The 140314-nt window shown below is 37.2% G+C and overlaps 15 protein-coding genes across 31 annotated transcripts in view; 7 read left to right on the forward strand and 8 right to left on the reverse strand.

Annotated features, from left to right (window-relative positions):
* Positions 1-9654, reverse strand: part of LOC113635574 (FYVE, RhoGEF and PH domain-containing protein 6-like) — a 13844-nt gene extending 4190 nt beyond the window's left edge. For 2 of the 3 annotated variants that reach the window (XR_003438857.2, XM_027135085.2), the window contains exons 1-14: positions 9048-9654; positions 6002-7406; positions 5445-5553; positions 5294-5352; positions 5152-5182; positions 3483-3634; positions 3129-3285; positions 2804-2891; positions 1920-1970; positions 1715-1773; positions 1563-1634; positions 1254-1322; positions 253-336; positions 84-163 (exon numbers count right to left, since the gene is read on the reverse strand). Coding sequence is in view for 2 of the 3 variants with exons in the window: in XM_027135085.2 (XP_026990886.2) it covers positions 84-163; positions 253-336; positions 1254-1322; positions 1563-1634; positions 1715-1773; positions 1920-1970; positions 2804-2891; positions 3129-3285; positions 3483-3634; positions 5152-5182; positions 5294-5352; positions 5445-5553; positions 6002-7406; positions 9048-9063 (2432 nt within the window). In the remaining variant the exon portion in view is untranslated. The remainder of the gene's footprint in view (positions 1-83; positions 164-252; positions 337-1253; positions 1323-1562; positions 1635-1714; positions 1774-1919; positions 1971-2803; positions 2892-3128; positions 3286-3482; positions 3635-5151; positions 5183-5293; positions 5353-5444; positions 5554-6001; positions 7407-9047) is intronic. The other variant, XM_027135083.2, reaches the window with a different exon arrangement.
* Positions 9655-11286: 1632 nt separating this feature from the next.
* On the reverse strand, positions 11287-18171 carry LOC113635599 (mixed lineage kinase domain-like protein). 2 transcript variants are annotated; one of them, XM_027135117.2, is made up of 11 exons: positions 18016-18171; positions 14478-14930; positions 14276-14392; positions 14002-14179; positions 13633-13733; positions 13155-13290; positions 12920-13004; positions 12285-12424; positions 12135-12184; positions 11850-11993; positions 11287-11530 (listed from the first exon to the last, which is right to left on the reverse strand). In XM_027135117.2, the coding sequence occupies exons 2-11, from the start codon at positions 14923-14925 to the stop codon at positions 11481-11483; spliced, it is 1449 nt and encodes a 482-aa protein (XP_026990918.1). In that variant the 5' UTR covers positions 14926-14930; positions 18016-18171; the 3' UTR covers positions 11287-11480. The 2 variants fall into 2 exon arrangements, with proteins under 2 accessions (XP_026990918.1, XP_026990919.1); XM_027135118.2 differs by having other exon boundaries at positions 18012-18064.
* Positions 18172-18865: 694 nt separating this feature from the next.
* Positions 18866-20513, reverse strand: LOC113636185 (transmembrane emp24 domain-containing protein 6-like). The gene is made up of 4 exons (XM_027136175.2): positions 20213-20513; positions 19784-19910; positions 19444-19598; positions 18866-19231 (listed from the first exon to the last, which is right to left on the reverse strand). Exons 1-4 carry the CDS (start codon positions 20417-20419, stop codon positions 19010-19012), a joined length of 711 nt encoding a protein of 236 aa, XP_026991976.1. The 5' UTR covers positions 20420-20513; the 3' UTR covers positions 18866-19009.
* A 420-nt stretch (positions 20514-20933) lies between these two features.
* LOC113636184 (transmembrane emp24 domain-containing protein 6-like) lies at positions 20934-24303 on the reverse strand. Its single transcript, XM_027136174.2, has 4 exons — positions 23980-24303; positions 22785-22911; positions 22224-22363; positions 20934-21317 (listed from the first exon to the last, which is right to left on the reverse strand). Exons 1-4 carry the CDS (start codon positions 24190-24192, stop codon positions 21084-21086), a joined length of 714 nt encoding a protein of 237 aa, XP_026991975.1. The 5' UTR covers positions 24193-24303; the 3' UTR covers positions 20934-21083.
* A 620-nt stretch (positions 24304-24923) lies between these two features.
* nudt7 (nudix (nucleoside diphosphate linked moiety X)-type motif 7) lies at positions 24924-27323 on the forward strand. Its single transcript, XM_027136176.2, has 3 exons — positions 24924-25172; positions 25978-26136; positions 26245-27323. Exons 1-3 carry the CDS (start codon positions 25017-25019, stop codon positions 26593-26595), a joined length of 666 nt encoding a protein of 221 aa, XP_026991977.1. The 5' UTR covers positions 24924-25016; the 3' UTR covers positions 26596-27323.
* Positions 27324-40006: 12683 nt separating this feature from the next.
* Positions 40007-52838, forward strand: si:dkey-234i14.6. 2 transcript variants are annotated; one of them, XM_027136172.2, is made up of 5 exons: positions 40009-40784; positions 46937-47113; positions 48668-48886; positions 50586-50799; positions 51962-52838. In XM_027136172.2, exons 1-5 carry the CDS (start codon positions 40311-40313, stop codon positions 52138-52140), a joined length of 1263 nt encoding a protein of 420 aa, XP_026991973.1. In that variant the 5' UTR covers positions 40009-40310; the 3' UTR covers positions 52141-52838. The 2 variants fall into 2 exon arrangements, with proteins under 2 accessions (XP_026991974.1, XP_026991973.1); XM_027136173.2 differs by lacking the exon at positions 46937-47113 and having other exon boundaries at positions 40007-40784.
* Positions 52839-53249: 411 nt separating this feature from the next.
* pdia3 (protein disulfide isomerase family A, member 3) lies at positions 53250-58422 on the reverse strand. The gene is made up of 13 exons (XM_027136013.2): positions 58107-58422; positions 57088-57166; positions 56886-57003; positions 56474-56581; positions 56231-56360; positions 55898-56014; positions 55689-55814; positions 55282-55464; positions 55047-55155; positions 54828-54956; positions 54165-54244; positions 53871-53928; positions 53250-53777 (listed from the first exon to the last, which is right to left on the reverse strand). Exons 1-13 carry the CDS (start codon positions 58238-58240, stop codon positions 53661-53663), a joined length of 1488 nt encoding a protein of 495 aa, XP_026991814.1. The 5' UTR covers positions 58241-58422; the 3' UTR covers positions 53250-53660.
* Positions 58423-61150: 2728 nt separating this feature from the next.
* Positions 61151-67743, reverse strand: ckmt1 (creatine kinase, mitochondrial 1). 2 transcript variants are annotated; one of them, XM_027135080.2, is made up of 10 exons: positions 67599-67743; positions 66771-66990; positions 65549-65747; positions 64911-65006; positions 64475-64696; positions 64059-64144; positions 63443-63566; positions 62303-62437; positions 61673-61798; positions 61151-61579 (listed from the first exon to the last, which is right to left on the reverse strand). In XM_027135080.2, the coding sequence occupies exons 2-10, from the start codon at positions 66917-66919 to the stop codon at positions 61466-61468; spliced, it is 1251 nt and encodes a 416-aa protein (XP_026990881.1). In that variant the 5' UTR covers positions 66920-66990; positions 67599-67743; the 3' UTR covers positions 61151-61465. The 2 variants fall into 2 exon arrangements, with proteins under 2 accessions (XP_026990881.1, XP_026990880.1); XM_027135079.2 differs by lacking the exon at positions 67599-67743 and having other exon boundaries at positions 66771-67161.
* Positions 67744-69597: 1854 nt separating this feature from the next.
* isg20 (interferon stimulated exonuclease gene) lies at positions 69598-71949 on the forward strand. 2 transcript variants are annotated; one of them, XM_027135180.2, is made up of 4 exons: positions 69598-69701; positions 70157-70758; positions 70931-71128; positions 71224-71949. In XM_027135180.2, exons 1-4 carry the CDS (start codon positions 69647-69649, stop codon positions 71410-71412), a joined length of 1044 nt encoding a protein of 347 aa, XP_026990981.1. In that variant the 5' UTR covers positions 69598-69646; the 3' UTR covers positions 71413-71949. The 2 variants fall into 2 exon arrangements, with proteins under 2 accessions (XP_026990981.1, XP_047658647.1); XM_047802691.1 differs by lacking the exon at positions 69598-69701 and adding an exon at positions 69721-69866.
* Positions 71950-74344: 2395 nt separating this feature from the next.
* Positions 74345-77736, forward strand: rlbp1b (retinaldehyde binding protein 1b). The gene is made up of 7 exons (XM_027135090.2): positions 74345-74436; positions 75056-75184; positions 75312-75516; positions 75648-75826; positions 75976-76134; positions 77035-77145; positions 77245-77736. The coding sequence occupies exons 1-7, from the start codon at positions 74425-74427 to the stop codon at positions 77371-77373; spliced, it is 924 nt and encodes a 307-aa protein (XP_026990891.1). The 5' UTR covers positions 74345-74424; the 3' UTR covers positions 77374-77736.
* abhd2b (abhydrolase domain containing 2, acylglycerol lipase b) lies at positions 77727-85319 on the reverse strand. The gene is made up of 11 exons (XM_027135353.2): positions 85192-85319; positions 84633-84699; positions 84322-84549; positions 83894-84069; positions 82123-82290; positions 81613-81796; positions 81402-81494; positions 80634-80735; positions 80246-80315; positions 80037-80121; positions 77727-78869 (listed from the first exon to the last, which is right to left on the reverse strand). Exons 3-11 carry the CDS (start codon positions 84531-84533, stop codon positions 78667-78669), a joined length of 1293 nt encoding a protein of 430 aa, XP_026991154.1. The 5' UTR covers positions 84534-84549; positions 84633-84699; positions 85192-85319; the 3' UTR covers positions 77727-78666.
* A 1659-nt stretch (positions 85320-86978) lies between these two features.
* Positions 86979-104879, forward strand: mfge8b (milk fat globule EGF and factor V/VIII domain containing b). Its single transcript, XM_027135754.2, has 10 exons — positions 86979-87170; positions 93867-93992; positions 94115-94234; positions 99081-99194; positions 99506-99687; positions 100565-100720; positions 100820-100964; positions 102285-102469; positions 103022-103177; positions 103460-104879. The coding sequence occupies exons 1-10, from the start codon at positions 87098-87100 to the stop codon at positions 103601-103603; spliced, it is 1401 nt and encodes a 466-aa protein (XP_026991555.1). The 5' UTR covers positions 86979-87097; the 3' UTR covers positions 103604-104879.
* A 4560-nt stretch (positions 104880-109439) lies between these two features.
* Positions 109440-114497, forward strand: hapln3 (hyaluronan and proteoglycan link protein 3). Of its 2 annotated transcripts, XM_047802690.1 has the most exons (6): positions 109440-109597; positions 110138-110297; positions 110427-110798; positions 111742-112047; positions 113654-113936; positions 114141-114497. In XM_047802690.1, coding segments are annotated over exons 1-6 (1152 nt in total). In that variant the 5' UTR covers positions 109440-109567; the 3' UTR covers positions 114142-114497. The 2 variants fall into 2 exon arrangements, with proteins under 2 accessions (XP_047658646.1, XP_026991012.1); XM_027135211.2 differs by having other exon boundaries at positions 113654-114497.
* A 2588-nt stretch (positions 114498-117085) lies between these two features.
* acanb (aggrecan b) lies at positions 117086-127867 on the reverse strand. Its single transcript, XM_027135264.2, has 16 exons — positions 127719-127867; positions 125034-125113; positions 124383-124766; positions 123978-124152; positions 123426-123553; positions 123042-123335; positions 122454-122891; positions 122084-122264; positions 121748-121872; positions 120438-120731; positions 119110-120213; positions 118800-118958; positions 118625-118695; positions 118357-118501; positions 117963-118145; positions 117086-117512 (listed from the first exon to the last, which is right to left on the reverse strand). Exons 2-16 carry the CDS (start codon positions 125104-125106, stop codon positions 117454-117456), a joined length of 3813 nt encoding a protein of 1270 aa, XP_026991065.2. The 5' UTR covers positions 125107-125113; positions 127719-127867; the 3' UTR covers positions 117086-117453.
* Positions 127868-133271: 5404 nt separating this feature from the next.
* ppip5k1b (diphosphoinositol pentakisphosphate kinase 1b) overlaps positions 133272-140314 on the forward strand; it is a 27511-nt gene continuing 20468 nt past the window's right edge. For 5 of the 10 annotated variants that reach the window (XM_047802669.1, XM_047802671.1, XM_027136135.2 and 2 more), the window contains exons 1-9: positions 133274-133504; positions 137056-137431; positions 138088-138283; positions 138383-138473; positions 138567-138652; positions 139422-139576; positions 139689-139790; positions 139892-140053; positions 140132-140253. In XM_047802669.1, coding sequence (XP_047658625.1) covers positions 137276-137431; positions 138088-138283; positions 138383-138473; positions 138567-138652; positions 139422-139576; positions 139689-139790; positions 139892-140053; positions 140132-140253 — 1070 coding nt within the window. In that variant the 5' untranslated portion in view covers positions 133274-133504; positions 137056-137275. Of the gene's footprint in view, positions 133505-137055; positions 137432-138087; positions 138284-138382; positions 138474-138566; positions 138653-139421; positions 139577-139688; positions 139791-139891; positions 140054-140131; positions 140254-140314 lie in introns of all 10 variants that reach the window. The other 5 variants (XM_047802667.1, XM_047802673.1, XM_047802668.1 and 2 more) reach the window with 3 other exon arrangements.

The raw sequence follows: 140314 nt of genomic DNA on the forward strand, positions 1-140314 counted from the left end.
TTATTTCATAATAATTTGTGTCAAGTGTGTGTAATCTAGACAATCTTTATTAAGCTGGTTTGAATGTTAAGTTAAAGACTCACCTGGCAGACAGAATAAAAGAGCGTTCAACACTTTCGATGTTCAGCTCATTCGGATATCCTTCATGACTTGGCTTACTAACCTAAAAAAGTCAAATATAAAACCAATTAATGGATAAAGTCCAGAATAAAACACCATATGGAGGTGCTGTAGTCAAATATTATTGTTCACCTTCATTCCAGACAAAGAGAGCTCATTGTTCAGCTTGTACTGGCCTGGCTGGAGGGTTGTAGCACACAACAGAGCATCATTAAACTGGAAAATGGAAAAAAAAAGTTAGCATTTACACCTATTACTCTGTTAAAGATACTTCATAGCAAGCATCAGAAAACCAGGTTAACAGACATTTAAACTTCTGTCAGGAGCAATAAAATAAAACAGACTCTAATATAGGAATGTGTAATTACATGTCAGATGATTATTTAATGGCCCTTGGTAAAGATGGTAAAAAGTCTATGGAAAACGTCACAGCGATTAACAGCTGAATCTTGCACTGCAAATATTAAAGATATCGTATCGAAACTTTAATTGATAAAAAAAACTTTTTAACTGTCATGTCATAATCATTGGCAACCCTGGCAATTCTAAAGAAAAAACGAAACTAAATGTATTGATCCCATTTCTGTTTTAGTTCACCTGAGGGATAAACGTTTTAAAAACTTCCTATTTCACTGCTGAATAAATATGAGGTGGCACAGAGGCCTAATTCTCTTTTTTGTTCATCATTGTAATGAATCTGGAGTTTGCTAGACATGACTGTTCAGTCAAATGATGTCGGTGGACAAATGAGACATAAACAGAGTTTTCTGGAAACAAATATTCAAAGTAAATTGGGTGTAAATATAAAGATAGTTATACGGAAGCGAACCTAATGTGCGGTATTGACGGTCTGTGTTTCCTCCAAAGGCTGTGGAAACCTTGTTAGCATAGTACATGACATCAGGGAGTTTTTAAATAAACATCTGTCTGCCTATTCGAAGAAGTTCATAAAAAAATTAGGCTTTTTATATGACTATACTCATTTTTACCAAGGGCCAATAATTTTGTTGCTCACTATATTTCAAATAATATAAAAGTTATACTTAGTACAAAAACTACTTGCATCTTCTAGATGAATAATAAACAAATGCTCAGTTATTTAAAATGAAAATGTTTAAGCAGAAGCCACTTACTAAGAAAAACATTCGAGGCTGCATAACTTTTCTAGATAGTTTCAGCAGAGTTCCCTCTTTCAATAAAACCTGAGATGAAAAAAAAAACATTCATCATCTTTGTTTTTGTAGAGAATGAATATTTGTTTAAAGCTTTGATAAGTAAATCCAGTTAAGGCAAAAATCTCTTCATCAAATCAAGGATTTATAGCATACATTTTCAAACCTTAGTCCTTTTTTCCCTTTAACAAAGGCACACAATGACATAAAGTTTGTTCTCATTAACATTATAAAAGTAACTTCTCTACAGAGCTACAGGATGGTATTTACCCTGCCCGGCTTCACAATCTCATGGTTTCCAATCAGACTGCACTGAACTTGCATCAGTTTCTGGAAGTTATCCTGTCAGAAACAAGAAGTACTTATTTAATCTCATCTAACAACTGATTAGGATCAGTAATTCTTAGTGATCTCAGTCCTACCCCTCGCTTCATGGTTTCATTGGCATGGTTCGCCACTTCCTTTACTATATTGAGTGCATCTGCAAGAAAGAAAAAAAAAATTATGTAGAGCTAACAAGCTTAGTGGTCAAGTGATTTATTTTGGTTTTAGTCAAAAGACCCATCAAACATGGTTGATTTTTACTAACTGATTTCATGATGGTGCAATATAGAATACACATTTCACCTTGGGCATCTTTGTAATCTGGAGAGTCTTCTTCAAGATTCTCAAAATACTCTACGGGTGAAAAAAGAAATATAAGACTATATATATACTAAATAAATACATTTTTTTTATATCATTAGGTCACGGCAAATTCATGTACAAAATTTTTACAATATTCATAATGTACTCTGTACAGTATGTGGGTTTACATCCCACTCCTGAAAAACTGGTTAAATTGAACACCAATCTTCTGTTTGATGCAAGTTAGAACTGTGTCAAAAAAAATGAATCAGAAATGTCCCATGTTGGTTTTTAGCGTGACTTAATGATCGACTCCAAGTTCTGGAATGTATATATGTGCAAATATGTTGAACAAATAAGCCGAAGGAACGTGAAGACAAGAGAAAAGGAATGAAATGAATACTTGTAGCAGAAATCCACCTGTGTAAACTGTTCTTAAATCTTTCTTACCATAAGATATATGCAAAAATTGGAAAACAAATATATCTATAAAAAAATCTTTGTAGGTCTTATCACCTAGGTCTAATAGTGTATTATTCCACTTTCAGAACATGGGTTTTACTGGGTTTAGTAGAATAGATAATATGTTAAAAAATGTATTGATTTTATGTATAGATCTTGACCCTTCAAGAGCCAACAAAGACGCTGATGTTACTTGAACTTGATATAAGTCTAACACAAATCTCGGCACATACATACAGGTTGGCGCAATAAGACAAACAAATGTCTGTCTTCTTTTAATCTTAAAAAAGTTTTTTTTAATATAATCTGTGCTGTTTTCTGGATGTATTCTTTATTACTAACATAATGCATGCTGTTGAAATCAGAAGTCAATACATATGGTTAAGTGAGCATAAAGTTAATTATTTAATAGTATCTCTAACCTGTGAGAAGGAGTTGATACTGGGGAAGTCTCTGAATAGGCTTCAGCATGTAGTGTTTCAGGGCGAGATTGGCACAGCACGGACTGCTCTATAGAAAAAGGTGAGAGAGACGACAATTAGGCCAGTGTAGTCACACACATGGAATGCAGACATTTTCTTCTTTGTAGGTGCATCAAACTGTATGTGCACCGAACATACTCAGTCGCACATGCATGTGTGATCAGACACTCACAAATCCCCACAGTGAAAACTAAAGACACAAATGACAATAGGGCAACCATGGTTTGTGTGTTAGGAGGGAAACAGGTTGAGTTGGTGTCATTACCTCAAATTCCTGAACGACCTTTGCAAAAGCTGGGTTCTTCCGGCACAGCTCCTCCAGTAGAGCCACATTCTTGTCAAACTCGTAGATGTAGCTGGAGTACATTTTCAGGTATGGGCCTTTCTTTAAAAAGATATCTGCGATGCCGGAGTGCTCGTTCCTGATTCATCAAGGAAATGTCAGTAAAATGTTTTAGCACGTAGAATGTGTGGCTATTGTTTCATGTTAAGACTCTAATGAAGACTAACCCCACATTAATCATTTAACCATTTAAGTAAAACATTAAAGAAAATCAAACAATTTATCCAATTCTAGCATAATGAAATATCTGAGAAAAAGATGGGATGGTTTTTATACCAGTGTGCCATGCGGTCCTCCAACTCCCTCAATAAACCCTTGTTGAGCTCATAGAGCTGTGGCAGTGAAAACAGGATCTGATTGAGGTTCTTCTCATCAATCACTGGCTTCCCAGTTTGTAAGGAGGCCATCTTCACTGCGTCACGAAAATTCTGGAACACATTCAGCCAAAACAACACTGTAACATATTATATGAGTGGTTTCTTATGAAGGCTTAGAAACCTTAAATATTGCTGTGGATAAATTCAGATAAAACAAAAAATGGCAAAAAAAACCGTATTTGGAGATAACATAAAAATATTTCACCATAATGACCTGGAACATTTTTTAAACTAGATTTTAATATTCTGTACATATTCTTCCTTAAAAGAAGAGAGATGCAGCAGTAAATAAAAAAAAAAACATAAATAAAAAATGCAGGCCATCTGTTTTAAAGATGTTTAAAACCTTGCCGACTGAGTGCCATTTCCTCCTGCACTAAATGCCATGCAGGCTGTTAGAGAGTTACATGCCAAAACAAAATGGATGTTAATCGAATCAATTTAGTTTAGAATCAGATACCAGCTGTTAACATGAGATTTTTCACTTTTTAGGGACTGTAAACTGACTTGTGACTGAGATACACCCCTACCACCACACACACATTACAACTAATATAAAAGTAGCTTTAGCACAGGACTATTTCAGAATTCACCAACACAGATAATAGAAAACACACACATACATATGTGTGTGTATGTATGTGTGTATATATATATATATTACACACACACACACACGCATACATACTATGTGTATGTGTGTGTTTTCTATTATGTATATATCATTGAAAGTGCCAAAATAATTGATATCTATAGCTAGTTTCATTTCGTCATTACTATTTCTAAAAAAGCTAGGTCTACAATTCTATCATAGTCTACCAAAGTTCTATCTATCAAAGTTATCATATCTCAATAAAGGAGATCATTATTCACATTTGGATGGGCTTTAAATGGAGCTAATAATGTTTAATGTTAGTTGTTAACAGCCATGACTGCATTTGGCTAAACACAGCAACGGGAATGTTTTTGCTACCAGCACAACAGTGTAGTATTCAGGCAAATGGATATTTACATAAAAAACCCTGAATCTTCTGGGGAAAAAATTCTGAAAACTTCATTTGGATTGTCTGTAAACTCACTGTGGATTATATGCTTGGAATTATCATACAGGGTTTTGTATCTTTGAATAAGATTTTTTTTTATGTCTCAGAATAAACTGGAAATTAAACATTTTAAATTAAATTAGAACAGATTTTGAAACTATAACAGAAAAACTTTAAGTAAAAAAAAAAATCAATTTCTTCTTCTGCTGTGTGCATTAAAGTAGGTGTGAATGGCATTTCTGTAGTTCAGAGACTGGCTTGGTGCCAGAAATACATATTTCCAGCTTTAATGATGAAGGATTACTCTTAAATGGCTTTTGTAGTATTTTCTTGACTGCAATAAGCCGCCGGCAAAATATTTGCTTGTATAAGAGTGTTTTGTGCTTTGACTGAGTTGTCAGAAAGGATTACAAACCCTGTGACCACTGAATTAGTCTTTCATAACCATGACTTATACATTTATACAGAATATACATGTGATTGTCATGGGAAATATATTCAAAACATTGTGTAACTGATACTCACGATATGGAGAAGCTTCAACACGTCCACAAACCTGACAAGGAAAGTAAAAGGAAACCAATTATGAAAAAATAGTATAAAACGAAACTGTAAACATATTAGTGAATGATGATCAGCAGGATCATGATTAAGCATTCAGACTCACACTTTCTCAGAACTCACGATCTCTTTAACAATATGAGACAATTTTCTCTTTTTGGAGTACTGAAAACAAAAAGTCAGATTTAGCATTTCAAGATAAAAACAATAAATTTTCAACTTGTATCTATAACAAATATAAGAGTATAACTCAGCACCTGATTCTTCCAGTTGTTTGGACTGTTTGCTACGTCTTCTCCTTCTTCTTCTTCTGAGCTGCTTTCAAATTCCCTCTCAGAGTGTACGTCGTCAAAATCATCAACATGGCTTACAGAAATACAAGCAACAAGAGACTGGGTTGGTGGTGAAGATCATGAATAAATCAGAAATACACTTAAATGTAGCTGAAAGAATAGTTAATGAGAGGAACAGAGAAGAGAGGATTCCATATACTCTAAGGTGCAACAGCTCCTTAAGGTTTATTTGTATGGTGACAGTTACTGCTGTATACTTTTCTCTAAATTCCTCAAGGGTTTTTTATTGAATACACACTTAGAAAGTAAAGATTAAAGCAGAAATGTAAACGGTTCTTTTTATCTTGTCCCTCTTGGGGAACATTTCAGACGTAGATAAAATCTTGCACTTTATAATGGTAACTTGAATCGCCTCCCTGTAGGGCAAAAAGTTTTCACTTTCCCTTTAAGTAGCTGATAATGCTGTAGAATATTTATTTTACATTTATCAGACATTTATTTATATTATTTTGATCTCTTACCTCTCATTATAGTCCTGCCTCACTCTGGTGTTGAATTCTCCAATAAACTGTGTTTTTCTGTTCATTCTTTCTTCTTGATTGGATATGTTTCTTTGCCAAATTGGGGGGGTTTGTTGTGTCTGTATCCCTGAAGCACCAGCATTTATATTTTCTGGCCTATCTTCATATAGATGCTCATTTTCTACACCATCTCCATCCACACTATGCTCAACAGTAAAATCATCATATGGGATGCTGACATGGTGTGTTCTGTATTGTGGTATTTGAAATTGGCTTCTGTTTTCGTTCTTGGTAACATGCCAACCCTCATCCACTGACTGCTCTTCTTTGCCTGGGGTTGACTCCTGACCATGTCCTCCTTTGGAAAACAACTTCTTCACTGAGAATTCAAAGTCTTTTAATTTCTTAAAGGATGACTTCCTCTGGCCATCTGATGGATTCAGGTCTGCCTGGTTCAAAGATTTGACTTTAGGTTTCAAAGCAGAACCATATTTTTTCCCTGGTGTGCTTTCTGATGTGGTGTTATTAGGCACCTCCTGGTCTGTTCTTTGATCTGATGAAAGTCTGTTCCAGCGTGGATAGTGCCCTGGCAATTCCACATTGTCATTTTGGGTATCTAGTCTACTTCTGGATTTCTTCTGTTTCCTGGGAGTAACCGCTCTTCCTTCTTTGTAAACTAGAGCTAGTGTATTCTCGTTCACGGTTAAAGCTTTATATTTTTTTTTACCAATTCCTCCTGACTGTTGTGAGGTGATGTAAGGCTTCTCTGGTTGTCCAACATGGCTGCTTTTTGGTTTATTTCCCACTGGGATTGGTGGGGCCTTTTGAACAGAAAGCTGATCAGAGGACAAAGTACCATTTTGATCATCAGCAGAGTGTCTACGCTGATGACTACGAGTGTTCTTAAACAGTTCCGGCTTAGGGTCTGTGGATTTAGGTTGCAATCCAGTTGGTGAAGAATTGTGAGCAACGTAAGTTATGCTGGATACATTTCTTTCAGAATAACCTGAACCATTTGTAAGATTCAGATTGTTTTTCACAGTCCTGTAGCTCTGGCCATCTGTTATTTGAACCGGCTTCAGCTGGTTATCTGAAAACTCCAGAACATTATGAGGAATGGTGGCTGATGCTTGACCTGAATTAATCTCAGGTTTGTATTTAAAATCCTTAGTGCTCTCCAGCTGTTCTTTAAAAAGTGACTGATGCTCACTGGTGAAAACAGCCACAGGTTTCCATTCTGGTTTAAGGGCTTTAGATTGATACGGCTGTGACACACGTGCATATTTCACAGTGTTTATTGGTGTGTGGGAATGGTCTAGGTCAAGTGCTTGGGGAACAATATTTTGTATGGGTATAAAGTTTGGTTTAGGGGCTAAAGGTGGCTTCACCACACCTGTTACAGGTCCTAAAACACAGACGAATAGATAATAAGTCTACAGATTACTACAATGTCAGGATTAATCATCAATACAAACAGTACATTTAGACATTTTACATTTACAGTGTATCTTTTACCTGGGATGTACCTTATCATTTAGAGTAAATTCATGGTATTTGATGTACCTTTAATTTGCCTTTAGAGTAAATATTTTTTTTCTCTCTCTACATTATACAAAGACAGAAATCAAGATATACTTAAGAAGAACAAATACAGCTTGTTTAAGTCTATTTGATAGATTAAAATGTATGTGGTTCTTAAATTATTTTCTAAGGCACATTCATACAAAAATCCAGCAAATATTATTTAGTCTGTCACTCTTGGGCTAATCCCTTAATGGTGCTATTTATAAATCAATCAGAGGAATACCTTTTTAACCTTTTTTATTAATGGGTTTGAGTATTTCAGAAACTGCTGATCTCCTAGGATTTTCACACACAGCAATATATGAAGTTTACACAGATCACGCTTTACAATCATAAAGAGCATGACAAAACACATGAAACCTTGAGGTGGATGGCCTACAGAAGCAGTTGACAACATCAGGTTCCATTCCTGTCAAGAAAGATGGCCTCAAATTCCTGGTCTTGGATTACAGGAATAAAACATGCTATTTCACGCTTGTTGACCATCAATCACTAAAGTTTGATGATGTGTGCATGGTCTTCTGCTCAACATGTTTATTATAAACAGTAATTATTTGAGTTAGTATATCCTTCTTGATCCAATCTGGCCATTTGTCCCCTCTGAACATTGCACTATTATGTGTGAGTCTAGAGACACTTGTGTTTGCATATCCCAGCAGTTCAACGGTTTATTAAATACTCAGACAAACCCACCTGGTACCAACATCAATGCCACTGTTAAAGTCACTGAGATGTGATAATTACCTGAAGATCTTGACTTGTATCTACACATTATCTTTTTTTATGTGCTGCTTCCATGACTGGCTGATTGAATAACTATATGCATATGCAGGTGTTTCCAAATAAAGTGGTTAGTGGCATAGATACATGCAATATGTAGTTGGAATATTGTAAGGATGTAAACTTCAGTCATCCAGATGATGTGATAAGATTCCTATTGTTACGGCAACGATGTAGTATTTTTAATGATACCACTGAATCTATTATGGTATACACTTCCATGTTCTATATTTTATTCAAGACTTTATTTGAAAATCGTTGTGGTGTTAATTTCATAATGAATAAGAAGTAAAGAACTATTATGATCAAAGTAACAGTATAATAACACCTTTCTAGCCTTTTAAAAAAGGTGAAAATATGGTTTATTGACAAGTTTTGTGTCCTTTTAAACGTTGTTGCTACTGTATATTGTATATTCAGAAAGTATTCAAGCTACACATGATTGATAAAATTGATCAAATGAGGCTATTTTTTTGTTTTGTTTTGTTTTTGTTTTGTTTTTATTTCAATCAAAGCAACAAGGACTGTTTATGGAAAGTAGGTTATCCCCCAGGGCGTTTACTTCACAACGCGGAAAGTAAACAGAGATTTCTAATAGAATTGGGCAGAAATATGAAATATGATGAAGTATCCTAATTGATCCGAATTGTAATGTGACAGGTGTGAACTGGACATCACTCACCTGTCCGCCTCTCCATGGCTCTGCTACCTTCTCTTCCTACTTCTCATTACTACAGTCAGGTTTGTGTTTCTCCCACAGCTGGCACGACAAATACCTCTTTAACCGAAACAAAATGCGCTGTTGACATCAATGTTTCATTTGTATCCGGTAGAATAAACCATCCCAATTCCTCAGTGTTAATAGATCATGATGTGGCGGTGAAATCCCCAATCACAACAATCCGGATGGAAATTGCGCACTTTTTTACGCAGCCGCAAATCCGTTCGGATCAGAAATCAGATGATGTCTCTGTTTCACAGATGTATTCGAATATTTATCCAGTAGGTCGAATTTTTCAGGCTCTCCCAAGTCAAGGTTTCATCAATACTAGACTAACTTTCGATGGCAATAATTACACTGAAGCACTTGTCATCGGGGGCAGGTGCACTATAGAGAGACTCATTACTGCCTTCTGCTGGACTGACTTCCTAAACACTAGCTTGATTTGCAATGTTATTAACAACAATACATTTGGGCCTATTAAGTTGACTGAGATTTATTTTTCATTTGATGTTTTTTTTTATTTGTTTATTTTTATTTTTAGACAGATTTCTCTGCTTGTCTCTCATTGAAGAAGCAGATATTTATCATAGCCCATCCTTCTTATGGAAGAATTTACATTCGACTTACCAAAACTGCACCTCATTTTCCACCACGCCTCATGAGTGGCTATGATTCACCTAGAAAACATTGGCCATTATCCCTTGAGATGAAATGTAGATTCCAGTTGCTGGTATTAGAACAACAACAACGATGATGATGATTTTATTATTATTATTATTATTATTATTATTATTATTATTATTATTATTATTATTATTATTATTATTAATGATGATACTACTACTACTACTACTACTACTACTACTACTACTAATAATAATAATAATAATTTTTATACCATAGCTCTTTTTAATTCTCTTCTGGTATCAGGCAAAATGTATTGATACATTTTCAGCAGCTTTGAAGTATTCTTTAAAATTTAACATAACAATCTAGATTTTTTTTTACATTTACAGCATTTGGCAGACACCCTTATCCAGAGCAACTTACATTATCTCTCTCTTTTTTTTTTTTTTTTACAACTGACTGTTAAGGGCCTTGCTCAGGGGCCCAACATTGGCAGCTTGGACTTGGGATCAAACTCACAACCTTCCGATTGGTAGTCCAACACCTTAACCACTAAGCTACCATATGCCTACCACGTTTTTTGTTCTTTAACATCAAGAGACAGAATAAAATGTTAGTGAGGGAATGATTACTTATAGGTGATATAAAAGAAGTAATAGCAGCAACTAACAGATATTCCTTAACATTATACCTAATAAAACAAATACAAATTAATACACAATACAATCAACAGCATATTTGTAACGAGTCTGTCTGTGTTTTCCCTTATGTCTGTCTGTTGTCATTCCCTGATGTTAATTGTTGAACCCGCCCACCTATTTGTTACCACGGACATTTAATTGAATTCAATCTCTTCCCCAGGTGTTTTGTCTTAGTCCTTGTCTGTCTCCGTCTTGTGATTGGTTCTTGTTCACTATATGTACTCTGTTTTGTTCACTTCCCGGTTGTGAGTCGTTGTTTAGTGTTTAGTATGTTGTCTGTTTATGTCTCTGGTCCCTGTCCTGCTCAGTGTTCTGATCTGTTTTGCTTGCTTGTTCATTGTTTGTTTCCTGTTTTTGCGTATTAAAATTGTAACTGCACATGGATCCGCATTCGCCTGTGTCAATCCGTGACAATATTAGTGTCGCATGAGTAGAATAAAACAATTCAGGGCATGACTGGAAAATTATTAATTTTACATCATAATGTTAAATATTTTTCTTCCACAACAGCACTTCCCTGTTGATAAATCATAAATTTGATTGATCAGAAGTTGATCAGAAGAGTAACAGATTATTTACAGGGACTTGAATGGTAGATGTGCCAGGTAATCTAACTATAATAATCAAAAGGGATTTAACAACATTCTGTTGTCTGTAAGAAGATATCCATTCAACATTTTCAGAAAAGGTCTTATTTTTCAGATCAGGTTTGTAACCACCCCACTGATTATTGTCCCACAACAACATGTCTGAGTGCGCTCCTTTCCTTAATTATCACTTGACTGACTGAACCAAAAAAAAGGTTAATTATATTTCAATTCATTGTGCAGATTTATACAATATGTGTTACTCAAACAAATGAAAAAAAATGCCATCAGTCTTTACATTTATTTAGTGTAGGTTTTTTCACATTTTTCAGTATAAATTAAATGTGCTATCAGGAACATTTAATGCTAACGAGTCCAGGAAAAAATATATCTAATTTAGAGCATCTTATGCTCTGTATCAAAACTGTACACATGCGACTTCATCTGTTGAGCCAAGATGTGGCTGTGCTTTGGCTTTAGTCCTCTTCATTCTGCTGTGCTAGTTTCTGCAGCTTGTCCACCAACACTGGAAATGTGAAAAACACAAATAAGGCTTAGAATGAATAAGCCTAAACATGCTTTTAATGAATTTTGAAAAGGAATGCACAATTTAATACTTATAAACAGTTTAATTTCAATAAATCATGATTTTACATTGAAATTGAACAGAATCTATTTGAATCTATCTATACATGATATAAGAACATCCTGCTTTTATGATTGTGTGCCATAATATCAGCATTAACATCACTGTAGTTGACTTACCTATTAATAAAATTTCATTTATATTCTAGTCTATTCTATTCTAGTCTATTTACATAGTCTAATAGTAAAAGTGCCTGTACCTCCAGCAGAAGGCCTCTGGAACGCATCAAACGAACGGCAGGCGTTAATCAGCTCCCGGAGCTGACTGGGACAATCAGTTGGCAGCGGCTCCATCGTCTTCTCCACAAACACCTTCTTGTAGATGATAGGATAAGAGGTGCAATCTAGGTATAAAAAGTAAGATGAATATGACAGGGTCAAGAAAACTCTAAAGGAACATAATACTCCTTTAGATAGATAGAAATGGAGATCCTGAGAATGTGTTTATTATCCTGATGATGGGTGATATTGCCATTGTTACATGCCTTTAAAGGGGATTTCCCGTGTTGCTATCTCCCACAGGACAATGCCGAAACTGTGAAGACCACATACACAAACAGATTAGACTACTAATTTGTACTGCTAAGTAAAATAAGACTCAGTTTGTTTATGTTTTCAACGAAGTGATTCTTTACCTGTAGATCTCACAGGGTTTGTCATACAGATGGTGTATGTCTTCTAGTTCTTGTGGAGAAATGTATGCCATCGAGCTGTTCTTCTTCTTCTTACTATGCTTTAGGGATGTTTCTGTCATTGCCAACTCAAATCCACCAAGCTTGAAATACACACACACACACACATACACACACACACACACACACACACACACACACACACACACACACACACACACACACACACACACACACACACACGAACACACACACACACACACACACACACACACACACACTTTTTCATTATGGATTATTCATCCATTCACAGAATTAACTTTATATAATATTGGATTAACACTATGCCACACCTCATTCTAATACTAATCTCAGTAAACAAAAGGAACACTTTTGACTCTTTTGAGAGAGCATGGAGAATGAACAAATGTCGTCATAAGGTCAAAATTGTTAGATGTTCCTTTGTTCCAGCTGTGCCATGGATGTGTGTTTTGCAACTTAAACAAAATATCATGATTATCTAAAGATTTTTTTTCAAAATGCTTCTTTATTATGTTGAATTAACAACGTTTAATTAATTTAACAATCCCTGCTTTGCTTCTAACGGTTACCAATATAACAGAACATACTGACAATACCTTTATTCTGTAGCCAGCTCCCACTAGAAACTTGCTGCTAGTGAGGCAGCCATGCACCTTAAATTTCTCCTCTGACTGATGCAGCCTGCAGTGGGAGAAGCAGACATGAACAGTTGTCCACAGCACTTATCATTCCGCAACAGGAATAACTGGCTTGTTTGACTCAAAACATGCCCTAATGAAAGACACAAACTTATAAAGACAGAAATACTGTGTAAATGCTTCTGGTTTATACCTGTATAGTCCTTGCGCTGCATCTAGACACATGTGAATTTTTCTCTCCCATGGTAGTTTGCTGGGACCGTCAAGCACATGCCTCAGATTGCCCTTCTCACAGAACTCCATTACTATAAGGTAGGTTGGATTTGGCCCTACAGGATACATTTTTTTTTAAATTGAGGGAAATAGGTCAATGGTTGGTTGTCAAAAGGGCAAACCAGTATTTTCACACCATCTTTAGTAGGAACTTAATCCTGGTCAGAGACCTGGTGGATCCAAACTGTGTACTGGGAACACCGAAGAATTCACCTTGGATTGAACACATCATGCACACAGTCACTCACATCTGGTGACAATTTATCATAAACTAACCTAGTATGTGCCTATTCCAGCCTAAATTCCCAGTGTTCCCAGTCTAGACTCTGGATCCACAGCAACTCTGATAAGGTAAAAAATGCTTACTGAAGATGAATAAAATTCAGTTGGTAACTGACCTTTCTCATTCTGAACACAGATCCCAAACATCCTCAATATGTGGGGTGACTCGAAACGTTTCATAGTCTCGACTTCCTTGTTAAAAATGCTCCTCAGTTGACTGGGAACAATAAAGAAATACAGTCAGAGAGACAGATTTTGGAAGTGAAACCTTGTTTTGTAATGAAAATATAAAATTCCTAACTTTGTTAAGAGACATTTGGTAAAGTAAATCAAAGTAAAGACTGGATGAAAAAATTGACAAATCATTGAGTCATATGCTCTTAGACACCTACAACAGACAGTTTCCCTATCAGAAAAGGTTTATATGGAATCTCTTTAGACAGTTTTTTAATTCAGAGAGTCCTACCCATGTGAATACAACTTACTTTGGGCTGGTGCTCACTGGATATGCATATTTCTTGATAGCCACAGTGAACTTGTTATACTCTCCTTTGAACAGTTCAGAACTGTCAGTCTTCATGATTGGCTTAATGGGAATGTCATAGGTCAGCTCCTCAGGTCTGATCTCTCTAATGTCCTGCAATTGAAGGCTGGGTCTTCTCACTGTCAGGCACATATAAGATAAATTGTTTACAGTTTTAACACTGACTTCATGTTACACTTTGCTTTTAGGTAGATTCAAATGATTTAATGACTTACATGATTCCAGTATGCCTTTAATGTCCTGAACGTCTTTCTGAGTCTGTTCGACTTTCACATGCACAGCATCCACACTCACTTTAGTTTTCTCCTTCTCATCAGCCAAAGACTGAAGCACTGTAAGAAAACATAGAGTTTTTCAGAACAAAGCATATGTTTAAGAACAAAGCCCATAGGTTTACTTTAGGCACAAAATACCTACAATTCAGAAGCTCTGCATAGTCGTGTCTTCTGTCTTCTTCATCCTCTTTTCTCCTCTTGTCCTCTTTGAACACTCTATCCATCTTGTCTCTCTGCTCCACCTGCAGGGCCAGCAACAGCAGCTGTGCCGCATCGTTCAGGCGCTCGTTTAAGCTCCCAAACTCCTCACCAAGATCAGATACCCTCACAATGCGTTTCAGGCAGCTGGATGAGGTGTATTTCTTCACAACTTCTTCAGCCGACTCCAAAGTAAACTTAAGTTCTCGCAAGCCTCGCTGTACAATATCTGGATTTTTGCCAAAACCCTTGTTCCTCACGACTTTAACCAGTTCTACCAGTGAGGACACCCGATCAGCCAGACGCTTACAGCGCTTCTTGTTGGCTTTCACCTCACTACAAAGGTCATACAACTTTTCTGCTATGCTCAGGATTGGGTCTATGATATCCATGATGGCTACAGAAAAGGAACAGAAGCAGTGGTTACTCAGGTGTTAAGGTTTATATTACACTATGTGTTCATATTCAAGGACCGCCAAAGAGCCACCTCAGAGTAAGGCTCTCAATTGCTCATGTCTGTGCTTGGCATGATCCTGACTTCTAAAGAATTTTGGATCAAATATATTTGCTTCAAGCAAGTAAAGAAGTCAACAAGATGATTTTCAGACAAATTAACCTTTGGTTTTATCCTAAGCTTCAGTTACTGTTTTGCCGACATATTCTCTGCCGACGACGTATTCTTTCCTTCCCACCTAAAACATTACAGCTGAGGGGCTGACTATGCAAAATTACTCCTTGATGTAAATGAGTGTGTGAATTTGTGTGCAGCAGTCTCAGCCAGGCTATATACTAACATCACACTCAGAACTCACTGTTTGATACTGCATAACCATGACCAGGATAAAGAAATTTTTGACAGTATCGTGAGTGAGATGGTACGCATTTCTCGAGAATTGTTAATATAGCAAACCTTCCATAGCCCTTAGAAATATTTTTTTTAGATCTCATGTACACTATATGCCCAAGGCTATCCAGGCAAATAAGTCTATGAACACAGAGCTCTGGTCTTATATTCTTGTTCTTGAAACCATTACATCTGTGTTGTAAAATAGATGTGGAAACAATAGAGCATGGAGCATGTGCGACTGTTCTAACAACAATAGCAGCACATACATGTCTGTTATCACTATGACACCCACGTGTCTAAAAATTGTCAGCTGAAAAAAGCTCTGATATACATAAACATTTAAAAAACTTATCGTTACATAGTGCTCTCGTGATCTTCACATGCTGGTTATTCTACTCATTTAGGAAGCTTCATTTGTTGTACTAGATGGTCGGGAATCTCTTTTATTTAATCTCTGAATGATTCATATCTATGTTCATATTATTCCAGTGCCCAAAGTTTGAACTTTACTGTAATGATGTGACCTTTGCCTAGTGACTGTGTTTGTTTCAGGTTAACAAATAGATTGCTTTATGCTTCTTTCAGACCTTATCGATTCTGTCTCGTCATCCTCAGGTGTACGATACGGTTGTCTTGACCTGAGCTGACATGGGTGCCTTGTTTCATCTATTTACCAACCTGTTTGTTTGTGTCTGCTCTGGACTTATGAATATTATGTTGCTTTGATTGTTTTGACTGTGTCTTTTTTTTTAAGTACAAGTTTTGAAACACAACAATGACCAATTCATAACAATAGTCCTGCATACATGCAAGATAACTTCGTCATATGGAGCAGTGATGTACAGGTTAATTGGAACAGTATTAAAAATAAAACACATAAAGTTTAATATTAGTGAATATTTCAAAGTGAAAAGGCACCAAGCAAACAGGCAGGTTTTTTTAGGGCGGTGGTGGCTCTAGTGGTTAAGGCTTTGGTTTGTTGATCGGGGTTCAAGCCTCAGCACAGCCAAGCTGCTATTGTTGGACCCTTGAGAAAGGCCCTTAACCCTCTCTGCTCCAGAGGTGCTGTATCACGGCTACCAATTAAAATTCTAAATTCCAAAGTTGGGATATGTGAAGAAAGAATTTCACTGTGCTGTAATGTATATGTGAAAAAATAAAAGTTTCTATAAGATATGACAAAATGTAGTACACAGATGTAGGTATGTATGGATATGTAGTATGCAGATGTTTTTACTTGTCTTTCTCTGTACGCAAATGTTTCTGTCCTGGTTGCACAGAATGGCACAGAGCTTCACTATGCATCAGCATGTTCACTGATCACTCATATATGTTTTTGTTTTGCACTCAATGACTGTTTTTTAAGGTGTGCATTTGCTCTGTCTGTAATTTTAAGATGTCAGTTGCTGTTTGCATCTGTAGCTTATATGTTTCTTACCTGGAAGTTTGAAAAGAATAGTTTATTTATTGTTCTTGTGCTCCTCAGTGGAAAAAAAACTTGCTATACTACTGTTATACAGCAAGAGATACTTACCTTTAAGTGTGAATTTCCACTGTTCTTTTTTTTTACTTAATCGTTTCGTATAGAACAAAACATACGAAATGAGAGAATATGTTGATGATTAATTTGAAAATTTGATATTTTCCTTTTTTTTTCAAATGAAGCAATTAAAATTTCAATTAAAATTAAAAGTGATGTCATGCTACAAATAAAAAAAGATTTTTTTTAACGTGTCATTGAGGATAAAACTAAGGTGAGAATAAAAATATGTGTCAGAAATTCCCAAACATGTCAATAATTTTTTTTATTTCATAGTCAGCACTAGGAATTTCAGAATTGTATATTGCTCTAGGGGTTTCGTTTATTCGATGGAAAAATGATGCAATGTTTGAAATTTACAAGTCTTAACACAGCAGAATTCATTTAAAATTTCTAAAGAAAACTGCTCCAGATAAGCACAAGTCTGAACACAGAAAGGTATGCGGTCTTTCTCAATGCATTTATTTGTGTGAGTCTAAAGAAAAATATTAGGTTCTGCAAAAAAAGAAACAGATTTCAAAGATAATATTCTGAATATTCTGAAAAGTTTGATTTATGTGACAAAGGCAGAAGAATGGAAGTGAAACTTCTTAAGAGGTGCAGAGTCACACTTCCACAGCATGCAATTGTTGTTGTTTATCTAAACCCAGTTCTAGTACTATTGTAACACAGGTACAATCACACTAAACTGATACTAATCTAAGAATCATTGTCACTAGTTTCAAATTTCAGAAGCACTTTCAGTATTGAAGTTGCCAAAGGAAAGCACATGGTTTCATAACAGAAATCCTCTTTAACTTTAAAGCTTAAAAGACATTCACAGATAAAGCACTGAGCTGTCACAGCGGTTGTGTTCTCTTGTTTTTTTCCTTTGCAGATATAATGTCGCAAATCCATAGCAGTTATAAAGTAACATCTATTAAGCTAAGCTTTTAAGTTAAACAAGTTGGAACATTAAGCCATTTAAACGATCCTTACATTAGGACTTTGAATGTACTGAACATATAGTGTAAATAGGCATCAGAGAGCAGAAAATAAACGTAAAATGTGCTGAAATGACACACACATAAATTAGATAAAGATAAACGTACTTACTGTGCACAGTTTCAACCCTTAACTTCTGGCCTCAATGAAATGCAACTACGGGAACTCCCGCTTTCAGAGTAACCAAAACCACGCCTGGTTTTGAGAGCTTTATTACTCCTCCTCCTCTCAGTGGAGAATAGAATGCTCAAAGATCACACGACGACTAAGCTTGAGTCAGTACGTCACACATATCTATATGTTCAGACCCCAAGTTTTTACCAGATGGGAGGAGGTCAAAGGACCTGAAGGAAATAATCACAGACAGGCAGGGATAACATAATATACTCGAACACAGTCTGTAACCCCCGTTCAGGATTTTCTAGTTTTCTCGTCTTTTCAAAATGTATTTAAAACACGCTTTAAAAAGTCATAGTTTGTTAATCTTGGATTAAAACCTTTTGACCAAATAAGTTTATTAGGTTATAGACTTAAGATACCATGACCCTAAAACACTGTTCAAAATTATTATTATTTTTAATACTCTCATACAACAAACAGGGAAGGGAAAGTCCTCGTTCAAGTATTTTAGGAAGTGGTATGTCTTCAACCATCATTTGAAAATAGCCAGTGACTCAGCTGTCTGGACCCCTAGGGGAAGTTCATTCCCCCATCTCGGTGCCAGAACAGAAAAGAGTCTTGTTGTATACCCTGACAGATGGTGAGACCAGTCGAGCAGTGTGAGGAGTGATAAGGGCTTTGAGGTAAGAGGGAGCTGGTAAATTTTTGACTTTGTAGGCAAGCATCAGGGGGGATTTTATTTTATATTTCTATATCCACTAATGTGATACACATGAGATTTTAACTAGCTTTGTGTTACATGTAGTAAGGTATGACAAAAGAAAAAAATGAGAGTCCAAACTTCAAAATATCAAGTGAGTTTATTGAAGTTACCCGACCATATATTTTCTCTTTTTTTCTTCCTTCCTATTTTATTGTCAAATCCGAACTCAAATAGCACACAAAAAGGAATCAAGTCACTTTCAGGGTTTTATCTAATTTAGTCTCAGCAGCGATGTCGGTTTTCTTCTGTCCTGAAGAACCTCTTGAGAAAGAAGAGCTGCAGATATCCAGCCATGATTATGATTAAGCTCTGGAGGACAGACCAGACATTCACGTAGTAGGATTTGGACTGAAGTAAGTAGTAATCAGCCCCTCTACGCATCCGTGCTACATTATAGAAGCGCCACATGTGCTGGATTCGGAGCCGTATCTTATTTGAAATATCCTTGGCAAAGAAAGAGAGACACTATAAAGTACTATACTGGAAATATGTATGAAGAATGAATTAAACATCTGATGTTGAGTGTATGTTCTTAATCAAGTGGTTTATTACCTTTATCTATATAACTGCATGAACTGGGGATTGGTGTTCCAAATAAAGTAGCTGGTAAGTGATAAGTAATTGACTCAGAAACATGTAATTATTAAATTATGTACCTTAATGTTGGAAAGAGTGCTGTTTAGAAACTCTTCGTCCATTTCATTCTCCTTTTGTGTCTCAGCCTCCTCTTCATAGAACACCCCAAAGTTCAGGAAGACTCGCATGTCACCGAAATGGTTATGATAGTTGGCAAAACACATCTGGTAAAAACCTGAAAAAAAGTGTCAGTAGGGGAACGTAAATAATTTTTAGACGTGTACAAGCAGAGATTTAATGCAACAGTCCGTCTATTTTTTTTAATACCATGCTGGCTCATATTATCAAACATTTAAATGCGCTGTTCAACTGTTGTGACAAAACAAACTACAATCATGTTAACTGAGAGGTTTGCTATACCTGTCTCCTTTGCTTGAAAGTTGATCTGGCCCATAGTGTTATCAGTGTAGGAAAGGAGGATACCATTAGGAGAGAAAACAGAGACCGCCGGGTGTCTGCCTGCAGTCATCCCAGACACCCACTGAACCTGGACGTTATACACCACATAAACACATAACTACATTAAAGAGCTTTATATTTCCTTTAACTTAGTTTAAATATGTCCAAACATTGCTGACTATTTTGTAGAATAGAAGAAACACATCAGCTAAGTCAATAACTGTACAATAACTGATAAGCAATAGGAGAACCAAAGCAAGGTCACTGTACAATTCACTTACTACAGTTCCTCAATTCTTGCAAAGCCTTCCAGATTTCCTTTTAAGTCAAAAAACAAATCTATAAAACAAATAACAAAGAAGTAAAAACTTAAACCGAGTTCAAACTCACCATGTAAGTCAGGTAAAAGCGTCCGTTCTGACGAGCAAAGTGCCAGTAGCACTGTGACTCTGTGCCAGACAGCAGAAGAGCAAAGTCATGGTGATCTGCTGCCTGAAAAAACTCACGACCTCCGTTTGAAGGATCTAAAACACTTTCACCCCTCTGTCCCAAAACTGGAAAGATGAGGAGGACTACAGCACAAAGCATGCAATACATGTCTCAGACTCTTACCACACACACACATACACAGATCTGGCTTCCGTTCAAGGACACATAGGGCAACACAGCACCTGAAAATATACAATGTGGGAGGTTTCATTTGACCAGAATCATGTTGTTGGAAACACACAAATGTATAGAACCTCACTAATGCTCTAAAATCTAGTGGAAAGCCTTCAGAGAAGAAGATTTAAATTAATGGGGGAATAAATCTGGAATAGGATTTTCAAAAAGTACATATAGATGTGATGGTAAGGTGTCCACAAAGTTTTGATCATATGGCATGTATTTAAAAAAAAACAATTATAATATCTAATTCTTTTTATTTTAATTTCAACTGATTGAGGGAAAACTTTCAGGCTGATTTATTAAATAAAATAACAGACCTCTAATATAAAATCATATAATGCATTAACATCTGGTTGGTATCAAAAACAAAGTCTTAACATCTGGTTGGTATCAATTCAGTTTCTCAAATTTTAAACCGCAAGAAATTAGTGCACCTGTGAACTTTCTTCCATTCTTTTTTTATTGACATTTCATTGACTATGAAAGTACAGCACAGAGAGAGTGCTAGTGAGGAAAACCCCTGAATTTCACAAGTCTAAACATGTCCTTTATGTTATAAACCATGTGACCACCATCATCTGTAAAGAATAGATCAACACCGGGGTTTTTCCGTCTCTGTAGTCTGTTTGGTGTTAAAAAGCCTTTTTAGGAAGAAGAGCTGGAAATATCCGGCCAAAAGGATGACGAGGCTGAGAGCAGCCGACCAGGTGCTGACGTAGTTCGAGTTGGATTGGAGCAGGTAGTAATCAGTTGCTCTTCTCATACGTTCAATGCTATAGTAACGCCATATGTGGAACACAGAAGACTGCAGCCGGTTGGAGCTGACCTGCACAGACAACCGATTCAGAACAGGGTCGGTTCTAGACAGGCACATATTGGGAGGGAGTCAGAAATGTGAAGGGGGCATCATGTGTACACATCATGTTCGAGCACTGTTTTTTCCCTGTGCTTAGAACTACAGTGTGTTGGGCGGGGCTTTACGTAGGGGTCTGTCAGACAACGGTAATTTGTCTTCAGTCTGTCAAATTCAGCGGACGTGGACTCATCGTTGTGCTTGTTGTAACTGAAAAAACGCTGCAGCTTTTTCAAAGTCTTTCCCCTCCGTGACGGTGCTGAAATCCGACACGGCACTACGTTAGGCTACGTCTTGACTTATTTGCATACAGACGGTGATTGGATGTTTACCGAGGGCTCAGGGGAGGAGTGTGTGTGTGTGTGTGTGTGTGTGTGTGTGTGTGTGTGTGTGTGTGTGTGTGTGTGTGTGTGTGTGTGTGTGTGTGTGTGTGTGTGTGTGTGTGGTGTGTGTGTGTGTGTGTGTGCGCGCGTGTGCGTGCGCTGCAGCCTGTGAATGAATACACACAGCGGAGGGACAGAGACATGAGGGAAATCTAATACCGTATTGGGTGTAGTGTCCCTTTTTCGGCGGATTTTTCCGCTACCGCAGATCATTTTATCATTTTACTTGTAATATATTCATTTTGTGAGTATATTAACCTGTGCCTTCTCAACATTTCAAAATTTTGATTCTAGGGGGCAAGACATTTATTTGAGGGGGCGCTGCCCCCTCTTGCCCCTGCGTAGAGCCGGACACCGGCCCTGATTCAGAATGTTTTCATAAAATAGCATAGATTATAAAACTATAATTAAAGCTATAATTATGCTTAAAGTCTAAGAACCAGACACAATGGATTCATTTTAGATATTAAATAATGCAATTGTGGATTCATCTTACATCAATGGTATCGAGTGTGTTATTCAACTGTTTCTCATCGTCATCCTTCTTGGAATCCTCGTAGTACACACCAAAGTTCATGAAGATCTGCATGCTGCCAAACCGGTTGTGGAAATTGCTAAAACACATCTGATAAAATCCTGGGGCAAAATATTATGTGCTGTTAATATACACTTCAGAAAAGTGTGCATTAAATATAATAGATACAATTACAAAACTACACATTTCTGGCTGTTCTTTTTTGTTTTTTAATTATTAAAATAATTCATACTGGAATTTTTCTGTTCCTAATGCAGTTAAATGTAAGTTAATAATAATAATAATAATAATAATAATAATAATAATAATAATAATAATAATAATAATAATAATTTCTTTAACTTTTCGTACAATTGTGGAATAAACAACACAAGGCAAAGCAACAGTAAAAGTATATATAATAAGTAATCACAAAGAATTGCAAAATAAATGTAGGCAGAAAATGCTCTTTTGAGGAAGAGAGAATTTTCAGTCTGGGTTTTATGAATATTTTACAGATCAAAACAACGATCCCTTGCTCACCAGTCTCTTTAGCACGGAAGGCAATCTCCCCTGTGGCATCGTCTAATGAACCCACAATAAGGCCACTTGGAGCATTTACAGTGGCTGACAGGTGTCTGTCAACACCCATCCCTGTCGCCCACTGCACCTGGACACACACATCATGTGCATAGCTTATTTACTGACATGTACTCATAATAACCTCCATAATGGACATAAAGTCATGCACACATACAGTACAGTATAAGCTGGCAACACATAATGTATATTGGTACATAGATATAATGTGTAGCATATAATGCACAATCTATAAATGTATATATTTAATATTTTATATAAATATATTAAAAGTATATAATGTATATAATGTATATAAAGTATGTAATGTATAAAGTTAGATGTCAAAGGGTAGTCCCATCAATAAATGTTCAAAATACCCAAAGGTCTTAGGATGAGATGAGATATTAGATAACCTCTTACTGGAGTTGTTTTTATGTAGTTTTACCCAACACAGCAAACAGTATTGTCAGTTATTGTGCTTTTCCAATAGTTATATGGTCATACTTAGAAGTATGTATAACATAGCTAACATAACAATATATTCCCATATTATTCTTTCTTAAAATGTAATACCTTCTTTGAAAGAATGAATTGCACAGCTTTAAATAATATCATTTGTGAAATCCAGTTGTAATACAATGTAAAACACATTCTGCTTAAACATTAATTGGCATCCCGGCAACTGCCTTCAAGCTTTAATTATAAGGTTACAGATAACAGATAAGACACTTTACGGAAACATGTTGTAAATCATATTTGTAAATGCAAATCATGGCAATCACACATGTTACAGATATGTTTTAAGTAGAAGTTAGAAAAGCATTAGATAAACAGTGACAAAATATTCCTCTAACTAAAATGTTTGGCTTTACAAAGCACATACAGTATTCTTGTCTGGCACACTGAATCACCATATGGTGACTAAAACGGTTCCTCCTTTAGTTTGTCTTAAATGACTTTAACTTTTCACAACATTTATCACTTTTTATTTCAAAAACTAATGTTTGTTCCAAATACTGCATAGATTATTAGCTGTGTGCTAACTACAATTCAAAAAACATATTACTCTATTAATCTGCTCTCCTCCATCCTCCAACTACAAAGCCACAATGAATGAAGAAAAAACTGAACAAGACAAATTTCAGCTATATATTACCATAAAGTTGAGATAAAAGTGTTCGCCTTGGTGTGCAAAATGCCAGAAGCACTCAATATCTCCAGCAGGCAGCACGATGGCAAAGTCGTACTGGTCTGCTCCCCAGAACAGCTCCTGGTCACTCAATTCAGGCTGCTGGTCTTTTATCGTTTGTACACAGTTCCATCCTAAGATCAGTAACAAAAGGATAACTCTAATATCCTTCCCTGACATTATAAAGATATGCAGCGTCCATCCACTGGTTTAATCAAGGGAGAAGTCAATTTTTTTGAGGTGCCAAAGCCTATCTATGAAAGAGTAGCAGATGATTAACACTGACGTGGGGCTTACAGAATTTTCAGCTCCTGAGTGGGAAACTTTACGTCCAGTCACAGGTGCTTTAAAGAGTTTGAATACACACTTTTTTTCCCTGCTGTGAAACATCCTTCTATGACACCACAATGAATCCAGTATGACGTACCGCTGTGCTTATAACTGTACAAAAACTAATCACTCAGCAAAAGGCTGCTTGGTTTTTCAATCACTCAGCGGACAATGAATGAGTTAATTAACCTTCTCAAAACTGACTGGTCTGAAGGTGTTGATTAATTTTCCATAAAATCAGATCTGACAGCTACACTGATTGTAATTTACATCTCAGGTTTATATGAATGAGCTCATTCTGGTACATTATTGTTTCTGTAGTAGCAGCTAATTTAGTACAACATGTATGCCAGCACTCCATGCAAACTAAATCTAATAATACAAAAGAGTCAAACAACACTACATTTCCCATAATGCATTCTACACACGTTACTTTCTGGTCCCTTTACTTGCTGATCTACAGTCAGTACCATTGCAGGAGAATGAATAACGCATGATAAGCAGATCTGCAAGAGAAACAGGCTTAGCCACGCCTACTTGTGGCTGACGACCCGTGACTTGTCGGTCAGCGTCCAATACCATTCGACCATGTTGTTAAGTGCGGAAGAGTGACCACGTGACATGAAGACAGCAACCGGTTGTATAGGCATAGATATCTATGTTGTGTAGCTAATATGGGCGTTAAAGCTGAGGTTATATCGTCTTTAAGGAAACACGACATTGGAGACGAGTTTTCGCATTTATCTCGCTTTCCGAAGGCGTCAGTACTGATTCCTCTGTTCCTGAGACAGGGTGAAGTGCATGTGCTCCTGACTGTGCGGTCTACTGAAGTGAGTGGACTTTCATCTCATCTCACTTCCTCAAATGTTGACATTGTGCATGTTATTCCGACCTAATAACTCGTAATTTGAGACTATAATATATGCTGATATTTCATTATTTTTATACTATTTAATGGCAGATTTAATGATTTGGGGTTCCTAGTGCCAAGTCCTCACCTGATGATCATTTCCATTTCCAGCATTTAGCAGACACACTTATATTCAGAGCGACTTACATTATTTCATTTTTATACAACTGAGCAATTGAGGGTTAAGGGTCTTGCTCAGGGGCCCAACAGTGGCAGCTTGGTGATTCAAACTCACAACCCTCAGATTGGTAGTCCAAGGCCTTAATCACGCTACCACATGATGATATGTCATTAATATTATTTTATTTTTTCCTAATAATTTCTTATTACCTAATTTGTGGTTTAAAGTTCAGATTTTAGGTCTTAATATAACAACATCATATAATATAATATAAGGCTGTAATATTATGTACATTATATATTCCGGTTATGTTGACGTACTCCATGTTTTCACGTTGGTGGTCTTTGTGTTTTGCCGTGTAACAAAACCTTAAACAATATCCCATTAGGCATACGTAATAACCCCATACCGCATCCTTTTATCATATAAAAATTTATTATCATTTATAAACTTGTACATTTTTATTCGGAATCTGGTCATTTTTTTATGGAGAGTGTTTGAGCTGTGGTTGTTTTATATATATATATATATATATATATATATATATATATATATATATATATATATATATATATAAGAACTTTTTTTCTATTCCTCTTCTCAGCTCAAACACAACCCTGGAGAGGTGTGTTTTCCCGGAGGGAAAGCCGATCCACACGATCGGGATGAAACTGACACAGCGTTGAGGGAAGCATTGGAGGAGATCAGCCTTCCTCCTGATGGAGTAGAAGTGGTTTGCAAACTCTGTCCTCTGTTAAATCAGGTGCATTGATTTAGCTCAGATCATTAACTTAATGTGGATTTTGTTAGCATTGGTCTCATAAGTTAATGAAAAAGCTTTGCCTCACTTTCATCTCAATATTTCCCACAGAGAGGCCTTCTGGTGACTCCAGTGGTGGCTTTCATCAGTGACTCCTTCCAAGCAAGACCAAACCCTGATGAAGTGAGCGAGGTGTTCTCTGTGCCTGTGGAGTTCTTTATGAAGGAGATTAATCACTCAGCTTACCTTCTACCAGACACAGCAAGCTATGTACATAGTTTCATTTACACTGACCCTGTCACAGGCAAGATCCACCAGATCTGGGGATTAACAGCCTATTTGCTTATCGTCCTGGCTGTTCTTACTTTTGAAAAGAAGCCAGAGTTTGAAGTGGGCTTTGATTTGGAGAATCTAGTTGCAACATTTCGTCAAAATCTTCAACACAGGTTAAGCAAGTTATAACTAATTTCAATCATAGAATGAGGTGCAACTTGTAGTTTATCCCTAAAATAAGGACAGGAAAGTAATTTTTCCGGGTTTTATTTTTACTAAATGCATTAATTCACCTGCTTTATTCTGGTCAGAGTATATCCCAGGATCTTTGACGATTCACAAACATACAAACATTTACACGTGTGAATGAGCAGAAGGAAGGATTCAAATCAGTCATAGACTCTTTTATAAAACACTTTTGTTCATGTGCATGAACATCACCTTCACTGTAAAATATGAGAGCCCCTTTAACTCGGTTGTTCTGTTTAACTTCAATTGTCATGACACATTTTGGACATGATCTCGAGTTTGTACTTTCTAAAAAAATTAAACTTAAAAAATCCCATTTTCTTGACTGAGTTTTTATACAGCAGATGAACTTCCTTTTAAGCGTCTTGAATTTGAATTTAAAAATGAAACGTGCTACATTGTTGATTGAAAAAGCCACGGGACCTCAATGTCTGAATAGACTTTAATTGTAAATACATTTATATTAAATATTACAAATATATTGTATTAGAACTATTAAAATGACTCGAATGCTTTGAATGACCTTATATCTAATATATTACAAAAACTTGTACGCGGTTATATGAAGTTGCATTTTATTGCTAATGTCAGTCTACATTATAAATCCTGCACTTTTATTAATACGAAAACATTGTGATCATTAGAAATAAAATAATATGCTAAATAACGATGGACTGTGTCTATTATTTTATGACTGTGTATTTTATGTTCACATTAATACAAAGCTTCTCCAAAACAAAAAAGAAATTCACAGACCCTGTGTAAATGTTTTATAAATTCATTATTAATAAACCATTATTTTAATATATACTGTAGTATTCTGATATTTCCATTTTTTTTTACAGCTAAATGTGTTTCTGTTTTAAATAAATCCATCAATGGTGACTTATCATGCTTTTAGATAGGAAAGATAAAAGCCAGACAATGTAACTGTTCTGTTTGTGCAGTGCAATAAATCATGAGGTCTTATTAAATGCATAGTATAAATGATATGGGAAAAGAAACACACACACACACACACAGAGAGAGAGAGAGAGAGAGAGAGAGAGAGAGAGAGAGAGAGAGAAACATACTTCAACAACAAAGTTGTATCACTTTCATTCAACCCAAAAACACTAAACATATCTTTCCGTCACATTTTGGTTTCTCCTCCAAAAGAGTCAAATGATAAAGTAAATAATCCACTTTTATTTCAGCATTCAGAACGAGCGTGTCTGTATTTCACATGCGCCTTCTGAATCACTGCTGATGACGCGTCACTGCAGCGTGCTGAAGAATATCAGTTTAGCTGGAGAGAAATCTAGGGTGCTATGTGTTCTGTGTAATCACCTGACAGGACTGTCACTATCATATTATGTCCTACAGACTGACTAGAAAGAAATCAGCCCTAGCCTGTTCTCTTCATAGCATCCTGTGGTGTTCAGCATTCTTACTGCCGGTGTCGCTGGTCAAGTGTTGCTGCAGTAGCTACTGGAGCAGGTGGGATTCAGCCAGTTCAACTCTTCTTTGTTAGAGAACAAAGTTGTCTCATTTAATGGATTTCAATTATTTATCTCTTTCTGTTACAGCACAGGGGGGCACGGTGGCTTAGTGGGTAGCACGTTTGCCTCACACCTCCAGGGCTGGGGTTCGATTCCCGCCTCCCCCTTGTGTGTGTGGAGTTTGCATGTTCTCCCCGTGCCTCAGGGGTTTCCTCCGGGTACTCCGGTTTCCTCCCCCGGTCCAAAGACATGCATGGTAGGTTGATTGGCATTTCTGGAAAAATTGTCCAGAGTGTGTGTGTGTGTGCGCCCTGTGATGGGTTGGCACCCCGTCCAGGGTGTATCCTGCCTTGATGCCCGATGACGCCTGAGATAGGCACAGGCTCCCCGTGACCCGAGAAGTTCGGATAAGCGGTAGAAAATGAGTGAGTGAGTGAGTGAGTGAGTGAGTGTTACAGCACATCAGTTCACTGAATGAGCACACCGAATGAATCAATTCAAGGCATTTTTCCTTAGACACAAAAGACATGTGTAGCGGCTATCTTACGTTGTTAAAAGCCGCCGAGAGGCTGAAGCAGGAACTCAATGCATTTGCGAAGCATATGAAGTATCAGTGAGGCAAACAGCTGTTAATAGTCCCTTTTTTTTCTTCTTTCAAAAGTTGTGTATATGAGTATGGTCAACAAAGAATACATCGTCCTGACTCACCCCCTCTCTCCACCACACTAAGTGAACAGGTGACTAATATTCCTATTCCCAGGTAATCCCGTGACCCTCCACCATGATCACGTGACATTAATTTCACTCTTTCATGTCCCTTTCAACATGTACTGTAAATCAATCCACACTCAACTGCCTTGGTCCAGGCTAATAGAAAGTAAATGTTTATGCATTTTTGACCACTAGGGGGTGAAAATACACTTGAGTAAGTAAGTCTTTAGTCACACTGGTTACAGTGATTTGCAGACTATTCATAAAGTGAAAAGCTGAGAGGAATATCTTGTTTGCTGGAGAGACGCTAGACTGACTAAACCAAGACAAATCGGCATTTTAGTGCCAGATGGAAAGTATTCTTTTTGTTTCTGATGTACAGAGTTGTTAAGAAACCTCAGTCAGAATGTGCATGCCAAATCTGCTCAGCTGCATGTGGGCTGTGTTTTGCTAAATGCCAACTTAATGACCTACAGCTTTAGAAGTAGCTATGAAAAGGATGACATTAAGAATATTTTTGCATGCAGGAAAAAAACTACCCCAAGCACAACTAAAATGCAATCAGAGGCAGTGGTATGAATGTGCACAACGTTGAGACTCGGTATAACAACCATTTCAGTAGTGTTGTGTTTAATCCAATTGGTTTATGTTACAGCAGAACGGGAAGATGTGTCAGTGGTCTTAACTTTAAATGGTCATGTTGCTTCAGCAAATATGTGCATGCAGTCTATTCATTACATTTTTACAGCTTGTTTTGAATAGTTTTGCAAAAAAAAATAAAATAAATGCAGTCACTCACAACCATCATGGGAGGGTAAAAATTGACATCTTCATAAATTTAATACAGACAAATTTTGACTTGTACACTTATTTTGCAACCCTTATTGGTGTTTTTACTCATAATTGGAAACAGAAGAGTGGCTTTATCCCAGGGACTCAACAATATTCGTTTTTTATGAGGTCACAGCCAGTATCAATTTCATTTGTTTTTATTATACCTCCTGCTAGATAGCGGGTCATAAATGAACTCTGACACCATAGACGTCCAGGGCTTTCTTTTACGGAATAATGTTTAAGAGGGGTCTGTTTTTTGTCAGTTTTATGTTGTGTTTGATTATATACTATATTTTCTGCTAGTAATCTAAACCTTGGCTGTAGTGCTAAAGTTTCCTCTTGAGGGTTCACCTACAGGTCAGTTTTTTTTTAGACTAAGGCATATGATGATTATCTTTCCGATATGTTCTATATTATTGTGTAAAACTCTTTTATAAATGTTGAAATGACATCTTTAGCTTGATTGTGTCTGTAGAAAAGGCCAAAAGAATTGACAGTATTAAGCAATAGATCATTTTTCAGATAGGAACATCACTGAGGCTGTCTGAAATAAGACACGCAGAAGATACAAAAGAACTATGGCAAGGTTATCTCAAGATGCTTCAGATAACTCCCTCGCCAATGTCCTTAAATGACTTTAAAATATATGAGCATGTACCTTGGAGAATTGATGTACATTTATTTATCACCATTTACTATTGTTTATTACAATGTACTGATTGATATTAGAATATTTCCTTATCAAAATACTGTATATTAGAAATGGAATTTTGAATTCATTGTTCAGATTGGAGAGATAATAATTTTTATAGTTTTTTAAACAGGTAAAAACTACACATAAGAATGGGAAATATTTTTATTATCATGTTAAATGTATATATTTGATCTCAAGGGCATACAAAATAGGTTTTTGTTCTGGTGGACGTAGACCCTGAGGCATGTGGAGAACATACAAAGCTGCACAGGTAGGAACTGAAGCCCCAATCCCAGAAGTGTGAAGCAAATGTGCTAACAACTAAGCCATTGTGTCTCCTATGTATGAGTCTGGCCCACACAAGACAAGGCATTTGGTTTAGACTGGATAAGAGACTGATAAGATGGCATGATAAGAGGTTTTGATTTTAATGTTAAAGACAGACAGATACTGTATGAATCCGGAGAAAGAAAACACATCATTCTTCGGTAACTTTAGTTCATTCTTTAGTAATCCTTGGCAACTGCCTGGTAAGGGTCATGCTGGTTTAAGCTAGTTTGTTTATATTATGGGAAATACAGTGTTTTCCACCGTTTCTACAATGGCACGGTTTATTAAAAACAAAAAAGTCTAGTTTAAACCACACCCACTTTTAGTTTAAATAGAAATACAGATATAAATATCTGGAGCACTAAACTGTTACGGATAAAGATTCCAATGCGCCATTGCATTACATCCCTACTGTAGATCATGTGAAGTGATGACAATTACTGATAAACTACTTTGTATTCATGTTCTTGTTTACTAACCTAAATAATCGTTTGCCTTGAGTAATGTTTTACTGAGTATTGATTATAAACCAGACTGAAAACAGAATTGTCCTAACCTGTCAAAGTATTTTCCTGCTTCTACAAGATCCTAAACAGATCCTAAACCATAGTACAAACCTAGAGCACCTAATCATGTACCAACACTTTTGCTCATTATTTGGCCTATAAATATTCACCCAGCCAAAACCCAGTGCACAGCTTGCCAGGATTTACCACATTATCTAGACTCAGCAGGGAGCGCACTCATCCTCATCGCCAACTGTCTCTGAGGCCATTTCATACATGAAGTCTCATGGCATCTCCAGTGGAAAACTTCTGTTACCTATTTTTAGTGCAACAAAGACAGCGATTGTTTCCTTTGTCAGAACCCTCTGGAGTTTTCCCCCTTCTGTGTCAAGGTCAATTTTGTGTACAGGGAGAAGAGAAATGTGGTACCATGCAGGGATTTTGGGTAAGATTGTGATTGTGGCCATAAACCCTATACGGTGTTCCCTGAGGACGCTATGACTGTGAGAAAATAAGCAAAGTGCACAGGGGAGATTATGTTCAGCATGAGAGAACATGCTGTTTAAAAATGCTGTTCACATGCACAAGAATGAGGTGAGGGAGGAATGAGATCTTTAAAACCACACAAACACAAACAAAAAATATCTGTGCTCAAAATCCAAACCTTATTGGAGACGAAAGGAAGCCTTTTACAGTTAAAGTCCCAACAACAGATGTGATGTAATCACTGACCTATAGTGAACTAATTTGCATTTAACACAGATAAAAATGTTCATTTACTAATTCATTCCGACAGGTGCAGATGCACGTTAGGACCAGCTTCATAAACACCATCGTAACATAATTGTCTGATAATGAGATTCAAATTCTGAAGAGGCTTTGTGTTGCAAAATCTGCAAATACTTTTCATCTAACATAATATGAGAAATTGAAATTAGACCCCGATTTCATGTTTAAATGATTGTGTTTGAATTTTTTGTATTACTGACATATTTTGTGCCATATGGAATTTTTTTTATCGGTCACTAGTATATATTTAACTCTAACAGAAAAATCCACATCATCTTAATAATGAATAATAAGTCAATAATGATATTTAAATGTGTCAGATCATACACTTTTATTTTCACATATGATTTTTACACATGTGGAGCACTTGGTTTTAGTTCCCAGAAACCTTTGCACATAAATGGTCACACATTATTCATATAATGTGCTTTCTTGAGTTCACATGTGTAGTCCATAGCATGTTAAAATGCATGTATTTCATGTAAACCCACATTAGTTATAAATACACAATTACTTCTAGCCTTTGTGAAATGTATATGATTTTCCATCAGGCATGAGGCTTTTAAACTGATTCACCTTGGCTCATAGGTACAGGAACTTATAGCTGCAGTATAAGATTCAAGATTCAAGATTTTTATTTGTCACATACAGTACACAATTATATAGGGCATATATAACCAGTAGAAACACAACAATGAAAGATGAGATAAAAGTAAACAATGAAAAAATAAGAATAAAATATAATAGGCAAGTGTGAGCATAAAAACAGCTTAATAAACAGATTGTAAGTTCAGCTGGCATGTGTGGGTGGAAACACAGCCCTGTACCATTTGGCCATTTGGTGTTTTTCTTTCTTCATCTTCTTAGGTATATCTTTACACTTTCACCCTGTTGATTATTAATATGAGATATTAGGTCTCAGACTCCATGTTGCTTCTTGGGCTGAATTATATTTCAGGACTAATCATTGTATCATTGTCTGTTTTAAATGACATTAGTTGACATTTGATACAAACTGTAAATGTGATTTGCCACACAGCAGCCTGAATATTAAGGTCACTGCGTAGGCCTACATTTAATGATTACAGCAAATAATTTGTCAGCCTTACTCTGACACTGGAAAGAGCTAGACCTCCACTGAGCAGAAGGCATTATATTGGTATGAGTGAAGTTATTTGTGTTTTTTGAGACACACATCTCTTGGTGGTTCCATGAACAACCTGGGATAACTGCAGCATTTCTGTTACTTGGTATAATCTCAGTCATAACATCGAAATTTTTAAAATCCCACAATGCTGCTGAGCTCAAACTCAAACCAGTGTAACACACACGCTACCTTAGTAATAATTAAGGATATTTTGCTAATTTAAAATATTTATTTCAAGAATGGGGGGCACGGTGGCTTAGTGGTTAGCACGTTTGCCTCACACCTCCAGAGTTTGGGGTTCGATTCCCACCTCCGCCTTGTGTGTGTGGAGTTTGCATGTTCTTCCTGTGCCTCGGGGGTTTCCTCCGGGTACTCCGGTTTCCTCCCCGGTCCAAAGACATGCATGGTAGGTTGATTGGCATCTCTGGAAAACTGTCCGTAGTGTGTGAGTGTGTGAGTGAATGAGAGTGTGTGTGTGTGTGTGCCCTGTGATGGGTTGGCACTCTGTCCAGTGTGTATCCTGCCTTGATTCCCGATGACCCGAGAAGTTCGGGTAAGCTGTAGAAAATGAATGAATGAATGAATGAATGATATTTCAAGAATGACTCAAAATGACCTGACACTAGAATAAGACCATTTAAAGCTGGAAAAGTCTAATGAATAAGTTTAATAAGCTTAGGAAGAAGTATTCGATTCATTTGTAGTTTTGCTTTTTCAAATATTTTGTCTTGATAAGATGTATGATTCAGATCTCAGGTACTTGAATTGAATGTCAGATTCAATTTTATTGAATTCGCATGTAGCATGTATTCTCTTAAGTTTTTTAATGATTACTATAGACTTTAACAAGTTGTTTAAATAAAATCAGGAAAACAGTCTGCATAAAAAATAAATTGGCTTCACACCTCTGTCATATATTATCTGTAAGTATAAAGACAGCAGTATGGTTGTCTGAGGCTTATTCTTGCACTTGAGACTTTCTTTCTCTTAAACATTTATACTTAATACTTTTAGAATATTTAAGAAAACAAAGTGAAAAATGACCACTTTTTGCTAACAGCATACACGTTTATATTAAAGCTGTTTGTATTGTGACAGATAGCTATTAGTATTCAGCTAGTTTCCATCACCAGCCTTATCATCAATGTTAACGTTTAAGAACTTATGAATAAAGCTCTAAAATATATTCAGATTTTCCTTGCAGAAAGAGACACCAGTCAGAACCGATGTGATATAAGGCTTTATCCTTTCTGAATACTTTTTTACTTTTCTTTAACCTCTGTGAGGAATCGTGAAGCTGTACATCACATTTTACTGTCATTGGTTTAGATAAGTAACTTCACTTTTTCTCAAGTAAATGATTTTAATAACCAGATCTTTCTGAGTTAAAAAAAAAAAGTGCCCATATTTGATTCTGTGATTTTGTTTCATAACCTGCACCATGAACCTTTCTCTAAATAATTATCCTGCACTGCATTTTCCCACCTCAGTCCACAGGCTCATACTGGTGACACTTCAATCTGTAAAATACAGTTTACTCTCTTTATATACAGGATACACTGAATCCTCCATCTCTGACAAATAGTTACTCATGGAAGATCTTATATCTTGCGGCAAAGAGCAAACTCGTTAAGTGGCACATAAATTTTACTGATGACAAAGGAGCCGAAGAGTACTCTGCTTCTGCCATTCCTCATTCTGTCAGTATATGCCTCAGTTAATTAAAACATTAAAAAGCAAACAAGAGACCGTAACCATTGCAACATGACAAAGGTAAAGAAACATGACCCAGCACCAGCCGTTACCCAAAGGCACAGTTATAATACTTAGTTACTAATAGTAATAGTTTCTAGGTGACCTGACAGCCTTTCGTTGTTATCCTTGTGTTTTCCTGCACCGAGCTGGGTATCTTTAATTAACACCTGAGTTTTCTCTTTTCCAAACAAACATTTTGGAGCTCTGTGGTTGCCAGGTGCTAGAATAAAAGGTGCCAATTACTGCAGGTGTCTGGGCCTGTAATTCACTTCACTGCATTTAATAGTGAGGGAAAGGAGTGTGTGTGTGTGTGTGTGTGTGTGTGTATGTGTGTGTGTGTGTGTGTGTGTGTGTGTGTGTGTGTGTGTGTGTGTGTGTGTGTGTGTGTGTGTGTGTGTTCTATACCCTAGAGAGTCATTTTATGTCAACAAATCTCCATGTGTGTGCATGAAGTAATAAAACTTTGCATGATAATTTTTTTATATTCCTTTATTCACCTGTTCTAATCAATGCCTTTGTTTTCGATTCACATTGGCTGACTTAGTTCAGATTTCAGCATGGAGTTGAATTAAGATGTCATTGCCTGAACACTTTCTTTGTCATCTAAATAAACTACAGTCGTTTGTATGCAAAGGCACTGCAGACTCAGGTATTTATATTCAGATTCTCTGCTGTCTGCTGAAAAAGAAATGGCTTCTTGCAAATGGCTTTAGGTAACATATTTTCAGAACAGTTTCGATAAGATTGAAATATGCATTTTTAAGTATTCATTGAATAACACTTCACATCACATCAATACGTCTATGTACTGTTTATATTTATTTGTCATTAACATCTACCTGTTATGCTGTACACTGATAAGTAAAATTTAATAATGATTCAAGAAAATGATTCAAGTAAGAGTAAATAAATCTGGTGAAAAACTACTTGAACACTTACTTTATTTAGTATGCTGAATTAAACACCACCACAATTATCCATAGTATGGTAAAGTTAATAATTAGCCGAATGCTGTTCAGGATTAATACGTCATCTAGCTAATTAGCTTATGTGAATACATGTTTCTAGTTACATAATTAGCTATATTTTCCGCAGCTACAGGCTGCAGCTGTATTTAGATATATTTATTCCACACAGGCTCTCAATCCCAAACCCTTGTGAGACATCTGAACTTTAATACAGAGCTTTTATACATAAAATATCTGGCTAGATAGTCTATCTCACTCAGCTAGCTAATGGCTAACCTATAAATGTTTACAGTGCTGTCAAGTGTCACGCATTGAGAGTGACAGTCACGCATTTGGGTCTTTTGTCACGCTCTCCACACATCGTATTTCTCACGCAGAAAAACGTTTTCACTATTTATCATATGCTGCAGCGCCCAAATCAGTCCGCACCGCACAATCAAGCGCGTCTCCCCTGGAGTCCTTAGTCGAGCCTGTAAACTTATCAGCCAATCAAAAAAAAAAAAAAAAAAAGAGGCTGCACAATAGCCAATCAGTAAATAGCACTATTTGGGTAAGATTTAACAACAATTAAAAAAAACATTCATTAGCGAGGGTATTTTCTATGGTCGGTTTGAACAAAACCTCACACAAACACACACACACACACACACACACACACACACACACACACACACACACACACACACACACACACACACACACACACATAGTTGGAGATGTCACGCTTGCCTGTCTTCAAAACTTGAGAGCCCTGTGTTCACATGATTGGATGTTGACCTGTAAAAGAGATGTCTCCCTGGGTTTGGTGCACATATTTAAATCAATAGTGATGCTTGTCTGTCTTAATTATCTGAGATATTGCTGCTGATGATTAAGTATTTGGCTCCTGAAGTTCCTTCAATTTGAGTAGCTCTCAAAATGTTTCATTTAAATTAGCTTGTAGTGTTGAAGAATTAAATGCATTATTATTTTTTTTACCCTGTATCAATGATAAACAAGCCAACTTTATATTTCTGATCCTTTTTGTTTTGTGTAATCCTACATAATGATAAATCTTTCACATTGAGCCTTGTATGTTCTTGCTTGACATCTATTGATGAGCTGAACAAGGTTTAGCTCAGCTGGTAAATGCAGCTTCATTCTGCAGTACTAACAAAGGGACGGTTATGTTCAGCTGATCACTGGCTACATGGATGCTATCAATATGTTAACATGAATGTAAGCTGTATGACTCACAGAAGAAGGACAAGCCATGCACTTGAAATAAATATCCTGAAGTGGAAATAAGCAAGCAGGGCTAAATTGCATGAAAAGTCTGATTTCGTGTGATTTCATGTGATTTCAAGTTATGCACATCATCTATAGCAGAACATTCACACCTCTTGAGTGGTATATCATTTATTTTCTTGTATATCTGAATATGTGAAAGATTATTATTGACTGAGGTACAGCCCATTTATTTAGCTGTTTAACTGAATGTCTTTTTTTCTCTAATTTTACAACACATCACCAAGTTACAAGGCACATTTTCCTTCAGCATCCTATTTAAAGAAATACTCAAGCACTGTAATTCACCTAAAGTAGCATTTCCCTTTATATTTTAATCTATATACAATTATTTGAGTTGTCATACAATGCTTTCTTATATGAGGAAATGGAAAATGTCCCTTTTTAGGGCATTATTCTATAACAATTGTGGTCGACCTCCTGTACTTGAGAGAGAGAGTGAGAGAGAGAGAGAGAGAGAGAGAGAGAGAGAGAGAGAGAGAGAGAGAGAGAGAGAGAGAGAGAGAGAGAGAGAGAGAGAGAGAGAGAGAGAGAGAGAGAGAGAGAGAGAGAGAGAGAGAGAGAGAGAGAGAGTATGTGTATCTGTATGTGTTTGTGAGTGTGTGTGTGAGATTATTTTTGCTGACACGGCTTCCTTGTGCTGTGCCGTTCTCTGCAGTTCGATTTCCATTGAGTCGCAGTCAAAGTGCAGAAAAACCAAATACACCATAACTCGAGTCATCAAGAGCTCCCACATTTCAAGACAAGCTGTAAAATCTTTGCCCAAATGTCCAAGGTGGTGGAATGAACTTAAGGAAATGTGCAGATATGCAAAAAAAAAAAAAAAACAAAAAAAAAAAAAAACAGAGAAATAACCAATAAAACAAAATAAACAAAAAGAAAACATATTCCACTCCGTCCAGGGTGTATCCTGCCTCGATGCCCGATGATGCCTGTGATGGGCACAGGCTCCCCGTGACCTGAGAAGTTTGGATAAGTGGTGGAAAATGAATGAATGAATGAATGAAAACATAACCCATGCTGGCTTCAAATGAATGCTGCAAGACTCATTGCTTCAAGAACTGTCATAAATTAATACCAATCAAATGTGTTAAAAAAAATTTGCTATTAAACACTGACTCCGTTAAATGTTTTAACCTCTTTTTTTTTTTTTTTTTTTTTATCATTCTGTACTATCACAAGGATTTGTTTTCCAATACTTATTTGGAAATGACCTGTCTGAACATCAGTACATACTCAAAATATAAATGTAGATGTTGTTTTGGCTGATTTTACTGGTGCACCTCTGAGTAGTATAGCATCCTAGTGCTGAGTGCATCCACCTCGCTTTATTCACAGCAATTTCTTGTTATTTTGAGTGACCTTTTCTGCTGCTGCTGCTGCGAAAACATTCCAACTGCAATCAGCCTGAAGTCAAAGAGTGAGCCCATGGCAACTGTCGCTAAGAGGAAGTCCTAAGATGGACAGACATCTCAAATGCAAAGAGAGCAGAGCTTATTCACAATCACATTACTCTGTGTAGACAGGAAGGTTAGTGGTGCTGCTGGTTAATGGACCACTTAGTCAAGTTGTTTATGACCAGAAATGAAGACAGACACACACAGAAAATCTAACTCGATTATTTTATTCAGGATATAATTTAGTTGTCTGTTTTAAATATCCATATAGTGTTGTGCTGTTGAATTTTATCTATCTGAAATGACAGAAGGTGTTTTTTTTAAATAGCAGAAGCAAAAACAATGGTCCAAGATCACAAGTTTGTGTTAATGAACTCTCTCTAATCTGCTATTATTTTTGTAGTAATAATGAAATCACAGGGATTTGCAGGATAGATACTTTTTATAACCTAATTCTAAAAATAAGCAGATAAAAAAGACATGTAATCACTGAGCTATTTTGAAGCTTTCTGTAAGAAGATTGAAGGAGTTCATTTAGCGTTTATAGAACAAGTCTCCAGTGGCAGCAAATTATAAGTCAGTAACTTTTCCATCACAGGAGAGTCTTCAATAGAGGAGACTGTACTTCTCAGTCTCTACTGTAAGTACTGTATTTCTGTTTTCTACATAGACTACAAGAGCCAATATATCAATATGTTCATATATAGGCTATAGAAAAAAGCCAATTTTTTTCACCCAAATGTTAAAATACGGTGTAAGTTTATCTGAGCAGATGCTAATCAAATATCACACTGAAAACCAACAGTGTCCTGATTAATTTGATCTAAAATTTGCAATCAAATAATTCTTGTGTTTGTATTAATTGAATTAAAGAATTAAAGTTCTCAAAAGTAGGTGGCTAGAAAGTAAGTGAAAACAGGAGCCAATGTTCCAAACACTAAATATAATATGGCTGTGAATATAAACAGCCACGTCTTGCTGCACTCATCCTTGATTATTATTATTATTATTATTATTATTATTATTATTATTATTATTATTATTATTATTGGAAATTTGCTGCAAAGAAGAATAAAACCCTTTGTGATTTTTTTGTTGTTATTGAAAAATAATCAACTTCATGGAGGTTTTTCCAGTAGGACATGTGGATATGTGCACACTACGACTTGGACGACTTAAAGCCAAAAATGCATCGCATCACTTTACGTGCTTTATAAACTGGTGATATAGAATTATGTTGATGCTATGCTGGCGATATTGGTGGAAACCTTGTTGGGTTGCGACATGGTAAGTTTGAGGTCCCGTTTCGAAAGGCTCTCAAAAGAGGCGTGTCTAGCCAGAGTGCAAACACACACCCAATCACACAGGCGCTGAGTCTCTCTCTCTCTCTCTCTCTCTCTCTCTCTCTCTCTCTCTCTCTCTCTCTCTCTCTCACACACACACACACACACACACACACACACACACACACACACACACACACACAGAGCAGACAAAGACTCACACACACACACTCATGCGCAGCAGTCAGTTCAGCACCGCGACGTTTGATACTTGACTCCATTTCAGACTTTACGCGCCGAGTGCACACATTTAAAGTTGCATAAAAGGTTTGTACCGACTGGAGCAGGTTAGTAGAAAATGTCATCGTAGCGGGAGCACCTTTACTTGCGTCTTTTCGACTCCTTTCTGTAGAGCGCGATGGGCAAAGCTGTCCGAGGGTCGGTGTTGGCTCGCTGTACCGTCTGAGCGCGTTATGAACGGGGTGCGAGCGGAAGACTCGGAGAGCGGCGGCGCGCAGGATCGCTACGGCAGCGTGGCGTACGACACGGCGCTCAGCACGCTGTTGGCCGTGGCTGTGTACGTGGTAGTGAAAGGGAGCGTGGACGGGCTGCGGCAGTGGCGGGCGCGCATCTCGCTGCTGGTGGTGGGCTCCGGGCCGGTGGGGTTAACGGCGGCGCTGGTTGCTGTCCGCAGCGGTAAGGTCCTGAAGCTCACCGTGTTGGACGAGCGCACACGCAGCGCACTACTCTGCCGGCCGCAGCAGATTGCCCTGGACCCCTGCAGTGTGCGCTTTCTGCTCACTCTCGGAGTGGACTTCGATAACATGGAGGGTTGTTGGCACAACGAGCACTTCTTTACGCGGATCGGCGTGTTTCAGGAGTATCTGCTCAGCGTGCTGGAGCAAAAGAAGCAGAAAGTCGACGTGAGAGTCCACTTAGGCACTAAGGTCAGTGAGGTCGTCCACTAACAAAACAGAATACTCTTTATCACATAGGCTACGTGGCCAGATGTCTAACACAAATACACAGAGCATGTGTGCTTTAAAAGATGGGGATACCAGGATAGGCCAGGAGATATGGGACCATCGTTAACAAAGATTTTTTTGGAAAATTCTCGCTTATTAGCACACACATCATTTTGGAGTCCAAAACATTTTGGAGAGCAAAAACATACTATAATCATTCATTTATTCATAGTATCTTCATTATTCCTCCTGGTAAGCATCAAGATGGATCTGCACATTTGCACCTACATTTACAACTAGAACCAATTTCACATAGCCCACCACCTATCTGCATGTTGTTGCATAGAAAGAGAAAACGATAGAACCCTGAAGAAAAAAACACACTGGGCCACCCGGACACACACCCTGCTACCTAAATACACACCCTGTCACTCAGATACACATCATGTCAACCAAATGGAAAATACTATTACATTTGAATGTTAATCATTTAAATCTAACCCTTAAAATACGTCTTATGACCCCAAGTCTGACCCCCAAAACAAATTTTATTTATATCTAACCAAGGTGGATCTAAAATCATTGTACTGTAGCAGTGTAAGTTGGCTGTTTTAAGCAATCGCTTATTAGGAACTAAGAAACCAACACAAAGACAACATTTCTGTTTTCTGGTTTGCGATTGTCATCATTCGTTGATTTATTTTCACCACTTTCCACTTTTGGCCTGCTTCCTTTTCTCTTGCTTTTACTTCCTCTTTGTCTTTTTGATTCCTAATAGGTACATATTTTCTTTCTTTTGACTTGCCCATGAGCATTCAATTCACACAGATCTGACAGATAACATACAAAAGGAGTTAGGCCTCTTTTGGGGTTTTATTTTTAGTCTTTTGAGATGCTGTTTTAATATCTGAGGTTTTAGGTAAGGCACACCACTATCTGTGGACCAGCCATTGGTGTCAATGTCAATGCTCCATGCCCCATGCCAGCTTACCTGTTCTGTAGCTACGCATCTGAATGAGATCTTGCCTCATTGTGCTGTTAGGCTCATTACATTTCAATACAATGCTGGGAATAGAACTGTGGTGACATGGTTTAATAAACAAAAATAAATGAAATCAAATGCTTCACAAAAGAGTGAGCTGAATTACCATGCATGCATGTGTCTGGTGAAACATAAAAGCTCTCTGTCCATAACCATAAACATAAAGAGATGAAATAATAAGCAACAGCCAGTTGTCGAAAGGGCTTGGTCATTTGAGTGACAGATTTAGTAAAGGGCAGAGGTAAAGGCCACTCCTTTATGCAAACAGAAAGCAAAGTTCTCAAGTATTCGGCTTCCAATACCAGTATTGTTGTTTAGTATTGGTATTTGGTATGACTTCACATGCTACTCAAATCAAATGCAATGTGACATTCAATCACTTTATTTATTGTGTTTTACACAATTATTGCAACCTCACCTATTTGCATTTATTTGATCTGATCATGATTATTATCTTCCACAATCCTGGTTTTTTAGAAATATTATATGTAGTAAACATACAGTAAATTAAATGTTGTACTTATTTTCTCAATAAGATGAACTACACCACAATATTTTAATCATTATTCTTAAAGGCTGTGGAGGAATTCACCTACATTTTGACAAATAAGAATCTGTTGTTTTTTTTGTTTGTTTACATTTTATATTTATTTCTTCTCAGTATATGGTTTTATGTAATTAAGTTCACAGCCGATCAATTTCATTTGCATATATTTTAGTTACTGATAAATGTAGTGATGTTGTGTGCACACCATTTATCACTCGAAAGGAATGTGAACAACGTCCTGATCCTAACCTGTTATTACATTTTATTGAGTCACATGGCTGTAGCATGTTAATATCCTCCAGATACCGAGTGTGTAGGTGGAATGTTTTTGAAATGAATATAAATTAATTACTCATCACTTTGATTCAGAATGAGACTTTGACCAACCTCATTAAATTTTTTTAAAATACATTGCTATAGTAGTTTTTTGTTAGATTAAAGCAAAAATAAATGTAGCTTAATTATTGTTTTGTTTCCTCCTTTTTATCCACAATGGTGAGACTTGAATACCATCTTGTGTGTGCGTTCATGCATTACCAAAGCCTTCAGCAAAATCACAAAGTGACATATGATGCAGTATTAGCAATAAATAACACTGACACACAACCATTTTTCTCTTCCCTCACCTTGTACACATGTAAGGCCACATGTACACCATATGAAGCTATCCTACCCCTTTTAATATGAATAAATGAGGCACAATAAATAACTGAGAGCTAAGGTGATTAAATATCTATAAGAACAAAAATAAGCTAATTAACAAATAATAAGTAAACTCAATAACCAGTTTTGTTTTAGGTGACTTTTGGCTTGACATCCTTGCAAATCATGCTATTTTATTTATTTTGTTTGAATATATGATACCTCTAATATCTTAGGAAACTGCAGCTCTAGTTTGTATGGCATAAGATGGAAAAGTGTTGAGCCTTAATCTAATAATTGTTCTGTTTTATGATCTTGTTTGTGCATATGATCTTTTTCTATTGAATCCTTGTCCAGAGAAAATGTGGATGTAACACCATTGAAACCGAAACTGAGTAACCTGTTGATTCACTGATTAAATGATTTATTTTTATTGATTTATTTTAAATATTTTGAACAAATAAAGCCTATTAACCTGGAGAGAGGAAATGGAACATAATTTAGAGACAGATATTGTATAAAAGATGAAACAAGGGAATAATTGAACAGACTGCAGGAAATGGCAAACTAGTGAGTAAAGAATGATTAAGTGTCCCATAGTGTTATTCATGTCTGAAGAGAACAGAGGCAGATAGGAGATTTTTCTAAATAGCTACATTTCATTAGCTAACAGTTTTTTATTCTTGACAAACCCTGGGGTTATATAAAGTGTGGAAGGCAGGGAGTAAAGTAAACACTGTGGCCTGGTCCCAACTAACACTGTCCAAGTCAGAGGAGCCAAAAGTCTTACTGTTGCCCCTAAGCTAATGCCAGCTGACAATAAACCTTTTTATAAACACATTCTTATTATGTTCCTTACAGTGAAGTCCTAGATGATCTCAGGGAAACGAGCATAAATATGAGGTGACCGAATCGGCCATCATTCTGTCCCATTTAACACAAGCCATTGAATGTAAAGGTATACAATCTGAAATAAATTGTGGGTCTGGATTTGAAACCAATGAGCAGTCACTCACATCTTAACTGAATCTAGATAAACATATGCAAAAAATATAGATAAATAGAAAAGAAAACTTAAAAAGAAAGTGAAGTAACAGAAGGTTCATTTTTCCTACAAAAAATCAGAACTAAAAAGTAGCTAAAGGTGTATGTAGTCACTGCTGGTCATGTTTGTTAGTGAGCTGAACTTTTTTGATTTACACGTCTTGGGTTGTGTTCAGGGAGGTCATGGCTCCTTGCATTGATTCCTGTGTGGCAGAGTGGGGAGGTTATTCCTGTATAAGTTCCTGAGAGTTTTAATTAATACATCCCTGGTTGTAGTACTGTAATACTCTGGTTTTATTAACACATCCCTGATTGTAGCTCTACCACTATAACATGCTAGTTTTATTAACACGTCACTGATTGTAGCTCTACCACTGTAATACTTTAGTTTTATTAACAATTCCCTCATTGTAGCTCTACCACTGTAATACTCTAGTTTTATTAACATGTCCTTGATTGTAGCTCTACCACTGTAACACTCTAGTTTTATTAACACGTCCCTGATTGTAGCTCTACCACTGTAACATTCTAGCTTATTCACGCATCCCTGGTTGTAACTCTAAGTGACCATACTTATTCCCAAGAGGTATCTATTTCAGAGTTCCCCACAGATTGTTTGACAAATTCTATTCAGCTCAAAAGCACAAGAGATGGAAGATTAACTTGACTTTGATGCTTCTTGGCAAATTCTTTGAAAGAAGTAATAATAATATCAGCATGACTCAGAGCATTTCCTGAGAACAGGATAAGTTGTAGATGATATACTGTTTTGTGCTCTTTTTGGATTACTGGATACTGGCCCACCTTCAAGGTGATAATTGCTTTCTATGCCATGATGAAAAAGAAAATAACACAGCTTGATGAATGAAGGAAAGAGAGAGAGGATAAATGAGGTTAGAAGAGGGAAAGTGAAACTATTTCTCAGATTTGGCCATCAGGACAAAGTGCAGCTTCCTGGCAGAGGAGTTAGGTTGTCAAGTTGAGATGTGTTTCACAAAATTACAAACTGAGATTACAATCTTAGTTCACAGCTATCAGTAAAACAATGTTGCTTTCACAAGATCGATGAAGCCTTGAGCATTACAATGGTCTGGCATGCAGAGAAATAACATGCTTTTGCAGATATAGAACACATAATGAGAAGTGAATGCTCAAAGCATATCACATTGAGCTCCGGAAATTGCTTCTTGCCCTTTCATGCCAGAGGAACACCTGAGGAATGCTGGAGGCCGTCTGTATTACTCATTTCATGAATGCTTTTATTTGTGGAGTTCTGTCACAGCAGACTTGACTGTTGAGTGATTTTAAAATGACAGAATTATAATCACAGTATTGTGCAGACTGATTAGCAGCACACTAAGCAGCAGCGAGCATGGAGCTGGCTGTGATGGCCATTAAGGACAGGTGATTGTGTTTAGTAAAGGCTGGGCAACAGCAATGACGCAAGAACAAGACAAGCAATAGCAATAAACCTTTTAATAGATTAACTGTTCTTCTTTGGTCTTTGTACTATAGTCTCTCTCTCTCTCTCTCTCTCTCTCTCTCTCTCTCTCTCTCTCTCTCTCTCTCTCTCTCTCTCTCTCTCTCTCTCTCTCTCTCTCTCTCTCTCTCTCTCTCTCTCTCTCTCTCTCTCTCTCTCTCTCTCTCTCTCTCTCTGTTATTGGGTCTCAGATCAGAGCTCTGATTCAGAACTGACCTGCTGCTTTTCTCTCCTCCATCTTATTCTTTTGTAAGAGCCAGATTCTTTCACCGCCTGCTGTTGGAGTGCTTGTTTCGGTCTGGAAATGAAAAAGCTTTTATTTTTAGTCGTGACAGACTTTTGTTTGGGTTTCCTTGGCTTTCATATCTCTTCCTCACACTGCTGAATTACTGAACTGCCTATGAGAGGGGAAAAAAAACAGTAATCCTTGAATTTTCTTCCCTTTTCTTGAATCTCAATGCTATGGTCACTGATAATTAAACATAAAGCTGTTGGTTCTGTCAACATCAAAGTTTGTCTTTACAACTTTACAAATCTAGTTAAACATAAAGCTGTTGGTTTATTGATAAACAACTGAAGTGTTTGCATTTGGTTTGTCTGCTGTGTGTATTCAGTCTTATCAGTGTTTTTGGCCTCCTCTGATGTGCAAACTAGAATTGAGTCAAATTCAATTTAAAGGAATTTGGGGTGACGTGATGTCAATCTGGTGAGTCAGATGTTCGTCAGTGCACAGAGAAGCTCTACTACAAAGTAGTACTCAATTAATAGTGGCATTAGCTATTCAAAATACATAAATTGACCTTAAATAAATGTATTCAAGCTTAAGACATGTTCAATATGTCTTAAAACATAAAAAAACAAAGTAACATAATGAACAAAAAAATCAAAGTAACATAATGAACAAAGAGAAAGTCAAATGTATGGTTTAAAATTAATTTTGTTCATAATAAAGTTCTAATGCACAAATACCAAATGAATAGAATTGGCAAAATATCAAAAGAAAAATATTTAAGCCTGTTCTTTGTAATGGTGTAAAACTTTGTGTAAATGAATATAGGAGGACTAAAAAAGTACAATTATTCCAAATAATAACTTTTATTTGTAAATAAATAGATTCCTTTAAGATTCTATAAACCTTCCATTTCTAGATGTAATTATTTGCATGTATATATGATTATCATTATCTCTGATTTTACACTTGTTGAATTTACAAGTGTTTACAAACCTCCTAGGACAAACTTGGATATTTTTACTTATTTACTATTTATTTCTATAAAACCTCTCTCTCTCTCTCTCTCTCTCTCTCTCTCTCTCTCTCTCTCTCTCTATCTATCTATCTATCTATCTATCTCTCAATCTCTCTATCTCTACCTCTCTAGTTTACAGATGAGTATCTGAGGAGGATCCCTAGTGGCGAACGGCCCCGAGTCATTGTAGTTGCTGACGGCTCTTGTGGTGACTCCTGCTCTGTACTGGGTATCAGTTCAGAGTACATAGTAGAGTCCTGTCATGCATACGGAGCCAATGCCACAATAGAGAGGCTGGACCAAAGACAGGTCAGTCTTAAAGATGCTTAACTCATTAATGGTGATGGATGCAGGGAAAGGATACAGTTGTGTAGGAAGCATAAATTTGACCCATGTTGCTTCTTCATTACTGGCAAGATTCTAACAATACTATTCATTATATATTATTATGTAGCCTGTTAAAATAATAACAACAACTAATTGGTTATTTGTTCCAACTTTTTTTTATGTTTTTGTACAAAGATCCTCTTACATCAGCTTATTATTGCATAATTAGCATAGTTTTACATGAGGCCCTGTCGGTTCTTTTGTTTAAATATGAGTTCTGTGCAGGGTTTTGTACTCACCATGTATATTATTCACCATGTATCTGCAAGCTACTAGGGTTGACACAAATGTCCCTTTATTTTACATAATACCAATGAGATTTCCAGATCAAAGACTAGGCAATATACAGTACATGAAAGGCAAAGGCCCGGTAAAGGGAACAATCTGATATGAGGTGACTGAACCTAAGATATATTTCCTGCCAGTTTTTGTAGTTTGTTTATTAATTCCTGAAAATTTATCGACCTCTCTGAGTTTCCAGCAAAGCTACAGAGACCAACAACATATTTGATATCCTGCTATTTATAACCTCGAACCACTCTGGTATAACTGGCAGCACTGGATCTTTGCTCTTTGGGTTTTTGAATATTAGATGCCAAGATGCTTTTAGATAGAAAAAAAGGACAACATACTCCCCAGCTGTTGCCAGCGACCCAGAACTGAGCGAGATATAAATACAAGTTATTTAATAGTCACTGGATGTTGTACAGTGACAAATAGGAAGAAGACAAGTTCAAGGAAAGGTCTACACAAGACTTTGTGTACATACTCTCCCAGACAGTTATACACACTGAATCTCTGGGAATTGGCTCGAGCAAGTCTATTCAGAGTATTGAAGGTCACATTCTTTATATTGTTTGAACAGTGTGTAGAACTGCATTTGATTTTTACAGGGGATTGATTTGTGTGTGCACATGAAAGAGTTCTCTGAGGACAGAGACTCATTAAGTCTCATTTCCTAGGTCATTTCAGCTGAAACCAAAATCATTTCCTTATGTGACCTTGCTAAGTCATACTGTGATTCTGAGAATTAGTAATTACTCATCAAGTGCATTCTGCCTTACATAGAAAATGTATCCAGCAATCAAATTTCCGATTGTTGTTGGATCTGTGTAAACCAAGACCAATTAAGGTGTGATTAAGTTTGGAAAGAGCAGCAGCTCCTTCTTCGGACTACCAACAGCCTCTGCCAGAAATAGAAGATACAAAACCTGACCTTTCATTCATAATAAAAAACATTTCCTTTCAAGCTAAATAAATGCTGGTGAATAAAAGTCATTTGCAATTTGGTTTGAATTGTACTTACATGAAATGTGTGTAGAACTAAGTTAAGCAGAAAACAACTGACCATTTCAATTGGACATGGGTATACCTGTATATGAATATTTGGATAAGTTGTATATATGCTGTTGGGTAAGTTTTGCATGTACTTTTTTACAATGGTACTGTACCTTTGGTCTTTTCTCTATACTGTAGGTCCCAACACCAGAGATCAGGGCTCACAGCCTGTACTTTGACCTTTCAGCATACGGCATTGACGCTACTAAAGAACCTCGCAACTCTTCTCAAACCTCAGCCAAACCTGGTTTTCACCTGAAGATCTATGGAACATTTCGAAACCGATACATGGCCCTGGCCTGCACATCAGCAGATTCTAAAATGCTGCGTTTCCTGCGTCACACAGCCAACTCCTCGGTAATAAGCCTGGGAATAACACCGTGCTCCAGTTTCTCATGCTTTTAATGTGTCTTTGCATGCCACTGGGGTTCAGTTTTTCAATTAGTTTTTTATCATGAACATGACAAATCACACCTTTAGCCCTCGATCAGACCTCAACTAAGGAGCACTATATAAAGTGCTGGTGGTGTAAATTTCCAGACTGCAAATACACGAACATCAGTATTATATCAATATTATTATAACAGTTATTCAAAAATGTGTTCCATGTTGAGATTTTACAGGGGACACTTTGATCTTTAGCAATGGTTTAATCAATCCACCACTTCTGGCTGTTCTGGCATTGTAGGCTGTGTGGTGTCTCTAAATTGTTGGTGGTGTTTGACTGTATACCAAATTGTACCCTGTGATGGGTTTGGCACCCAGTCCAGGTTGTTCCCTGCCTTGTGTGCTGAGTTCTCTGGGATAGACCCCAGGTTCCCTATGAGCCTTTATAGCATAAGTGCTACAGAAAATGGATGGATGGTTAGTCCATCCATTTTGGATCATAGCACTCTCTATATACAGTAGTCTAGTGCAGAAGCTGCTATCAGTAAAGAGTGATTTTGCAGACTCATTAAAGATATTACAATGATAGTTATAAAGTCTTTTTCATTTGTAGTAGTTGGTTAATCAATTCATGATCTACTACTTTAATTCTAACCCTAATTAATTCAAACCTCTTATCTCAGATTTCCCTGTGCCTCAACCTGTACCAACAACACTTTGGTGCACTGTAGGGCATCTCTCACACATGCTCACCTGATCCCTCAGGTATTTGAGGCAAAGACAGAAAAAGCACTAGGGAAAAAAGAGCCACACACCAAAGTAAATAGAAGAACAATTTGGTTTTGGTTATTTTGATTTTGCTACTTCTCTTTTTACTAGAAGTGCAGGATGTAAATTGCACAAGTTAGAATTTCTACACAGTTGCACTTTAAAGTACATCTCATGTATTTTCTCCCACTGCTGCTAAAGTATTGCTGAGTGCAGCACTAAGAGGAAAACAAAACAGTTGGGTGCTGAGTCAACTGATGACAAGATGCAGGAACATTCCATCCTGCTGAGATTACACACAGGTCCATAGAATATGCATTCATGGATGGAGTGTGTGTATGTGGAAAGAAAAGAAAGGAAAGGGTATAAATAAAGGTAAGGTCAGGGCTGTTTTTACCCTAAAGAGCTTAGAGGAAAATGGTGAAAGAGAGAGTTGAAGAGTGAGGCGTGTGAGTGTGAGGAGGTTTATTAAGACAGTGGCGTCACAGCGCATAGCCGATAGTGTGACAGAGCACGTCATTCACTAAAACACATGCTGTTACCTGGTTACAGCAAGGGAGAATAAGTGTGTGTGTGTGTGTGTGTGTGTGTGTGTGTGTGTGTGTGTGTGTGTATGGGTGCAGAGGATAGGGGAGACGTTACCAAGACACCACAGGAGGATGACGGTGGCAATAATGTGAGGCAGTAGCATTAACTTGCTTCTTTATATTGGCTCATGGTAACATCTAGGATTTTTTGTTTGTTGCATTTTTCCCCCTAGAGGTTCACATTTGACATCGTGATGCTGCTATGCTACTTAACATTAGTATCATTAGACTCCTTTGAAGCCTGAGGTTTTTTGTTTGCGAGACACATACACACACCTCTTTAATGAATTTTCCTTCCAATACTTTCATCTCAGATAATGAAGAACATCTTTCACCAATCCTTCAATGCTTATAAGACAGATATCGAGCCCCGTGTGAGTGAGCTGACTCTGCACCGCATGCAGTGCAGCCGCAGGCTCTTCGAGATCATGCTGTCTCACCGACGCATCAGTGCAGCCTACATTGAGGGTGACAATGTGGCCGTCACTGTGGAAGGGGAGGCAGCCCGCATGCTAAACTTTGATACCGGTAAGCTTTTTTTTTTTGGCCACTGTTTGACTTTTTTATTCAAGATAAACTTCTAACTGTAAAAAAAATACTTCTAACTGATACCAGAACTTATAACAGATACACTACTACTGTCTGGGTTACAAATTTACTTCTAACTGTACAGTAATTTAATAATTTAGAAAATGAACACGTTAAAAAAAGTTTTTTAATTAGGTAAATAAGGAGATGGAGGAGGATGAATAATTGTAAATTATGAGATTACGAATGCAAGAACATTTCTCCTCAGCATCTATATCAAGGACGCACATAAGCTTTGCAGATACCAAAGTGGATATTTAATTTGGTTCATTTTATTCTGACATGATTTCAGTCAGTAGTATATCTGCCTGAAGCCTGACCATCAAACCATCACACACATATGCTTGTTGTAGGCTTGTAGGGAAGTCATGGCCTAATGGTTAGAGAGTTTGACTCCTAACCCTAAGGTTGTGGGTTTGAGTCTCGGGCTGGCAATACGACTGAGGTGCCCTTGAGCAAGTCACCGAACCCCCCCAACTGCTCCCCGGGCACCGCAGCATAAATGCTCCGTGTGTGTGTTGTATTGTAATGTTGTAATGTTGCAGCATACTAGAATGCAATTGATGGCTTCCAAATATGGAGAAGAATTATGTATGGGTGATAATCAAATGTCCACAAACTTTTTTCCATGTTGTGTGCTGTCAGATATTCAGTTAACTGTTAAATATACTGGAGGATTTATCAGTTATATAATACCACTAACTTTCATTTAAAATACTTTGAGGTCTAGGACTACACGTCAGATATACTGTCTGAAATCATGTCAGAATAAAATGAACCAAATTAATATCCACTTTGGTATCTGCAAAGCTTATGTGCGTCCTTGATATAGATGCTGAGGAGAAATGTTCTTGCATTCATAATCATATAATTTACAATTTAGCATTCATCCTCCTCCATCTCCTTATTTACCTAATTAAAAACCTTTTTTTAACATGTTCATTTTCTAAATTACTTGATACATGATTTATGTTATTTAGATTTAATAATGAATAATAAAATAATGAATGGTGAATTAAAAGACTTTCTTTTTCAACTTTTACGCTTTTATATATTGTCTTATGTGAGAAATCTTCCTGTAACTTGCTTTTTTTTCTGAAAGGTTGCGGCGTGAACCTTGGCATGAGAGGCTTAGAGTCTTTGGGGCTGTTTATTTACAAAACTGCCACTGCTCAGGATCAGAACGATGTGTTCGAAGCCCTTTCAGCCAAAATCCATCACTCCAAACATGTGGCCGAGACCTTCAGACAAACTGGATTGACTGCAGCTATGTTTGAATGAACGGATGTGTGAGAATTAGACGTCGTCTCTAAAGGCTTATAAACATCATGAGTAAAGTGAAGTGCATTGTCCAGCTTTCATTGTAATAAGAACATTAAGTGATGAAAATGCTCAAAGGAACCAAAGTGTGTATACAAGCTTTAGCTCAGTGAAAAGTGAAACAAGATTCCTTTAATGTCAGCAATGCGTGTTGTATGGAACAGACAAACTTTCGCAATATTATAGTAACTTAAGCTTAAATTTAAGATTAGGTTCACACACATTACATGTCTGTGCTTAGTATTAAATACCATATTTTTTCAAATTGAACTTATGAATGTTTATTCACATTTGTTTTGCACACCATGCAGCTGGTTGCACTGAGGCTTGCAATTTTATAATTTGTGACTGGGAAAAACTTTTCAGACCTACATCATGCCAACATCACTGCTTTCTGCTTTCTAACAGGCTCGCTCAGGAGAAAATAAAAAATCAGGATTGGAAAAAAGATTAATTACATCATTAATCAAAGAAATGTGTAAAGATTCATTCAAGAAACCACAAATACATTCATTTCAATTCCTTGGGATATTTTGTATGTATAAATTGGGTTGTCTTTAGATTTGTAATGTTTGTTAATAAAAATGAAACCTGCATCTTACAAAGGTGAAGTGTTTTGGGTTGTAGAAAATTTGACATTAAAATGGTTCTAGTAAGAAGTGATATTTAAACGAGTGATTATTTGGAAAAACTATAAAGCAATATATTCGATTATACTGCCACCGTGTGGTTACTATTCTAAAGTGCATTGATTGAGTAAAGTGTAAACCCAGGATGCGTATCATAGAATGACAGGTTGTTCAATCATGCCACAACTAACAAGCAAGATTCTACTTTTTATAATTGGGCAATTTTAAATTTAGTTTAAATCATTATAATTTCAATAAAATCTCTGTTGTGCATCTTCAACAATTGACATTGTCTCAAAGCAGCTTTACAGAAATATTGAACTAATAAAATTTTATAATTAATATAAAAAAAATAATACATATATATTTTAATAGAAAGATATATAAAGTGACAGCACTGAATGGTTTCTAAAATATTTTTAAAAAGCACAGAACACAACCTTTGGTTTAGTAGGCCTTTATTTCACAATCTCTCCAAATGTACAAAAACAAGATATGGTACAAAAAAAGCAAAGGGAAAAGTCCTAATCATTCACTAACCTCCCCAGCCCCAAAACCCCACCCCCTTCCATGAGAAAGAAAACGTGACGGGGACTTGGTTTCAAAACCAAAGTGCATCTGTTGGAGGTACAGCATGGGGAAAGTGAATCTCAATTTGACCACACTGTACCAGTTTAAGATTATTTAAATTCACACAAAGGCCTGGCCACGACAACTTTCTACAGTGTCCCCAGAGCAGCTGGCCCTAGAGAGAGCCGACATTATGTCAGATTATTCGGTTGTTCACTAAAGTTGGAATAGAATTTAGCTCCCCTACAGGAATCCTGTCAGACTGTTTTGTCGTATGATGCTTTATAACTCTGACTTCTTCTTCTTCTTCGACGACTTCTCCTCGTCCTCCTTTACAACCAATGGGTTAGATGCCTCCCTCTTCAGATATGAAATGAAGTCACTGACTTCACGACCTCCCTGAAAGCAAATAAATCAATCTTGATCAGCCTAAACCACAGCTAGTTATTATTAATGCTGCCTGCAAATTCAACACTGAATTTCAAAACAAACCTCATATCTCTTTGGACTCTGTTTCTGCCCAGCTGGTGAGAAATAGAGAGTGGGGAACCTGAAAATTTTTAAAAAAAAATAAAATATATAATCAGGAAAAGTGTGGAAATTGAGTGTGGTGTTTGAGTGCTACATAAAACTCTAATGCTGCTCTGTACAGTTTTCTATAACTGACACAATAACAGTCAACTAATTAAATTGATGTGCTCAGTCAGTGAGTTTAAAAACAAGAAAAGCAGGAGAGTGTGCAGGACAAGCACAGCAAGTCCCAGAGACTGCTGTATTTTTACATACCCGGTGACAACATATGGAGATGGCACATCATTGGCAGTGGCATCCATCTTTGCAATGACAATGTTGGGATCATTGGAGACCTGAAAAGTGATTACAGAATGTGTTTAAGAGTCAAGTCTGGACATTGAGACCCGTTTTTTTTTCTCTTCCTAGATTATTTCTGGTCCAGTCTTATCCATTTATCAATAAAAATATGTCCAGAGGTGAACAACCTGCTACCACCATTTTTTACGGCTCTCAATAGTCAGATTAATTAGCTCACACTGAGGTCATAATATCTTTTCAGAATCAGGACCGTGCAAGACTCTTCACAGAACATATATAAAAACAAAATCACACATTCACACCAAATTCTCATTTGCTGAGATGTCAAAACACTTTGGTATAGCTAGTTCTCTGCTACACACAACATGATACATTTTTTTTGCATCTGTATTCATGCACCACTATCTAGCTATCTAACCTGCAATGTATTACATCAAGTTTGATTTTTTGGTGTAGTCTAATAGGGGCTTACAAGCAACAAAATCATGACTGAGCTTCTCCTGACAAAATGCAACAGCTAATACGATTTGATCACCTGGATGTCACATTAGTAGATACTATTGAAAAGACCAGCGAGATCACTTTAAAAGTACTTCTAACAAGCAGATCATCACTCACCTTCTCACCAAGTTCTTTGTATTTAGGTTCAAGACTTTTGCAGTGACCACACCAGGGGGCGTAGAACTCTATGAGAACATCCTTGCTCTCGTCATTCACAATGGAATCGAAGTTCTCAGCCACTAAAACCTAAATGATGAACTAGGTTAGTGCACCCAAAACACTAAATCATTAAAATTAAGGTAAAGGGGGGGAGAAGGTAATGATTTGCACACTCACTTTGACTGGGCCATCGTTGTTCTCAGGAATGGGTTCAGATTTCAAGTAACGCTTCAGATTTCCATCAAAGTAATCTTGAAGGAATTTCTCCAAGGCCTTGCCGTCACGGCTGCATTAAACATTCACAATGTCTATTAAATATATGGCCTTATTTTGTGAGACCTTTGCAAAATATCAGCTATGCAACGTATTTTGGCGATTGAACGTGATGGGAAAAACCAAAAGCCACACTTACGTAAACTCCTCCTGCATGACGTATTTATCGCCCTTGGCAGTTCGGATGGCAACAATAGGCAGCTCTCCACTGCTGGACTCCAGGCCAAACTCAGACACATCATGGCTAAAGGTGTTTTTATTGGCCACTGCAAAGCTCAGCTTCTTTCCCTGATCCAGGAAGCTTTTGGCCACCTTCATGACCCTGCACACAGAGTAAATGCCTGAGACAAGGATCGGACTCATCTCTGTAACTGATACTGAAAAAGCCTGAAGACTTAAACTACCTTAAACTGTAAAATAGTAGCTAAACAACAGAATACAAAAGGCATCTTGTGCCAATGGCTAAATTCATGTTCCATTAGTCAAACTGTGGAGATGTCTCCTCATGATCACACATGAGACATTAAAATTAATACGAAGGTGTACCTGTTCCTCCAGTAGTTGGAGCCTTTGGGGTTTTTCTCATAGTCCACATCATAATAGGCCACCAACAGGTCTTTGCCTTTCAGCTGATCTTTGTTGTCATCAGTCATGTGAGGGCACATTCCAAAACTGCCACACAAACATATTGGTTCATTTAACAAAAAGCAAATCACCTAAAACACATCAATGTTTACATCAAAAATGCTACTTACATGTTTTCTTGAATGAACTTCTTGATATTGCTGTTAGAGAATTTCCCTTCATCATACTGAACACTGCTGTCTTCAAATTTGTTAGAGAGCTGAGGTGGCCTGAAGAGGACGATGCCCCTGAAACACACACAGGCCGATCAGGATACACAGGCAGCATACAGCACAATACCAACATATCTTTGATAAAGGAAACAAAAGTCATTAATAAAAACCTGAATAGCAGATTTAGGCTTATACATTTTAACTCTTAACAAAACAAGCTCTGTGACTATATTAAGACTTGACAATAAGCGAAAGCTAACTGCAGCCAGAAAAACAACAAAAACTACTTACTCCCCCTCGATGTTGTACTTCTTCAGAAGTGCATCCACATTTGTGTGAGCAAAGCGGTACGATTCCCTTAAAGCACTGGCTGCCTTCAGGAACTCACCCTGGGCAGCACGTCCAGCATCAGTAAAGAATCCTGAAGACATGACAGTGTTTTAGCACTATTTCACTTTAAACTCTAGAATCTAATTTTGTACAAATATATAGAAGGCCAGAAGACTCTGCAAAAATAACTAAAAATATGCTCACCCACAACACTGGCATCACGGTCTCCAATGTATTTTTCAAATTCCCCTTCAGATTTCAGCTCTACTGAGGCTGGACCTGCCTGCTTTTTAAGGTGGCTCACGATCCCATCTAAGAAAGAAATGGTACACAAAAACTCAATCATAATTTAGTTTAAGTCCCAGGCTCATTATAGCAGGACCATCAGTCCAGCCCATTTCTCCTAACCACAAATCAAATCAGAGGGAGTGGCTTCATATCTAGCAAGACAACTTTTTTCCAGGACAAGAAGCAGGATGTAGATGTTATCACATCCTGTAAACATGGTGCAAATAAGAACCAATTATAGGTATGTCTATAATACTAAAAATGCAAGCTATTGCCATAGAATAATGAACACAGAGAGGACAAAAACAAAAATGTGACAAAGTCCTACCTGCAGTTCTTGGACCATCATAGGCCCCAGATTCCTCTCCATTTCTGAAAATCTTCAGGGTTGGGTAGCCACTTACACCATACTTACTGCACACATTGGAGTTGGCTGTACAGTCCACCTAAACAATGGCAGATACAACATTACCTGGCTGAATGTCATTAAGGAAAGGACAGTTTTGATGGTGCCGTGTGAAATGTTTTACCTTGACAAGTGGGACTACTCCTTTCAGGCGTGTTGCAGCAGCCTCATACTCTGGAGCAAGTCTCTTACAGTGACCACACCTAAAAGTGGAAGTTTTTACAGAAGTTATTTTGTGGGGTTCAAACTTTTTAATTCACACTTCAGACAGCACATAAGGAACACCAAAGAAACAAGTTCCACCGTCATCCTGATATGAGCCAATCAGAGACGGCCAACGAAACTTCACGGACCAATCACAGCATTACAACATGAAGACGCCACACCTCCAAACATCCTTAGGTTTTCTAAGTAAAGCAGCAGAAATGGACTTCTATATGATATGCGAGATTCCACAGCGGTAACCTTAGCAACTACATATTTCTAATGTGTACAAAATTCATCCAATACGCAGCAGCCAATCAAATGATGAACCTAATTAGCAAAAAGCTAATATATATATTAGCACAGCAAAATTAGCACAATGTCTGGAAGCAACTTTGTAGTCGAAATATAAACAACAAAACTAATTCACGGTTATCTAACTATCAACACATTAGCTATGGAACAGGGAAATACGAAATAAATCTGTAACAGTTAGCCTAATGCTAACCGGAAGTAAGCTAAGCATGCTAGATAGCGGGTTAGCTTGTGATAGAGTAGCATATTTAATGTAGCTAAACGTAGATTTTGCTTATAGTTATTATACAGTTAATATGTCCAGCCTTCAAATAAGTCAATAACAGGTTTAAAGATATCACTATAAAAAGTTTTAACGGACAACAACGGCATAGTTAGCTAGCTAGCTGGCTAGCTAGCGCTAATCAAACCGCTCCACACAACTGATTAAGAAACGAACGAAAAAATGAAGCAGGACAGAAACTGAAACCAAAGTGATAAAACAAAAGGCTTTGGCGATTTACTTTAGGCCTTAAGCTGAGCTACGAGGTTACAGCACGACGAATTACATTTACTTTAAAAATTAAAGTATTTGCATATGCAAATTAAACCCTAAACCCATACAAACGGGTCTCAAACACTTACCAGGGTGCAAAAAATTCAACAAGAGCTAAGTCGTGGTCTCCAATTCTGCTCTCAAAATCGTCGTCTGTAAACTCGAGCACATCACTGGCCCGAGCCACTGAGGCAAAAAACACGACGAATAGTAAACTCAACATTGAGGAAAAGCGTCTGCATGCACGCCTTAAGGAAAAAAAATAGGTCTAGATGCAACGAAATTGCTAATGTATTCGGATTTGACTTGGAGCCCGGTGAAGTAAGCACCGTGCACAGAAGAGAAAGAAACACACAAGCAGCACAAATTGCACAAACCCGGAGATCCTCAAAGTAACCAGAGTGTGGCACATCACTATTGGACTGTCCTCCACGTGACTAGTCGTGATCAACCAATCACAAAGAGCATCCTTGTTATAGAGTCCCTCCTTCTGTCAATAACATAAGCACAGGTTCTCAATACTGCCCCTGCATACCCTCTGCCCCCACATCTTACACCTTTACTCTAACACACCTGATTCAAGTAATCAGCTCATTAACAGACTTTTCTGTGTTGAAGTGGGTCTGTTAGTGCATGTGAGGGACAGGGGGTACTTCAGGACTAGAGTTGAAAACATAACTGTAATATAACACAGGGGGTGTCAAAATTTTACAGCAAGGATTCCTTATATGATTACAGCTTCGATCACAAATTTAATTTAAACAACATCAGGGAAAGTGTGCACCATGTATGGTTTTATTTTTTTTTTAATCAGAGCTTTTTATTATAGTTAGATTACAGATATAATTTATACTTCTTATACTTCTTATTCATCTAGATTTCGAATCTTCTCTTTTATTTCAGATAAACACATACTTATGTTTACTACTATGATAACTTTATAATAATCATAGCTTGATAATAAAAGTTGATAATCTCCACCCGCATCATGTGTGTTAGTCAGGGACCACATGGATGTACATGATGAACCTCAGGGATTCCCTAATCCCCATTTTGAGAAGAAACTGTTTGAGAAATTAGTTGCAAAATATTGATTTTGGTTGTAATGTGACATTGTGGTAATATTATGAGAAATATCAAATAAATTAAAAATGTGTTTACAAACCATGGTGTTCAAAAATGTATCCATTTCAATATCAGACACAAATACCACTTATATTATTTATAAAATCTAATTTACATGAACTAATCATAAAAAAAGTAATTGTCTGTATATTTCAATATGACAATAAAATTAAATAAAATTAAATAAAATTAAAATTAAAAGTCACTATATGCAACATTGAATGTATGTTTATACATTTACACTTATTTATTTAACCATTTAGCTAATCGTGTATTTAACAGTTTAATTTAATTACATGAGAAATGTAATGACATAAAATGCAGATTAAAGGTTTTGAAGAAAATGTAGATTGAAACTGTCACCTATTGTTCAGCCATTATACCACAAAGGTGTTGTTCCCTTGGTCATTAAGCAGACATTGTGTCTGCATTCTGAAATAACTCATTCATGAGCACATAGACCAATGACTGTATTACATATATGCTTTATATCCAATTTAAATAAATGTGTGCTGTTTCTGTTTTTTGTTGTAATAACTCTACACCAGCAGGTGGCGCTAAATCATTAACGGTGTAGTGGGCACAGAAAGTATGGTGTGTTTGTCTGATCAGGATGCTTCTTTTCCTCCAAGTCATAATACATGACAAAATACCACAATTTAAAAAAATGCTTATTCAGTATTTACTCCAGTGGCCATTAAGTAGTTATTGTAAATATATTGTAATCATTATTATAAATTATGGGAAATATACATACTCACTCGCCTGTAATAAGGAGTCCAGTAAATAAAGATTTAATATATCATGTAATATAATGTGAGTTAATATTAATAGTAACTTAATAGTAACTTCTTTCCCTATATTTTGCATTTAAAAAACAAACAAACAAACAAACAAACACAACCTTTGACACTTTTTCATTGTAACTTTAAGCATTTATGTACACCGCTCTGGATAAGGGCGTCTGCCAAATGCGGTAAATGTAAATGTAATGAATGCAGAAATTATTGAAGGATATAAATGAATATATAATTTTCACTTCTACCTGGTTGCAATCATTTCATAGAGCACAACATAGAGACCTCTCAAGAGACTTACCTTATACTCATTTAGAATCTATAAGAGTCATTTGATCTGTCCAATTACCTGTACATGCCACTGGCTATGTGGATTGATATTGTTGCTTATAGTAATGAATGGAAGTGGCCCATTCAACATCCTAAGGCTGCCTGAGATTGACAGAGACTGACAGAACTTACAGCAAACCCACAGAAGTATGGAAATAAACAAGTGGATAAAGTATCTTCCATGGAAATGTGTGTCTTCAAATTGCAAAGAAAGAATTGACTCCAGTCTGTCTGAGACCAGCAATGATCTTGTTCATAAAGACCTGCCTAAAATCTCCATAATGCTCACACACCCAACAGGGTATTTTTCCTTGCAATATTTGCCTTTGGATACATGAATTCATGAAATTGTTGAGAGTATTACACTCATACTAAGAGGATCAAATAACCGTTCCTTTTATGCTACATTCATGCTACATTGAATGTGCTCTAGTTACCACTGAGCACCTGAACAGGCTTTTCAGACTTTAGGGACGGTGCCTTGCCTCATTAGCCTTTGTAAAACAGATGTAACTGAAACTATCCTGAGAGGAAATACTTCTCAGAAAAAGAAAGTGAGCCTGAGAACAGGTCTATTCAATGTCACCTTGGAAATAGTGTGTGTGGTGTGTGTGTGTGTGTGTGTGTCTGTGTGTGGTGTGTGAGTGTGTGCTTGTGTAGAGGTTATGTAGAGCTCGGGGGAACTGTAACACAATGGAGGCAGATAAAGACTTTCTTTGGTCATGTGACAGTCAAACTTTATCCTGATCTAATTAGTGTTCAGCACCAGAATGTGCCTGAATTAGGTTTTAGCTTCATTTTCAAAACCCTGCCAATCTGCAGACCCTGTTATCACAGTTCACATGTAGCATGCAGATAAATAAAAAGTACTCGAGACAATCTGTCAGTAAAGGGCTTTATATAATTTAGCATTTATTTCCACAATAAAAACCCCAAACATTCACATGATCCTCTGCTGCTTATGTGGATAATTCTCAGTGGTTATAATACACTTACTGCAGCATAATCAATATAAGAGACAGTGGTATGTGAAAGAATGGCAATGCCACATGAACACAGTTATGGCATACAGTATATTCACTCCCATTGTACAGAGGAGTGAAGCTGCAAAGACACCACACACAGAAAGCATGCTGATTGGGATGGAGTTTGGAGTAACATTATATGGAAATGAGCAGATGATGTTTAGTGTCGGTCTACTTCCTCTGGCCAATAGGGTCAGGGATCTTGATGTCTTGGCCCTTTTCTAGCTTCTTCTCACACTCAATCAGGTAGTTTATTCCATCAATAACCGTCTGGACCAGCTGGACCTATGTACACACAAACACACATGCACATATATATTCACTGTCTGTTCTATGTGTTAATAAACTGATACAACATTATCGTAATACATGACTGACCTCTGACTGGCCAAGTCTGTCCAAGTTAGAAATATCAAATGTGCTCCCTACGGCTGCGGTGTCCACTCCTCCAGTGCCTCTTTTCTGCAGCCGCAAGTTATCAAGGATCTTGGGAAAGCGAGGATCCTGTTCAGATAAAGACAATGGTATTTAAAAAAAACATGAACATAAGGCTCCTGAGTGGCACAACAGAAAAGCATTTGTCTTAGATAGCAAGTCTGAATCCTGAAAACCCCAGAGTCATCTGTGACTGTGAAACAGAGAGCAAAACTGGCCACACCATCTGAGTGAGACAGCGTGAGCAACAATGTGGAAAAAAAACGAAAAGGCTGGGTTCACATGTTTTATGTTAGTCTTCATGCTCTCTGTTTGATAGTGTGATGAGGAGAGTTAACAAAATGAAAGTTGAACAGAAGGTGGTAAATTACGTAGGGGCTGAATATTTTATGTACTCTACTTCAACAACCATCAATCAGTATTTGTCTTTGAGTAATTATACTGTATAAAATAAATGTATTAATTAATTAAGTCTAAGAGTCCTGTTCATATCTATGAAGTTTAATGAATAAAATGCTGTGATAATGCTGTCTTTATAATCACATTATAATGATTATAATGATGGACAATCACCTTGCTGAGGCGAGGTAGTTTAATATGGACTCCAGCGCGAAGGCCTGTGCCCAGGTTAGAAGGGCAGGTGAGGATGTAACCCAGATGTTCATTCCACATGAACTCCCAGCCTTTCTCCTGAATCAGCCTCTCCACCTGAGTAGACAGACAGACAATCAGAGGCATGTAGAAACTGTCATGATAAATGCTTGGTGAATGTAGCAGCAGATAGTTCACAGATGGTTTTTAGGCCTCGTTCATGTGGTCACATCTGTTAAAGTTTAAACTCCGTTGGAATTCTGATATCTGATGCTCAAAACGTCCTTAGATGTCTGGGGCTAAAAGCTATATTAACCTTTACATGTATAAATAAAAACAGAGAAATGTATTGGATAAAAAAGTTAACAAATAGAAGAGTAGTATAGATACTTTGTAATGGATTAAACCCCTTCAATTCATTTGACCAGTTAAACAAACTGATAACTATTAACTCAATAATTAATTTCATTCTGTTCACCAGTGTTAATCAGAGTTTCGGCAACCTTCCTGTCAGGTCTCTCCAGTCACACACAAACCTCTCCTCTAAACTCTCTCATCAACAAAGTTTTTCCACTCATGGAACTGCAGCTCACTGGATGTGATTTGTTCGCGTCATTTTGTATAAACTCTCGGAACTGTTGTTTGTGAAAATTCCAGGAGATCAGCAGTTTCTCAAATACTCAAACCAGACCATCTGGCACAAACAACCATGCAATGGTCAAATTCATAGAGATTATACACTTAATTTTATATAGTTCAAATAAACAGAATGTACATTATTTTTAAATCAAACTACCCAGTTCCAACCAGATGAGGATTCCCTCTTCAGTCTGATTCCTCCTAAGGTTTCTTCCTAATATTGTCTCAGGAAGTTTTTCCTTGCCAATCTCACCTTTGGTTTGTCATTAGGGTTAAATATAAAGTAAAGTTAATTTGTTTATATATATCTAACACAGACAAAAAATACAATCTTGCAGGACAGTTTGTACTTGTATATTCGCAAAAGGATACTGCGCCACATTGCCGTAAACACAGCTGAGCTACATGTCCCAGATTGCTGTTCAATAAATAATAGAAGCTTGTGTTACATTAATGTGGCCAGTGGGAGACGAGTGAGCTCACCTCTTTTAGGCCCTTAGAGAAACGCTCAAAAACCCTCTTCATGTTGCCTCCTTTCTCCATGGAGATCACCCGAGTGTGATCCTCCTCATTAATCCACACCAAGAATGTTTTCTCATTGTTATGCCTATAAAATAAGATATGTATATAAAAATGTCATATTTACCAGACTGTGACCTACAGCATTTATTAAGAAGCTTTTTGAGAGTATTACTGGGATTATTGACCTTTAACCAGACTAGTATGATGCTTATGTTAATGTGTGGTGCAGACAAAGTAATGTCAAACCAATTTTAGTCATCAAATCGTCATACAGCACTTCTGCAATAATCATCTTCTGTAAGTTCAAGATCTTAGCTTAGATAAATTACAAGCTTAAGGACACATATTTAAGGGCTTCCTTGCCTTGGAAGACAGGAAACCACATAGAGAAATCAATCATGAGGAGTACTCAAGACGACAAGGTAAGTGATCGATAAAGGATGACTGTACAGCAGGAAGTGGCTGCATCTAACTATATCTGGACCCTGACATTTGTTTCGTCCCAAGACTGAGCAGCATTAGCAGCTGTAGCATTATCCAACCCACTCCTTCAGCCTCCTGCTAAGATGCCTCTTACCAGATGCCTCTGGCATCAGGCCAATCCCGTGCCATTCCTGCGCATGTCAGAAGGGGTGAAACTGGCTTATCAAATAGGAAATGATCCTGCAAGTTCAAACAGATAAAACATATACAGAATATTAATTTCATCTAATATATATATATATATATATATATATATATATATATATATATATATATATATATATATATGTATAAAAATATATATCATATAATTAACATGAGCTAGAAAAATGAGAGTGAGGCAAAGAAGGCTAGGAAGTTTTCTACTGTAGCTTCCTGCAACACAAAAGCTTAAATGTCACTTTGACTTTTAAATGAAAGACATCCACAGCCGGTGCCAGTAATAATTTATATCTTCTCTGAACACAGAGTAATGTAACAGTTATAAAGTTGAGCAGGACAGAAACACACATCAATAAGCTGCTGCTGTTCCTCTTCAGTCATTTCAGCCAGACTGTAGTATTTGCCTGCCAGGTTCGCTTGCAGGCCAGCGAGGGCGTTCACCACCACCCTCTCCACCTCTCTGCGTTCAGCACGCGTGCAGGCAGGAGGCAGGCTCAGACCCCGAATACTGCGGCCCGTCCTCACTCGTGATGACAACACGTACTTGTCTTCAAAGACACCGCCTCGTATCTTAGAGGAGAACGTTTCATTAAAAAAACCACTAGAATTAAGAGGGCACTACTATAATACATCCAATAGTCTTATATGTTGTATTTGTGTATTAGATATAAGATCATTGTCAGAGGTTTCTAATAAAAATGCTGGTATTTATGCAATCATTTCAGTTATTCAAGAAAAAGTTATTCAATATGTTAACACTATTTTATACAGCAATTATAAGTACCTTAGTGTAATCCAGGTCAGTGGGATGTTTCATAGTGCGTGGATCATAACCGTTGTGTCTCTCTACGATGACAGGGTCAAAAATATCAGCAAACACCTGTCAGGAAAAAAGATTTTGCATTATGTTTTCTTTTCTTTTTTTTTCCTCTTATTTTTTAATTGTACACAGAAACAGAGATTGTGAAGTAGGTGTTCAGTAAATGCCTTTAAAAATGCCATTAATCAAAAATTGTATGATATAAAGCTCACATGCAGGAGTTAGCGGTCATATATGAAGCTTGTAAGACTAAAAAAACGCATAAAACCTAAGCATGTGGCTCTGCAATGAAAGGTCAATGTTGAGGTGATAAATTAAGCTTGAATTTTTGAAGGAGATTTTTTAGCAATTCATAAATGAAAACTTTAGAATTATAAGCAAAAACCAAACATTTTCGAATAGTTTACGCCATTACAACAGATATAAAGGATATATTTTTTAATAAATTATTTTATTTGCACAGTATTCCAAAATGGTTGTCTAAGGGGATACAGTATTGTCTAAACCATGTGAACTACATTAGATTAGAAAATGGTTATTCTGAATAGTTTATTTCAGCATTCTGTTTGATGCTACATGTTGTGCTCTGAACATCCTCTGACCTCATAGGACTCTTCATCTCCAGCCACCATGCCCACAGTCTTGATGAAGGGATGCCCAGGGTTGTCCACACCTGTCTGAATGGCCTGATCCAGTGTGAAGCCATTTGGAGTGGCTTTGTCACACAGCTTTGCATATATAGCAGGTGTCAGATGACTGGCCATGCAGTTGTTGTGTTTTCGTAAGTCTGGGTATTCCGCACTGTTTGGAGACAAAGACTGCTGTTTTATGAAGAGAACATGCTGGGAATGTACATATGTGCTATTTTATATAGAATTTTACAGAATTTTCTAATTTTTTAGAATTTTTTGGACTTTTTTTTTAATGTAGTACTCTTGCTGCCTGAAAGCTCCAGTGTTCACAGTTGATCCTGAGCTGTATAGTATGTACTATCTAAATACTCCCATTAACCCAAAATATGCCTGTTCATTTTTAAAATTTACGTTAATGTGATTTTATCAAGTGGTTTTCTCACATGTTTAATTTTTCCACATGTGGTGAGATATTGATATGATGTCATGTGATTACTAATTACAATCACATGCACAATTTCAGGGCACAACATAATCACATAATCACAAATATATATAAAAGCCAGATTGTAATGTAAGCTACAACCCTACAATTCCATTAAAATACCTGGCGAATACGCAAAGCAGGATTAGAAGGCATTCTGGGTTTTATGTGAGAAACGGGTGCCAATATTACATTTCATTACTAATCATCAGCACTTCTATCCTATCTTAGAGCCTATCGCCATTTTGCAAGTACTGTATGGTGCAGTATGGAAGAATTCAGCACCACAGTGATCATTCCTTTCAGCCAAATGAATGAATTGAATCTTTTATCAAGTCCATGCTGCATAGTTCTAGTTAATGTGATGTGTCAAACAGAGATCCTAGTTTGTTCAGTTGTAAATAAGCACTGCTGCAGACACAGGAACAATATGCAGCTTATAAATAACTAATTTATTTATCCGGTGCTTACACCTTTAACCTGGCTAACCATCTTTCTTACACAAATCTGATGCAGATAATCAAGTACACTGTTAATCTTGATAAGATGCATGAGATTTATTAGGTTGGAAAGAGGACATAAGTCCATTCGTGTAAGGACTATTGACATTGCTCAAGATATGAGATATGCCCTAATACAGGAACAGTCCCCGAGCTATATAAAATGGTGCACCAACCTGACTGGCATACTGTTTGCGCATAAGCTTACCTGGCCGGGTATCGTCTTCGGCCCTCCGCTCCTGCGCTTACATGCTCTCTGTTCAGATATAATCCGACACTGAGAGATCCAGCGCCGACCAGAGACAGCAAACCCACGCTCCTTTTCGAGGACAAAATCCTTGCGAAGCTGCTTGCCATGATGATCTTCTGGTCTGTTCAATGTGAAGCCTTTTAGAAGAGATGGAGAAGGAGGAGGAGGAGGAAAAGACCTGTCGGGTGAAACGTGATGGTGAAGGCTGAGTTGGCGATGCGGAAGAATGCAGAGCTCTACTCTAAAACCTTCTTCTACCTTAATATGCGCGATCCAGCTACAGTACATGAAGCAGATAAATCACAGCACGGCACAAGCCCAAGCCCCTGCCCCCTTGAATAAGAGCGCGTGCGTGCATTTCACCTTCCTTCGTCCTACTGTACTGAAGCTGTTGCATTAAATTGATTCATTCATTTATTCATTCATGCATTCACACGACCAGGCATTTATTCGTTCTATTAAAAAAAAAAATAAAACATTGACCCTATTAAATAAATAATGCAGTAAAACTAAAATATTCAATGTTCATTTAAACTGCAATTTAAATGTAGCCTGTAGTCATGTCCCAGTCGTGCAATCATGACCAAGAGAAGCCATTCTACCTGTCAGACAAATTAATTTGTTTAACTGTAAAGGCAAATAGGAAATGGATCAAGAAATTCAGAATAGCTAAGCAGAAAAGACCAGAAGCGTCGACGAGTAAATAACCAAACATATAACAATAGACATTTTCAAACAGAAGAGTAAAGATTGTAATTCCATAGAAACTGTTGTCTCTTAACTTACTGTCTGAGGTGTGATCTGATACAGCAGGTGCATGTGATCAGGTGTAAGAAGCCCTACTTTCTCTTTATCACGGTGTACGTGAGTAGTGTTTTAACCATTTACATGCCAGTCCAGTTTTATATCAGACTCAAAAAAAAACTAAAAAGCAAAGGGCTATATACCAATTGGATTCAGGTTTTTAGTTTTTACAGGTTTTAGGTTTTTGAATCAATAAAAAGACACAAAATTCCTAATTATTTTATAATCACTGGCATAGACAATTAACCACTGAACTCTAATGACCCAAATTTAAAGGTTATAATGATATTTGCCTTGTAAAAGCTAAATTATACTCAAGGTGCCTGAAGTTAAAAAGTAAATAAACTTTCTAATAAACACTACTATTATATAGAGAAAATCTGGTTTTATAGTATTCCCAACACAGCTGTAGATTGGTCAAAGTGACATCTATGGTTATAGTACTGGCATCTTATGGGTTAATGCTTCAGAATCTCCACATCAAGTTCTTATATTTACTTTTCAGGGTGTGTAAAGCACAGTGGCTTGTGGCCTTTGTTTTATAGCAGTTCTAATGTTGATCTGTTTAGACAAGTCATCTATGGTTTCTAACTTCTAGTAAACATAGATGACTTCTCTAAACAGATCAACATTAGAACTGCTATAAAACAAAGGCCACAAGCCACTGTGCTTTACACACCCTGAAAAGTAAATATAAGAACTTGATACACTGCACGTAGGCAGCTGGGAGTACACAGTCACTGTGAAATGTACAGTAACCTGCAATAATTAATCATCACCATAACATTTTATTGAGTAAACTGATGAGTTGGATGGATTTATTTTACTATTGTCTGTATAAAGCAATAAACTATTGAAAATATTACTATGTAAATATGTTTAAAAGAAAACATTTCATAGAGGATGTTGATTATGAAGTATGATTTCAGCCATGGTTTTAAATTAGCTGTATGATAAAAGACAGGAAAATAGTTATCTATGCATTGTAGTGAAAGGTTTATAAGATGATGCATCCAGTCACAGAGAAATAAAAAATAAAAAGCTGGAGATCCTGATGTTCAAGTAGCCACCAGGAAGGAGACATTCACATGGGAAGGGCTCACTGTACTTCTTTTTACCAATCTAAGAATTATGCAATGCATAATTGTAGGTTTGTCTATGTGTGTTTCCTCCAAGTTCTAGGATTTCCTCACAAAAACATGCCAGTAGGTGGATTTAATTGTCCAGGACTGTATGTATAGCGTTCAGTGGACTGGTGTCCCATCCAGTGTGTATTCCTTGCCTCACAGCCAGTATAAACTCTCAGAGTAAACTCCTTATCCACTGTCATCATGAGCAAAATAAAATGCTTTTTGAACACTAATAACTTTGTTGCACCCCCTGTTGCACATCCCCAGTACTCCATCTTCTTTATCAACTATGTTTATAATTACTTTCATTGTATATTTTATTCAGTTTATTCAGTATTTTTTCTGAACCATAGTTTTATTAGTATTACATACATATTGTATAAGTATGCAATATGGTTATTTGATTCCATCTTGCACAATATTCAACAAGTCTATACAGTTTCTGTGTAAAATATGTGCAAGACATCATTCAAATTTTATTTTCTACTACCTTTTTAAAATTAAATTCTCAATCATATTTTAAATCTATTCTTCCATAAATGTTTAAATAATCAAAAGTCCATTAATTCCTCAGAGGAAGCAGATCATTTAATCCACCTACATACAGAACGCCACCTACAAAGCCATGTTTAATAATAATAATAATAATAATAATAATAATAATAATAATAATAATAATAATAATAATAATGATGATGATGATGATGATGATGATGATAACAACAACAACAACAACAACAACAACAACAACAACAACAATAATAATAAATAACCCCTAATAACTGTTATTTTTCATAGCATTAGTATAGAATAAATTTACACGCTGCTTTTGGATGTGATTGGTTCAAGTGTAACCATCCAATCAGAGCTCGGAAAAAAATCGACCAATCACGATAGCCGATGCTGCTGCGTGGTTTCCTCAACTCGTTGCCGAATACACGTGTCTACTGTAGAGGTACGTTTTCACCTTATATTTCGAAATAAACTTAAAACAGTAACATGTATTTTATTTACAACACATCACTGGTTCACTTAAGTGTCTACATATATCTTATATCATATAACTAAGCAACCTATGTGCGTGTAATTTATTGCTGCTGTCATCGTGGTCTAAAAAAAGGTATAAAAACAAATCCTTTGCTTTATCTGGATTCCAAAACAAGGATAAATGACCTTGTCTTGTCTTTCTTAGTTTTGCCACGATGTTAAGATATTTCTGATTATATTGCACACCTTTAAACGGTCATCTGATGGATCTTTAGATTATAGAGCTCAATGTTAGATAACATTCTAGCTATAATGTTACTAGTCATTTTAAAGAATTATTCAATAATTAAATGATCAAATTCCGTATAAAATATTCCCACGTGTCATTGTCCTGTTGTTTTTTTTTCTGTTTTCTTTTTGTAGCTCAGTTAGTCATGTCAGCATTAGGAGCTCTCGGTAACAGCATGGCTGCCCAGACTATATGTGGTCTCAACACTGAGTCTGCTCTCTGCTCAGTATTAACAAAAACATCCAGAGGAAAAGCCAGTAAGAAAAACAAGAACCGTATCATGGGATGTCAGAATATCTGCCAGGGACTCAAACGAAAGCTGGAGCTTGGGTCCTCAGACTCTTCACTGGAAGGCACACAGCTTAGGAGGAAAAAAAGGATCAAAACCCTTGTAAATATGAATGAACCAGAATGTGCAGGTTCAATGAGTGACAGCTGTGATGTGGACAGTGGTTTCTCATCAGAAATCAGTCCTTCCACCAGTGGCCGGAGTTCTCCATGCTTTGGGGTCCAGCCCTCCATGCTGCTGGCCATGGACTGTGAGATGGTGGGGACAGGTCTAAATGGACAGTTCAGTGAACTGGCCCGGTGTAGTCTGTTAAATTATTCTGGAACCGTGATCTATGACAAGTATGTCCTTCCTACTCGGCCTGTCACAGACTACAGAACACGATGGAGCGGCATTAAAAAGGAGCACTTGATAAATGCTTTGCCCTATGAAGAAGCTAGAAATGAGGTACAAAGTTAATTGTACATTTAGATGAATAGGTGGCTTGCACTGCAGGTGTTACAGATGTTTTTGTTAACATTTATTGTGCGATGCGTAATCTTTAAGTTTAATTTGTGCTATTTGTCCACATTATAAATATTAATTAGTAGTATTAACTAACATGAACTCTATGTCTTAGATTTTGCAGATCGTTAAAGGGAAAGTAATAATCGGTCACGCTCTGTTACACGACTTTGCTGTCCTGAAAATTACCTTACCGGATCACGTAGTTAGGGACACTTCTACTTCTCATCTGCTTCGAAAGTTGTATGGTGCTTCTGCGGGATGTATATCTCTAAAGAAACTGACCAGGGGTCTTCTCAACAGGAGCATACAGGTACTTTCAGGAATTATTCGTCTTCTTTACTGACAAATACAAATACCATGGATTACTATATTTATATATACTATACTATATGTTTGTTTATTTAGGTTGACAGCACTGGCCATTGCTCTGTGGAAGATGCTCTTGCTGCCCTGGACCTCTACAAGCTGGTGGAAGAGGAGTGGGAAAAATCTTTACAGCTTCAAAACTCCGATCCAAACACTGACTCGACATCTCTGGAGCACTACATGCAGGATGAATACTGGCCTGATAGTTTAACTGACTGCAATGAATGAGAGAACTGTACGGCATTGAAACTTGGACTGAAACCACACTGACCTTGCATCTGTCCTCTGTGTGGGCTGAAGGCAGACTTTCCTTTTTTGATGAATCTATAGGAGACCCTGGGTATGTCTGAGTGGTAGCACTTTGGCCAACCTTACTGGTAACCTACTAACATTTTATAGTCTGTCAGTTTAAAGACAATTTAAGACATTTTAAAATTTTCAAAACAAGCAATTTGTTTAAATTCCTTGTACATCTTTACGGTTGTCACAGTTCATGGCTACAGTCAAATTAGCCAGTTTGCTGTTCCTGTTCTTTTTTTGCACAAGGAATAGCTGCATTTGCTTTAGTAATGACACTTGTTCTTAAAATGACCTCCAAACTACATTACACAGACTGTGTACACTTGATCTCATATGAAATATCAGGTTACTGTGATTTTTTATCTTAAGACATGATGTAACTCATGTATGTTTGATAAAGATTGCTGAGGCTAGAGTATTTATTATTATATAAAATATTATACATTTATTAAAGATGTTACTTGATCTTGTCTTTTGTCTTAATCATTTTGCTTTATCATCAAACTATTAGGTGTTGATTGCTTTATGTAATATAATATAATTTTTCTGCTGTCTGAAAGGTATAAATAAAACATGTCAACTGTTCTTTAATACCTATGCTCACTGTCCACTATTACATTTACGGCATTTGGCAGATGCTTTTATTCAGTGACGTACAAAAGTGCTTTTGAGTCTGATCTGTGAATATATCAACACTGGTTCACAAGGTTACAGACTTCAGATACTGTCAGCTTAAAATTCTGTTAGAAAGAATAGCACAGTTTGTTTATTTTTAATAAACACACAAAACAAACATGGATAAGGCTCCTGTTGGTCCAGGGGCAGGATCCTGTTCTCTCACTGTAGCCCAGGTTCAATTCCCAGGCAGGGAGCTAACAGCCTCCGAAGAGCTAAATCGCTGCCAGTTCCAAGCCTGAATAAAACAGGAGGTTTTCACCAGGAAGGGCCTGTGCCAAATCCAATATGTGGACAATATAAAGCAGGGAAAACAACATCAAACAAACATAAGCACTAGTTTAACTGTTTCAGGAAGAGGGGGGTCTTCATCTTTGGTTCAGCTGTTTGAACATCTCGGGGAAGTTTATTCCAGATCAGAAAAAGTCCTGATGTACCTCAAACCCTGAGAGATTTGGGGACTAGTCAAGCAGTGCTATATGGGATATGGGGATTAGGATAGAATCTTAAATCTATTAAAAAACAAATGCATATATAATTATTTATATATATATTAGTTATACAATATATACATATATATATATATATATATATATATATATATATATATATATATATATATATAGCGTATACATATTACCTGTATACATCAGAAACATGTAGAAGTTACAATAACTTTACCTCCGATTTAATCACTACTGTAATGTTCTAAGCTAGTTCTCATTCACCTTTGAGCCACAAGCTGGATATTTAGCAGTCTTGATCTGAGCTGGAATGGAATTACAAACAACGCCTGATTGTATGAAATCCTTCTGACGCCTCCGCTGTAAGAGCTGCAGATTGCAACTCCTCTATAGCAGCTTAATTTGAAGCTGGAAATTCTTACCCATCCTGTGCTGCATCCTGAACGACATGACAGCAATAAATAGGCAAAGAATCTTCGCACTTCGCTTCAAATCTAAGCTGCTTCACTGAAAGGGTTTCAGTGAAGCAGCTTAGTTTACAGGGTTAAATGCTTTGTGTCAGCTTACCTTTCCAGCTATTGTACACCAAGTCCAGCTTCCTCGGTGACGGTGTGTCCTACACATGTCTTCCAGAGTTGTAGGCAGCACAGAGAACAGCATTGTCCTGCCAATACTGTGGCCTTAGGCACACAGTCCCCCTCTTTGATAGGCTAAATCCTGATTTACAGGATTACAGCTCTGTTCCCTCTTGCTTCAGGAGGAAAAATGTAATGACATAACATGGGAAAGAATGGAAGTTTTGACTATATATATATAGTCAAATATTTATATATATATATATATATATATATATATATATATATATATATAAATTTTGAGTTTTGACTATAGTGTATATATATATATATATATATATATATATATATATATATATATATATATATATATATATATAAAATCACAAATCCATAATGATAGATAGTTTGGCAGATATAAATGTGCACTTGTAGTGACCTGCTATAGACAGACATCCCAGTGAGTGTGTGATCCATTGTGACCCTGACCAGCTTCGACCATTTTCTGAAGATGAATGATTTGCAGAAAAGTTCAAAATCTTCGATGACCTCAAGGATTCAGGTTTTGGTAGTTCACATTAGAATTTGGGTAAATGAAGCCAAATGTAATTGTGCACATCTTTAAAGTGATTACTATTGGTCACTCGTTCCACTTTCCTCCAATTATTTTTGTTCTAATTAACATAACATTTGCTCCTTGTAATCTTGTGTGATGGTGTTAATCCAGAGGGAGGTGGTACCACTACAAATGGACAAAGACGGCAAAATCTCTCCTCACTACAGTGTTGGTGACGTGTGAGGTAAGTCATGAGAAAGCTTAGCAGTTTTGTGTGCTAGATTTTACTGACACATTGCATTGGGATTTCTTCTAATGACTTGAATAAAAAGTTCTATTAGATGAGAGTAGAAATATCTGTAAATAGTCCAACAGGTTGTGAATGTAAGATCAGTTTGATTGTAAGATTTTATAATTAATTATTAAGCATTGTAAAGGCACTGATACTTGCATTGAAAAGAGGTTTATACTGGAGACACATCATGGTGGATATGTACCAAAGATATGTTCTGTGACCTAATATCTAGGTTTGATTTTAATCTGATTAATACCTGATTTTTTTTTAATCAATACTAATATTTTTTTTTATTAGGTGCAATAAGAACGCTCTAAAGGCACTATCCTGGTACTACTTACAGTTTTCTCAAGACTGTTCTTTTCCTCTAGATCAATGGCTATTGTTGTAAGTACATATGATTTTTTCTTTATTGTTCCTCACTCTCTTTATATAATATACTAAACAATACATGATTAGAGACAGTGAAAGGTCGAAGAAACTAATAATTGTTAAAATTATGAATATTTAATATATTATTCATAATTGAAAATAATTGTCCTGAGAATCAGGATTAGTTTATCCTATCAAGATGTATAAAGTATTATTGACCTAAAAAGACTAAACATGAGCTTGGTGCAAATTGTATCCGTAATCTAATCCCACCTATATGAAATCCTTGGAATTCTAGTTTTAGAAAACAACAAACACTGAGCTATTTTCATTTTCAACAGAACAACATGTATAGTATAGTATAGTATAGTATAGTATAGTATAGTATAGTATAGTATAGTATAGTATAGTATAGTATTCTAGAGTAATGCAGGATTTCCCACTCTGAATGCACAGTAGAAGCTGCTAGCTGTGATCTCCAAGAATAGTTCCCTTTTTTTTTACCCAGGCTTTACTGAATTCATGTGAGCCAGCTTAGTGTTTCTTCATAATTGTGCTCATTATTTGGGCCTGCTCCTCAGGAGAACAACGGCTTTGGATTAGTGTGTTTTTCCGAGCTGGTGTCTTTGTGCAGGGTGGAACGTTCCGCATGGTGTCAGAGGAAGAGCAGACACTTAGGGCCAAATTGGAGCGCCTCACGGTCAAAGACCACGGGCCAGTATTTGGACCATGTGCCAAGCTCCCTGACCACACTGTGCAGAAGGTGTGTTTACAGACAGTGCATGTTATCTTCATGAGATGATAGTTTCAACATTTATTTTATTATTTCCATCTATTTCCATTGCAACCACTGTTTTATATACAGCTGTGATGTTTACTGGTCATTGTAGGCTAAAGATGAGCTGAATGAAACAGAGGAGAAAAAAGTGTCAGCGGTAAAGGAACTGAAGGACATCATTAAAGAGAAGGCGGACAGTGGAGATGATCTGGCCAAAGCAGTGCAGGACATGTTCACTGTGAAACCTGATTCCATGTATATTAGGTTCATTCGGGCCAGAAAGTATGACGTGAACAGAGCTTTTGAGCTAATGAAGGGTGAGAATCCTAACAATCCTAATAGTAAAGGCCATATTCCATTCATAGTCCTCTGTAGTTAACAATGTACAGTGTCTGGAGTCAAGAATGGTGGAGCAAAACATGATCAATAGAACTCTTACTTGCTTTAGGTTACGTGCGCTTCAGACGAGATTACCCTGAGCTCTTTGAGAACTTAAGCCCGGAGGCTGTACGCAGCACCATTGAAGCCGGTTACCCAGGGATCCTCTCTAGTAGAGATAAATATGGCCGTGTAGTACTGCTTTTCAACATTGAAAACTGGGATTATGAAGAGATCACCTTTGATGAGGTGAGAAATATTTTGTAAGTTTCTCACTTTTAGGAAAGTGTAGTGAGTATTAAAATGACTCCTCTTAAATGTTGTATATTTGCTGCCTTCTTGTTTATTATTGTTATAAAAGTGAAATTCAAGACAAAAACTGTAGCTTTTTGCCGTAGATCATCCGAGCTTACTGTGTGATCCTTGAAAAGTTGCTGGAGAATGAGGAGACTCAGATCAACGGCTTCTGCATTATTGAGAACTTTAAAGGCTTCACTATGCAACAGGCATCTGGTATGAAGCCTACAGAACTGAAAAAAATGGTAGACATGCTTCAGGTAATTTCCAGAACATGAGACATGTGTATTGTATTTTAACTGTATTTACACAAATTCAGCAATCAGGCACTTTAAATATTCTAGATCAGTTTTCTAAAACATTTGCACATACCTCATTGCTATATCGTTTTCTCCCGAAGGAAAAATTCACCCTGAAGAACCTTCATATCGGTCTTCAAAAGCATCCGATACTTAATTTGTAATGATGTCCAAGTTTACTTATTTAGTATTTCATTAATTGGCATGTTTTTTTTGGCAATTGTGCTTTCAATTAGGTCAATAGTTTTCTGCATTACCCACAATACTGTTCAAATACCTGCTAAATATTTTGCCAGTGGAATTTAGCCTTTGCTTCTTTTCCATCTAAAGAGACTGTTGCATTGGTGATTTTAGTCTTTATCACTTAATTTCTGACCACCTCTTACCCTGTCATCTGTACAATCAAGTTCCAAATGAAACTTTCATTAGCTGGATCTCTTCTGTCATACAGCTACACGGCATTCTGGGATGTTGAGTCCAATTTTTGCTGTCTACATTATTTAGTTCTGTTTTGGATTTCTCACTAATATGATGTAGGATAGAAAATAGTGAGTGAAAAAAAGAAGGTCTTGTTCTTTTGTTTTTTAGGAGCAAACCTGACTAGAAATGTCCCCTTGTGATGACAACACAGCAGATAACTGTATCTTCTCCTGGGAATAAATAGAATTGAGCACATACTGACAAATTTTCACCTTAAACACTAAATCCATCACAAATATTTCGATCTAAATATATTTAAGTGTTTCAGGGTGGAGTTTTGAATGAAATCAGGACTGAAATTATATTTGAATGATAAGAATTTTCATCAAAATTTCAGAACTCCAATGTTCTGAATGTATCTCTCTTTCTTCCCTGGACAAGGACTCTTTTCCTGCTCGCTTTAAAGCAGTACACTTCATCCACCAGCCCTGGTATTTCACTACCACTTATAATGTGGTCAAGCCATTGTTGAAGAGCAAACTCCTGGAGAGGGTGAGCACCTGAGAATCTCTAAACCTCCTCTTAGTATAATAACACTGTTACACTGTAAAGGAGTCTGACTGAGCATTTGTCTGTTTTATGTGTCTGAAGGTGTTTGTCCATGGAGAAGAACTGGAAAGCTATTACAAGGAGTTTGATCCTGAAACCCTGCCTGCAGAGTTTGAAGGGAAGGGTCCCAACTACGACGGCAAGGCAACAGCAGCAAAACTATTTGACTGAAATAGACAGCTTTCAGGACATCCTTTTGTAGGCACTGTGTATGATTTAGTGATACAGCATACAGAATCAGTGTGTGAAAATAAGTGTGTTTGTTAGTGATATCCAAAGTGAATTAGGCAGTGTGAAATGAGATAAATAATCAGATTACATAAAATGACCTAGGTTCTTGACTGTTGATATAATTGGCCTGATGGAATGAGGTAATTATGCAATATCTGTTTAGTGGAATTACATCATTTAAAAGCAAGGACAGAAAAAAAAATACTTTTCATGAATATTTTAACAATTTATTTGTGTACCTGGTGTACACTTCATTATTAAGCTTGTTCCACAGCACAATAAGATATTAACAGTTCGAACCACAAGAACATGTAGCTGTATTTACATAAAGATTTATGTACAAGTGTAAAGGACTTGGGATGGTTAAAGATGCTTGATGCATTTAACTGTCCATTTAGTCACTGAATGATGTAGATTGTAATCATAATAAAAAAAAACGAAAAAAACAACAACTCTATTGTGATATACTTTTTGACTTTTCTTTTCTGGAGATTAACTTCACTGTAAGTAACAAAATTGACACAAATGGGCACAAAATATTGAACTTTTCTATGTCCACTTAGGAGTCTGAGTAAAAAAATGAATCTATTTTAGTTTAAATCTTATTCCGTGTAAAGATTAATATATGACAGGGAATGCTGTTATAGTAAATAATCAGAGATGGGCCGGTATAATGGAACAGAGTTACCTTAATCAAGCTAATTGTTTGTCTTTTTTTTAAAAATCCATTTATAGTTACATTTAATGTTGTGGAAAATTCATACACTAAGTTTGCTTCTCTTAAAACTGCATTACATCAAAAATTCAACAGCTTGGTGGCGTTTCGAAGTGAAATCCTTTACATTCTGCCACACAGCCACCAGAGGGTGACACCGTCAAAGGAAAGCAGAAAGCAAAAAACAAACAAACAAACAAACAAACAAAAAAAACCCTGAATTTCCATCTCATCAGATCCATCTTATAAGAATCAGTTTCTCATTACCAGCCTGCACAGAGTAGCAGCAGCAATCTCAGATCCACAGACCCTCCTACCACTGAGAGTGTGCATATTTAGACACCAAGTCATTGTATTAATGTTTCCATCTTATTAAAAGAACAGAAGGTCACAATTAATTTTTTTAAATGCACTTTGTGTTCAGTATACACTCAGAAAAGTGAGTCAGACATTGAATGCATATTAGTTACACTTATGAGTGAGAAGAGGAGCATGCTTGCCGTGGAATTTTGCCTTTGCTAAGCTTTGCCTTTGAGCTCTGTACAGTCCATAGCTTGGTGGTATTGTGGGTTTTCCTTTTTCCTTTGGCAGATGGCATTGGCATACCTGATGATGACTTTGTCCATCCAGGTAAGAGGCTGAGGGAAAAGCATGGCACCCTCAAAGAAGCCCATGTGCCCGCCGTGCTGCGTCAGCACAAAGATTACATTCTCCTTTTGTTCTATGGAGATCAAGATTGGTTTAGTAAATTTGGTATTAGTATGTACCTGCCAAATACTACATATAATAATGCAATACTGCATAAGGTTTGATTAAAGAGGGTATCTATTCACAGGCAGTGGGTTTAAAGTTTATCCTAGATCACAAAGTGCTTCCGGTCTTTCAGTTTGCTGAAAGAAACCCATCAACACTCAAGTCAAGTCACATGTTCTGGGGTGCAGCTATCTCTTTCTAGCCCTGTGTTACAGCTATCCTATGTGCAGGATGGAAGTAAATGGACATGTGATTACAGAACCATATGCAGCCCCTGACAAAAGGCATGCTGAATGAGAGATGAGAGCTGTAACATGACAATTGGCCCAGTGGTTAAAAAACAGACACACTGAAGCTTCCTGTCATCTCACTGCACTCGGTCTGTACCACAGAGAGCATTAGATCTGAAAAGCTGCACTCTGGAGAAAAAATACTCAAGTGAATCCTTAGAGGGAATCAGCACCAACACCTGCTGCTCAATAATTAGGTTAAAGTAAATAAACCTAAAAAAAAAAAAAAAAAAAAAAGTAATCAGAGCTGTATATTTATATATATGACATTTATTTTAACTTTATCATACATATAAGGAGGTCTGTCTGCAAATGATCTGCATATTCTCAGCAAATAGAAAGTATGTGATATCCATTGAAATGGATAAAATGGCTTTGGTGTCCGTAAATACTTTAGGTCACAGTGCAAATTCCTGTGGGGCACGCAGACGGGACATAATCTGATCTCAGTCGCATTGACTGATAAGATCTGTCAGGAGAACGGAAGCACAGACCGTGCATAGCATCTAATAAATATTCACACAGGGGCAAATGGATCGCATGGCCCTGAAAAATTCAACACGAGCATCTGAGCAGATCTTATGCAACACACACAGTTTAGAGACTGAGTTTGGAAACTGATTGTCTAATAGAGTGTTGGGGAAAAAATGGCTGCTATACGCTTTGCATTTTTACTATTGGTACAATGCTGACTGTAATAAGTATTATATGCTTTTTTGTCGATAGATTTATTCTAGAATATATGTAATACTTTTTTTTTTAAAGTTCCAAGTTCCAATTTTTTAAATACAAATGTTATATGAAACGCATTTTCTTATTAATTATTAAATTTGTGGAAATATTACCTGCTAGGGTGTGAGGTATAGTCAGAAGAGACTCATGGACAAGTGGGTCATCTGATGAATTAATCACGAGAAGCGGGACGTTAACCTGACAAGTGCAAGATAAATGACATAACCGTTATTGTTGTTATTGTTGTTATTGCAAGTAAATTACTTGCAATAACATTGAGTATAACTATTCTGATCTCTTTTTAATAATACACTTTACTTACATTGTGAATGTAATGGACACAGCTTTCCTTCTCATAGAATTCTTTTAAAGAATTATGATCATGGAACTTTCTGAGGAAAAATAAGTGAGAGACAAGCAGTAACATACACAACCTAAAGAGAATACACTAGCAAAGCTTTAAAGCCTTAGCAAATTTTCTTGCCATGACATCAGCATGAATGGATCATGAATACACTGTTTTCCTTGTTCCAAATGCTTTAGTAAATCATGCCCTTGCTGTGAAGCTGTTCTTGAAAAAGACTTAAATATTCTGTACAGCTAAAACAGACACAAACACACAAAATACTAAAAGACACCAATGCACCCAAAAACACATGCTGATAAAAAAGATCTGTAATTAAACAGGCAAAGATTTAATCAGATTGTACCTCATAATGCGGTCATCAATCTGCGTAAGAGATGTGGCCATGTAGAGACATCTTAAATCTCCAACGTCCAATTTGCAGGACTGTGGTCCAAACAAGCTTTTTCTTCAAGTAAACACACTTACGTTACTTCTATGCATGATTATAATCACATTCAGTGTCTCAAACAGTTACACATAGAAGTTTTTACACTTTCCACCAAATGATTGTTGAATATTTTCTATAACAACCTGGATCGAAATAGTAGTGCCAGCAGAAGACGTAAATTAAGGTGTAAATTAATATATTTGTTCATACATGTTATGGTTCCTATAGTGTAATTATAGAGTAACTAATTCACAGGGAAAGCTTGTAAAGCATCTGTTAACAAAAGTTATAACAAAAAATAAAAAACAAATTTTAAAAATCTGCTGTTATTTAACAAAGAAAAAGTGTATAATTGTCAATCTGGCAAATCTGTTGTTTACAGCTTCTCTGTAGTGTCAGTGTGTGTAGTTTTTGTTGTATATAATACATATAAGTCATGAGGCAATGACTGTTTATATCTGATAGTGACTAAGTGATATCAAATATCAGTCTTTCTAACATAAATTTGTAAACTGTATGAAGTTGCTATGGGATTGGAGGAATGAAAGACAGAAAATTCTGTCATAGAAAAATAATCAACTCTAGTATGATGACAGTATCTCATACTACCCTCTGATTATTTTTCTATAAAAGCCTAGTCCACACACCTTCTTTTGTTTTATTCCTTTATTTATCAAAGCTTACTTGTGGGACAGGATGATCTTTTTCATATTGTCAGCCATAAAGAAGTTATAAATCCTCCTGCATTGGCCCCACTGTAGAAATGTTTCATGGGCCCTGAAAAAAAAAGAGAATATGAATTGCATTTCAAATGATCGCTGATGTAAACAAAAGTCATATTTATTCCTTAGAGAGCAATGTGGAATGCACTATGCATTAGGAATTAAAAACTGACCTCTGAGCACAGTAGCCCTGACAGACACTGACACAGCACAGCACCTTGTCCTGATTGGCTTGGTTTTCTCCCAGAAACTTACACACAAGGTTCCCACCTAGACTGAAGCCCACCACGATGAGCCAAGTCTGGGGCAACGTACGTTTGATGTGGCTAACCATGGCTGAAAACTCCCAGGTACAGCCTGTAGCACAGAAATACACAGATGTATCCAAAAATGGGAATGACTTGGCTGTGTATAAAAAAAGGAATGTTCATAATAGCTAGAGTTTTCTTCCCTGTGTGATAGCTATATATGGTAAAATAAATAATGACTGCTAGACCTATTACTAGAGTGTTACATCATTACCTCTCCAAATATTTTGGACTATAGAATTGCATTTATCAAATAGCCAGACACCCAGACAAAATAGAATGCCTGTCCACCAACGTAATGATGACATAGGTATAAAAGCTTGCCAAACAGTTGTTTCCCATGAAGGTATTTTATTACACCAACAGTGCTCTTACCATAGGTGAACATCCGTGGGGAGGTGAGTTCAATGTTTGGCAAAGCTCCCAGGTGGTTAAGTACAGCGCATCTGTAGCCCTGCTTCTGGGAGTAATCCACAAAGGTACGGATATAATGCGTCTCACTGTGGTTACCGATCCCTGGGCAGATCACCATGGTTATGTCATCTGCGAGCATACACCACACAAGCATTTAGCCATGTGCTGCACAGATCTCCATTATGATCCTCAAGACCCTCTTAACACACAGGAACTTCAGAACTGGCAGTCTACAACCCTTAAAAGTATGACAAATGTTTTTACATTTAGTGTTACCTTTATTTAGACTGTACAAACATATTGATCACTGTGTTGTGTGGTATACAGCAGGCATATATAGTTTTTTTTTTAAATATGTTACATGTTGGGTGTTTCCTTCGGGTACTCCGGTTTCCTATTCCGGTCCAAAGACATGCATGGTAGGTTGATTGACATCTCTGGAAAATTGTCTGTAGTGTGTGATTGCGTGAGTGAATGAGAGTGTGTGCCCTGCGATGAGTTGGCACTCCGTCCAGGGTGTATCCTGCCTTGATGCCCAATGACGCCTGAGATAGGCACAGGCTCCCCGTGACCCGAGAAGTTTGGATAAGTGGTAGAAAATGAATGAATGTTACATGTTTAACTGAGCCTTGTGTGTCCTCAGTTTAAAGCATTGCAATCATGCTTGGAAGGCCAGTTCTAGCAGTTCTGAGTGCTTGTGGTCTTTTCATACTTGTGGAACATGTGCAAAATTGTGTAAAATTATAGTGCAATATCAAATGGAATTGGACCACCGAGGAATGCCTGGTCAGGTGAATCCAGGTTCCTTTTGAATCATAGAAGGATCATGGAAGGATCAGAAATCATGGAGTTTCTCTGTTTGGGGTCGAGACCACTGGTGGCAGTGTGATGGTGTAGAGATTGTATATATAAGCAGACATGTTACCTATGAAGAACCTGACATCACAACATATCTGAAAATTGCTGGGTTTAACCCTTGTCTTACAAGCCAGACCTCTAGGAGTAACTTGACTAACATGGTACAGTAGATTGCCCACCACAGACCTTTTAATGTAGCCCCTCAGCAATCACACACCTCATTTAAATGTAAATCTTGTTTACTCAACTTCTTCATTCAATCACTTTTGAAGACTTTTCTACATTGTAGACCAGTGACTACATCTTACTCTGAAAGTGTGTTCTGAAGCTTCACTTGCACTTCTATGGACAGCATAATAATACACCATGTCACAAGGGTTGAATTGTTACAAAATGTTTCAAGAAATATAACATTGAGTTTTCATACACAGTCCCTGGATCTCTAGTTCATCATGCATTTTTGGAATAAGGTAGAAAGGTCTATTCACAGCTAGATTTGCAAATCTTTTCCTGCTGATTTTATGCAATTCTGAAGGACAAAGGATGTTTGAAATCCTACTCAGTTGCAATACCTACTAAACAATATTAGTAATGTATGCATAAGCTCTTAGTGTCTGAAATGAGGGCAATAGCTAGAAGCTATTATGAAGCTATAATAGAATAGAAGCTATAATGAATGGAAGCTATAATGAATAGAATAGAATATGAATAGAAGCTATAATGTGTACTAACCAGTGTGATAAATTCTAAGCATCGGGCTCATATTTGCACATACTGTTTGGATTTTTGAGAATCGTAACGCCTCTTAGACCTGGTCATCTTCCAGAATATTTGTATGGTATTAATTTGATATGGTTTAAATAAATAAACTTACCACCTGTTACATGATCACCAATTCGCTCAAAAAGGTCAAATGTGGCAGTAGCTCCATCATGCATTGGAAGAAAGAAGCGCATGCCACAGGGCTGAGGAGAGGACAATCGACCCATCCTTCCATAGAGCACAGTTTGAAAATGTCCACTCTTACCCCAAAGTAATGGTGGAACATACCTTCAAACACAAAAATATATTATTTTTGATTGTATCAGATTCTAGGCCAATTGACAAAGGTTTGGCTAAAGGTCATGGGTTTCTTTTTATCTGATATACTTTACTTAATTTAACTTAACCAAGATGCCCTAGTTTCTAACATGAAGGTAATTACAGTAGCTTAGTGATTACAGTAAGTCACTCCAAAGCATCAACTAAACATCAAAGATACTACGTATTGGAAAAATATATGCAATACATGTGAAAACTCACTCTTTTGTTAGGATAGAGCAGGACTTGAGCAGGTACTGATTAAGAGGTGTATTTCGACAGGTGATTTTAGGGGCTGCTGAAGGACTTGTTAGGTTGAGGCAGCGCACTATGATGTACAGCACAGTGGCTACTGCAGCCAGCTTCATGCCATCAAACACAGCTGGCATCTCTGGTCTGAGGGTCTGGGCATTTCGTTCCACATGGACATCCATAATGAAATCTCTAACCCTGTCAATCATAGTCATTTTTTTTGTGTTATAGCTGACATTTGCCATTAAAGAACTTGTTTTTTGGAAACTTTTGAAATGTACCTGATAAATATGCAAATATGCTGCAGGTCCTCAGCTATACTTCTTAATATCTTAATTGGTGCTAGTTCTGAAAAAAGAGAGAAGAAGACTGTATTGATTGTGATACATATCCTGTAACACTTGTAAGGAAATATCAGTTGTTTTCTCGTGTTAATTATTTATCTTAAGCCCTCATGCTATATAGCTTATTTGTCTCCAGCCAAAATTATTATACCAATCCAACCCGTCAAATTGTCTTTACAACCTTTTCTTTGTTAGTTATGAAAGTGTTAAAGAAAGCACATTTATTACATATGTTTTGCCTTTAAATGTGCCTGATGGTAGCAAGTCTAATTTTTCTTAGTGAATCAAGTGTTCATGCTGGTTAAAATTGAGATATGTAGAAATGCATATATTAATACATAGTTTGTATATCTGATGCTAAAGAAGAATCAATAGCTAGTAGACTAGCAGTTACACAGTTCACACTGGTCCAACTCCAGATATTTTGAGTACTAGACTAATCTAAACCTTCATAAGACAGCATGGATGAATTCAATGAAATAAAGTCAGTACGCACCGTTTAAAGATCTCGGATTCTCGTGTTTGTAGTATTAGATGAAATACCCAGGTATGAACTTTAACAAGACAGTGTTAAGCCATCACAGTCCTATTCAGACTTAAGACGAACACACAGCTCGAGCGCACATAAACACCGGTTCGGTTGCCTAGGAAACGACGCCTAGACGCCTCTGATTGGAGCGCAGCATCTACCACGTGTTTAACAGAGTCCCAGGTAAAGTATTTACAGGTTACAGGTGGTAAGTGGTGAATTTCAGAAAGGTCACTATACACTAACTGGGTAGTTTAAAAGATGAAAATGCATGCGTCTATTTTATACCCACATGCATGCGTCTATTTTGTACCCACATCCAAACCCATCACATAGATGCACTTTGAGGGGGTTACAGTTACTGACTGTAACCCATTTACTGCTGTGCACAGTATTTTCTATCGCTATAAATGAATAGAGACAACCATGACATGCATTAACGCATAAATATCACAAGGTGGAGACAAGGAGCTGTAATTGCCCCGCAGCTAATTTTAACCGTCTACAAACGTCTGTATGAAATTGGCTCACTGACCACCTACTGAAATAGATCAGTGCATGTAATTGAGCTAATCTGAAGTGTAAAATCAACCCAACTTCATATTTATCATTACAATTTCCTTGAGTCTTGTCAGAGCAATCCTAGATTAAAGACATAAGATCCAGCCCCAGGTTTTTTGCCTAGCCAGTATCCATTATATGATTACAGGACAATCAGACTCACTTTATATTCAATCAAATCAGGTGAGATTGGCTAAATGGAATGAGGACGTGCATTAAAAAGACTCTCAGACAGAGAGCATGGAGTGACATTAATTCATTATGCACTAAATCGAGGTCCAGGCATGGATACACATAATGCCTCTCCCTGTCTAATAGACTTAATGTCAGTTCAATAAAAAAAAATCTGCCTTTCTAATTTAGCTAATCTATTGCATAAAATAATGATTGCAAAATGATTTGTACAAAAATAATGAGTACAAATGATCAGCCCTGCTGTTATTATGGTCCTGTTCAGGTTCTGGTTCATTCTTGTTCATCAGGGAAGACATGAACAACTGCAAAGCGTATAGCTACTAATTATTTATTATGTTGTGTATGAGTATGTGAATGTGTATGTTGGCTGTTTTTTATTAGTGTTTTTTATTTTATATAATAATATAAAATATGTTTTATATAATATATTTGTTGTTGTTATTATTATTATCATTATTATTATTATGATATAATATATTTGTTGTTGTTGTTATTATTATTATTATTATCATTATTATCATTATCATGATAATATAATATATGATAATGATAATAATGATAATAATAATAATAATATTTTTGATTAAGAATTCTTACTTATTATAAATAATAATAATAATTTGTATTATTGTTCTTCTTCTTCTTCTTCTTCTTCTTCTTATTATTATTATATTTATTACAACAACAACAACAACAACAACAATAATAATCATAATAATAATTATTATTACTATTTTATTATTTATTGCTTAATAATTCTTACTTATTGTAATTAATAATAATAATAATAATAATAATAATAATAATAATAATAATAATAATAATAATAATATTGCAGATTTCTGCTTGAGCCTCTTGTATACAGTATCCTATCCGTCTAACTGCTCTATTGCTGCTCTAGCGCCGCAGAGCTATTTTTTGACTGGCCACGCCCCATGTGGGCGTGGTTACAATTTTTGAACAGGGCGTGATTGGTTAAAAGCACAAGCACACGTGTGGAGCGCAAGTACCGCGGCCCTGCCCTCTTCGCGCTGTTTAATCTGGAGCGCAGGCGTAACAGTACTCAGCTTCACGTCGACAACATACAACAGAGTTGAGATTGGCTCCAAGCAGAACCATGAAAACTTACCCACTTTCTCTACCACTTTGTGCCGCCTGCTTTCTTTTTGTTTCTTTCTCTGCGGTGAGAGGTAAGTGTTCCGCCTGGAATTATAGAGAATGGGTGAGGTGTAGTAGAAGTGTAGAGTGTAAACAGCATGAAAACACAACAGCATGGTGTCAGTGGTCCATGGGCATGTTGAGAAAAACCCGCATTCTGTCCTGTTACACAGTGCCAGAACATGATGTGATTGGGACTCAGCCAGCACGTGGAAGCGTGTATTTATCAACAAGGGTTGTGTTCTTCACTGCACACGTTGCTAGAAATACTGTATCTTAAGAGCTACAGGCACCTCATTGAAGTATCACTTAAGTTTCACAAATTCTTTGCTCTTCTGTTCAATTAGAAATACTTTAAATCTTGGAGTAACCAGCCTTGTCTCTGGAAAACAGTGCACCATGTACTTAAGAAAGGATTCTGCCTTTTAAGGATTGCAGATCTTCTGTATCTGTACATGTACAGTAGCTGACTCTCAATCATAAATGTATTTTCTATTGTGTGAGCTCATCCAGGGACATAGTGTCCATGACCCAGGGCTTTGTGTGTGTGTTTGTGTGTTTGTGTGTGTGTGTGTGTGTGTGTGTGTGTGTGTGTGTGTGTGTGTGTGTGTGTGTGACGTTTTACTGTAAGTAGTCTTGTTGAATGTTTGAACTAAGGAATCCACTGTGCTGATTTCCATCGGAGTAGAATGACCTGGAGGCATGAAGGACCATCATAAGCTCTTTGGGCTTATATGCATTAGACATGTTTGTTTGTTTGTTGGTTCTAGTCTTGATGGTGATGCCATTTCATTATATATGGGAGAAGCCAATGAGTAAACATGATTTACTTAAAGCAAATGCATTATTTATTTTCTTTTTAAATAAATGATTTCTTGCTTCCCGTTAGGATCGCTTTGTAACATTTATGTGAATTCTTTACGTGAATTAGTTTTTTTTTTTATATCAGCAATGATTGAGATCATCCACTTGGAAGGAGTCATGTTTCTTGTGGAAATGCCGTTATGCCTGAGGCCATGGCTTGGCTTAAGTTTGTAGGTGTGGCTCAGGGAGCAAAACACTGAGTCATTAACGGTGGCAGTGGCCTTCAAAACATGTAGTGGAGCTCGGCAAAGCCTGGACACTTCCTACCACTAATGACCAGTGCAGCAGAGCTTACCAGTTTACTTTGTATGTTTGTGTCATTTCTAGTCACATGGGCTGACTCCTTGCAGATTTGGAGTTTTGTGGCTGCCTCTACAGCCGCTTCTGGTTCTTGAATAAAAACATGTCTTCACAATAGATTCCTTGTACATAAACCTTTTTTTTATTTTGGTTTTATTTCTTTTGTCTTGCAACTGTTTTTTCCGGTTGTTTCATTTATGGCCTTTAGCAGACACCCTTATCCAGTGTGACTTTATGTCACTTATACAAGTGAGGGTTAAGCGCACCGGGCAAGGGCCCAACTCTGGCAACATGGCAGTGCTAGAATTTGAGCTTGTAATCTTGTAAGTAGAAGTCCAGTGGCTTGAGCACTGAGCTACCACTGCCCACTCTTCACACTTGTGCTGAAAGAAGTGCCACTATCTTATGCATGTCATGGCAGGCTGTGTGTTTTCCTGTCTCTTTTTTGTGCTTATAGTTGAGGCAGGTGAGACAAATGCAAACCTCTCAAACAGTTAAGAGTCTAAATATAAACGTACACTACCATACACTATACACTACCCATTTCATAACTGTTGTATGGCCTTTGCCATCTGGCACAGAGGTCCTGTCCTCAGGGGATGACCTCATTTGTTCTGATGAATTCACTTCCAACCTCAGCCTAATCAGACCTTTTCCTTCCTGATTAATTTTCTATAGTGCCTAATCAATGTTCCATATTTAGCTTCAGCAACATGATGTTTCTCTTTTGAGCCCCCTCTGTCTCTGTCTCTTGGCCCACTTTCCAATCTGCTGTACTGAATTTTTTAAAATGATTTTTCCCCAAGATCCAGACGCCTTGCAAACTTTTACTTTGTTCTTATTTTGATCCTGTACTAACGTGTCTTGTTTGTTATTTTTGGTCTAGATAAGGTGGCATATGAAAATGAGGTTATGTTAACTCCAATACACATGCTACATCAAAAAGAGTCTGTAACTGTCAACGATTTCAGCTGCAGTGGTTTGTACACCAGAGCAGGAAATGTGCAGTTCAGAAGTTCTAGTTTAAGATGAGGTTCTTCAGCCTTGATCTCTATTGCATTTATGCTTTGTTTACTTTTTTCTACATAGACACATTATGCTTCTGTTGTGTTGGATGAAGTCCATTAGCTTTAGACAAGCCATAATGGAGTTGTGGTGGTGGATATTAACATCAGTTTCCACCCGCTCTGGTGCTTTAAGTTAAGTCCTGTGAGATAAGGGGCATTTCGGGATGTCAAGTTTTGTGCATGTGCAGCTAAGCTACTACGCTGTTCAGCACACAGTTCTTTCAACATCAAAGTTGATGATTAAGAATTCAACAAAATGTTTCGAAATTAACATAAAGTCTGACAAAAACCTTTTAAGCCAAATGTAACATCTTGAACTGTTTGTGCTACTGAAACACTTTGTGATTCCTGATCTGTCTCCTTTTCATCATAATGTCTAATGGGACAACAATTTTGGAACAAATTCAAGGGTTGTGGATGAAAACAAGGACACCAATCACCATGCAACCATTTTAAGGGTCCTTGAAGTCTGAGAAGTTGCTTGGGATGAACAACATCCCCCTTCCCCCTGTTATTACAGGGTAACTTGTTGCTTCACTGCAGACTTCACCGTAGCATGGCTTTCTATTTCCTGTCTCTACTCTTGGCATGTTGGCAGTGTGTTTTGGAAGGGCGTGCTCTTTCATTCTCAATGTGTAGTGTTTATTCTGCACAATCTGTTTGTGTATTCTGTTTGTACTTAATGTGCCAGTGAAAGGTTCTCTGTTGGGCAACGCAAGTGTGACGTCCACAGCTAGAAAGTGTACAACTTTCTTATTCTAGTGAAAAGCTTTACAACATTCTCTTGTATTCTATTTATTCATTCTTTTTTTTCCCCTGGTCAGTGTCTTGATGAATCTGAGGACCACTGGACTCAAGGCTGGGATACTCCCTCCGTATTCAGCACACCCACTCGCTCCCTTCCTCCAACACCCACTCGCTACCTCCCTCCAACACACACACCCACTCGCTCCCTCCCTCCAACACACACACACACACACACACACACACACTTGCCCCCTCCCGCCAACACACACTCGCTCCCTCCCTCCGACACACACACACACACACTCGCTCCCTCCCTCCGACACACACACACACACACTCGCTCCCTCCCTCCAACACACACACTCGCTCCCTCCCTCCAACACACACACACACACACTCGCTCCCTCCAACACACACACACACACACACACACACACACACACACTCGCTCCCTCCCTCCAACACTTACTCACTCACACTCTCTTACATATTCTATAAGTGCCCTGTATCCTTATATTATATAAGAGAATTTATATTCACCTTTTTTTTATATAGCTGGAAAAAAACCCACATTTTTTGCTTATCGACTGACACAAATGTATATTAGTCACTTCTGTATGTTGCAGCATGAAAAATACAAATCCTGTCATTTATGCTAGGATTATCTTACCATTCTAAATATCTGGCAAAATACAGAAGTGGATAGTGTAATATTTTAATATTGCTTTAACAGAGTATATTATGTATTATTATGAAGCTCTTTGTTTACCTTGATTTATCGCTTGTATATTTCATGGTTTTCCATCTGGAGAAGTGATATTATGAGTCATGTAGCATGAGGAGGGTTTGATACCATAATTGTTTCTCAGCACAGTGAGGACATTACTCATTTGGTCTTGTGTCACGGATCTCTACCAAAGCCCTTTTTGTTCTATTTTGTGTCTAAAAAAGAAATGCACACACCTGTTGAATTCATACGTGAGCATGCTTTAACTTGAATCACACAGCTATAGTGTGAAATTTGCCATGTATTGTGCTTCAGTTAAAAGGGAATCAATGAGGATTTTTCTCTTTTGACTGATCAGGCCAGCTGATGACCAAATGGTCCAGCTAATCAAAGCAGCTGTTCCATTTGGTGTAACATGTTGCTGGTGCTTGTGGTTTTAAACGGGTTTCAATTTTATTAGGAAAAAAGAATGAATAGGGAGAAATATGTTCTTAACCTGATGAAGCTATGTGTAAAACTAATTAATTAATTATTAATTAAAATGTTATATTATTTTACACTTTTATCCAGACGTCTTATTTATTTCCCCATATCCTATAGGTGTGTTGTGAATTTTAAAACTGTTAATTATTGATGGTCTTTAGCAGATTAACTTAAATTGTGCATTAAGGCAACATTCCACTTCATCTTCTGCTTTCCCAAAGAGACTTTAGCGGGGTCTTTAGTTTGATGGCCTTTGTTTTTTGTTTGTTTATTATTCGGTTCTGTTTGAGAGTTAGATCAGATTTCTATTCCCATCCTATATGATTTCTGGGATCTACTACTGAGTGGTAGCTCAGTGATTAAGGTATATTACTAATCAGAAGATTTTCAGTTCAAATAACAGGACCACCATGCTGCCACTTCTGCACCCCTGAGCAAGGCTTTTAACCCTTAACTGCTCAGTTGTTTAAAAAATGAGAGAAAATATATGTTGCTCTGTATAATGGTGTCAGCCAAATGCCATAAATGTGAATATTCTACACAATAATTTTTAAATCCTTCCTCAGAAGAATAAACTATGTTTTACATATATATAGAGTCAGGGGCAGGAACACATCCCTAGCGTGTGGGTGTTGCAACGCATTCAATGATTCAGAAAAATAAGCAAAACATTTATGATGTGATAAAAACATGATGATTATATCCAAGACCATGTCATCCTTCTTGAGAGAATAACCTCTGGTGAATGCTGCAAGCCTGCAATGCAGTAAGAAATTGAATCAACTGTAAACGGCAACTATAATTAAGCCTCCAATTATTTACAGATTATGGCAAATGAGGATAGATCTTACCTTGAGAAGAAGCTGTATCTGAAGTGCTGGTATTTTGGGAGTGTGTGTGAAGGGAGGACAGGAAGTTCTTCACAGATGTTTCATGGTAGATTTGTGGGAATGTAGGTTCTGCACTAACGTGTCTAAATATACCCAGCCGGCCTGACTGGAGAAAAATGAAGCATTTTCTGGATCATTTTTCACCTAATTGATGAGAATAAGAACACCCGATACACGTCTGGATTTTCTCAAAGCATAAAGTCTGCAAGAAATGTCTTTTCTGTTGGCAGAAAACGTATTTATGTGAACAATATTGCGTGTGTCTCTAATAAACATGCCTAGACTTTGACTAATCGACTGACCAGTGGCCACAATGCCGTGATCTGTGTGGAAGCATCTAGCACTCGGTCAGCACTCAGCATTTACGGCAACCACACACACAATATAATCGGATTGTTCCAACCATTGGAGTACATTGTGATGAATAGTGCTGATGATTATTCTTCTCTTTTCCTGGTAACCAGAAAGTACTTATAATTGGGTTTTTTTAAATAACATTGTAAACCATTGCTCACCACCTCTGTGTGTGTGTGTGTGTGTGTGTGTGTGTGTGTGTGTGTGTGTGTGTGTGTGTACCAAATTTATTCTACTTCAAGTGATGTAGTTTAAGAAAACTTTAAAACATTTAACTGTTAAATATATTTATAATCAGTTATTTTGTTCATTTGAACAGAAAGAAGTGTGAAGAGACTATGATGAGGCTCAGGTTTAGATGCCAAGAGTGACTCGTCTATATTTGTCTATTTATTTCTTTGTGATTTTAGGTTATTTTAGTTCTTATTAATCGTTCTTGCCATGAAAATAGCCTCAGTAGCTGACATGGCAGTAAATTATAGCAACCAAGCCGAGAGTGATTTTGACACCGAGATTATTGCTGATTATTAAAGTGATAAATAATTTCATTGTTAACTTGGATTTCTTTACAAATTGGCTGATTTGTTGTTTTTCCATTAACATGTTGATGTGTAAGGCATCTTTCAATGGAATTTCAATGAAATTGTTAAATGTGATTTTTCCCACATTTTACTTATGATGTTAAGCAGAGTTTAAAATGCTAGAACTCTATTCCATATGTTATAAGCTGTAGTGGTTGAGATCAGTGTCTTTTTTTACGAGTAGACAGAATGAAACAGTTCACTCCCAGTGTGCATTTTTGAAGCTACTTAGGGTCAACGTGGTCCTCTGTACAGTAGAGACTTGAAGCCAGTGCGTGGGCAGGAGATACAAAGCCCTTCTATTTAGCACCAAATAACTTCAATAAAACACATTTTTCATAAAACAAACATTGGGGAAAGATCTGTTGAAATAGAACCTTAAAACAACAGACCAGTATTCCGGAAAATAATTCATGTTTTGCTGTCTGTTCAGAGTCTGTATTCAGTAACATGGCCATGGGAGGGATTAGAAGTCACTTCACTTCTGAATCCCTGTCACTATGTCCACTCGTATATAAAATATAAAAAACACACACACCTGGAAAACATCTTTTTTTTTTTTTTTTTTATCTTCAGAACTGATCATGTAAAGGCTTTTCCCAGACTACCACACACACCACACACATCACACACCACTGCTTTCAGTGAAAATATTCACCTGGATTACTAAGAAACTGAAAAGAACTGAAAGAGTCTTTTCTTTCCTCTTTCACAGGTGATTCCTGTAAGGTGAACGTGTGTCACAATGGCGGGACGTGTGTGACTACTGCAGAGAAAGATTCCTTTATCTGTATCTGCTCAGATGGTTTTAAAGGAGACACCTGCAATGAGACCGAGTCTGGTAATGTATTTAAGACCTATGCTTTGAATAGTGCTAGATCTAGATCAACAGAGTGGTGTGTTCTCTTTATCACCTGATGTCCGATTATTTGTTCTTCCACATGTTTTGACCTTCATTTACAGGGCCTTGTCATCCCAACCCCTGCAAAAATGATGGGATCTGTGAGCTGCAAAGAGGAGATGTCTTCGGCGGATATACATGCAAGTGTATGAGAGGCTTTGAAGGCACCCATTGTGAAAACAGTAAGAATCCTTTTCCAGCCTAAACATCTTTACATGCCATGAGGAAAACCATAAGATAGTAATGCAGTCTGACGTTCAGCACTGATAACAAGAGGCATGGTGGCTATGATTCAACCAGCACATTCTTCTTATCAGTGAATGATAAGCGAATATTTGTAGAATAAGAAGGATCTAGACTCAGATTCAGCTGTTCTCGTCTTGATAAAATACTGAGTGTGTTTGTGTCAGTGGTCCTCAGAATATTATGGTGGTCCTCAGCAGTAGCAGTAGTGAATCCCGGTCCTCACTTTAAGCTACTGTTCTTTTGGTTTTTATTGCTAGTGTAGGGGCAGGACCGGGCAAACCAAGCTGTTATCATCAGCAAGAATAATCACAGCCTCAAACATTTGGTTTCAAACATACTCTGATAAAGCTTACAGATACTATGTAAAGGGACATAATATAAAAATGCATTTTAGTTGACCATTTAAAAATACGCTGAATTTGTTACATGGTTGTTAAGTGCATCGTTGTTGTTGTTTTTTTGTCTCCTTGACTTCAATGACCAATTTTATTCAAATTTATAACAGAAACTTGGACATTTCTCAACAGCTAATGTAAGAAAATGGATAAAAAGCATGAAATGTTTAAGTATTTAAAAAAAATTGCAATAATTTATATATGGTATTGGGATCTAAGAGTAATAATCATATTGGGACAAGCTGATATAGGAAATTAATCAGCATTAGGATCTAATCAGTTACAGTAATTCAGTTGATTATTGTCCTATAACAACACTTCCTATATATTAAATGTATTCGCATAAAATTAGCCTTCCCCTGGAGAAGAAACAATTTGCGTAGAAGCTAGAACTGCTCTCCTAATTAAACGTGTTACTTACACTTTTATAGTTAGCACTCGAGATGATTAAGTCAACAGCATAAGCTTGCTAACGTCTCCAGCACTGATGATAAAGCGGTGACCTTCCATGTCTATTTGTTTCCAGTTGCCAGCTGGTGGTGTCAATTATAATGATTTGATTGAACTTGGTTAAGTGTGTGTGGGTGTAAAGAACAAGTTTCATCTTTCGACTGTACTGTAATTACCGTCTGTAGTTTATGATCATGAAGGCTGTGGATTTTCATGGAGAATATTTAGAAGCAACAGAAAAAAGCTGCTTTCTTTGTGCTCAAGATAAGACGAGGACGACAAGTTCTCTGACAGAATACAAAGCATAGTTGATGATCAGGTTCAGCCTTGAAGAAACATACCAGCTCATTATTCAGAAATAATGTTCATACTGCATGGCTGGATGAAGGTTTTATATAACCACCATTAAACTTAGCATTGTGAGACACTTTAATTAGCATTCATATTATTATTGTTGTTGTTGTTACAGATCCTTTACTAATACCGGCAGTAATTTAGTGATTATTTTAGATAATACTTTATTTTATATCTAGATTATTTTAGGTAATTCTATTAGATAATTAAGTGGAAAATGATATGCTCAATGTGGGGTAAATTTTATGTCAGAATTCATGAAGCTAGGTTAAGTAAAAGACACTTAATATAAGCAATAGGATGTGAATTCTAGCAATTAAATTGAAATCATTTTTATTACTTCAAACTTTGACATGTGAGTGACTCTTAAAACAACACCATCCCTGCTTGATGGTCAGCTGGAATTTCGAGTGACAAGCTTGTTTATATTGATTCCCTGAGCTAGGGAATTGTATTCATATTATCACATTATATACTGTTAAAATTACACTCGCTTATGTTTAGCTCAGTTTCGATGGCATGCTTTTTTTGCTGAATAAAAATATAAATGCACACACACACCAGCACAAAGCTAATACATGTCTGTGCCACACACACTCGCACTGTAAAAACACACACGGTTGTCCAGCCAACAGGGAAAGGCCTACTGCGTATCACACCCACGCCATCACACACTCGCCTTGTTGCCTGGGTAAAATGGAGTTGGAGGCGGAAGAGTGAATTAAGTCAACTCTGACACTGTCACAGTCTTTCCTCTTGGCTGATGGGATTGTTATATTGCTGGTGTGAAATTACCCTGAAAGCTCAGTCAGAGACCATGAAATCCATGTCAAAAGCTTTTATATGGTAAAGTATTATCCACATTAAATCGGGAACCTGTTGTAGAGTTTGAGCAAGCAAATGGTTTCGGAAGCAGTGTGTGTGTTCATGAGGAAGGTGGATGATGAGAGGATATCTATTTTTATTTTTTAATTTTTTGGTTTGCAAAAAGGAATATCATTTGTCATTTAAGAGTTCTTTACCAGGAGTGTTGTGTGATTGGACTCCATGGCAGAGCTAGTCTTGTGCTCTGCTGCTCAGTGTCTGTTTGTTTGAGAAACTTGGTCTCTCAGTTTCTCTTGGAATGTTTGCTTTGTCTTTGCGCTGTCTTTTCCTGCTTCTCTCTGTGCCTCTTCGCTTCTGTATCTGCCAAGATCTTCTGTATCTGCCAAGCCAAAACAAGAGCCAGCCTTAGATTTTTATAGGTGAACAGAAACATCTGTGTGATGATTTACCTCATTTGCATTTGTTTTCTTTTTTAATCAGTTGACAGTTTTGGCAATCCAGCATTCCAAAGTCTTTGTTATCCTATTGTTCAATGTAACACACATTGCAGAGGAACATCTGTACTATAGAGAGCCAGTGTATGATTGTCCCATTTCCCTGTCACCAGTAAGCAGATGTCTGTTCAGATGGACTGTTTGCCCAGACGCTGCTCTTCTTTGCCACGTGTAAAAGCCTGCTGGCCTCGTCTCATATCGATTGAGGTCAAGGTGCATTATGAGCTCAGGATCGGCTTTCACTGTATCAGCCAGCATTTCCTAATGTTGTTCACTTAAATGTCTTTACAGGCCAGTGTGTTAAATTACCTGCTTTGCATCTGCACCCTGATTGTGAGCTTTATATCTGAGCTCTGAGGATGGCACATGTGCGATCACTTTATCTCTATATAATCATGTAAATTCTAGTTCCTGTTCTGTATAAAACCCATGTAAGGAGAATCATGCTGAATAATCAGTTTAGTCTCTCTAAGTGAATGAATTTCCAAGCACAAGCTCGGGCACAATTTGTAAATGTAAACAGACTGCAGTGCACTGCGGTCAAGCAATAAACAAACAGGAACCAGAATCAGCAGAATCTGTCCATTTCTGGGGTTAAAATACAAGAGGGTCAGGTTGAGCAGAGATAAATCTATAATCCAAAAACAGGCTTTGGTTAACAGGAGGTTAAAACCACATAAGCAGGAAAATGGGAAACCTAGAGGTCATTGAAACTTAGAAAACTTGAAAATAGAACCAACTACCATCCAGAATTTTATTTGTTTAATCTGGAATATTTCACATTTTTATGACCTATTCAAAAATACAGTGGGTGGGTTTGTGAACTGAGGATCGTGTGTGTGTGTGTGTGTGTGTGTTTTGTGCTAAGTTTGGTTTTACAGACGAGACATGCAAGTTTGGATTCATTTCATGTTCTCAGTGGATTATTGGAGCCTTTCGAAACTAACATTCTCAATTTTGACCTCAGTCTTTGAGCGTCTTTCAGCTTGTCGTGTCTTGGCTCCTTTAATGTGTGACCAGTCATGCACTCCATCTGTACACTTGTTCACAAAATCTTTTGATTTTCTTCATTTTCATCAATGCAGATTTTTGCTGGACACACTAGTGTAATGAGGCTGTAATTAGTGTGTGTGTTTGTTTTTGTTTTGTTTTTGTTTTTTTACAGTAGCTGGTCGTGTTAATAAATAATTTTCTAAATAAAATAATGCGCTATAATTAAAATCATTTGTTCTTACTTTTTCCAGTTCCTGAAAAAACCTCTTGTCGTATGCCTCATTTCGTTAGTTTTTTCATTCAGTGTAGCTAGCTGGTTAGTAGCTTTCAAACCAAAAGGGAAAACATATCATCCTGATTGGTTAATCTGTTTTCTCAAACATAGCAGCTGATCGTCAATGAAATGTGATTAAACTTACTAAATGCTAAACCTGTGTTCACCCATTCAGTAACTTTATCGCTGCATGGCTCCAGTCACTTTACTATGATATTGCCGGTTGACATTCCTTTTTTTATTTATTTTACTGGTAGCCATAGTGATAATGTTTATTTGGCATTCTTGGTGGTTAATGTGCATCATGGCAACATGTCCGCTCTTATTGAGTTTCTTCATGAGTCACCGTATGTTTGAACTTGGCACGTAAGTAATAATAACTTCATTTACTTTTTATGAGCATTTATTACAGTGCAATCACTGTGTGCAAAAAATGTGTGCATGAGAAAGCTGGGCTGAGCTATAGCTATCAGCACCACCAGTAGATCCGGGGTCAGGCAATTTCAGCTTATTTCTATTTTATTTATATGGGTTATAATAATAGACATGGTCACAAAGCAGCTTTACAGAAATCCAGATGTAGCTTTAGTTACTGTTACTGAACAAGCCAGGCAACAGAGGTGACTCAGAGGGAAACTCCTCCTCTTCTGGATGACACCACAAGTGGATTGAAAAGGCCACATTTTGGATGTTCCATAGTGGGACAACTGGAGGCTGGGTTTATAGGACTGTGTCCAAGTTCCTTGATGGTTTGAATTTCCATAATTATCATTCACAATCCATATAGAAGTGCATTGTCCTGATGTATGCACAGAATCAATTGCTTTGCAATGCTCAAACGATATAGATTTTTTTTAAAGATGAATTGGATTTTTGATTCTTTGGAAAGGCTCACGCCCGTGTTACTGATGACAAGAGTGCCATCTGTAGCTCAAATAGAATACTGCACTTAATGAAATGTCTGGAATATTAATGAATATTGTGAATATCTTTACAGATGTGAATGACTGCGCTGCTCAGCCATGCCAAAATGGGGGTTCGTGTCAAGATCTTGATGGAGATTTCTACTGCAAATGCCCATCCCCTTACGTTGGAAAGCACTGCCACCTGCGTGAGTGGATATCTGCACTTCTTTAGTTGATGATCTTTCACAGTAAGACACTTGAATGGAATGTTGTTATTTGAGCAATAAATCTCTAAAAAATCTCTTTTTTTTACTTGTTTTTCAATATTTTTAATATTACAGCAATTCCTATTAAGAATGTATACGAGTTTTTTAATTATCTCATCCATCCATCCATGTGTATGTGAGCGTGTCTCCCCATGAGCGTGACCCTCACACTGTTAGTCCATCTGTCTGCTTCACTGTCTGTCTCCTACGTGTGTGTGGACAGGTTGTTAACGTGTCATTTTGTTTTGCAGGCTGTATCTCTCTGTTGGGGTTGGAGGGTGGCGGCATTGCTGAGTCTCAGATCGCTGCCTCCTCTGTGTATTACGGCATTTTGGGATTACAGCGCTGGGGCCCTGAACTGGCCCGTCTCAACAACAAAGGACTGGTGAATGCATGGACCTCTGCGACGCATGACAGGAACCCTTGGATTGAGGTGCAGAAGTCTGGATTTTAACATGAGACTGGGGTTATGTAAACAGTACTCTAGGCTATTACTATAATAATTATTATTATTAAATATGTGTGTGTATATTTTTCATTGACCAAAATGAACCAAAAATTCCAACCAGATTTACAAGTTTTGGAAACCCTTTTTTTTTTTTTTTTTTTCCCTCTCGTGTTAGTATGTTGAAAAATACCTATTTAGCCTTTTTGCAGTTTCTCCTATTTAGGTGGAGTCAAACCAAATGTCCAGGCTTAGAGACAACTCCAGTGTGTTTCAGGGTAGATAAGTATGGGATTAGGAGATTAGGAGTTAGAGTTAGGCTTATAGGGGTTGAATCAGATCCATCCCCTGGACTTTTTATTCTGCAGCAAGGAATATCTAAAAAAAAAAAAATCATTTCAGTATAGCACACCAAACTTCACAGTGCATCGCTACCATAGGCACAAACGCTTTTTATAGGGTGCCATTTCTTTTGTATGAATTGAATGGCTAGTCTTGTTTGTCTTAAATTACGGATTTTTATTAGATTGCTTTCTTTCAGAAGAAAGAGTTTTTACTAAATCTGTAAGTGGAACTAAACAAAATACGCTCTAAGCTCTACATTTTCACTGTCAGTCTTCACATCTTTTATTTGGCTAGACATTAAATGGCAACACAATCTGAGGAGCTCAATTTTTCTGAAATAAGTTCTTTGAAAAGTTTATTTCTTGTCTACATGATCATGTGAATAATTTCTGCATGTATTGATTCGTATCTAATTTGCTAAATGAGGCCCATTGGGTTGATTGGGCTGCTGAATGACTTCTATCCTTAGTTGTGTGTGTCTGTTATTTATTTATTTGTTTGCTTGTTTGTTTTTTGGTAGATCAACATGCAGCGCTTGATGCGCTTCACTGGCATCATCACTCAGGGTGCTAGTCGTGTTGGCACCTATGAGTACATCAAACAGTTTAAGGTAGCTTACAGTTTAGATAGGCAGATGTACACCATGTACAGAGGCAACGGTCAGAAGAAGGACGTGGTGAGCTAAACATTCATACCCAGTTCTCTACTCATTGATGTAATCTGAGGATCAACCACAAGCGAAGATCTCTAACCTGAATTTGCTTTCTCCTGGCAGATTTTTGTGGGAAACATGGACAACGACAGCACAAAAACCAATCTGTTTGATCCACCAATAATTGCTCAGTACATCCGCATTCTGCCCGTTGTGTGCCGTAAAGCCTGCACGCTGAGAATGGAGCTAGTTGGCTGCGAACTAAGTGGTACACAGAAACATATCCATGCACAGTTACATATAAACATGAAAACATGTAAATCATTGAAGAAAATGTAAGCAAGTGGAATGTGACCTAATCTACTGAGAGGTCTAGTCTTCCAATGCAAAATTGCATATTATAAAATCCAAATTGACATGAAAGGCTTCTTCCATATTTGCAGTCATGAGCATGTGATTAAAGTTAAGAGGTTCTTTGGCCTGAGGAGACGGTTCAAAAGCTGAGACTCTGCCCAGCTCAGGACTCCAGCCAGCTAATATTTCTATGGGAACAAAAATGGTCAGGCATTACATTTATTTAGAGAGCATGGCTAAAATATTGGAACAGAGCTATCCTCTGGGTATAATAAATCACGTCCAGCAACGTGAAGCACATTCTGTTCTGGTTATTAAGAGCTTCTCATTTAATAATGTCTGGTCACGACACTACATGGTCATTAAGGTTGTTATTATTGTTATTTGATAAAACGCATTTTTATTAGTCTGCCGGTTTTGTCTTATTATCGTCACATCATACGCTCCATGCTCTCGTATACATGCGATTTATCCACAGTACCTCACCCATGCTGCAGACTTTAAACATTTCCTTTTCTTCAGGTGGACATCAGGTCTTTCTGATTAGTCTTTGCAGGGCTGATATGCTTCACAGTTTTCTGCCTGATCTTCTATCTATCTTTCTTTATCCTTGCCAGCTATGTTTACACAGCTTACTGATAAGTCAATCAAACAAAAAAAAATTGCATGTTTGTGCCCCTTTGGAATAGAATATAGCAAGTAAAGGCAATATCTGTCTAATAGAATGACGCATGTAGTCTTTTTATAATCTGTTAAATATGTATAATAAATATACATATAATACGTTGAATAATGATATTTTTGTAATCCTTTGCAGAATCCAAAAGTGAAAATCAGACCCATTCACAATGTGCAGCCTTAAAGCAGTCCAGTATTAAAATAATTGCACGGTTGGACTGGCATCAAACTGATATTTTAAAGGTGATGCAGGGTACAGACCGACCTCTGTAAAATTTGGCTCATAGTCAAATTCTTTTAGTACGTTCAGCAGGAACAGAACAGTGAATGTAGACTGGCCTCATGTGGACCTGGTTGTTATGGTAACCTTGACATTTGACAACCTTATTGCTTGCATCCCCATAACTTCTGGTGACACATAGCATTTATACCAACAAAAATGTTATACAGACTTCCTAGTTTAGGATTCATATAAACAGTATATTCACTGTTCATTCAGTTTGGTGAAAATCTTTGCTTGTATACAGTACATGGCAAATCTGTTTTAACACCACAGGTTGCTCAGAGCCATTGGGTTTCAAGTCACGGCTGATTGGAGATACTCAGCTCTCAAGCTCCAGTTCCTTCCGCACGTGGGGCATTGAGGCCTTCACCTGGCATCCGCACTATGCCCGCCTGGACAAGCAGGGCAAGACCAACGCCTGGACTGCAGCCAGCAACAGCAGATCTGAGTGGCTACAGGTGACCATGACATGCACATGTGACTTTGTACATGCATAACTTGAGATGTTCAGTGAAGAAAATGTGGAGTATGACTGGAAGAATAAAGACACAATAGCTTAAAATATGCTTTAATTTACATATGCTAATGACAAAATAATTTGTTGTATAACACTACACTAAGGCCAGAAATATATTCCATGGAAGTATGCAAACATAAATGCTTCAGTGATTTCATTTATCATAGTGTTCATAATTGTCACAATACAGTTTATAATGAAGACCCGCTATAACATGAGACTGGGGGATTGTCATGCATGTGAGATATGATGATTATCCTGCAAAACTGTTTCTCCTCATTCATCCTGTAAAATGAGAGAGATGCAGGCCTAATTTCTTCACCACAACTCTGTAGAGAAGCACAAGCTGCCTGTTTGCCTTGGGGGAAAAATGTTTCAGATTGTGCATTATTTAGTCTGTGTGTAATTTGGATGCCCTTTCTCTTTTTTTAATGGTGCATTAGTGAGTATTTTCCTGTAGCTGTCCTGTTAAACTGGTTTGTATTTTGAATAGGTGGACTTGCTATCCCCTAAAAGGATCACAGCAATCATCACTCAGGGAGCTAAAGACTTTGGAAGCGTGCATTTTGTTTCAGCCTACAAAGTGGCTTACAGTAACGACGGCAAGACATGGACTGTGGTACAAGACGACAAAAAAAACACTGACAAGGTTAGACTCTCCTCTCTATTACACATTAGACCTCTTCGTTTTCAAGATATGCTGTTAATCTCAAATAAAACGAAATGAGTCCTAAAATAATTTCTGTTTTTTCCATACATGTGAAAGTATGCATGGAGTAAAAAGATAAAATTAAACTGTTGTGTTTGGTGCCTGCACCAACTGGCTGTTTTAACTAACCACTTGTTTTGCACACAGAATTTTCCTGCAAAGTTTCTCTGTTTCTAATTTCCCTTTGTGTTTAATTCTTTTTTTTCTTCATTCTACCTGCAGATCTTCCCTGGCAACAGTGATAACAATGTGCACAAAAAGAACGTGTTCGACCCGCCTTTCTATGCACGATTTGTCCGCGTGATCCCGTGGGAGTGGCATGAGCGCATCACGCTGCGAATGGAGCTGCTGGGCTGTGAGGATTAAATCACCACCTCCCTGCTCTTTGCTTTACATCCCTGCATCCCTTATTCCTGAGCCACTTAATGCACTGCCTCACTACCAGCATCAGAGGGCGCTAAGACCACGTCAAGAAACAAAACCCTAATAACAACAGCAGGTAATTGAACTTACCAACACTTCAGGGACGTCCAGCGTATAAAGATAAACAATGCAATGTAAGTTCTGATCAATTCACAAAGCAGTGAGTTGTTTTGGCATGACAAATACAAAAGATTGTGTAAAAACTCATCTCCATAGTAATACATTTGTAGTATAAAAAAATTACATATTCATGCTCCTTTATCATGACTGATGTATAGTGGGCCATTTTGAAGTCGGTTGAAATAAATATATGAAATATATTTGGTTTAAAGTGTTATTGTACATTATAAATGGGTCACACATTAAATAGCTTCAGCAGTGTGTGTGTTTAGTTATTTAGTTGATAATAAATTGCCAGTAGTTCTTTATTTTTGTAAGTTTCTGAATAGTCCATAACAAGATCTTTGATTGTGGGCATGAGATCAATTTTTTTTATTTTATTTTATTAATGGCTGTAAAACTTTTCTCTGAAAGGATGATTTATTTCTTGAGAATTTTTCTGGCAAAATAAACTGTTATCAATATATTACAACATCAGTATCGTGTGAAACAAAGAAAAGGTGTAACTCCGTATTATTGTACATTAAAGCTTTGGCCCAACACTGCCACGGATATTTCTCAGGTAGAGTTGAATCAATTTCAATGTGCTACTGATTTGTGTTTAAAAAAAAAAACTATAATAATATCATTCTTAAATAAACTACCACCTCTGAATATTATAAATGAATAATACCAAAGTGATTTGAAATTTTTTTTATTTTAATTTAATGAAAGTGTGTCCTCTTGCTGCTTTGAACGTTATTCATTCAGTCTGACTAATTAAATATATCTAATATATTCAGTCAAGCATCAAAAATATTTTAAATTGTAGTGGCACGGCAGAAGAAAAAAACAGCTTATTAAAAAGGGGCCCGGTAAAGGGGTAGAAATCTAATTTTGCATGATTTCTATGGTTTGCACTGAAACCCTGCCCTCCCCAATCTACATAATGCTCTCATGGTGTTGTGATGTGACCCTCCTCCCCAACAACCCCTATGAATTATAAATTATGGGTTTGTGCAATATGATGTGAGCATTAATATTAATGGGACATGCCAAGAAATAATATTTTTTTCTATTTTTTTAGATGATTTTAAACATACTAGTAGATTGTAGGGGGGGAAATGAACAATATTATGACAGTTAAAAATGGTTGTGTGTTTAGGATGCGGGAAGTATTTCATCAGTAATGTCAGCTTAAGGTTTTATCAGTGTTTTTTACGTCAAAAACTTTTTAAACCCTATTCAGTATGTTCTTTGTTCGGTCTTGTTTTCATTTTAATGTGTTTTTGTCACATATTGAGTAACATACTAAGATTTTATTAAAAATTTCAGTGTATTTCAGTGTTCTTAATTACTTAAAAGAATAAAGAGCTAAAAAAAAAGATCATGCTAGTCGTCGAGTCCTCAATTACCATACATTGACCTTGGCACATATTTGACCGGGCTGAATTGGTCCCATGTTGTGAATGTCATTTTTCATTACTTTTTTTCCCTCCTCAAGTCACTGTCTGTGCGATCATTGCTTTAGCTTGTTATGGAGAAGCCTGAACCAAACAGGATACAAAGCTCTTTCTGTGTGGTGTGATGTCCAAGAGAATCAGTGTTCTGTTGTCTGTCATATGTTGCTTAGGTAGGTGCAGTACATAGAAGCCTTGTCCAAAAGCTGAAGCAGGAAGAATGGAGGTCCAGAGAATGGCAGGAAAATGTCAGTTTGAGCATGGCACCTCCAGGAAGGGCTCATTCCTGGAATAACAAAGTTATGCTGAACTATATTTTATCTGGAAAACCACTAAACATGTCTATAGAGGAAGTCATCCATTGTTTGTACAATACATGGAGAAACACACACTCCATTCTGTATTTTTAAACAACCCTAAACCAGCTCAGAATTTGGATGCATGTTGATCTACTTTCTGACCCTTTTTCAGCCTTTCAATAATAAATACTTATTTATTTAATATATAACCAATGCAATATATGCATACTAACCACTTTATTAGGAGCACCGGTATGTTCACATTACAATTATACATTCATCAGACACTTTTTCTCAACGGTAATTTCAAACAATGAAATACAATTGAAGCGTTATAAAGCAGAGAACAATACTTATATATTTGTAGGATTAGTACTATTAGTATTGGTAAGTATACCTTCAGTTTCATGCATTTATACATTCAACAGTCTCTAGAGAGGGGCACGATTTCTTAAGTGTTTAGCGTGTTTGCTTCACACTTTTTGTTGCTAATGTGAAACACTCATGTCTGTTTTGTCTCTACAGCATCAGAACACATTTTTGTCCCCACAGGCTGCCCAGGTACTTGTTCAGTTTCTTGTCACTCCAAGGCTGAACTACTGCATTTTGGACTCACTGCTGGCAGGGCAACCTACAAACACATTTTATCCTTTGCAAATGTTCCAAAATGCAGCTGTATGACTTGTTTTCATCCTGCCTAAATTCTCAGATACCACCCCACTGCTGCGCTCCCTCCACTGGCTTCAAAACACTGCTGCTTGCCTAAAAAGCCAAAAACAGACCAGCTTCCTCTTACCTCAAAGCCCTTATCACTCCTCACACTGCACCTCGCTCCCTCAGATCTACCAGCACTGCTCAAACGAGCACTTTTCCCTTGTTTATGTGTTAAACAACAGAACAGAGTTTGATGGCATCTTAAGTCTGTAACCTAGTTAATGTATTCATTGATCGAGACTTAAAAGCACTTTTGTACATTGCTCTGGATAAGGGCATCTACCAAATACTGTAAATGTAAACTTCTGGGGTTGGTGGTTTGATTCCTGCCTCCATTTGTTGTGCATGAAGGTTTTATCTGTGTATTCAGGTTTCCTTCCCCAGTCCAAAGATATGTGTTGTGGTCAGATTAGCATCTCTATATTGTCCACAGTGTGTAAATGTATGTGCAATTGTCCCTTAAGTTTCTAGTGTGTCCTCTGCAGGGTTCCCTGTCTGCCCTGGGCTAGACTCCAGGTTCCCTGTAGAATAAGCATTACAAAATGATAGATTGGTGGAACCAATTGGTTTCTAGAGTTTACACAGAATGGTATAAAAAAACAAAAACATACCAAGAAGAGAATATCCAGTTGATGAACAATTTTTTCCACTGTTAAACAGATCACAGCAGTCTTGCATTCTTGCAGGAGTTGAACCCGATGTGGTTTTCTGTTGTTGTATCCCCACCTCGAGGTTCAACATGCGTGTTCCATTCACCACAGTTATGAGCGGTTAACTGTTACTGTCGGATTTCTGTTGGCTTGGTCAGTTCTGGCCATTCTTCTCTGACCTTTTGGCAAAGTTTTTTCACCAATAGAACTGGCATTCACTGAATGTGCTTTTGCCACCATACAGTTTAAACTCTAGAGACTCTTGTGTCTCTAGACACAATACCTACTGTAGAAGTGCAGCATTTATCAAGGAGATCACACTTTTCCCTGTTCTCTGTTTTATGTGAAAATTAACTGAAGACCCATGTTTGCATAATTTTATTCATTGTGCTGCTGCCACTTCATTTCTTGACTGAATAATTGCATGAAGGTGTACTGGTGTCCCTGTCAAAGTAGCCACAAAGTGTAAAACACAAACGTAGATCGTACATGGAGAATCCTACAGACACCACATACTGTACACACCACATTGTCTTCCCAAACTAGAGAAAAATCTGTAATAAGCACCAGCAAACGTTTTTTGGCACCATGAATCTGCAATTTTACCACCTGCAATCAAACAAGGCTTAGAAGAAAATGTTTTCCAGTAAATGAAAGATTGCAGTAGGGAAAGCAGGTCTGACCTTGTCATCAAGCACTGAAGTTTATCCCAGTCAGGAAACAGCTCCCTGACAGAAGTATAATTATTGTGAGAATAAATGACCTTTATTCTCTTCATCACTTTCCTGCAAGATGGATTAGAAGCTTTTTATTGGACAAGTGTGCAATATGCACTAACGTTCTATGAGCGATTTAACTGTGTTTACATTTTTTATGATGCATTAACGACTCGTTTAAGGTATTCTAAGAGATAGAACATGTTTCTTTAAAGGGAATTTTTTTTACAGGTATTTAATTTTGAATTTAATTGGGTTTCTCTAAACCTGTTTCAGAGTACTATTTTGTGTGAATTTTAAGTACTGGTGTTAAAATGTCCTAGAGATTTGTCTTTGTCCCATAGTGAAAAAGCTGAAATAGGCATATTGTGCTCTGTCTCCTTTTTGATTTGCAATGGATTGACAAGTGTATAGGGAAAACCCAAAAAGTGCTGTGGATCTTTTCATCCAACTATTAGCATACAGTGCTATCATGGCTCGGTGTCAGCAGCCAAAATTTACCTTGTGTTCTGTCCCCTGCTATTCAGAGGTGCTTGGCATTCCTTGCCCCAGGCAAGAGCTTTCATCTTAGCTTTAGGAATAAACTGTCTGGGATCTTCAAACACATAAATAATGGGTCTTAGTACCTGTGAAAGGTAAACCTGTCTCTCCCCTCTCTTGTTATGTACAAGGATAAAAAGCATGAGATCATAAGCAGGGGAAGAACTAAGCTGTGTTTTGGTCAGTGTCATGATGCTGAGTGAAGGAGTCAGTCCAACATCCTGCTGTCACCAAAGGCCGCTGAACAGCCCTTTCCTTTCCCCAGCTACTGGTGAGCAGAAATAGTCATTGCTGATACTAAAACAACACCTTCATCAAGCAGGCAAGTCTCCATTTCGGAAGAAGAGATGGCGAAGGTTACTGATTCCAAGTGATGGAGTGGCATGAAAGGACGTTCTCTCAAATCTTCAGAGACTGTGAGCATGTGAGAGAGTTTGGAAAAAAAATCCCGTCTCTTTGAGGATACCTATGCCATCCTCTATTGACTCTGGAAAACGAAACAGCTTTACCGGCCTTTGGGGAAAAGTGGAATTCTGGTTTCAGCTTTTTCCATAACCCGCTGTACTTTTGTCAGAGTTCAGGGTGATTGGAGACAGGCCTCTAGCTTCAGATCAAATTTCTTTATTTTTCTTTTTGCTAAAGGGTCCTTTTGTTTATTTAAAGTATGCAAAACACCAAATTAAACCGAGTTTACTTATATAATTCCTCTTTGCATTTAAAGGAAAGATTAATGATATATTCTTAGAATAAAATGTTTTTAAAGAGGAATTCTGATAAGGATACACTCTATATATTGTTCTCTATAGAAGCTTCTTTAAAATTGCTTTAAATTCTTTAAATACCCTTATAGTAATGCAGCAGATTTCTAACAATGAACAGGATTTTTACATGTGAAAAGCAAAATATAAATGACAAAACAGTGTGGCACAGTGGTGCAGCTGATGCATAGCTGCCTCCAGCTCCAGGGTCCCTGATTTAAATCTGAGCTTGGGTTAAAGTTTCTGTTTAGTGCATGTTCTCCATCCACCCATATGTGTTTCCTCAAAGTTCTCTGGGTTTCACCATCCCCAAAAAATAAAGTCTTGCAGTCTTCTGATGTTCCATCCACATTGTATTCCTGCATTACGCATCAGTGATTCTTGGCTAAACGTCGGATCCATCATGACCATAACCATAGACATTTTAGGCTTGTGCTCTACTGACTTGTGCGTGATTAAAATGTAAGGTATTGTGGATATCTTGTTGTTGTTGTTTTTTTTTTTTTGTGAGATTGGTAATGCGAATGCGCTCGTGCTGATGTTACAGTGAAAGCTCAAAGCCATTTTGCGCTCCGTGACGTCATCGTACTATACAGCCACGCGCAGAGGGGGAGCGAGTGTATTAAACCCGGACAGAATGTGAGCGCGTGAACACGAGTAGTGTTCAGAGAATGCAACGAGCACAGCATCGCCTTCAGTTGGTAAGTAAGCAGGTTTGTTGCAGGTTATGACAATTTATATGATATGCATTTATTCCTGGATTCGTTAAGAAATAAAACTGAAGGTTTTATTTGTTTTTAGTTTGTTTGTTTTGATATTTTGGACTACTTTAATATTTAGTATTATGCCTTGGAAGTAGGAGAAGAATGCAAGAATGATTGCAATGAATAAGGACAGCTTGCAATAAAGCCAAGAAAAACACTTTATATGCCATGATAGTTAGAGTATTATATCTGACCAGGGGATGATGTATAATCTCTGTCTAAGTACAAGTTCAAGTCAAGTACATGCTATTGTCATTATTGCATTCTAAAAGAAGGACACGGTGCAAATTGTATAGTCATAAATGGCAGCAGATATATGTTAAGAAGGAAATCTGTGCAAAATATCAGAATGTAAAGATGACATTTGTAAGGACACGAGTGCATTGCTGGTGCAAGGTCTGACAGCACTGCTGCAATCTATGACCAAACTGTAAAAAAAAATCCCCAGTAAGACTTGTACTACGTGCTCTTTTGTAGGATATTGTTTTGGAAAGAAGAGATTTGGTGAACGTGACGATGAAGCGCCCTCTGCTGGTGCTGGTGCTTCTGCAACTTGTGCTCGAGACTCAGGCGTTTCGATACTCCAGCAATTATTATTATCAGGACTTATCATCTGATGGCAACGGAAACGGAGAGAGTAGGACTGCTCGTGTTATTTCACATTATGAAAGTTGTATCTGTTAATATTTCAACCCAAAATTTCAACCCTACTGTGCCTTATATATTTGCTTTTTGGACTTAATTAACACTCTTCAACCTTTCCTAGTATACTTCAGTGGTGTGCGTCTTCACGTGGAATCTCCACAAACTTTGGTGTCTGCTGTACAAGGAGGCAACGTGACTCTTCCGTGTGTGTACCGCTACGAGCCAGAGGTCAGTTCACCTCGCAGGACAAGGGTGAAGTGGCTCTGGCAGCCGAACACAGGTGAAACAAAAGAGCTGCACGTCATGGTGGCTTTGGGGTCCCACCACAGGAGTTACGGCGACTTTCGGGGTCGCGTTCGTCTCCGCCGGAGCACTCCAGGAGACGTGTCTCTAGTCATCAACCCGCTGCAGAGCGATGACACGGGGCGATACCGTTGTGAGATTATAGACGGCCTGGAGGACGAGAGCGTCACTGTGGAGCTTCAGTTTCGGGGTGACATTTTACTCTGTAAAACACATTTGAAACATAAACTAAGTGGCCATTTTTCTAGGAACTAGTACACCTCCTGCATCTGCACTTACTGACCGCTTTATTACGTCGGTGCACCAACCATTTAGCTCACTAGACGGTAACTCACTAGGCCATTTGTATTCTGCTTAAACACAGTGAAACACAATGGGGAGATATATATATACTAGCTTGAGGGCAACTCACACATTAGTGCATGGAAAAGCTATAGTGTAATTGTCCACCAACAAGATAAACCTACACGGTGTTCAGTAATTGTCCAGTGTTTGTAAAACCTCAGCATAGCTGATACGCTCATAGCAGCATCACACACATTAGCAGGTTACCTTCATACCAGTATCACTGCTCTGTTGAGAATGATCCACCAGTGAAATAATATCTGTGGTGGTCGATAATAGAAATGGTGGTCCTTTTCCGTTGATGTACAGTACAAAGAAGAGGGAGGATGACAGTGTGTTTATAGGAAGACATGAACTACAATCAATAAATCTATACCTACAGTAGAACCTAATGGTATGTTTATCCAAAAAAAATGGTCACAGCATTTTGCTCCAAGGTAGTGTGGTGTATTTAATGGTGTATCTACTGAGAGTTTATAGTAATACCATTTTGTCATGAATTCAAATGCTTATATTTTAGATTTCACAGATAATGCTGGCTGTATTGTAAAAAGTTGGCTTGCATTTACTGCAGCTACATTGCATCCTCACAATGTCACTATATATTTGCAACTTAAAAATATTGGAAAATTGTGAGCTCCTTTGTAAGTTACTTTGGATAAAGGGGCTGCTAAATGAATAACTGTGATGTAAATGTAGCTGTCGTTTTGTATCAACAAGTTTAGCATTGAGTGTAACTGTAATGTTTTGAACATGACTTGAATTCACAATTTGGTTGCCTCCCACAGGCATAGTGTTCCCATATCACTCTCCCATGGGTCGCTACAAGTTTAACTTCCAGGAAGCTAAAGACGCATGTGAGCAGCAGGGTGCTTGCCTAGCCACCTTTGAACAGTTGTTTGAAGTCTGGGATGAAGAAAAGCTTGACTGGTGCAATGCTGGTTGGCTGGCTGATGGTACGGTACAGTACCCCATAGCCGTGAGTCGGGATGCCTGTGGTGGAACAGACATGGCACCGGGCGTCAGGAACTACGGTGTTCGCCACAAAACCATGGACCGTTTTGATGCATTCTGTTTCACTTCTTCAATCAGAGGTGATCACTTTATTTTTTTCCCTTTTACAACTTTGCAAATGGCATTGTATTACACATCATTCACTTTATTATAAACACCTACCCATGCAATTATTCGATTAGCCATTATGGTTTTAATATGGGATCCACTCCTGTGAGCCAAGAATAAGAATCTGACCCTACACTGTGCACATGTTCATGAAAGCCTGCTCAGTTCTGATGAGCCTGTATCCGGTGTAGCCTCAGCTTCCTGTTCTTGACTGACATGAGTAGAAAAAATGTGAACTTCTGCTATTGTAGCACATTCACTGCAAGGTTCAAAATTTTGTTCATCATACAGTAGTTGTAAAGAGCATATTAAGTATCCCTCCTGTCACTTCAAACCAATCTGAGATTATTGTGTGGGGAAATGCCAGGAGGTCAGTAATTACTGGTTAGACAAAAGGAGAGTGTATCAAAGGTTTCTTAAGGATTCTTTCAATAATTAGTTTCTACTTGGATCATTGTTTGATAGTGAAATGCTGTTTTTTACCCAAACACATACTATTTAGCTTAAACCGAGTAGGAAGAGGATTCTAATAACGCTTGAAACGACAATGTTAGGATGATTTCTACATTGTAAAAACACCAACAGGTGTTAGAGAATTCCAAGGGACTCGTTTCAGCTGCAGAAAAATGACATGTCTCCATACTGCTATACAGGCTGAGCTGCAGAGCCATTTGCACCTCTGGTGAAGCCAGCAGATCGTGCAGATCAACCTGGACTTCAATAATGAAAAATAACTCTGGCCTTGGCTTTGATATATCAAATTCTCATGTGTCCTAGTCTTCAAAGAGCAAACCATTTTCAGATGGCCTTCTGAGATAGTCACCTCTAAGGAATCCATTCTCTGGCTTACATCTTTTCCTGAACTAATTAGTTTAACTTTAACACATCATTAGAACTCTGACAAGTGATCTGTTTTTAAGTCTCAGGAGTTGTGTTTTGGACATAGTTACGAATAGAATTTATTTGCACTTTATTACAACGGATGAGCCTTTGATAGTCTTCAGCTGCACATTTTTGCTATGTAAGGTACACAAATAAGCGTATCTTTCTACTTAACTAATGCTGTCAAAATGCTGAAATAATACATGCTCTAAGCTATACAATGGAAATGATGCACAGGCACAACTAAAACATACAGTATATGAGTACCCATAATAATGGCTATAATCAATGGGTACTTTAACATGCAGTATAATTTAAAAAATCATTTAATCAGGGAAATTCATAATTTCATGGCAGCACCACTAAAAGTAACTTGATCCCTTTTAAACCAAACAATTAGCATTAGCATGGTGTTATAAAACATACAATCTCACTAGAGATTCATTAAAGTACACAATAAACATATATACTGTACACTATGCTTTAATATACTTGGCAAATATTTACTATAGGCTATAAGAATATAATTTGATAAACCTACTAATTCTTCATAATGTAACTGATAGTTCTTGTATTAATTAACATATTAAGTTAACAAAACCTTAGTGCTTCTTATCTAAATACAGTACATACTTTTATATACCTAATTTCATCTGAGAAATAAGGGTTTGATTGTTCTGTTCCTGGTTCCTCCAGGTGAGGTTTACTTCCTGCAGCACAAGATGAAGCTGAACTTCTCTGAGGCAGTAGAGGAGTGTGTGCAGGATGGAGCTGAGATTGTTAAAGTGGGTCAGTTGTATGCAGCGTGGAGGTTTGCAGGGTTGGATCAGTGTGATGCTGGGTGGGTGGCTGATGGCAGCGTGCGGTACCCCATCACCAAACCCAGAGCCAACTGCGGTCCACCTGAACCTGGTGTGCGGAGCTTCGGCTTCCTGCCCCAGCATTTAAAATATGGAGTTTACTGTCACAAAGTCAGATGGTAAGATTTTGACACAGCGTGGGTCATCCGTTTAAAATCATTCAAAACAAATGTGAATTTTGGCAGATGATATAGATTATGCTTTGATGAGTCACCTTCTAATTTTTTTAATATAAAAAAAGGGTGTCAGAGTTTTTTTTCTGTGAATCTGCAAGCCGTATATTTGTCTTCAACTATTCCATTTTCTGATTTTTATGTGTGTAGAATTGAGCATTAAACCAAGTGTCACTCAGGGAATAGGTCTGCAAAACTGCCCTTGGTAAATTCTCTCATATCAACTAAACCAATGGACCTTCACTGTATAATACATAACAATGTGTTCTGTCATCACATGTACTACACATGTACTATATGTCACATGTATTAAATGTCACATATATAGATGCAGCAAACATATTTTTGCCTTAAATGACAAAAAGCTTAGCATATGTAGTATCCTACATATAGTCACTTGTTTAATTTTACTAATTATACTTAGGCTGTAGTCCATGCATTTTTACAGTCTATTTTCAGATGTCTTATTAACTATCATTTTAGATAATAAATGTTTTTTTTAAACCACTTGTATAGTGCTGATTGAACTAATCATATTTTATGCATTTACTGTACTTGTCAAATATGGTATGGCATGGTGGTGTGGGGTGGTGTGTGCGTGTGTGTGTGTGTGTGTGCGTGTGCGTGTGCGTGTGTGTGATGAAATAAAATTAAAAAAAGACTTGCTATCAGCTTATATTTCTATTCCACCTCTCCTGGACAAAATACATAAGATCCTGGCCAATTAGCCTAAATGTAACATCTCAGTTCATTTATTTAAGCAAACAGAGCAAACATGTCACTGGTCAAAGAGTTAATAGAAACAAGTTATAGTTCACCCATATACGGGTTTAGTGATGTTTTTTGTACAGTTGATAATAAATTTCTTCTTAGCTCTCTTGGCATCTATGGCAATGTGATAGATTTTATTTACATATGCTACACTAGATATTCAATTTCAAGCACTGCTGCATCTCCCTTTCTTGCTTCTCTGCTTTTTATCGTACAAGATATATGCTTCCAATCCGATTAATGAATGACTTTGGCATATTTCTGTCTATATGCAGTCGACACAGAGCTATTAAATGACTTTAACATTAATTTGCACTTCAGTCTATGGCTTATGTTTAACTACTTATCTGTTAACATATGGAAGCAATTATGGACAATCTTATTATTGAAAATAAATCAGCAGTCATCTTAAGGCCAAAACTTCATTAAGAACCAAGGATTTCTTTAATTAATTTATTCAAAAATTACAATGTCTGCAGTTTGGACAAGAGGGTCAACATTCTATGTGTGTTTCAATGTGTGAGGCCTTCAGTTTTCCCCAACCTTCCAAAAACATTAGATGCAGATGGTAAATGGAAGTGTGAATGTGTGTTTTTTGGTGTTCTGCTTTGGTCTGATATTCTGCTGCCACAAACAGTACACTACAATCATTTAATGGTGATGATGATAATGAACCTTAGGCAAAGTTTAATCATGGTTTGTTGTATTAATCTGGAACTTTCAGCACATGTAGTCTACTTTACAGTGTGATCAGTAGAGGGCACACTACTGTGTGTATTCACACCAAGTGTGTGAAAAATCTTGAGCGAGATATACTGTAGCTGGGGACACACAGCGAGCCTCTGCTGGACTTGTGAACAATCCATATGCCACCGTGTCTGAGCTGGAGAAAGCTGCTGGGCTACTGTAATGCATGTGGGCTTCAAGAAAGCTGTGGGCTACTGTAATGCATTTAGGCAACTATAACGAATAAATAATTCTATTATACACCTTCTTTCACAAACATGGCGATATTAGAATGAAAAGACAGCAGTGTTGCTAAGCTACTTATTTTTTTCTCTCATATGCTCTGCATGAAAGTAAATACTGTTGCCTATGAAAGACATATTCATGGGACTGTCAGTTTTTTTCCTCTCCGAGATTCCTGGAGATAGATCTGTTTAACTCAATAGGCTGTTTATGCAGAAGCTGTACAGAGATAAATGAGTGCAAGTGAGTTGTATGGTATATCTCTTAATAGTTAACGATACTTATTTAAAACTGATTTTACACGTTTATAAAGTTGAATTATTACATCAATTAAGTGCTGTTAAGTAAAAGAATTATATGATTCTAAAAAATCCAAACTAAAATTCAAAACAGACAAACAACAACAACCGAGGCTTGGAAACACACATATTTAGTCTTGGTTTATTCAGTGGACACAGGTGTGGCACTCAGATAGCTATGAGCTCAGTGTAACAGTTGACAGCAATACAACGGCATATAAAAAGGTTGGCTATTATTCTGCATGACTAAATAACAAACCAGTGCAATGATCACTGCTTACCTTACAGAGATGGCTCTGGGTTACTCAGCTAAAATTTGGCTTGTGAACATTTTCTCGGTGGCTCTAGCAATCTCTGTAATATAAACATTGCTTCATTTGGGAACTAGTGTTCCTAAGTGAAAAGAACTTTAAATATGCTTCAAGCCCCTAGTCCTTAATAAATAATGTTTTCATTTCAGTTGTTAAAACATATCATGAATTAAAAAATTTCCAGTGAATAGAAACAGAAATGCAGTGGATGTTTTTATCTTTCACAGTCTCACTTGCTTTCTGTCATGAAGCTATGCATACAAACAAAGGACAAACAGCAAAAACAAACAAAAAAAATAAAGTGTCTACAGAATTAATTTGAAATACTTTTGAGTTCATTGTATTCGGCTGTAGTCACTGAAGCCTTTTGTCTTTTTATATGTGTTACTCTATATTGCCAACCCTACAATCACTCACTCTTTCTTTTTTTTTTTTTTTCGCATTAAAAAGCAGAGAAAATGATGCAAAGCAGGAAGAATAAAGTGACCAAGAGTGTCACAAGTTTGTTCCCAGGGCTTCATTTTTTTTTCCACCACGTCCACAAAATTTTCAGCCTATTACTGATTAAAAATCTAAAATTATGATTTAGTTTTTAAGGTCTTTTAGGTTTAAATAATCAAATTTAATTTTTAAACTTCTACCCACTGTTTGGTCTACCCACTTTCTTCACTCTTGTAATTACATGGCTTTCAAATTAGTTTCTCTTTAGTTACGGAATAGATCCAAGTAGTCACTGAATAATATAGTCAAGCTTAAAAACTAAAAAAAAAACAAGCTTCGAATTTAGGGGGTTAACCTTGGGTTACAAATTGGGTTGTATACGAAACAAGAAATAAATTGGTGGGAAGACGTTCTGTCCTTGAACTTTCACTCAGAAAACTTGTTCCTTCTTATTTTTCTCCAACACCAAGGCACCGAGTAACACTCAAAAATAAATCAGCCAGGCGAACTACAGAACAGAAACTAATGTGCATCATTGTAATAAGTGGACCCTGTTACCTTGGCTACTGGATTTTTTCTGGGCAAATAAGACTTGTGCAGAGATGCTTTTTACTAACAGTCCTCTAGATGATTTGAAGTGTGTGCCTTGTGTCCTGTTTAGAGGACTTTTCTTCATGTTTGACTGTAGGTTCCTTCGGATAACCTATTTCGGGAACTTTTTCTTGAAGGGCCTATTAATGCAGAAAAATGGTATATAAAGTAAAACATAATATATTAAAATGTTATATATATTCTGTCTTAGTTCCCAGCTCAAACACATGCAATATCATTTGTAATTATAAAGTCAATTTGTATATTATATAATTGTATACTTAATTGTACTTAATTATACACCTGGGAAAAGAACCTGGTTAACCAGGCTGTTAGTTTTTTGTTGCCAAAAGTACAAGTAGACTAAGCAGACTAGTTGTCACCGGGCACCAGAAAAAGAAAACCAAAAGCTGGGACTGTGGCACACATTAGAACTGTTATTTGGTGGGATTTTGCGCTGCTAGTACATCAAGCAGTAAAATTATAAGTGTGTTAACCTTTCTTACACACATACATATCATAGAAACAGCTTATTTCCTGACTGTTTAAAGTGTAGTACTTAAATTCAGTGATTGTGTCTGGAAACTTACTTTCTACACATTCCACTTTAGGCTTTTCCCACTGGCCATTTGGCATGCAGCGTATCACCGAATGATGCCGCTGTGTGAATCCAAGGTCGCACTGGTAGCGGATGATGGAGTTGACTGGGTAGTACTCCAACATGTTTCCTAACATTCTGGCATTTTCGACCTCAGGTGGTGTGGAGCATTTGACTGGATGGGGAAAATGGAAGGATTAAAGCACAAATTCTGTTTGACTGCCTCTGTACATTACATGTTGCACTTTACAATCAGTCTTGATATGGATAATGGGCATAAGTAGCAAGTTCTCCTCATGATTGTGTTTTGGTCATGATTTTGATATATTTGCATACATAAGACTGAAAGGTGGTGTCAAATTAATAAGTCTTCGTTAAGTACTTACCAGATCTACTTTTGCATGTGTAGGGCAGCTGGGAGTTACAAGGCATATTAGTCCATTGGCTAGACTCATTCCCAACCATTGCTATACAGTCTTCTTCAGGATTAAAATCCCTACGTGGCCGTTTCAGTATCCAGTTTTTATATTCCTGTAGAAAAGATGACGACAATCGGTTAGGCTAAGCCCTGGACTTGTGTAGAGCATTTACATTTCGCTCTGCATCAGTAAAGTCATCCACGAGTTATAACTGAATTAAAGATTTAGACATCACCAAAGGGCTTCCGTCTGTCCATAGATGATCTCGCTCAGTTAGTCCAATCCACTGGTAGTCCCAAATGTGATCTAGGTTGGTTTTAAATTGCATTAATAGTGGAAACTGCAACAATCCAATTAGCAAATCCAGGTAAAAAAAACAATTTTCTCAACTAATCCAATTCCATACTTACTATTGACAAACATTTGCTCTTTCTTAGAAGTGATGCTAAGCAGATTAGAGTTTATTTCTCGGCAGTGCTGCTCTGCACTTGTCCAATTCTTTCTGACATTAAAAAAGATATAGCAGTTGCTCTCAAATTCCACCCAGTCTTCTGCACATCCATGTATTGCTAAAATATGACCAGATTTGGGCAAAGTGTATCAAATTAGTGTATATTCATTGATTATGGAAATAAGCAGACAAGCAAAATTAAACCATGTTAGCATGGCCTAAGATTTTTAATTTTAATGAAAAAAATTGTGTCTAGTGACTAGTTTTACCCTCAGTAACAGTGGGCTGGTCCATGGTAGCTGGTGTCAAGTCCAATGTCATGGGACTGGTTGTAAAAGATAATGTGGTGGTACTGGTGCTGCTGATAGGTGGCACATTGGTTTCATTAACATCTTCAATAACCAAATCTGATGTAGGTGGAACTCTGCTTCCAGGGTTTCTGCTGTGAATTTCACTATATCCAGATTCAATCATGGCATCACCACTGGGCAATCCTCTAACTCCCGAGCCACTAATTATGTCAATGCCAGAGCTATTTATGACATCACCAATTGGCATGCCACTGAATGCAGAACCGCTTATGATGTCCCCACTATGGATGCCACTAAATCCGCTAACCTCTGGCTGTCCTCCAACAGCTTCTAGCTTTGATTTAGGCTGTGGAAGGGGAATATTGGTTATTTCTCCATCAACCAAGATGATTTTATCTCCACTGCCAGATCCAGATGATAGACCACCAGACCCGCTACTATCCTGTCTAGATTCAGACACATAATCTGATCCTGAGTCTCCAGGTTCCATTCCTGAGGTATAAATCTCTACACTCCCTTTTGCTGCCTCATGAGAGCCTCCAGTAGTAGTTCTCACTATGTCTACTCTCTCCTTGAAGATGACGAAGATGTCTGAGACATCACCAGACCCAGACACCTCCCCTGATGTGCTGCCCAACACATCACCACTGGTTCCACTACCAGAACCAAAGCCACTGCCAGATGCAGATACAGTTGTGAAGCAATTGCTGGTAATGTGGGGGAAACCACTGCTGGACCCTTCAGCACTGGGAAGGCCACTTCCAGATGCATATCCACTGGGGAAACCACTGCTGGGACCTTCAGCACTGGGAAAGCCACTTCCAGATGCATATCCACTGGGGAAACCACTGCTGGGACCTTCAGCACTGGGAAAGCCACTTCCAGATGCATATCCACTGGGGAAACCACTGCTGGAACCTTCAGCACTGGGAAGGCCACTTCCAGATGCATATCCACTGGGGAAACCACTGCTGGAACCTTCAGCACTGGGAAGGCCACTCTCAGGAACACTTCCACTTGGTAACCCACTAGCAGATCCATAACCACTTTCTGATATAGATTCTGGAGAGACAAGAGGACAAGAGGAGCTGACAATACAAGAGAAGGACAAGAGGAGATGAAAAACATAACATTCAAATTTAGTAACCTGATAATACATCAGTATTATACCTGATAATACATCAGTATTATCACTGTGCTAGGATTAAATAGACATTAAAGAGTGTTCCGTGTTGATTTATTTCATTGTCTTACATTTTTGTACTGATGTGACCTGAATTTAATACCTCTAATACAAAAAGCATCATATCTGGAGGAAGGATCTGGGAATCCAGTTTGGTCGGGGTTGGCATAAATGGTGTAAATTCCTGTTTTATTTACACCACAGCTGAGATTTGAAGTTTGAACTGGGTAGCGGACACTGCCATCGGACAACCAGCCTGGGTTGCAGTTATGGAGGCCCTGACTCCAGGCTGCATACAGCTCCCCTGTGGAGGCCAGGGTGGCATTCTGGCTATGGCAGTAATTTTCTGCCTCTTGGTAGGTAAAGTTTCCCAGGGAACTGATATGGAAGGCATCCACTAAGAAACAGGGACAAATGCAACACACATTTATCATTTATACATTTATAGGTAGCACTTTACAAACCTGTACATTTGTAAGCTGTTTGTTTATCTGTTTAGGCTAAGCAGTAATTCCAAAAGCAGGAATGTTAGTGTTTTGCATTTTTACTACTCATTGGTACATTACTATCTTGTACATTTGTAGGTTATTGCTGTCTGTTTCTTTATTTAGGCTTTTACTTGCCAAATAAACCAACACACCAACCATGTGCTCCTCTGAGGTGGCTTATTTACATGGACTATACAAACTCATAACGGCATTTACATTTTAGACACTGAGGGTATTGGAAGGGTCAACTGTATTTTAAAGACGTTAAAGCTTTGCTTTTGGGAATTAATGCCAATGTACAGTAAAAGTAGTAATTATATTAGTAGTTGTTATAAAAGGGTTATACTGTAGGTAGCTAGTAGCATGACAGGAGAAATTGTATGTACATCTTAATTACTGCTTAAGACATAATTACTATAAAGTTTAAGAGTGAACTCTTCTTACTGAGTAACTAACTGCTAGTTTTTAGTAAGTAGGATAACTGTTAATGAAGAACCATTCCCCTGTTCCTGCTAGTTCTCCATAGTTACCTTTAAACTATGTAACTGTATTGTAAAAGATTTCCAGTCAAAAATGCCCAACATAAAGCATTTGGCACAATCAATCCAATCCTACATAAAGTAATTAAATGTTTACCTATTTTTCCAATTTTTCAATGTGACATACAGTAACTGTTGCTCATTGCATGTCTCAGGGCAGGGTAACAAATGTCCATGAGTGGTTTGTGTTGCTCTGATTGACAGAGGAGAGAATGTTGCAATGTCTAAATATTCTGAGAAGAGTGCAAGTGCTTTGCTGTTGTGCCAATTGGGGACCTTTAAAAAAGCCACTTGGCATACAAGCATCCCCAATTTACCATTACATTACTTGACATTGAAAATGTATTTTGTATACATAGTGAAGATGTTAGGCATGATTTTCACACCTTCTATTGGGTCGATGTAGCAATAGACATCATAGCGTTCATCTGCAGGCCTAATTCCAAAAGAAATCACCCCAGAAGCATTGTTTTGATCTCTTGAGCACTCATCAGGATCGGCATTAGGGTACCTGCCAAGAACACAAGAGGGGGGAACCCGGGGGTAACTTACCATAGAACATTCTGATCATTATACAATGTACACAATACATAAAATAAGATTAAATCATTTACATATTTTTTTTTTCACATATTGGTTTTATTGCTAAACGTATAATCAACCCGCATGTTGTTTACTCAAGGTTTGGTGATTCTGTATTATGGTGTACAAAAAATAAAGACCTGACAGACTGGTCCTTAAGCCAGCCAGATCTGCAGTGATGCAGCCCAGCCTCATAGGCTGCCTGCAACTGTTCGGGTGTGGCTATTTCCGCTCTTTGTCCACGACAGATCAACTGAGCCTCATTAAAAGTGAAATTGCGTGCGGAACCTGATTGGTAGTTGAAAACCACTCCTTTAAATTCTGAAAATTGGAGGGAAAAAAGATAGTGTTATTTTAGTGTCAAATTTAAAATGATAATATATTATTATAATAATATAATTTGTACATAGCTCAACAGATTAGAATAATAATTTACGGAACAGGTCTAGATTCATGAGGATTTTCTTGTGTTTAAGTACTTTTACATTCCAGAAACTTGCAGTCACTTACTAATTTTCACATCATCTCGAGGTGCCTCATGTACAACAGGCGGAGCTACAGCTACAAAGAGCACATCCTCCGTGACACTCTCCATTTCAGTAGTAAAGAAGGAAGGGGGTGGCACCATAGTGGTAACCCAGGGCTCGCTGACAAACTCCCCTCGAGCTTCCCCCTCAGTGGTGTCACTCTCAGGATAGGCGACTGGACTGGAGCTGAAGGTGCCCACGCTAAAGTCAGTGTCTGTAGTCATGTAAATATCAGATACTGGGGTATGGATGTCTGTGGTCATGTGAATCTCAGGCACTGGGGTATGGATGTCTGTGGTCATGTGAATCTCAGGCACTTTGGTATGGATGTCTGTGGTCATGTGAATCATAGGTACTGGGGTGTAGGTGTCTGTGGTCACAGCAGGTCCTGGAGGGTAAGGAGTGGGTACTTTTTCCTCTTCTGAGCAGTGAGAGACATACATTATTTACAGTGGCGTACTTTTTTAGGCACCATAGTATGTCTAGTTATCATATGTACGCACAAATATATGTGTATATGTATAAACATGTTATTACAAAATGATTTGTTTGATGTGTCCAGTGTACATACCCTCATAGCAGATGGCATCATAGTAGGAGTCTGGGTGGGGGTATCCTGTCTGGTTTGGAAAACGGTACACAGTCCGTACACCCAGGAGACCCCCACCACACTGAGGGCGGGCAATGTTAATAGGATATCTCACACTCCCATCTGCTAACCACCCAGCATTGCACACATCCATTCCAGCTTTCCAGGCCAAGTATAGTTGCCCTGTGGTGGCTAGTTGGGCTCCAAGTTTCCCACACTGTTCAGATGCCTCCGATAATGTAAACTTTTTCATGGACATGGAGTAGAATACTCTGCCTAGGGATCACATGGTTGAAGTTGCAAAGTGAAAACACAAGTAATGAATTAAACGCTTTAAAGGAATATCTAATAAATATCTATTATTACCAGACATCTTCTCTGAAAAGCAGTACACATCGTAGGTCTCATTATTATCTCTGATTCCATATGTTCGTACACCTGGATAATTTTCCTTGTCTCCAAAGCAAGGCTCCCTGGGCTCATGAATGGGATACCTGAGGAACACATGAACAGTGTACTCTTAAGAATAGAGGTGTCTAAAAACACTCCTTTGAAGAGAGGGCAAAGAACCATTTGGTTTACAGTATTTCATCAAATTAACTGAAAAACAAAGATTTGTCTGTATAATGCTAACGTATACAGGTGAATTTTCTTGTTCTCTTTGGGACCACAAAAATAGTAAAAATAAATAAATTAATAAATGAACTAAAATTAGGTTTAGGAATAAACAAATTATTATTTTATGACACATGCTTGTTATTATTGAATAATTATTGAGCATATAATGTTTATTTATTTATTTATTTATTTATTTATTTATTTATTCGTTCATTTATTTGTTTGTTTGTTTAAATGTTGTGATAGTACTATATTATTTACATTTGTCCCCTTTACGGTAAAACTGCAGACATTTACTACCTGACAGTTTGATCTGAGAGCCAGCCTGCATCACACTGGTGAAATCCGTCATCATAAGCAGCTTGCAGCTGTTCAGGAGTCGCTATAACGGCATTGTTCATGATGCAGGCTGCTTTTGCCATGTCGAATGTCAGGGTGTAGCGGCTGGTTATGGCCCGGTAGTGGAACACGATGCCTGTGGATATGAATGACTTAACTTAATATTCCACAGACTCCATATTCCATATGAAACAAGACAAAATAGCCATTTAGGCATTTAAAATATATTTCATCTCATGAAACTTTACAAATGTAAGTTTTCAATAGAGAAAATATAGCCAAAATTGCATAACAACAGTGTAACAGTGTAATTGGTCATCTATTTAATTAAACATTTCAATTTCTGTAAGATTTCTAGAGTATTACCTTGAACATGCATCTCTACTGAGCCATACTTGTCATCAATGCCTTGCATGACTTCACATAGGTATGTCCCTGAATCGCTGGAGCGCAGCTCTGAGATCTCTATGGTGACATCTGTGGAAACTGATGGATAGTTCACCATGGTCACCCGGTCCAAATAATTTGGCTCAGTTAGTATTACTCCCCCGATTGCAACCAGGATGAGGCTTTTTTTGCCTTTGTAAATGTAGCTCCACTTGATGCGTTGTGATAGAGGAGCAATAGTAGGGGCTCCAGGGTCATGGACGGTGTTGTCCTGGAAATAGCAGGGGATAACCACCTTTCCACCGAGCAGGGGGCGCAGCGGCTGCTTCACAGGGATGCTAACACTAAGGGTACTGTCCTCATCTGGCAAGACAGGTTAACTGACCACTGTTACACATGCAACTACGTACAGTGAAGCACAACATAATTCACAGCTCTTTGTAATAACTCTGAACCCAATAACTCTTTTCTATGTGGTACAATATATCAGATGAATGTGAAATTTGTTGTCACATTTACTTTAGATGTATAAATGTCCACAAGAGCACACAATAATAGAGCTGTATGCGCAGAAAAAAACAAGACCAATAGCATAGCATAATCAAAGTTAATAAAAAAGACATAACTCACCGTTTATTGGTTCAAACATGACTGTTGCAGAGGAGACACTGAGGCAGGCACATAGTAGAAGAAAGGAAGTCATGGTTTACCTGATGGTAAAAAAAAAAAAATACATAGAAAAGTTAGAAAAGAACACTTGAGGAAAGTCATGCACAATTATGCATGTTAAATATATCAATGTAAGTAAATTTGCATACTTTAGCACATGATCATCTAAGAGAAGAAAGGATGTCAGTATGAAAGATTGATTTTTAATCATTCATTCATTCATTCATTCATTCATTTTCTACCGCTTATGCTTTCATTATTGCTTCCCATGTACGTTAGAAAACATAATCTGTTCAGTGATAATGGCTTCACTGTTCAAAACTGACCGCCTGGCTATAGCTCAGTTTGCCTGAATAAAACTCTTTTAAATGCAGTGAGCAGCTTTCCTTTGGCAGGATCCTCACGGAGCTTTCTGTCTAAGACTCCTAATGGTACCGGAAGAGGCTGGTGTTTCCTGGCAAAGGATCAACAGAATCTAAATCAACTATCACACTCTGATGCCAGAGCTCTATCGAAATTTTCTTAGTTTTATCACTTTTTCTTTAATGGATGTTTAATGTCTTTAAAAAGCCATTCAGTTTACCACAAACTACAATCTGCTTAAAAATAAATGTAACGCTACACTTAATACATTCCAGATCATTATTCAGATTGTTCAAATAAAAGAACATTATTTAGTAACTAATTTAATGCAGGTTAGTCTGGATTTTTGACAGGTTAACTGGAGCCAAAAGGGAATTTACAGCTAATTTATTATCATGAGCTCTTGCAAAATGTTCAAACTAATATAGAAATCCAGGTCAACGCATTCTCTGAGTTTCACATCCTTTGGGACATTAAGGCTCACTTTTCCACCAACGTCAGAGATCATTCGTGATAAACTTCAGTAAGCCAGTCTGCTTCCTTACTGACTGGCTAACAGGTGCACCTTGAAGATGTGAGAAGTTGCTATTTTACTGTCATCAACTGAAATTAATGTGTCCTTTAAAAAGACAACAGCATCCATTAGACTTATTTCAGTCAAAACTGGGGCAAGGAACAGATTGATAAGTTTTTAGAAGGGAATTTATCAGAGAATGAAAACAACAAGTGCATAAAAACAAATTTTCCTTTTTATTCCTATGAAATTCGTTGTTAGACAGTGCATCCCTTGTAATGACATGCAAAATTCATATCCTTGAGCTTGAACAAAAAAAAACTTTAAAAAAAATCTTTTTTATTTAATTAGATTGGACTTTGTCTGGACTGCTGGACTTGGTTTCAGGCTACAGGCCCTTAATGTATCCTTACATCTAGTCAGCAAATACTATGGCCACCTATTTGATACATGCTGACTTTGTCAAATCACACCACTTCTAATGAACAGTCCCACTCAGTTCAAAAAATGCTACTTCATGTCTAGGCTTGTATACGAAGCTCATCGGTTTTTGGGAGGAGCAAGGGGTTGAGCTACTCTACAGTGTCTTCATTCACATAGTGTGGTGTGTTCCTTTCACATCAGGTAAAGGCCAATAAGCAGAGGTCTGTTCGAGCATGGGCTGAGGATTTTGTGATGGCCAAAGTAAACACCTCGCTGTGTTCCAGAGGAGGCCTTCACCCAAAAAAATGCCCAAGAGACCTACATGCACAGAACACTGTCAACATTCATGTGTGTATACACACACACATACACACACACACACACACACACACACACACACACACACACACACACACACACACACACACTAGAATAGACCGGCCAGCTTCAGGACCACTTACAGTGGCAAGATACATTAATAAATCTAGATCTATGCAAATGAAAAAATCAGCAATTGCTATGTGTCTGTTCATATTACATTTAAAAATTCACACATACAGTATAAATATTTGTAGTTTTGTTCTCTTGTAGAAGTGATTTCCTCCTATCCAAAAGTTACTTGAATAAAGAATGAGAATAAAACTTTTCATGTTGCACTAAGATTGTTTGTATATATATATATATCAGCATATATATATATATATATATATATATATATATATATATATATATATATATATATATATATATATATATATATATATACGTATATATATATATCAGTATATATATATATATACGATATATATATATATATATAGAATATTATATATTGAATTTTATTAATTAAACAATTAAAATGTAACATTTTATCATTGTATGGTTGAATTGACATGAATTCAACCATACAATGATAAAATGTACATGAAACTTTATTACTGCAGGTAATTAAATATAAATATAAATAAGGTTTTAATCTCTAAATAAATATATGGTACTGATACTAGACAGACAGACAGACAGACAGACAGACAGACAGACAGACAGACAGATAGATAGATAGATAGATAGATAGATAGATAGATAGATAGATAGATAGATAGATAGATAGATAGATAGATAGATAGATAGATGGATAGATAGATAGATAGATAGATAGATAGATAGATAGATAGATAGATAGATAGGTTAATTAAATTTAAAAAGGAAATAATATTTTATATATTTATATTTTACATCTATACAATCAATCTCTATATAAATCAATCTTCATAGTGATTAATAGGCAAATGGGAAATAATAAAACAAATTTCAATTAATGTGCAGATCATATCACAGAAACTCACCAAATTACTTCTGTCCCAATAAGATTCTTTTATTGCAGTGGCTTTGCTTCGAGTAGTGACCCAGGCGTAGAAGCAGTTGTTAGTTTGCTGGTCTTTTGGACTGCTCGCCTTCCCTGTGTGTGCAGAGCAGAAAAGAGGTCTTATTCAAATTGGGCACAAGTTTAGCAAAGTGCCAGAGAGAGAGAGAAAGGCAGAGAGAGAGAGAGAGAGAGAGAGAGAGAGAGAGAGAGAGAGAGAGAGAGAGAGAGAGAGAGAGAGAGAGAGAGAGAGAGAGAGAGAGAGAGAGAGAGAGAGAGAGAGAGAATAAAAAAGAGGGGGTACTGTTAACTGTCTATGAACGGTTAACATTAACTGTAACTTTTCAAGGCAAACACTTTTACTGGTATACAAAAATAAATGATCTAAACCATACATGCACATATGAAGTTTCTTACAGTTTTTACTTTAGAATTTATGTGTTATATGTTAGTGCCAAAGACAAAAACATGAGAACAGAATGGCAATAAAATAAGAAGAAATACTAAGCAAATGTTTTTAAAGTATTTAAGGATTTTATAATTGGCAATTTATCTAATCCTGTGACTGTTTTATTGAAGGCAGGTGGATTTTCTGGATAAACCAGTTAGGCTTATTGATAAAAGATCAACTGAAAGACTAATGCATGTTTTTATAGGTGCTTCCATAGATCAATCAAAGATCTAAGCCTTTTCTAATTACATCTAAATGTCTTCCACTAAAGACAAATGTGACATTTTTATTTCTTAGTTAGATTTCCTAATTTGAAGATGATATCTTTCAAAAGGCATAACAAAAAATGCTGAAATATCATGTTCAGTGACAGCATAAACATATATATTCTCTACTTTTTATATAATCTATATATGTTTTGGTTACTGAAGCTGTATTATATACAGCATGTGTAGTTTACTTTTTATCTTGCATTAGTTTCACACTTTTAAGCTCCAGACTGACAGTAAGACTGAAGGATACCACTAGGGTGAAAGGTCATACTGACACTACCTTTCTAGGTTTGCTGTGTCACATACACCCACACAGGAACACATGTACAAGTACTTTACTCACACTTACAAAACGTTGTACAGATTTCCTGTAACAGGAAATCATCAACAAGTCTGTAAAATATCATATACGGATGCAAGATCCTTGCCTTTGCATTTAGTGTAATACCACATGACATTACTGTAATGTGTTACTACTGCAGTGTAATGGACATGCATCATAGCATACAATTGACCTTCCAATTCATTTATAACTCATTAAACAACAAAGTTAGAACATTAGACCTTTCTAAACTGCACATGGTGTATAGATGAAATATAATAAAGTGCTGGATAGGCACATAAAACACACCTGAGAAGACTTCTCAACTAAACATCAGTCTACTTCTTATGGGACAAGAATTTTTCACACTAAGACTACAATCATCCCTTGTCACCCTCCCAACTCGCACAGCCCAAAAAGTCTTTCCTATTATGCATTTTGGGAACTCTGGGAACTCCAGTCATGGAAATTTATGTCAGTTTCTCCCTGTTGTAACACTAAATGTGTCTGAAGAAGGCTTTGTTAATTAGCCAACAAGTTCAATCAGGCCTAAGGAAGCAGCAGAAGCACTGGGATTAGTATTGTGAAGCACTGTAAACTGTTGATGTTTTAAAACTTACTGTACCAGAATTATCAGACAGAACTATCATAATGTTCTATAATATACACGTAGATGTACATGTAAACATCACCCTAACTAAACAACAGTGCATTACTTTTATCAGCATCAAACGATCAGGAATAGTCAGTGAACCTTAATCCTTCAAGGTCCTGTTTGAATCAGTTGACATCCAGCATCTAAGAGTTTGCAAAGCAATTACAGCATCAGGAACTTGCCCACAAAAACACTTGATGTAATGCACAAACCAGTTTCTGTTGATACTGTGCTGAAAGTAAAAATACAGAGTTCATATATGGTAGTAAAATGGGTAACTATGTTATTTTATACTCAGTCCCCTTTGAGAACAAAAATATCTGTTTTACTGCGGAGAACCATAACTACACGTTTCTCATCCTATTAAAAAACTTTTGTTATATTAAAATGTGTCAAATGTAAGAAATAAGAGTCTTCAATCCTTTTTAGAAAATATGTATATATATGAATTGGCATAAGTCTAGGCTAAGATCAGGCAGACTTATGGTCATTAGATGAGGCAGTGCTGAATGCCTTATATGACTGACTTGTTCCCCAGCCATTTTTCTCATTTTGCTCAGTGGCTGTGAAATTAGCTGAGGAAAACATTTTCACTTTTTCCTTCTTCTCACTCTCTCTTACTTCATACAAGAAATATCTAACAGCCCAGTTGCTGCTGTCTTAATGACTCTCACTCCTGTTTGTGTTGCTTTATCTATGGGTAACTAGGTTCTATCCAAAAAAGATGCTCATGCACTTTAGATGCCAATTTAAATATTAAAAAATAGAAAAGGATTTAGTCATGCTTATAACACAATGTAGTGAGTAGGGCCCACAGAGTTCAAATGATCTGTTTGCTCCATTTCATATGGCAATAAGGCATGAACCTGCCCTGCTGCACAGTGATGTCATTATGGACTATTTGTAATGAATCTCATGTTCAAAAAAGGAAAGCAAATTAGATATAAAGTGTCTGGAAATTTTCTAGTTTCAGTCTAGTATATAATATCATAGTGCTTCATTGTTTGAAAAATGAGCAGTGTCAGGAAAATAAGACTGTAAGGCTTGACTATGAGGCCTGACTTTACAGCATTATTAATGACAGTTCACTGGCCTTGCAAACACATAGAGGATTTTATGGAGTCAAAAGGGTGACTAGAGCAAAAACGGGTGACCCCTGACCCCCTACCCATTACTAGCTTGTGTGTAAGTCATTCTGTATGTGTTTGTGTAATACGGGTGAAAATCAGGACCAAGTATAGGGCCCAGGAGAGGCTTAAAACTTTACAGACAAAGACTGTCTTAAGATTTGCCAGACTGTACGTAAATAATATTTATGTTCAAATGTTTGTGTATGCGTGTGTGTGTGTGTGTGTGTGTGTGTGTGTGTGTGTGTGTGTGTGTGTGTGTGTGTGTGTGTGTGTGTGTGTGTGTGTGTGTGTGTGTTCTTCATGATTATGTGTTGTTCATGATACTGATACTACTCTAATAATGCTACTAGTGTGAATTATGGATCAAAATTGAAACATCTACAGCATGTGTTTGCTTCGTAACTAGACTTTATGCTTAATCTGCCCTGACTACTAATACTTACAGATCTATTGTGCTTAGTTGATTGTCTGTTGGGTTTACAAAAGTTTTTGCATTTGCTTTTTTTTATACTTAGTGGAAGCTTTTGGTTTTAAATGTTAATTACATGAGCCTGACTTCATAGTTGCACAAAAGTTTCCCATAAGTAATGTTACAAGTAGGAGATTTGGAAATAAAAATTAGATTTGACTGTTATTGGCATTAGACGCTGACCGTTTCTAGGCAACTCCCCAGGTCAGGGTTGGAAACTCGTTATTACTTTTGGAACAGCTTAGTTAGGTTATAAAAAGTGGGTTAGTTACAGACATTTATATCATATATCATTGGGGAATTGTCAGGAAGACACCAAAATAGACACCAAAATAGATCAGTCTACTTCGCTATCTAATGGAAAACAAGACAATTCAATGCACATTTAATCATACATTTAATTGTAATGTAATCTCCTAGCCTATTGTTCAAATGTTCACCTTATCTTATTCGTGAAAAGAATAAGAAAATGTACATAGAAAAGAATATAGGATCAAAGTGATGGATTGTGTCATCAGGCACTGTAAATGCAGTGTTTGAGATATACTCTATATTTATTTGTTCTTGTACTTTTAAACCTGTCACAATAATCATATCTACATCTATATCTTTCACCAGTGAATCAGCCTTTCAACAGATTCAGGCCAAGTAGAAAAGATCTGGTAACCAGCTTCCTGTCTGTTCAGTGTCCTCAATCCCTTAACACACTGCTGGTGGTAAATCTGTCTGTACATGACTTTACTGTTCATAAACTATTTTTAAATATGAGATTTTTAGATTTGTGTTTTAAAAAGGTACATCATTAATGAAAACTGAGGGCGAAGTCGGAAATGATGCCTCATGATGTAGTAAAGACTGTTTACAGGGGCAAATCTCTTTCTGGTGACAAATTTCAAGCTTGTGGAAAACTGCTGATCTGACGTTTTTTCAAGTCTGAAGGATGTTTGCGTATGATATATAATAACCAGGCTGTGGAAAAGTAGGACATGGGGATTAAACAGACCTTATTTATTTTAAAGGAACAGCTCTGTTCAGGTAAAAACTGATGTGGAGGAGAGAGAAAAAAGAAAGAAAAAGTTAATGGCTCATTTTGGGATTTCATATAAATGGAAAAATATGCTAGGGCTACTTAATTTCAGTAAAAGTACTGCATGTGAATAACAGGAAAATGGAAAAATCCATTAAAAAAATAATAATAATAATAAAAAAAAAAGCCCAGTGGATTTTTTTGCTGCTTTGAAAACCTAGATACCTTCATTATCTTCTCAGCATCAAATGCTTGTTCTTCTGCCTGCTCAATTCTCTTCCGTGCTGGTCAGCCGATGAAAATGCTGTCCTCATTGACCTTTCACAGGTAAATCAGCTAGAAGCAGGCAGCTCTCTCACTCCCTCTCCTCAAGCTCTGTCTCCTCTAGTCATCAGACACCTCTTGAAAAGCACAGAGGTGTAGCGCCACTAAACAGAGTCTCTTTGACTTATTTCCCAGCTCTTCTGCTCACTGGGGAATTAACACAGTCCATCAGGGGAAAAGTGGTCTTTTACAGTGTTCCATTTAAATGAATGGAAGCTTTATGGAAATGGTTCAGGAGCTGAACCCTGTTACTGTACATAACCCTTGAGCAAATATCTTACATGATATGTTGAAAGTGATTTTATGTAATGCATGTTAATATATTGTTCATATTCATTGACCTCTTGTGTCTTTATCGTTAGAAGAACATTTGACATTTGACTGTAACATGAATGATTACAAGTCTCTTTGCCAGAAGACACCAACAGGATAAAGATTCATTCATTCATGTAACTTCAGTAACCATGTTATTGTCGTCAGCAGTGGATCTGAAGCCTATACCAGAGGCCATAGGGAAAGAACTGATGTAAAGCTTAAGATACATACAGTACTGTACAGTACTTGGTTGCCAAGGCCATATTGTGCAAATGGAGCCCTCTGCTGCTCCATCATGGCTTAGTATTGTATTGTATTGTATTGTATAGTATTGAGAGAGAGAGAGAGAGAGAGAGAGAGAGAGAGAGAGAGAGAGAGAGAGAGAGAGAGAGAGAGAGAGAGAGAGAGAGAGAGAGAGAAGACTTATGGACATATGAACATAAGGAAGATAAACTTTGTGAATGGTTGTTTGAAGTGAACATTAAAGTGAACATCAAGTGAACTTCCTTTCATCGCCAGTGCTGTAGGTGGCAGTCATTAAGTCTAATAGTGTCGGTCCTCACTCACACGTCTACCTCAAAAGAAAGAAAGTAGGATCCGTCCGAGAACACACACTACCGTACTAAATAGTATGCTGAAACAAAACATCTCTGTCGGTGACCTACTGCCTCTGACATACTACTTAGGAGCGTAGTAGCGTTTCTGCTTGTGGTCAGAAGTCAGTGTCCGCTTTTTCTTTCTGAACTTAGTTAGTGTCCTTTACATTTGACAACAGACAAGGAAGTTTGTTCCCCTTCTGATCGAGTGAGTAACTCTCCATAACTTTATCATGCACTCCATCTTATTCCGGTCTTGTGACGTCATGTATACTTTTTGAAGTCGAGCACATTGACTTGACAATAAAGTTGTGAAGGATAAAGTTATGTTGTGTATATATATATATATATATTTTTTCCATAGGCGACTCGTTAGATTAGTTTCCTTAGTTAGTTTAGTTAGCTTCCCCTTGAAAATAGCAACTTCCTCTCTAGCAGTAGGAAATAAATCCTGTTGTGCAATTTGTGTTTCATTCTCAGTGAGCATGGAAATAGAAAGAAAAGAAAAGAAAAGGGGGGGGGGCGTTGTTGTATTAAATTATATAATCTTATTGTATTAAATTATAACCATGCGTTGGTTGCATGTTTCAATGCATCAGTCAGATTAAAATTTTCAGATGTCTCCATAGAAATATATAGTACACTAGAGTAAAGGAGCCATAATTTCACACCCTATGTAGTGCACTTCCAAATGGAGGAGGACGTCAGTAGCGCTTCAGCCCAGTTACGGTCTGTTTAATGTAGCGTTCAGATGCGCGCGAGCCACCGAAACGAGCGGCTGCGCCCCTGTCAATGTCATCAGTGCACGCGCGCATTAATAGGCCGTGTTCCATTGGAACTGTGCGCATTTCTGTCAAACTCAGTGCCATGTATAAGTAGTGCATGTACCAGCCAACAGGGAAGGGGCAGGTAGAAACATCACATTCATTCACTTTAAACTCTATTTTTAGAACAGGTGCCTCGTGTAAGCCTACAGTGTAAATATGCCTGTGATATAGTGAGCAGAGAGCAGAATAGCTCATTTGTATGCTACATTATTTATAAAATATAGCAATATAGCAGATTTTTTTATGCTAATATCTTAAAAATGAAAGGTTTTAATTTTTTTTTATAAATGAAAGATTTTATGCACTGCATATATATATATATATATATATATATATATATATATATATATATATATATATATATTGTATTTTTTAGAATGACATTGGAAGTAGTAGAGAATTACAATTGTGGGTCTGTATCAACTATTAATATTACTTTAAGTGTTACTCAAATTTAGAATTTACGTAAAATTGCAGTTGACTTCTCTGAGTCTTTTGATTCCACTCTGTTTATAGTCACTAACCCTAACACCACTACAGAATTTACTACAGTATAGCAAAACATGTAAGGAATAGTAAGAGAGCTCCACAGAAACCACATATTTCCACATATATTGGTGTTTTAGTGGATACAGTAAATAACCTTGGAGAGGTGAAGGATGCTTCATCAACTTTCACAATTTCAGTTAAAACAAATGACAACATTTTGATGTCGTCTACCATCCCTCTGTTCCATGCTTTTTTATTTGTGTTAAATGGTATATGTATGAGCAAATTGCACATTTCAGCATGTCAACTCATTATCTATATCTTTATCTGTGCAACTGTTCTGCAATTTCTGGAGTTTGCTCCTAAGAATTTCACTCACCAAGGCACATGTGCTGTGGTGATGTGACAATAAAGGTGACTTGACTTGACTTGACTTGACTATATTGTCAGAGCTTTGGCAAAATATGTTTTTGTTTTTTTTGCACGTCCTATAATGGAAAGTTTGGTGCAGAACACAATAGAGAAAGAAACACTACTACAAAAAGGTCTGTAGTCAGGGATCATGACCAGTGTTACCCGATGTCCATTGATAATCAGAGAGTAAATCTGAGTTATATTCTTGATACATTGTCTTACTATTTTATTACACGTCACACTGTGTTGTATTAACGGTACTATGGCATTAGTCTGGTTAGCTGGTTATCTAACTCCCCACCTCCCTTCAAAGAATACCCCTCTTTGTGCTTGAGCAATATTAACAGTTCATCTAAGTACATTTTCAATTTTAAATTGCTACCAGATAACTATATTATTTGTTGCTTTCTAGTCCCAAGTTACTAATGACTAATTACTCTACATTTGTTATATAGGAGCTATGATTTCAAAGCTGTTGATGCACTAGCAGTCTTTGTAATGATAATAGAGGTGTTTTGCAGGATATGATCTCAAAGGCCAGAGTTTTTGGCTGAATTTGGCAGGTTGTTTTGTGTGAAAGACAATGTGAGCACTATTGTCTATGGTATGTGGTTAAACAGGCTGCTAATCTGCAAGAAAATGGCTTGCAGGCAAATCTTAGGATTTTCTAATTTAGAAAGATTGGAGAACAATTACATGCAGTCATGGGATTTATTTTTCCTTAGAAAAAGGTTGGGTCTATGTAATGTTGGAAAATTACTGAAAATAACAAACACAATATGTATTGAACATGGCATAAATGGCTGCTTAGTTACTTTGAGATGTTTGCTTTTGGATATTATGCAACTTGACCGGGAACTTCCAGTTTGGAGTAAACTCGGAAAGGGCAGGACTATTCAGAGTGTACACAGTAAGAAGGCTATCTTTTGAATTTGTTTATTTCCTTTTTCAATTTTCTTGTTATTCCTACTGAGCGCCCACCTAATGGCCAAGGTTTTGGTTCCATTTACAACAGTCCCTTGTGTGTGTTGCATCAACCATTTAAAAACAACTCAATTCAGTATCACAGTGCAAAGACCACATTATGACCACATTATTTTTTTTAAAGATTTTTAAAAATAATTTGGTGGAATTATGTTCTGTATATCAACATTGACATTTTAGGTGTGTGACAGATGACTGAGCTTGTAAAATTAAGTCTGCCTTTTCCAATGTAAACAGAGGTTTAAGATTGTAGTTCCTGTAATGAAGCCAAGGAGATAAGTAATGGGTTGTGGTTAGGTTTACATGTTGTAAAAAGTTAGCCTTCACCGATCAGCTCTACATCCATCAATCACAAGGATATACAGTTTTATTGAAGTATCCACTCACATGCAAGCTTTTAAATGTCTTTAAATGTCTTTGGAAGGTGCTCCAGTTTTGTTATGAACGATAGTCAGGCTTAAGTGTTTTCTATGTATTTGTGACTGTTTATTTATGAATCTTTACATGTGTTAGTAATGCAGACACAAGCTTATTTAAAACAGCACCCACTTAGGTTAATATTGACTGTTAACACTTACACAGGGTGATGAGTTATGTTTGGGAACCAGAGACATTTGATCTTTCTCTCTTCCCTCCCCAGTATGCTTTACAGAAGGTGTTTGAGCTATTCCTAGGCTGTGTGTATTACTCACTCGCACACTCATACTCACACAGACAGTTCTATAGCTTAGCACATGAAGGCACAAAAACAGACTGGCCTGAATTAACCTTAAAAAAAGAGCACAGTTCAGAATTGGTTGGGTATGAATGAAAATTCAAGAAAAAACAAGCACTGTTTGGATTCTTTAGTTTGTATTTTCTTCGGTTGCTGTTTATTTCCAAACTAGTGTTTATGCTATAGCATATGCTACGTATATGGAGGCTAAACATGATAGCATGTACTGTTAAGCATTGGTGTGTATCTAAATCTAATTTGTTGTGTGCAATCTACAATCTATGCTTTTTATTACTGATAGACTCACTTTCAATTTTTCATTTATTGCAGAATGACACCGTCATTTTCATTTCCCTGAACTATTAAAAGATGATTCTGGAAAGAGATCGAGTGATCAGGGCAGAACGTTCTTGAAATCACCTAATGAGAAGAAATAAAAGGTCTCCTTCAGTACCCTGATTATTTGGACCACTGATCTTATTTCTGATGCTGATTGCTGGCACGTGATGGTACAATGGAGCTTGGCATATTTGGCTGACACGTGCATGGCATGTCAAAGTCAGAAGGACAGGTGGAGGAGGAGGTCTGTAGCAAGGTTACACGTTTTCTGGTGGGTTTTGAGGACCATACGAGTGGAGAACTGGAGGGTGAAAACATGAAGAACGTTTCAGAAACTTATGATGAAGAGGAGGAGGAGGATGATCTGGTAAAGACATTATAGTTATTCATCTTAAGAGGTGGTTGAGAGAGAAATGTACTAAAGATTTGGGATTTTTTATCATAATGAAATTGGGAAAATGATATACCACTGGGGAAGAGGATATCAGAAATAGGACAAAAATATATCAGAGATGTTTCTAGGTGAAATGTATTACAATGTTTAGATTATCTATGAAACTAACGAAAAAGTGCAGGGTTTTAAAAACCTGTAAAAAACCCTTTAATTTATTGTCATTATTTATGAATCACTTTACACTAAAATTAGGTGGGAAAAAAATCGGTAAAATACAGATCTTCAAGTATTTACCAAAAAACTTTGCTCGTTTTGTCTAGTCCTGTATACAAGTATTTTACTTTTATAAAAAGTAGTTATTAAAATTAAGTGGTTTGAGCGATAAAGATAGTTGATAACTTTAACTTAGTACAATGCCAATTAGTCTGTTTAGATTTGATCCAATATATTAGTCTTCTGTAATACTGGAATACGTTGTGTGTCATTGCAAGGCACTCTTGTGAAATTTTGTGAAAGCAGTGTTAAAAAACTCAGCTAACTTTGTATTCATTTGTAACAGCAGATTGATCAAACTTTGCAGAACTTGATTTGCTACTAGCTATTACAATGATTTCACTCACTGACGACAGGCTTCAGAGCGTCAGATTGTGGTGGGGATCTGCTCCATGATGAAGAAGTCCAACTCCAAGCCTATGACCCAGATCATGGAGCGCCTTTGTAAGTTTGAGTATATCACTGTGGTCATCTTCCCTGAGGACGTCATACTCAATGAACCAGTGGAGAAATGGCCTCTGTGTGACTGCCTCGTCTCCTTTCACTCCAAAGGTAGGACACATGTTTGAGAACATAACAATTATTATCAGTAGTTTTTAATAAAAATCTTGTCACGGTAAATTAATGTTGTTCTTTTTCATGTATGTGAAGGATTTCCACTGGACAAAGCAGTGAGTTATGCCAAATTAAGGAACCCTCTTCTCATCAATGATCTCAATATGCAATATTTCATTCAGGACAGGTAGCTCTGATCTATCTAAATGTTCAGAGGTTTAATCGTGTCCTATTTTTTTGTCATAAAATTGTCTTCTGATTTGAATATTTGTGGTTTTAGGAGAGAGGTTTACCGCATTCTGAAGGAAGAGGGGATTGACCTGCCACATTACGCTGTGTTAAACCGGGACCCTGACAGACCAGAAGGTAAATACAGTGTATCCATGGTACATAAAGAAATTCTCACCTTCTTGCTCTCAAATGTATGCGATCGTGTTTGTTTTCCCACATACAGAATCCCATATAACACTATGAATATATGTGGCTTTCTCAAAGCCTAAGTACAGCCATATGTAGGACAGTTCTGTATATACAGTAGCTGTTCCTACAGAAAACTGACCACAACCACTTACCTCAATATTATTTCCGTGTGTACTTGCTTGCAGTATTTAAATTTTTTGTCATTAATTCATCTCTTTGTCTTTATATAAAAAGAAATCGAGCAGTTATAATCCAAGAAAAATTTCTGCTCCTTTCCTAGACTACAACAAGCCATGAACTGTCTGACTGAATGTGAATTAAATCTGGCTTCAGAAAGTGTTGGATAACTTGAATAGGAAAGAACTTGGAATCTGAAAATGGAATTTAATTCTTCACAAGAATTCATTAAAAATGTTTGAACTTTGGAAACAAATAGAAAACAAAGGGATGAATTCCGATCAATTCTGAGATCTAAAAAGATGAAATGCAGGAAATTGAAATTATTAATAATCAATAATAATTAATAATTTATTTATATAGAGACGGATCCTTATGTAAAAAAAAAATACTAACTGTAGTTAGAGATTATTATTATTATTATTATTATTATTATTATTATAGTGATAATGAGAAAAATAATAATTTAATGTGTGTGTGTGTGTGTGTGTGTGTGTGTGTGTGTGTGTGTGTGTGTGTGTGTGTGTGTGTGTGTCAGAATGTAACCTGGTAGAAGGAGAAGACCATGTTGAGTTGAATGGGGAAGTGTTTCATAAGCCTTTTGTGGAGAAGCCCGTCTCTGCAGAAGACCACAATGTGTACATCTATTATCCCACTTCAGCTGGTGGAGGCAGCCAGCGGCTCTTTAGAAAGGTGGCGTAACGTCTATCTGTCCTCTTTGTGTCAGGAGTATTCGGAATGTGTGTGCCATTTACTTCTGCTTACTTCTACAGAGAGAATTCTTTTATTGTGTTATGTGCTTTAGATTGGGAGCCGCAGCAGTGTTTATTCCCCTGAGAGCACCGTTCGTAAGACTGGATCTTACATTTATGAGGAATTCATGCCTACAGACGGGACAGATGTAAAGGCATGTGTAATTTTATGTGTAGTTGTTGCTGCTCCAGTCACTAAATGGAATGTTAAATACACTGTTAATACAGAGTTTTTGTGTCTCTGTTGGCATGATAGGTGTACACAGTAGGACCTGATTATGCCCATGCAGAAGCTCGTAAGTCTCCTGCTCTGGATGGGAAGGTGGAGAGAGACAGCGAGGGGAAGGAGATCCGATACCCAGTGATGCTCACTGCTATGGAGAAACTTGTGGCTCGCAAAGTGTGTGTGGCATTCAAGGTATGTTGTTCTTTACCAACACTTTTATGTCCACAATTAAGTTTGGAGTCAACCGACACTGATATCTGCTCACCACAGCAAACCGTATGTGGTTTTGACCTCCTCCGAGCAAACGGCCACTCCTTTGTTTGCGATGTAAATGGATTTAGCTTTGTAAAGAACTCCATGAAATACTATGATGACTGTGCCAAAGTCCTGGGGTAGGTGAGGCTTTTCTAAATCAAAATTTTTATATGAATTATTTGTTGTTTTTTTATGTTA

The sequence above is a fragment of the Tachysurus fulvidraco genome, chromosome 17 (genome assembly GCF_022655615.1).
Source record: "Tachysurus fulvidraco isolate hzauxx_2018 chromosome 17, HZAU_PFXX_2.0, whole genome shotgun sequence".
Lineage (NCBI taxonomy): Eukaryota > Metazoa > Chordata > Actinopteri > Siluriformes > Bagridae > Tachysurus > Tachysurus fulvidraco.

Excerpts from the sequence above, each read along its gene's own strand:
- LOC113635599 (XM_027135117.2), bottom strand. The coding sequence starts at position 14,925 with ATGGATATCATAGACCCAATCCTGAGCATAGCAGAAAAGTTGTATGAC. Across the intron at positions 13,005-13,154 it reads GCAGCGCAAGGACTATACAG|GCTGCATCAGTCAGAGGAGA; the intron begins GTATAAACCAGA and ends CTCCCACTGCAG. Across the intron at positions 11,531-11,849 it reads CCAGAGGCCTTCTGCTGGAG|TGTTGGTGGACAAGCTGCAG; the intron begins GTACAGGCACTT and ends TCACATTTCCAG.
- LOC113636185 (XM_027136175.2), bottom strand. The coding sequence starts at position 20,419 with ATGTATTGCATGCTTTGTGCTGTAGTCCTCCTCATCTTTCCAGTTTTG. Across the intron at positions 19,911-20,212 it reads GCTTTTACCTGACTTACATG|GTTCAGTGGGTGTCTGGGAT; the intron begins GTGAGTTTGAAC and ends TATAACGTCCAG. Across the intron at positions 19,599-19,783 it reads CTTTCAAGCAAAGGAGACAG|GTTTTTACCAGATGTGTTTT; the intron begins GTATAGCAAACC and ends ACTTTTTTTCAG.
- LOC113636184 (XM_027136174.2), bottom strand. The coding sequence starts at position 24,192 with ATGTCAGGGAAGGATATTAGAGTTATCCTTTTGTTACTGATCTTAGGA. Across the intron at positions 22,912-23,979 it reads ACTTTTATCTCAACTTTATG|GTGCAGTGGGCGACAGGGAT; the intron begins GTAATATATAGC and ends GTGTGTGTCCAG. Across the intron at positions 21,318-22,223 it reads ACACACTCGATACCATTGAT|GTCAGCTCCAACCGGCTGCA; the intron begins GTAAGATGAATC and ends TTGTCTGTGCAG.
- nudt7 (XM_027136176.2), top strand. The coding sequence starts at position 25,017 with ATGGGCGTTAAAGCTGAGGTTATATCGTCTTTAAGGAAACACGACATT. Across the intron at positions 25,173-25,977 it reads TGACTGTGCGGTCTACTGAA|CTCAAACACAACCCTGGAGA; the intron begins GTGAGTGGACTT and ends TCCTCTTCTCAG. Across the intron at positions 26,137-26,244 it reads TCTGTCCTCTGTTAAATCAG|AGAGGCCTTCTGGTGACTCC; the intron begins GTGCATTGATTT and ends TATTTCCCACAG.
- si:dkey-234i14.6 (XM_027136172.2), top strand. The coding sequence starts at position 40,311 with ATGAACGGGGTGCGAGCGGAAGACTCGGAGAGCGGCGGCGCGCAGGAT. Across the intron at positions 40,785-46,936 it reads GAGTCCACTTAGGCACTAAG|TTTACAGATGAGTATCTGAG; the intron begins GTCAGTGAGGTC and ends CTACCTCTCTAG. Across the intron at positions 48,887-50,585 it reads GTCACACAGCCAACTCCTCG|ATAATGAAGAACATCTTTCA; the intron begins GTAATAAGCCTG and ends CTTTCATCTCAG.
- pdia3 (XM_027136013.2), bottom strand. The coding sequence starts at position 58,240 with ATGTTGAGTTTACTATTCGTCGTGTTTTTTGCCTCAGTGGCTCGGGCC. Across the intron at positions 56,582-56,885 it reads TGATGGTCCAAGAACTGCAG|ATGGGATCGTGAGCCACCTT; the intron begins GTAGGACTTTGT and ends TTTCTTTCTTAG. Across the intron at positions 56,015-56,230 it reads AAGTACAACATCGAGGGGGA|GGGCATCGTCCTCTTCAGGC; the intron begins GTAAGTAGTTTT and ends TGTGTGTTTCAG.
- ckmt1 (XM_027135080.2), bottom strand. The coding sequence starts at position 66,919 with ATGGCAAGCAGCTTCGCAAGGATTTTGTCCTCGAAAAGGAGCGTGGGT. Across the intron at positions 65,748-66,770 it reads CGAAGACGATACCCGGCCAG|TGCGGAATACCCAGACTTAC; the intron begins GTAAGCTTATGC and ends GTCTCCAAACAG. Across the intron at positions 64,697-64,910 it reads CTGACCTGGATTACACTAAG|ATACGAGGCGGTGTCTTTGA; the intron begins GTACTTATAATT and ends TTCTCCTCTAAG.
- isg20 (XM_027135180.2), top strand. The coding sequence starts at position 69,647 with ATGCTGCTGCGTGGTTTCCTCAACTCGTTGCCGAATACACGTGTCTAC. Across the intron at positions 70,759-70,930 it reads ATGAAGAAGCTAGAAATGAG|ATTTTGCAGATCGTTAAAGG; the intron begins GTACAAAGTTAA and ends TCTATGTCTTAG. Across the intron at positions 71,129-71,223 it reads TTCTCAACAGGAGCATACAG|GTTGACAGCACTGGCCATTG; the intron begins GTACTTTCAGGA and ends TTGTTTATTTAG.
- rlbp1b (XM_027135090.2), top strand. Across the intron at positions 75,517-75,647 it reads AGCTTTTGAGCTAATGAAGG|GTTACGTGCGCTTCAGACGA; the intron begins GTGAGAATCCTA and ends TACTTGCTTTAG. Across the intron at positions 77,146-77,244 it reads AGAGCAAACTCCTGGAGAGG|GTGTTTGTCCATGGAGAAGA; the intron begins GTGAGCACCTGA and ends ATGTGTCTGAAG.
- abhd2b (XM_027135353.2), bottom strand. The coding sequence starts at position 84,533 with ATGGATGTCCATGTGGAACGAAATGCCCAGACCCTCAGACCAGAGATG. Across the intron at positions 81,797-82,122 it reads CCCACGGATGTTCACCTATG|GCTGTACCTGGGAGTTTTCA; the intron begins GTAAGAGCACTG and ends TCTGTGCTACAG. Across the intron at positions 78,870-80,036 it reads TATACCTCACACCCTAGCAG|AACAAAAGGAGAATGTAATC; the intron begins GTAATATTTCCA and ends TGATCTCCATAG.
- mfge8b (XM_027135754.2), top strand. The coding sequence starts at position 87,098 with ATGAAAACTTACCCACTTTCTCTACCACTTTGTGCCGCCTGCTTTCTT. Across the intron at positions 100,965-102,284 it reads AGTTGGCTGCGAACTAAGTG|GTTGCTCAGAGCCATTGGGT; the intron begins GTACACAGAAAC and ends TTAACACCACAG. Across the intron at positions 102,470-103,021 it reads GCAGATCTGAGTGGCTACAG|GTGGACTTGCTATCCCCTAA; the intron begins GTGACCATGACA and ends TATTTTGAATAG.
- hapln3 (XM_027135211.2), top strand. The coding sequence starts at position 109,568 with ATGCAACGAGCACAGCATCGCCTTCAGTTG. Across the intron at positions 109,598-110,137 it reads CACAGCATCGCCTTCAGTTG|GATATTGTTTTGGAAAGAAG; the intron begins GTAAGTAAGCAG and ends GCTCTTTTGTAG. Across the intron at positions 110,799-111,741 it reads TGTGGAGCTTCAGTTTCGGG|GCATAGTGTTCCCATATCAC; the intron begins GTGACATTTTAC and ends TGCCTCCCACAG.
- acanb (XM_027135264.2), bottom strand. The coding sequence starts at position 125,106 with ATGACTTCCTTTCTTCTACTATGTGCCTGCCTCAGTGTCTCCTCTGCA. Across the intron at positions 120,732-121,747 it reads CTACATCGACCCAATAGAAG|TGGATGCCTTCCATATCAGT; the intron begins GTGTGAAAATCA and ends CCTGTTTCTTAG. Across the intron at positions 117,513-117,962 it reads TAAAGTGGAATGTGTAGAAA|GCCCTTCAAGAAAAAGTTCC; the intron begins GTAAGTTTCCAG and ends CTGCATTAATAG.